We start from the raw sequence: 144179 nt of genomic DNA, 5'->3' as shown, positions 1-144179 counted from the left end.
GCACTGTCAAAGGGTTAGTGCTGAGAGAATGCTGCACTGTCAGAGGGTCAGTACTGAGGGAGTGCCGCACTGTCAAAGGGTTAGTGCTGAGAGAATGCTGCACTGTCAGAGGGTCAGTACTGAGGGAGTGCTGCACTGTCAGAGGGTCAGTACTGAGGGAGTGCCGCACTGTCAAAGGGTCAGTACTGAGGGAGTGCCGCACTGTCAAAGGGTCAGTACTGAGGGAGTGCCGCACTGTCAAAGGGTCAGTACTGAGGGAGTGCCGCACTGTCAGAGGGTCAGTGCTGAGGGAGTGCCGCACTGTCAGAAGGTCAGTGCTGAGGGAGTGCCGCACTGTCAGAAGGTCAGTACTGAGGGAGTGCCGCACTGTCAAAGGGTCAGTACTGAGGGAGTGCCGCACTGTCAGAGGGTCAGTACTGAGGAGAGTGCTGCACTGTCAGAGAGGCAATACTGAGGCAGTGCTGCACGTCAGAGGGTCAGTACTGAGGGAGTGCTACACTATCAGAGGGTCAGTGCTGAGGGAATGCAGCACTGTCAAAGGGTCAGTACTGAGGAGTGTCGCACTGTCAGAGGGTCAGTACTGAGGGAGTGCCGCACTGTCAGAGGGTCAGTGCTGAGGGAGTGCCGCACTGTCAGAGGGTCAGTGCTGAGGGAGTGCCGCACTGTCAGAGGGTCAGTACTGAGGGAGTGCCGCACTAATGCTGCAAGAGTGTCGCATCATCAGAGGTCCCATCTTTCGGGTGAGACCTTAAACCAAGACTCTCGCTCGCCTCTCAAGTAAGTCAAAGAATTCCTGTGGCATGACTTTTGAGAAGAGCACGAGAGCTCTCCCTGTGTTTCTGGACAATTCTATCCCACAAACAAACAGATTAGATGGTCATTATCACATTGCTGTTCTTGGGGGCATGTCGTGTGAAAACTGGCTGTCGAATTTCCTATATGTGAACTGTGATGATACTTCAAAAGTATTTCATCAGCCATAAAGTACTTTGGGACACGCTGAAGTTTTTAAATACAAGTTGTTTTTGTTTTTTATTGTCATTCACAATGCGATTGATGCTAGTTTCCCGTGCTCATAGCGTGACTGTCCTTGAAGAATCCAATATTTGTAGGTTTTCATATTCCCATTGCTCAGTTTGACCAAGGACTGCGCAGCAGGGACATTGTGGGAGCTTTTCCATTTCCTGATTATTCCCAGCCTAATTAAGTCAGAGAGAGGGGGAGAAGATGAATGAATTCAGGACAAGCTGGATGATTGAAAGCTGGGATAGCAATGTCAGTCTTGATTAAGTGCCGAGAGGGCTTGGTATCAAAACAAATGTCATCTTCCTGCTGACACTCAGCACACATTCCAAACATTTGTTTATTGCTGATAGTTAAAGTGGCCTGTATTGCATGGGGCTGAACAGACTATCCATTACGCTCATTTAATTTCCACTCTGGTCTCCCAGCTGTTGTTTGGCAGTAATACGAATGTAGAAAATCTCATAAATCCCTGGTGGAACCAGGAGCAGTCATCCTGTCACCTTTACTGCTTGCTTCAAGGTTGCCAGGCTCATGTTATCTAGTGGGAGGGTTTCAAAGTATGGATACATGTAATTGATGTACACGGAAAAAACTGCTGTTGTATCCAGCGTGTCCCACACAGTGTTCGTCTCCAGCACTATCCAGAACCATGGCAAGAGGGGGTTAAAGCCCAACTTGGGGTTGTGGGGGTGGGGGTAATAAATCAGGAAATTCCTCACCGACCAGCCTCCCCTCCTCTCCACCTCCCTATCCCAGCTACTGACACACATATCCACATACGTAATGAACATGTCCTCTGAGCTGCCTTTGGCGAAAGGTGATCTCAGCCCCCGGCAATAACAGTTTCAGCTCTCGCTCACAGGAATTCTGTGAATCAGTATCCATGTCAGTTGATAGACAGAGGTCGGTTAATCCCTGGGGAAAAAACTGCCCACCATATTTATTTGGAAAATAGAGGCAAATAACATTCAGGAAGTGCTGGTAACTGGGTATATAATTAACTAATAAGAAATAGGAGACATTGTGTAGTGATGGGCGGCTGCCTACAAAGGAGCCCCCCTACCTTCCCTCCTCTGGTTGGTATTCAGACTATTGCTTTTCTTGTTACATATAAATGACCCAGATTTCAGAGGAAGAGGAGGATTTTGGACCTCAGGGGAAGTGATATCCTTGCCCTTTTGTGAGTCACCCCAGGCTCAGATAAAAATCCCATGCTCAAGATTATGAGCCAGGGTCAGTGGTGGAAGACAGGACCCCTAGGTTGTTAGAAAATATTGTTTTAAGTAATTTATGAGCATACAAATTAGGTGCAGGAATAGGCCATTCGGCCCCTCAAGCCTGCTCTGCCATTCAATAAGATCATGGCTGATCTGATGGTGACATCAAATCTGCCTTCTTTGTATGGTAAAAAGGAGATTGATTGTCTACCAAGAAGCAGTTTGAGAAAAAATTCAAACTACTGATCCAAGTAACAAAAACAAGTAACACAAATTTAATAACAAAAAGGAAAAATAAGAGGGTGAAGACAAAGTACTGCGATTTCGTAACCGGTAACTCCAATGGTGAGAAAAGGCCTTCGTGAATTGCTCACAAAGAGAGATTTCAACATTATCCGGCTGTGAACAACTTACTGGATAAAGTAGTCACTTTCCTAAGCATGGATCATAGAATCCTACAGCGCAAAAGGAGGCCATTCAGACCATCGAGTCTGCACCGATCACAATCCCACCCAGGCCCTATTCCTGTAACCCCATACATTTATAGCTAACCCCCCGACACTAAGGGGCAACTTAGCACAGCCAATCCACCTAATCCACACATCCTTGGATAGTGGGAGGAAACCGGAGCACCTGGAGGAAACCAGTGCAGACATGGAGAATACGTGCAGACACCACACAGACAGTGATCCAAGCCAGGAATCGAATCCGGATCCCTGGCACTGGGAAGCAGCAGTGCTAACCACTGTGCCATAGTGGATTGCAAAACCATTAAGTTGCTGCTGAGTCTTGTCCATCCTGAGAAGCCCAGTGAGGAAACCTACGGGGAACTAGCTAAGATTCTCGAAAGTTACTTCTCATCTAAACCACTAATAATTGCTGAGAGATTCAGATTTCATCAACAGAGCCAAGAAATGGGAGAAAATATGTCTCAATTCATAACAACGCTGGGAACATTAGTGAGGAACTATGACATTGGTTCGACCCCCGATGACACTCTGTGAGAGAGATCATTTTGTGGACTTTGAAATGGAGACAGAGGGTGGTGGTTGATGGTAAATATTCATCATGGAGTTCGGTTATGAGTGGTGTGCCTCAGGGATCTGTTTTGGGGCCACTGCTGTTTGTAATTTTTATTAATGATCTGGATGAGGGTATAGTTGGGTGGATTAGTAAATTTGCTGATGACACCAAAGTCGGAGGTGTGGTAGATAGTGATGAAGGGTGTCATAGTTTGCAGGAAGACTTAGACAGGTTGCAGAGCTGGGCCGAGAGGTGGCGGATGGAGTTTAATGCGGAGAAGTGTGAGGTAATTCACTTTGGTAGGAATAACAGATGTGTCGAGTATAGGGCTAACGGGAGGACTTTGAATAGTGTGGATGAGCAGAGGGATCTAGGTGTATGTGTACATAGATCCCTGAAAGTTGGGAGTCAAGTAGATAAGGTTGTTAAGAAGGCATACGGTGTCTTGGCGTTTACTGGCAGGGGGATTGAATTTAGGAGTCGCAGCGTCATGTTGCAACTGTACACAACTCTGGTGCGGCCGCACTTGGAGTACTGTGTGCAGTTCTGGTCCCCACATTACAGGAAGGATGTGGAGGCTTTGGAGAGGGTGCAGAGGAGGTTTATCAGGATGTTGCCTGGTATGGAGGGGAGGTCCTATGAGGAGAGGCTGAGGGATTTGGGGTTGTTTTCGCTGGAAAGAAGGCGGCTAAGAGGGGATCTTATTGAAACATATAAGATGATTAGAGGTTTAGATAGGGTGGATAGTAATAGCCTTTTTCCTCTGATGGAGAAATCTAGCACGAGGGGGCATGGATTTAAATTAAGGGGTGGTAGTTAAGGACGGATGTCAGGGGTAGGTTCTTTACCCAGAGGGTGGTGAGGGATTGGAATGCCCTGCCTGCTGCAGTTGTAAATGCGCCTAGTTTGGGGGCGTTTAAGAGATCCGTGGATAGGTTTATGGACGAAAAGGGATTGGTTTAGGTTAGTGGGTCATTGTTTTGTAACTGGTCGGCGCAACATCGTGGGCCGAAGGGCCTGTTCTGCGCTGTAATGTTCTATGTTCTATGTTCAATTCAAAGATGATTGCGCACTGAAAGCTCTTTAATACTAAAACTTGTTGTTGGGATTGCGGTGTCTGTGGAATTACCCGTGAAAGAAGCTTCCCAAATTGGAATTGGAGCCGAAATACACAAGATGGGGACGGACAGGGAAACACCTCTTAAAATGCAAGCATGTCACAGGTGTGCTCAGATGGGGCACTGTCCACATGAATGTTGGAGGAGAGAAAATAAATATAAAAGTTGTGGCAAGAAAACATACATGACTAATTTCTGAATTTCTTCAGCCAGAGAGTGGTTAATCTGTGGAACTCATTGCCGCAAAAGGCTGTGGAGGCCAGGTCATCGAAAGTCTTTAAGACAGAGATAGATAGGTTCTTGATTAATAAGGGGATCAGGGGTTCTGGGGAAAAGACAGGAGAATGGGGATGAGAAAAGTATCAGCCATGATTGAATGGCGGAGCAGATTTGATGGGCCGAGTCTGCTCTTATGTCTTATGGTCTTATGGCCTTATACTAAGATGTGTTGGAAACAACAGACTTCCCTAACCCGAAAGATGTGCAAACGCAAGAACACATCAAGATTTACATAAGAACATAAGAAATAGGAGCAGGAATATTTAAAAAAGAGGTTTATAAAATATCTGATGAGAAAGAAAATTTCCAAGATGATACCGGACTAAGAATGATCCAAGACTTATAATAACTTCTCCCAGAAAACATATACCATCAGAAGCTTAAACATATACCAATAAATCCTTCAAATGAAACCCTGCAAATTTTTGGAGGCAAAGCTTAAGATTGAACCTGATAGCAACGCTAGGTGCTTCAAGGCAAGAACTGTACCTTTTGTAATAAAACTGATATTTGGCCCATAGCATGGAATTCTATTATTAGCCAAAAGTCATCTACAAAGATGGACATTGATATTATCAGAGCATAATTGTGAAATCAAGCACTGGAGCTCAAAGCAGCATACCAACACTGATGCCTTCTCAAGATTGTTATACTTTACTCCTCCCAGGTAGAGAATGTTCCAATAACATTGTCTCAGGTGCAAAAACATACGAGGAGTGACCTGGTAATGGACACGGTTTTAAGAGGAACATGATTAGACAAACAAAGGAAGAATCCTGAATTCAGACCTAATCTCCAAAATGGAATATTGCTGAGGAGGATCAGAGAGATCATTCCTCCATGTTTGCGAAGCCGAATTCCGGATCAACTACACATAGGTCATCCACGGTTAGTAAGGATGAAAGAATTTGCAAGAAGCTATTTCTGATGGCTGGGACTTGACTCACAAATAGAAAAAAAAGTCCTGCATTAGAATATGGTATACTCCACCTCTACAACCACTTCATCTGTGGGAATGGCCAAAACAACCATAGCAGAGAATATACCTGGCCTTTGTGGGATCCATTGAAGGTTGCATGTTTCTTTGCCAAGTTATCATGCATTCAAAGTGGCCTAAAGTCAGGATGGTGAATCTACCACGACAGAAAGAACCATAGAGGAGCTGATTGAGTTGTTTGCAAGATTTCAACAGCCATAACAACTAGGCAGTGATAATGGGACAGAATTCACATTGCAGGAATTTGTGGATTACTTTAAGAACAAATATATCCAGTACATAAGGACTGCACCATACATTCTGTCCACTAATGGACAGGCAGAGAGACTAGTACAATCATTGAAACAGGTCATTAAAGCAGCAAACGATGAAGCTTTGTTATCCAGGAGAGTGAACTTTCTCATGTCCTATCAGAACACTGCCCATGACAACACAACACTCACCGGCAATGTTGTTCCTGAGGCGGAAACTGAGACTAAATTCGATTTACTCACACCACCTGATACAACAATAATAGAGCGACAACAAAGTTACTCGATACAGACAAACATCGAAATCGAGGAGCTCTAATCACAGAGAAAGAGTTTTAGCGAGAAACTACTCGACAAGTGAGAAATGGGTACCTGCGAACATTCTAGCTAAGACGGGTCTGATTTCTTAAAGAGTGCAACTCAATGGCAAGGGAATTTGGTGGAGACACACAGATCAACTTCTCACTTCAAAGAGTGAATTAGAGGAATCTGTATCTGAAAGGCTTACGTCAAACACCCCAGGTTATGAAATCCCTAAACCAAGGACTCCTTCAAATCTGAGTTCAGATTCTTACTCTGGGAGAATGACCCACATCTCTGGAAGCTGACAACGAAGAAACTTCACGGGATGAAGTACCTGGTACTTGTGAGGAACAGGTTATCAAGGATGTAAAAATCAGATTCTGGAACTTCATATCTTACTGAGGCAAAATCTTGTCCACCAGAAGGACTCTCATATTAATTGTTCTTACGTAGATGATAACGCTTGGTAATGTAACTGATATTCATATTGGATAATCATTAGTGTTTAAAAGTTTGTTTTTGCACTACTGCAGTAAAGGAGGAGGGACGTTATGTATTGTAAACCAATGCATCTTTGTTCGATTAGTCATGTGATGTACATCATCAGCGACATCTCTCTTCCATGTTAGACTTCAACTTTGCAGCAGCTGTTCAATAAATCTGCTTTGGGTTGGTTCAAAACCTACATTGTGGCACCTCTTCATCTTTTGCCTTGTTAGTCATACTGGTCAGAATATCTAGTATATAACACAGAAAAACATCTATCTGCTGTTTTACTTTCAAATCATTTTGCAAGCTTATGAAGCTTTTCATTCACATCAATGGTTCCCTGCCTGTCTGAGACATCCAGTACTTTTCCTTCTGCTAGTTCCTTACACTTCAGTGTCAGGTTTCAATTTTCTGATCTAATTTCTGTTTTCTCTTTTTCAGTCTGCAACACAGCTTTGTCTTTGTTTTTCATTTAGGTTTCACTTTTGGCCAGGTCTGTCTCTGGCTAAGTCTTAGAACATAGAACATTAGAACATAGAACATTACAGCGCAGAACAGGCCCTTCGGCCCACGATGTTGCGCTGACCAGTTACAAAACAATGACCCACTAACCTAAACCAATCCCTTTTCGTCCATAAACCTATCCACGGATCTCTTAAACGCCCCCAAACTAGGCGCATTTACAACTGCAGCAGGCAGGGCATTCCAATCCCTCACCACCCTCTGGGTAAAGAACCTACCCCTGACATCCGTCCTATAACTACCACCCCTTAATTTAAAGCCATGCCCCCTCGTGCTAGATTTCTCCATCAGAGGAAAAAGGCTATTACTATCCACCCTATCTAAACCTCTAATCATCTTATATGTTTCAATAAGATCCCCTCTTAGCCGCCTTCTTTCCAGCGAAAATAACCCCAAATCCCTCAGCCTCTCCTCATAGGACCTCCCCTCCATACCAGGCAACATCCTGGTAAACCTCCTCTGCACCCTCTCCAAAGCCTCCACATCCTTCCTGTAATGTGGGGACCAGAACTGCACACAGTACTCCAAGTGCGGCCGCACCAGAGTTGTGTACAGTTGCAACATGACGCTGCGACTCCTAAATTCAATCCCCCTGCCAATAAACGCCAAGACACCGTATGCCTTCTTAACAACCTTATCTACTTGACTCCCAAGTAGATAAGGTTGTTTCAGTTCCACTGCTCATGGCTCCATTATCTGCTCGCAGTTTGGAAAGTTAGACCGCTTTTCCTTTTCAATTCCTCCTCTTTGTCATTCAGCTGCTTCTTCGGCTCTTCAATCTTTCTTGTAGGTTTCGGCTGTCTCTTGGAATAAGGAACATTGCTGACTCTTCTCTGCCAAGTGGATCTTCAGTTTGTTCAAAGTGACATGAGACTTAATTTTGCTTCTCTTTGTAATTTTCCAGAAGACAAACTTTGTCCTGAGGGATTCTTGTAACATGTGAAGATTCTTCAACTAGATTCTTTGTGAAGGTCACTCACTTCACTCAAGTCTCCCTGTAAGTCAGTAGAGTGTGACAATACTGTGACTTTAATAAATGTAGTTTTAATACCCGCTTTGTGTGGAGTATGTTTATATTTCAGCTCTGTCTATGGTGCCAATTTGTTTGCTCCAGACAGCAAACATGCTGAGAATGCAGCAGAATAATTGATCCTAGATAATGAGGTGTTTATTTTAATTTGAAGCAAAGCAGTTTTTTTTCCCCTGAGGTTTTAGAGTAGGGTTTAATTGACAAATGGCAGAGCCATGTGAAGAGGAGGAGCTAAGTTTACAAAGACAAGCAAGGAGGTTTCTGCTTAGGTCTGCAAGGAGCAGGAGGTCTCTTTCTCTCTCTCTGTCTGGAGTCTGCTGTTTGGGACTTGCTAGGAGAAATAGGTCTCTTTTTATCTCCAGTGGTGCCCTGGAGGCTTGAGGACAGTCATGATGTGGAGATGCTGGTGTTGGACTGGGGTAAACATGGTGAGAAGTCTCACAACACCAGGTGAAAGTCCAACAGGTTTATTTGGTAGCAAAAGCCACTAGCTTTCAGAGTGCTGCTCCTTTGTCAGGTGCACTCTCACTCACCTGATGAAGGAGCAGTGCTCCAAAAGCTAGTGGCATTTGCTACCAAATAAACCTGTTGGACTTTAACCTGGTGTTGTGAGACTTCTTATTGGGCTTGAGGACTGGCAGCCACGTAAGCTTATATCAGTTTGTTAACTGATGTTGAAGAGGAGTTTAAGGAATATTGTTAAATTGGAACTAATACAGGTAGGTTAGCAGTTAAGAATTGTACCTTGTTATGTTTAAGTTATTCAATTGGTAAAACTTAAGCCACTCCATTCATTATGGTTAAAGTGTATTGTTAAACAATTTTTTTATCCTCACACTAATGCCAAAATCAAAAAAAAATTAGGGTCTAATTTAATTTCATAATATACCCTGGGGTTTCTGATCTGGTCCCAAACAAGTCTGCTTGAGTTTCTTTCATTGGTCTCCCATTTTTCTGTTTTAGACAGTCTTCATTTCTTCATGTTGCTCAATGGTTGCACATTCCTTTTGCATTTGATCTTGAAGAGCAATCAACGGTTATTTCAACTGTTTGTTTTCTCATTTACCTCTTGCCAACACTCTCCCCTCTGTGTCTGTGTGGGGTTCCTCTGGGTGCTCCGGTCTCTTCCCACACTCCAAAAGATGTGCCGGTTAGGTGGATTGGCCATGCTAAATTGCCCCTAAGTGTCAGGGAGATCAGCAGGAGTTAATGGGTGGGATTGCTGATGGTGCAGACTCGATGGGCTGAATGACTTCCTTCTGCACTGGGGATTCTATAACTCTCTGGATTTAATGCATTGTTTCGTTGCTATGATATTTCTAATGCAGGTTTTTCCTAAACTAATGTTCAACATCCTTTTGGGTTCCTCTAGTTTTTCCAAGGCTACATTATTGAATTTTCAAGGGATTTTTCAGGATCACAGAGTCTCTGACTGCTGCTTTGCCTGGCTGCAAATCTCATTGAAGTTCCCCCACTCCTGCTTTGATTTGCCAGCTGCGGAGTTGAGGGCTATTTCTTTGCGCTACCTTTGTGTCAGCTCTGAAATAAATTTGTTCAGATCTGGAGCAGTTTTGTTTATTGAAGAATTCAGTTCATCGTGTGTTGTCAGAGGTATATACTCAGCTTGAACCTTGCACTTCAAATCTTCCAGTTCAACCTTACATATTGCACATTTTGAGTTTCCTCAGATAGCTTTCCTTTGTTCACATCTGCTTCTTACTGTTGCTATTTGGGTGTCATGTCGACATTTTCAAAACATTCTTCTCAGCCATTTCTTCCTTCTGCACCGAAGCCTTAGGCTTGTGCATTTCACTGCATTGGCAGGTCAGCAACCATCTTGTGGTTTGCTTGAGTACCGGTTGAAAAAACGTGGAAAGGCAATACAAAATAAGGGGTACAATTCTCAAAGTGGTGCAGGAGCAGAGGGACCTCAGTGCCCATGTGAATAGGTCATTGAAGATGGGGTAGGACAGGAGCGATTGTTAAAGCATTCAGTATCGTGGGCTTTATTAATAGGAACATAGAGTACAAGAGCAAGGCAACTATGTTGAACTTGTATAGGACACTAGGCCTCAGCTGGAATATTGTGCACAGTTCTGAGCGTCACATTACAGGTAGGATGTGAATATTGGAGAGAGTGAAGAAGAAGTTTACAAGAATGGTTCCAGGGATGAGAAACTTCTGTTATGAGGATAGATTGGAGAGGTTGGGACTGTTCTCCTTCGAGAAGAGGAAGCAAAGAGGAGATTTGATAGAGATGTTCAAAATCATGCGGAGGCAGGACAGAGTAGCTAGGGAGAAATTGTTCCTGCTCGTAAAAGGATCGAGAACGAGAGGGCACAGATTTAAAGTGATTTGTAAAAGAAGCAAATGTGATTTGAGAAAGAAAAATTCACCCAGTGAGTGGTTGGGGTCTGGAATTCACTGCCTGGATGTGAGGTGGAGGCAGGTTCAATTGAGGCATTCAAGAGAGTAATAGATGATTATTTGAATAGAAACAGTGTGAAGGGGTATGGGAAAAAGACAGGGAAATGGTACTAAATCATGATGCTTGTTTGGAGAACAGGCATAACAGGCTGAATGGTCTTAAAATTTTGCTCACGATCTTGTGATCTAATTGAGTATCTGAAGTCAGTGTCAATAAGGGTCTTGCAATTTTTGTAATGTTGCCTCTGCCTTCACCCTCCCATTTGCTCTCCCCTCCTCCACTCCCCACACTCTGTCACCTTCTCTGAATTTGCTTAAAACCTGTGAAATCTGAACACTTGCTTTTATTTCTAGTGAGAGGATATTGAGCTGAAACATTAACTTTTTTTCCTCAAACCTCACAGATGTTGCCTGACCTGCTGAGCCTTTCTAGAATTTTCTATTATTATCATAGCATTGAATCACAGAATCCCTACAGTACAGAAGGAGGCCATTCAGCCCATCAAGCCTGCACCGACAACAATCCCACCCTATTTATCCTGCTAAGCCCCCTCAAATTAGTATGGTCAATTTTGTATGGCCAATCTACATTACCTGCACCTCTTTGGAATATGGGGGAAACTGGAGCACCTGGAGGAAACCCACGCAGATACAGGGAGAATGTGCAAAGTCCACACAACAGTGACCCGAGCCGGGAATCGAACCCAGGTCCCTGCCGCTTTGAGGCAGTAGTGCTGACCACTGTGCCACCGTGCCGTGTCAGAGATGGGCAATAAATGACGGCCTTGCCAACTGTGCTCACTTTCCGAGAACGAATACAAAACACATCTTGGGTTAAGGATTTGATAATCAGCACTACAGAGGATGGCAATTTAAATATTAATTTATATAATGCTGTCATCAGCTCTCACATTCATTAACAGAGCAGAAATACCTGATATGAGTCAGCACTTAAAGATAATCCAATCACTACTCTACTTAAATCATATGGCAACTTATCAGCAGAGTCACTGTATAACAATCACAGGTTTGTGAAGTCAGGCAAGATTCACTCTGCTGATCTACACAGCACAGTCAGTTCGATGCCTAAGATCACGTCACTGGCTTGTGATCTGACAAGTTCCTTTGCAAAGAAAGAAAGACTTTCATTGCTGTGAACCTTCCACAACCTCGGGACATTTAAAAGCACATGACAGCCAAGGAAATACCTTAATCCCACATAATGAAGGATGAGGGGCAGCCAATTTGTGCACAACACGATCCAACAAACACAATGTGGCAGTGAGCAAATTATCTGTTCTTACTGATGTTGAATGAGGGGTAAATATTGGTCAAGACACTCAGGACAACTCCCCTGCTCTTCTCTGGAATAGTGACTGTTGGGTCTTTTAGGTCGACCTGAGAGGGAACATGGGGCTCCAGTGACCTCTCTGACAATGTAGTACTCCCTCGGTAGGGCACTGAAGTGTCAACCCAGATTTTTGTGTTCAAGACTCAAGGGTGGGACTTGAATGCAGAACTTTCGGAGTTAGAGGTGAGGTTACTCCCAACAGGGGAACGACTGACAAATGCAATTAAAGATTTCCCGTACAATATAGTTAATCTTAGTTCCTTCTCCTTATCTTAAATTGCTAACTAGTATTTGTTAATAAGTTTCAGCTAGCAAAACGCTGGAAAAGTCGAATGTCAAAACATGAATTGGTTTGACCATTGCAAATAAACTACGTGTAACTATCAACCGTACAATCACTTCCCAGTTCAGAGGGAATATTCAGGTTACGTAATGACTGGTTAGTTCAGATGCTCAGAGCATGCTACTAATGATGCCAAGATTGCATATTCTAACCCCATAATGAGCTCCCTTGCGCCCAACAACTGACCTTGCTGTGGCTGTTTCAATATGGTGATAAACAGTCAGGACACATTCTTCGATTTGATTTATTATTGTCACGTACTGGTATACAGTGAAAGGTATTGTTTCTTGTGTGCTACACAATCAAAATATACCTTTCATAGAGCACATGGGGGAGAAGGAAAGGAGAGAGTGCAGAATGTAATGTTAGTCATAGCTAGGGTGTAGAGAAAGATCAACTTCATATAAGGTAAGTCCAATAAAAAGTCTGATGGCAGCTGGGAAGAAGCTGTTCTTGAGTCAATTAGTACATGCTCTCAGACTTTTGTATCTTTTTCCCGAAGGAATAAGGTGGGAGAGAGAATGTCCGGGGTGCGTGGAGTGCTTAATTATACTGGCTGCTTTTCTGAGGCAGTGAGAAGTGTAGACAGAGTCAATGGATGGAAGGCTGGTTTGTGTGATAGGTAGGGCTCTGTTCACAACGTTTTGTAGTTTCTTGCAGTCTTGGACAGAGCAGGAGCCATACCAAGCTGTGATACAACCAGAAAGAATGCTTTCTAAAATGCATCTGTGAAAATTGGTGAGAGTCGTAGCGGACATGCAGAATTTCCTTAGTCTTCTGAGAAAGTAGAGGCGTTGATGAGCGTTTTTAACTATAATGTTGGCGAGGAGGGACTAGGACAGATTGTTGGTGATCTGTATGCCTAGAAACTTGAAGCTTTCGACCCTTTCCACTTCATCACCATTGAATGTAAGGTTACAACAATGTTATTTCTGTCTGTTGTACCCCTTTCCCCCAGTCTCCTGAAGGTGCTTATTCATTCTGGGGTGTTGTTCCATAAATCTGTCTGCTTTACTTCATTTGCCAGATTTTTGCCCACTGACTTAATCTATCTATATCATTTTGTAATCTCCTTATAGCCTCTTCACAATTTACTTTCCTACCTATCTTTGCGTCCTCAGCAAATTTAGCAACCACAACTTCAGTCTCTTCATCCAAGTCATGTTTATAAGTTGTAAACTGTTGAGTGGCACACCACTCATAACATCTTGCTAACTAGAAAAAGCCCCATTTATTCCAACTCTCTGCTTCCTGTTAGCTAACCAATCTGCTATTCATCTCAATATATTGCCCCCTCACATCATGAGCTTCTGTTTTCCACAATAACCTTCAATGTGGCACCCTATCAAATATCTTCTGGAAATTCAAGTACAGTACATCCACCGGCTCGCCTATCTCTCACTGGGGAAGCAGTTGCATAGTGGTATTGTCACTGAACTTGTAACCCAGAGACCAGGGTAATGTTCTGGGGCCTGACATTGAATCCTGAAATTTGAATAAAACGATCCGGAATTCAAAGTCTGCTGATGATCATGAACCACTGTCGACTGTCATAAAAACCCATGTTCATTAATGTCATTTCGGAAGGAAATCTGATGTCTGGCCTACTTGTGACTTCAGACCTATAGCAATGTGGTTGACTCTGAACAGCTCTCTCCAGGGCAATTAGGTATGGGCAATAAATGTTGACCCAGCCATGATGCCCACATCCCATGAATGTAGTTTCCTGCTTTCTGTCACCTTTCCATGTTGAATAAAGGAAGTTATATTTGTAATTTTCCAATCTAAAGTAATGCCACCTGACTCTAAGGAATTTTGGAAAATCAAAACTAATGCATCAACTATCTCATTAGCCTCTTCTTTTAGGATCTTAGGGTGAGGTCCAACCAGACCCAAGGATTTGTCAGCCCACAGACCCAACAATTAGCTCAATATCACTTTCCTGATGATGTAATTTTCCAGAGTTCCTCCCTCCCTCAATTTCCTGAATTATAGTTATTTTTGGCATGTTTCTTGTATAGTCTGTAGTGAAGACAGATACAAAATACCTGCTTCATTTACCTGCCACAGCCCTGCTTTCCATTCCCATTTCCTTGGATACACTTTCTACAGGATCAATGCTCACTTTAACCCCTTCCTTTTTAACTATCTATACAAATTCTTACCATCCATCTTTATATTACTGGCTAGCTTTCCCTTGCCTTCTTGTTTTCCTTTCCATGTCAATCCTTTTGTCATTTTTGCTATTCTTTATAATTCTTGCCAATTTTTGACCTGCCACCCATCTTTGTGCAATTACATGCTTTTTCTTTAAGTTTAGCATTGCCTTTAACTTTTTCAGTTAACCAAGGCCCTCGCCTTGGAATTTTTCTTTCTCATTGCAATGTGTCTATTCTGTATTTGTCTGTCACTGAACCTCTATTGATCAATCCCTTAAGCACTTTTGCCAGTTCACTCTGGCATGCTCCACTTTGATGGCCTTATAATTGTCCTTATTTAAATTTTGGGATAGAATTCTGGAGTTTATGGCTGAGGCAACCCTATAATGGAATGGTTAAAATCGAATGGCTCATGAGAACAGAATTGGAGGATCACAGAGATTCCAGAGGAGGTTCCAGAGCTGGCAGTAATTCAGAAACACTCTTTTGGCTGTCAAACACTGGAATTGTAGAACGTGCTACCTTAAAAGTTCTTCCTTTTTTTTATTTCTGGATCTCTCTGGCCTACAAGTAGATGCAGAGATGTTTGAGTCGTATCTTATGGCACTAATTTGGTCTGACTTCTTTCAGGAGTGAGTGACACCATTGAACCTGTGAAGGATTCAAGAAGTGACTTGAACCATCATGGCAAACCTCTTCCTGTCTTCATCTGATTTCAATCTACACTTAGGGTGGGATTTTCCGGCTGTGCTCATCCTGAAACTGGGAAATCCCACCCAAGCTAAACAGACCCTTTCCACGGTCTACACCTCGCCCGCTCCGATTCCCGTGGCGGGCAGATTGGGGAAATTTGCCCCTTACAGTCAGAAGGCAAAACACTGGGGGTGGGATTTTCCAGTTCTCCCCGCTGGCAGAATCTTCCAGTCCTGCCAATGGTGAATCCTGACAGCAGGTTTCCCGCTGGCACGATGGGCCAGCCACGCAAAATACCGTAGACAACAGCAGGATCGCAAGATCTGGCTGGTGGCCAATAATGAGTCATCTCCGCCGCTAGAATACTCCGCCCTGGTTACTTCCATTTTCCTATTTCTGAGGGCAATATAATCAATTGTAATATTCCAGTGGTCACCCTGCCAGAGATTCACAAACTCAATCCTGAGTTCTGGTGTTTATGGGTCAGTACAGTACCACAAAAAAGGAAGGAACTCTCACCAGCCCAGAAGGTCTCAGTATTTCACAGCCAACCATATACTGTTAAAACCACCATTGATGCAGGAAATATGGCAGCCATTTTGCACATAGCAAACTCCCACAAACACCAATGTGATAATAATCACATAATCTGCTGTAGCAATGTTGGTTTGCAATAAATAGTGGCCCCAGAATCCTGGTTAGGACACCCCCTACTTGTAATAGTGCCAAAGGATCTTTCTCATGTACTGAGAGGATAGGCTGAGAGAAATTTTATAAAGGACACACACTCCACACTTTAATGATGTCCTTTTACAGATGGTGATCCACCTGTATGTTCTTTTGTTATAAAATCTCACATTTGCTTGATTTACCTCAATGTTTTTCCTTACACTTTCCCAATGTTGTTTTAAAATCTCCACGATGCCGATACATCAGTATTTGTGCTTGCTGAGCATGTATTTGGCTGTGAGATTTGAGCCTTTAATGCGATTGTATAAAAATGCATAAGCTTCTCCTGCAATGTTTTTGTTAACCCTCTCAAAACACTTTCATTAAATTGGGATTCCATCCTTCACTTCAAGCAACTTCACTTTGATCTCCCTGTGCTTGGCAAGGACCATTAACTGGTCTCTATCTACCTGCCTCCTTACAGCAGAGAAAGAAGTCATTCAATCCATCAAGCTTTTGCTGGCCCTTTGAATGAACAATCCAATTCAGTTCCATATCCATGTTTACTCCCCATAACCCTGCAATTTAATCCTCTTCAAGAACAGGACAGCATGGTGGCACAGTGGTTAGCACTGGTGGCACAGTGGTTAGCACTGCTACCTCACAGCTCCAGGAACCTGGATTCAATTCCCAGCTTACGTCACTGTTTGTGCGGATTTTGCAATTTCTCCCCGTGTCTGCATGGGTTTCCTCCGGGTGCTCCAGTTTCCTCACACACTGCAAAGATGTGTGGGTTAGGTGGATTGACCATGCTGAATTGCCCCTTCATATTCTGGGACTAAGCCTGGTTATGGGGATAGAGCCTGGATGGGATTGTTGTCAGTGCAGACTCGATGGGCTGAATGACTTTCTCCTGCACCATAGAAATTCTATGATTCTATGAAAGTTCCTGTGAAAGGCTACGTTCTCCTTCCGTACCATTCAATCCTGATTTCAGGAACGCCTCCACCAACATATAACTTGCCACTGCTCAGTGTGTGCAGAGGACTGGTGGGCCCCATTCCCTCCCCTGCAGCCTGAACCGTCATCTCAATTAAGTTTGGGGAAACAGAGTGGGAGAGGCAACAGGATTTCTGTGGTAATTTGAAGGGGTGCCTACATTGCAGAATGCTTGTGAGTGTCCAGAAAGAACGGATGGGAAGGGGTCATCAAACTTGTCCCCCCATTCACAATACCTGAAACATTGCATCCTCGCTTCACTCCACCCCCCCAGTCGCTTTGCGCTGCCCCCCACCCCGATAGCTAGCCATCCTAGGAGCAACTTGGGCGAGGTTATAAAAAACCCAGTTGAAAGCCCAAAGGCAAATAAGAGAAATTTCCTCCCATGAGACATTGGGAGCTAGCCCTGAAATCGATCTTCTATTCAACTCTGTCCTTAACCTCAATGCAACCCCACCCCCAGCATTGTAAATACCTCCAGTCACACAATCCAATGACAATCTTTAATCACTTCTCATTCTGGCCACTTATCCATTGCCAATTTGCATCACTCCACCATTCGGGCTTGAATTTTAGCTGCCTGGGCCCTATACTCTGCAATTGCCTCCCTAAACACCTCCGTCTCTCTAATTCGCTTTCCTCTTTTAAGAATCTCCTTAAAACTTAATACTTTAACTAAGATTTTATGTTTTAAATGTGTTGGGTGTAAAATTTATGTTTGATAATCTTGACTATAAAGGACTTTGAGATTAATTATGTTAAAGTGCTTAATAAAGGTAAGTTGTTGATATTGTTGCTTCAATTACTTGTTCACCCAAATCTGATCTCCAACAAATTGGCCAACCCTCCTTTGAATGTGTGTAGTGAATCAAAGCCTCACCATATGAGCCATCGACCGATTCCCTAGGTGTGACATCCACAGGAAAAGGAGTAACATTCAACATTTAACATGGTTCTGCTTTTGAGTCTCGACCCCTGACCTTCCCTGAGCTATCAACTTGAGGTGATTTATCAAAAAGAATACAACCCACTCCTTAAACTATTTTATCTAAATTCTATCAATTAGAGGTGGCACAGTGGTTAGTACTGTGGTACAAGAGCAGGTCAGAGACTGAGAATTCTGTGGAGAGTAATTCACCTCCTGACTCCCCAAAACCTGTCAGCCATCTACAAGGAAGAAGTCAGGAATGTGATGGAATACTTTTCACTAGCCTGGATGGGTGTGTCTCTGACAGCACTCAAGAAGCTCAACTCCATCCAAGACAAAGCAGCCTGCTTAATCGGCACCCCATCTACCAACATAAAATTATCCCCCTTCACCACCAACTCATGGTGGCAACCATGTGTACCATCTCTAAGATGCACTGTAGATGCACAAAGGCTCCATAGGCAGTGCCTTCCAAACCCACACTTCTACCATCTAGAAGGACATGGGCAGCAGGTACTTGGGAACATCACCACATAGAGGTTCCCCTCCTAGCCACTCACCATCCTGACTTAGAAATATATCGCCATTCCTTCACTATTGCTGGGTCATAAAACTGGAACACCCTTCCTAACAGCATTGCGGATTTACCTAGCCACATGGACAGCAGCAATTCGGGAAAGCAGTTCATCACCATCTTCTCAAGGGCAACTAGGGATGGGTATTAAATGCCAGCCTTGCCAATGATGCTCCCATCCCGTGAAAGAATTTATAAAAATTCATCGTCATCCCAAGAACTTAAAAATGTGGATCTCCTCACCTCCATCAATTGAATGCTCTACATTAGCACCGGGTAATCACTGCTGCTTAACACCTCTTGTTCTCACTTTCGTTAAGGGGAAGTCGTGTCTGACAAATTTATTGGAGTTCTATGAGGATGTGTCTAGGGCGGTGGATAGAGGAGAGCCGGTGGATGTGGTCTTTCTTGATTTTCAGAAGGCGTTTGACAAGGTACCTCACAAGAGGTTACTGCAGAAGGTCAGGCGACATGGAGTTGGGGGTAGGGTGTTAGCGTGGATAGAGGATTGGTTGACAAATAGGAGGCAGAGAGTGGGGGTCAACGGGTGCTATTCGGATTGGCGGATGGTGACTAGTGGGGTGCCCCAGGGGTCGGTGCTGGGGCCTCAGCTATTTACCATTTATATAGATGATCTGGAGGAGGGAACCGAGTGTAGGGTGTCGAAATTTGCTGATGACACCAAGATTGGTGGAATGGCAAATTGTGCGGAGGGTGTGGAGAGTCTACAGAAGGATCTAGATAGGCTGGGCGAATGGGCCAGGAAATGGCAAATGGAATTTAATGTTGGCAAGTGCGAGGTGGTCCACTTTGGTAGGAATAATGGTAGGAAGGACTACTACTTACAGGGCGAAAAACTGCAGCAGGCGACGGTGCAGAGGGACCTCGGGGTCCTTGTGCATGAGTCGCAAAAACCCAGCCTGCAGGTGCAGCAGGTGGTCAGGAAGGCGAATGGGATGCTGGCCTTCATAGCGAGGGGGATTGAATATAAAAGTAGGGAGGTCTTGCTGCGGCTGTATAGGGCATTGGTGAGGCCGCAGCTGGAGTACTGTGTGCAGTTTGGTCGCCGTACTTACGCAAGGATATTTTGGCCTTGGAGGGAGTGCAGAGGAGGTTTACTGGGCTGATACCAGAGTTGAGGGGGTTGAGCTATGAGGAGAGGCTGAATAAACTAGGCTTGTACTCGTTAGAGTTTAGAAGAATGAGGGGAGATCTCATTGAGACAAGATGATGAATGGGATGGATAGGATAGAGGTGGAGAGACTCTTCCTGCTCAGGAAGGACAGTAGGACTAGTGGGCACAGCCTCAAGATAAAGGGGGGGTGGTTTAGAACGGAGTTGAGGAGGAACTTCTTCACTCAAAGGGTGGTGAATCTCCGGAATTCTCTGCCCATTGAAGTGGTGGAGGCTGCCTCGCTAAATATTTTTAAGACGCGTGTTGATGGGTTTTTGATAAGCGAGGGGATTAAGGGTTATGGGGAGAGGGCGGGAATGTGGAACTGAGCCATGACAGATCAGCCATGATCTTATTGAATGGCGGGGCAGGCTCGAAGGGCTAGATGGCCTACTCCTGCTCCTATTTCTTATGTTCGTATGAACCTTCTCAATATTTGTGAAAGTGGTTCCAACTCTACTGGAACAAATTCCTGGAGGCGTGGTCACCTGACATTAGGACAGTAACTGGCAGACAAAGTAATTATGATGTGGGTATGCCGGCGTTGGACTGGCGTAAACACAGTAAAAAGTCTGACAACACCAGGTTTTAGTCCAACCTATTTATTTGATAATATACTCGCAAGCTTTCGGGTTAGCCCCTTCGTCAGGTGAATGGAGAGTTCTGGCCTCAGACAGAGCATATAAAGCACAGACAGTTTAGAGATTACTGATTAGAATGCGAATCCTTACACCTAACCTGCTGTTCAAGACCTGAAGTGGCTGATAATGTGAGTGGAAGGAGCACTGATCACAGTTTAAAGAGATGTGTATTGTCTCCAGACAGTACAGTAAGTGAGGTTTTGCAAACCCAGGCAAGTCACGGGGGTTACAGATAGTGCGACATGAACCCAAGATCCCCGTTGAGACCGTCCTCATGTGTGCGGAACTTGGCTATCAGTCTCTGTTCAGCGACTCTGCGCTGTCGTGTGTTGTGAAGGCCACCTTGGAGAATGCTTACCCGAAGGTCAGAGGCTGAATGCCCGTGACCACTGAAGTGTTCGCCAACAGGAAGGGAACAGTCTTGCCTGGTGACTGTCGAGCGATGTTCATTCATCCGTTGTCGTAGCGTCTGCATGGTCTCCCCAATGTACCATGCTTCGGGACATCCTTTCTTGCAACGTATCAGGTAGACAATGTTGGCCGAGTTGCAAGAGTATTTACCATGTACCTGGTGGACGGTGTTCTCACGTGTGATGATGGTATCCATGTCGATGATCCGGCATGTCTTGCAGAGGTTGCTGTGGCAGGGTTGTGTGGTATTGTGGTCACTGTTCTCCTGAAGGCTGGGTAGTTTGCTGCGAACAATGGTCTGTTTGAGGTTGTGTGGTTGTCTGAAAGCAAGAAGTGGGGGTGTGGGGATAGCCCTGGCGAGATGTTCGTCTTCATCAATGATATGTTGAAGACTCCGGAGAAGATGTCGTAGCTTCTCCGCTCCGGGGAAGTACTGGACGACGAAGGGTACTCTGTCCACTGTGTCCTGTGTTTGCCTTCTGAGGAGATCGGCGCGGTTTTTCGCTGTGGCGCATCGGAACTGCCGATCTATGAGTCGAGCACCATATCCTGTTCTTATGAGGGCATCTTTCAGGGTCTGGAGGTGTCTGTCACGATCCTCCTCATCTGAGCAAATCCTGTGTATACGGAGGGCTTGTCCATAGGGAATGGCTTCTTTAACATGTTTAGGGTGGAAACTGGACAAGTGGAGCATTGTGAGATTGTCTGTGGGCTTGCGGTACAGTGAGGTGCTGAGGTGACTGTCCTTAATGGAGATGCGTGTGTCCAAGAATGCAACTGATTCTGGGGAATAGTCCATGGTGAGTCTGATGGTGGGGTGGAATTTGTTGATATCATCATATAGTTGTTTCAGTGATTGTTCACCACGAGGCCAAAGGAAGAAAATGTCATCGATGTATCTAGTGTACAGCATCGGTTGAAGATTCTGTGCAGTGAAGAAGTCTTGTTCGAACCTGTGCATGAAGATGTTGGCATATTGAGGTGCAAATTTGGTCCCCATGGCTGTTCCATGTGTCTGGATGAAAAACTGGTTGTTGAAGGTGAAGACATTGTGGTCCAGGATAAAGCAGATGAGTTGTAAAATTGCATCTGGAAACTGGCAGTTGTCAGCATTGAGTACTGAGGCAGTCGCAGCAATGCCAACGTTGTGGGGGATGTTGGTAAAGATGTTGACAAAGTAATTGCCAAAGTATGTGAAAGGCCTCAAGATGTTTTAGAGTAGATCGATAAGGCGCCAGTTAAATGCAAGTGTGCCTGAGTGGGTCAGTTGACTAGATGGGACGCGTTGTTTCCATTTCCCAATGTTGTTTGACAGAGGCATAGAAAACCTCTTTGTGAATTGATCATGTTCAGTTTGGTGTCGATGTGTATCTCCTCATAGCATTTTCATAATGTTGCTAGCAAAGTCTGGGGTGAAACCCAATTTCAGAGACTGGAGCACATATTCAGGCTGAGACTTCTGGTGCAGTACTGTGGAGGAGCTGTACAGTCAAAGGGTCAGTACTGAGGGAGTGCTGCACAGCTGGAAGATCAGTGCTGAGGGAGTGCTGTACTGTCAAAGAGTCAGCACTGAGGGAGTGCTGCACTGTCAGAGGGTCAGTACTGAGGGAGTGCCGCACTGTCAGAAGGTCAGTGCTGAGGGAGTGCCGCACTGTCAGAGGGTCAGTACTGAGGAGTGCTGCACTGTCAGGGCGTCAGTACTGAGGGAGTGCCGCACTGTCAAAGGGTCAGTACTTTGAGGGAATGCTGCAGTGTCAGAGGGTCAGTACTGAGGGAGTGCCGCCCTATCAGAGAGTCAGTACTGCGGGAGTGCTGCACAGTCAAAGGTTCAGTACTGAGGGAGTGCAGCACTATCGGAGGGTCAGTAATGAGGGAGTGCTGCACTGTTGGAAGATCAGTACTGTCAGAGGGCCAATACTGTTGGAGTGCAGCACTGTCAGAGGGTCAGTGCTGAGGAGTGCCGCACTGTCAGTGGGTCAGTACTGAAAGAGTGCTGTACTGTTGGAAGATCAGTACTGAGGGAGTGCCACACTGTCAAAGGGTCAGTACTGAAGGAATGCAGCATTGTCAGAGAGTCAGTACTGAGAGAGTGCCGCACTGTCAGAGGGTCAGTACTGAGGGAGTGCCATACTGTCAGAGGGTCAGTACTGAGGGAGTGCCGCACTGTCAGAAGGTCAGTGCAAGGGTGTGCTGCACTGTCAGAGTGTCAGTACTGAGGGAGTGCTGCATTGGCAGAGGGTCAGAACTGAGGGAGCGCCGCACTGTCAGAAGGATAGTACTGAGGGACTGCCGCATTGTCAGAGAGTCAGTACTGAGGGAGTGACGCACTGTCAGAGGGTCAGTACTGAGGGAGTGCCGCACTGTCAGAGGGTCAGTGCTGAGGGAGTGCTGCACTGTCAGAGGGTCAGTACTGAGGGAGTGCTGCATTGGCAGAGGGTCAGAACTGAGCGAGTGCTGCACTGTCAGACGGTCAGTGCTGAGGGAATGCTGCACTGTCAGAGGGTCAGTGCTGAGGGAGTGCCGCACTGTCAGAGGGACAGTACTGAGGGAGTGCTGCATTGGCAGAGGGTCAGAACTGAGGGAGTGCTGCACTGTCAGAGGGTCCGTGCTGAGGGAATGCTGCACTGTCAGAGGGTCAGTGCTGAGGGAGCGCCGCACTGTCAGAGGGTCAGTGCTGAGGGAGTGCCACACTGTCACAGGGACAGTACTGAGGGAGTGCTGCATTGGCAGAGGGTCAGTACTGAGGGAGTGCTGCACAGTCAGAGGGTCAGTGCTCAAGGGAGTGCTGCACTGTCAGAAGGTCAGTACTAAGGGGCACCATACTGTCAGAGTGACAGTACTGAGGGAGTGCTGTACTGTCAGAAGGTCAGTACTAAGGGCGTGCTGCACTGTCAGAGGGTCAGTACTGAGGGAGTGCTGCACTGTCAGAGAGTCAGTATTGAGGGAGTGCTGCATCATCAGAGCTGCCTCTTTGTGAATACGATGTTAACCTGAGGTTCTGTCTGCCATTCATGTAAAAGATCCTGTAATGCCACTTGAAGAACAGTAGGGCAGTTCTTGCTGTTGTCTGGGTCAATATGTATTCCTCACGTAATATCACTAAAACAGATTATCTGGTCATTTATCTCAATTACTGTGTATGAATTAGCTGAACCAGTTGCTTATGCACCAAAAGGTATTTCCCTGGATGTGAAGCACACCGAGACATCCAGAGAATGAGGATGCTTCTCTAGAAATGTAAAAGCAAAATAATGCAGATCCTGAAAATCTGAAATGAAGCACTGCTGGAGAAGCTCAGTCGATTTGGCAGCATCTGTGCAGAGAGCAAAACAGTTCACGTTCTGAATCCGTATGACCCTTCATCGGAGCTGATAGTTTATAGAAATCTAACTTCATCCATCACGGTGGCACAGTGGTTAGCACTGCTGCCTCACAGTGCCAGGGACCCAGTTTTGGTCACTGTCTGTGGGGAGTTTGCATATGCTCTCTGTCTGTGTGCGTTTCCTCTGGGTGCTCTGGTTTCTTCCCACACCAATAGTGTGCTGATTAGTGTGAATTAGCCATGCTAAATTCTCCCTCAGTGTACCCAAACAGACACCAGACTGCAGCAACTAGGCGATTTTCATAGTTACTTCATTACAGTGTGAATGTAAGCTTATTTCTGATTAATAAGTAAACTTTTAAATCTTGAATGTGTTTCATATTTGAGATTATTGTCTATTATCTTAGGAGTAATATTTCTTTTGGCATATTGCTAATTAAATGCAACATCAGCTGTTACCAGGTTCATAGGTTGAGTTTAGCAGAGTTATCAGTAATTTTTTGTTGTGTCATCCACCCTGTTCCTTATCTACTACCTTTGTTTCCATTTTTAAACAGCCCACAATAATGATTAAAAATTGATTCCCAGTGCTTTATCCAGCTAGTACATTTCCCCATCTATTGGCTGACCTTTGATTATTACAGCATCTGAACATTATTAATGTGTTGCTATTAATCACTTCTATCCAAACTCCTCTGTTTTCTCCACATGGCTGTTCTCTCTACCTTTTCAGAAGCTGTTACGCCACCCTTTATTGCCACTCCTATGCCAAGCTCAATAACAAATGGACTTTCCCTCTGACTATCTGAGAAGGCTCAGGGTCGAATAGGATACCAAGTCTGAAATCAATTCGATTCAGCTTGAGACAATGGTCAGGAAATTGGATGTCACTGACCTCTAAAGAGAGAATTTTATTAAGGGACTAAGATGATGGTACCAGTCTTCCCAGTGTTAACTGGATGAAATTAGGGCTTGGCCACGATTGGAAGTCAGTGGAACTTGAAGTGACATAATATTTTAAAATATTTTTTATTTTTAAGACACTGCATGGGTGAAACAGATTTCATGCTTCGTTGATTGAACAAAAGCGAATTTGTTCGGGTGTTTGTACAAACTGTATTGTTACAATCTACTGAAAGAAAATGACATATCAGATGTTATACTGATTAAGCACAATGAACTAAGAATCACTCATGAATTGACATTGTTCTTACATTGTAAAGGCAGCCATCGTTTACCTCGGACTCAGCTTGGGAGTGCAGCATCAAGTAGGATTACTGCTTTGCTTTTTCTCCCTGACAAGCCTGTCAGATCGGGATCGCGAACAGGAAGCGGGAACCGACAATGGCTGAGCGCACTCCCAGCGTTCCCTGCAGCTGTGAAACCGCTCTATCGCCGCCGGCAGGAGAAGCGCGCATGCGCACTCTGGTCCGACGCTCAGTGAAGAGAATGAGGGCAGATTCCACCCCTCCACACTGGAGTCAATGATACCAGAGTGAGTAACCTAACTCCAATTACTCATGTCCCTGAGTTACTGACTCCTGAGTCTCAATAGTCTCACAGGAAACACCATCAGTGTTAAGACTGAAGATTTTTTTTTGGTCTATAAGATTTGATTTGATTTATTATTGTCACATGTATTAACATACAGTGAAAAATATAAGAACATAACATAAGAACATAAGAAATAGGAGCAGGAGTAGGCCATCTAGCCCCTCGAGCCTGCCCTGCCATTCAATAAGATCATGGCTGATCTGAAGTGGATCAGTTCCACTTTCCCGCCCTCTCCCCATAACCCTTAATCCCCTTGCCTATCAAAAACCTATCTACCCGTGACTTAAATATATTTAGCGAGGCAGCCTCCACCACTTCAACGGGCAGAGAATTCCAGAGATTCACCACCCTTTGAGTGAAGAAGTTCCTCCTCAACTCCGTTCTAAACTGCACTAGAGGCTGTGCCCTCTAGTCCTGCTGTCCTTTCTGAGCGGGAAGAATCTCTCTACCTCTACCCTATCCATCCCCTTCATTATCTTACACGTCTCTATAAGATCCCCCCTCATCCTTCTAAACTCCAGCGAGTACAGACCCAGTCTATTTAGTCTCTCTTCATAGTCCAACCGCTTCATCTCCAGTATCAGCCTAGTGAACCTCCTCTGCACTCCCTCCAAGGCCAAAATATCCTTGCACAAGTGCGGTGACCAAAACTGCACACAGTACTCCAGCTGCGGCCTCACCAGTGCCCTGTACAGTTGCAGCAAGACTTCCCTGCTTTTATATTCTATCCCCCTCGCTATAAAGGCCAGCATCCCATTCGCCTTCTTGATCACCTGCTGCACCTGCAGACTGGGTTTTTGCGACTCATGCACAAGGACCCCCAGGTCCCTCTGCACCATAGCATGCTGCAGCTTTTCGCCCTTTAAATAGTAATCTCTCCTACTATTATTCCTGCCAAAGTGGATAACCTCACACTTGCTAACATTGTACTCCATCTGCCAGGTCCTCGCCCACTTGCTCAGCCTATCTAGATCCCTCTGCAGACTTTCCACACCCTCCGCACAATTTGCTTTTCCACTCATCTTTGCGTCATCAGCAAATTTTGACACCCTACACTCAGCTCCCTCCTCCAGATCATCTATATAAATGGTAAATAGCTGAGGCCCCAGCACCGATCCCTGTGGCACTCCACTAGTTACCAACCGCCAATCAGAATAGCACCCATTGATACGAACTCTCTGCCTCCTATTAGACAGCCAATCCTCTATCCACGCTAACACCTTATCCCCAAGTCCATGCCCCCTAACCTTCTGAAGCAACCTTTCGTGCGGCACCTTATCAAACGCCTTCTGAAAATTGAGAAACACCACATCCATCGGTTCCCCTCTGTCTACCGCACTAGACATATCCTCATAGAATTCCAATAAATTTGTCAAACACGACTTCTCCTTAACGAATCCGTGCTGCGTCTGCTCTATCAAACAATTCTTCTCAAGGTGCCTCGCTATTTCTTCTTTGATGACGGATTCCAGCATTTTTCCAACAACAGACGTTAAATTAACCGGCCTATAATTCCCTGCCTTTTGCCTGCTACCTTTTTTAAACAGCGGTGTAACATTAGCCATTTTCCAATCTTCTGGCACTTCCCCGGAATCCAGCGAAGTTTGGTAAATAATCACTAAGGCGTCTACTATCACCTCTGCCATTTCCGTCAGAACCCTGGGATGCATTCCATCTGGTCCTGGGGACTTGTCCATCATCAGTCCCTCTAGTCGATCAAGCACTACCTCTCTAGTGACAGTAATCGCATTCAGGCCCTCAACTCCTACCATCCTTCTATCTTTAATATCTGGCAAACTATTCGTGTCCTCCTCCGTGAAGACCGAGGCAAAAAACTTATTTAAGGCCTTAGCCATTTCCTCATCTCCCACCACTAAATCCCCCCTCTCATCCTCTAAGGGTCCAACATTCACTCTAGCCAGCCTCCTCCTCTTTATATATTCGTAAAAACTCTTACTGTCCTTTTTTATATTTAGTGCTAGTTTAGCTTCATAGTCTATCCTTCCTTTATCAACTTCTTAGTCATTCTTTGTTGATTTGTAAACCTCTCCCAATCTTCTACTCGCCCACTACTTTTAGCCAATCTAAACGCATCAGCTTTTAATTTAATACTCTCCTTTATTTCCTTCAATAACCACGGCTGATTATCCCTTCTCCTACGTTCCTTCTTTACCATTGGAATATATTTCTGCTGAGCACCAAAAAAGATCTCCTTAAAGATCCTCCACTGTTCCTCAGCAGTCCTACCGACCAATCTGCGCCCCCAATCTACATTTGCCAATTCCTCTCTCATCCTATCGTACTCCCCTCTGTTCAAACAGAGGACACAGGTTCGGGACCCTACTTTCTCATCCTCCATCTGCATCAAAAACTCAACCATACAATGATCGCTCGTCCCAAGAGGATCCCTCACAACAAGATCCCTAATTCTACCTGCCTCGTTACATAACACCAGATCTAAGATAGCTCGCTCCCTCGTCGGTTCCGTCACACACTGTTCAAGGAAACTGTCCCGGCAGCATTCCAAAAACTCTTCCTCAAGCCCACCGCATCTGACATGGGTCAACGAATCAGTATGTAGATTGAAATCCCCCATAATTATTGCCGTTCCATTCCTGCACGCGTCATTTATTTGCTTGTTTATAGCCCACCCCACCTCTAAGTTATTATTTGGGGCCCTATAGACCACACCCACCAGCATCTTCCTCCCCTTGCTGTTCCTTATCTCCACCCACAATGATTCCACGTTCTGCTCTTTGGAGCCTATATCTTCCCTTACTACCGCCCTGATATTATCCTTAATCAGCAGAGCTACCCCACCCCCTTTTTCCTCCCGTCTATCCTTCCTAAACACTTGATACCCCTGGACATTCAGCTCCCAGTCCCTGTCACCCTGCAACCATGATTCCGTAATGGCCACCAGATCATATCCATTTGTGCTGATCTGCGTGCTATCTTTGTTTCTTGCGCGCTATACAGACAAAGCATACCGTTCATTGAGAAGGAAAGGAGAGGGTGCAGAATGTAGTGTTACAGTCATAGCTAGGATGTAGAGAAAGATCAATTTAATGCAAGGTAAGTCCATTCAAAAGTCTGACAGCAGCAGAGAGGAATCTGTTCTTGAAATGGTTGGTACGTGACCTCAGATTTTTGTATCTTTTTTCTGAAGGAAGAAGGTGGAAGAGAGAACGTGCGAGGTGCATGAGGTCCTTAATTATTCTGGCTGCTTTGCTGAGGCAAAGTGTAAACGGAATCAATGGCCGGGAGGCTGGTTTGTGTGATGGATTGGGCTACATTCACAACCTTTTGTAGTTCCTTGTGGTCTTGGGCAGAGCAGGAGCCAGACTGAGTTGTGATACAACCAGAAAGAATGCTTTCTATGGTGCATCTGTAAAAGTTGGTGAGGATCGCAGCTGACATGTCAAATTTCCTTAGTCTTCTGAGAAAGTAGAGGTGTTGGTGGGCTTTCTTAACTATAGTGTCAGCATGGGGGGACCAGGACAGGTTGTTGGTGATGTGGACAGCTAAAAACTTGACATTCTCGACGCTTTCTACTTTGTCCCCCATTGATGTATGCAGGGGCAAGTTCTCCTTTACACTTTATGAAGTTGATGACAATCTCTTTCATTTTGTTGAGATTGAGGGAGAGATTATTGTTGCTGCACCAGTTCACCAGATTTTCTATCTCTTTTTGTACTCTGTCTCATCATTGTTTGAGATCCAATCCACTATGGTGGTGTCGTCAGCAAATTTGAAAATTGAATTGGAGGGAAATTTGGCCGCACAGTCATAGGTGTGTAAGGAGTATAGTAGCAGGCTGAGAACCCAACCTTGTGGGGCACAGTGTTGAGGATGATGGTGGAGCAGGCATTATTGTCTATCCTGATTGATTGAGGTCTGTGAGTTGGGAAGTTCAGGATCCAGTTGCAGAAGGAGATGCTGAGGCCCAGGCCACAAAGTTTGGAGATGAGTTTTGTGGGAATAATGGTGTTCAAGGCTGAGCTGTAGTCAATAAATAGAAGTCTGACATAGATGTCCTTGTTATCTAGGTGTTCCAGGGTTGAGTGCAGGGCCAGGGAGATGGTGTCTGCTGGGGACCTGAGTAATCTTGATCGAGATAACCTTGATCTAGAACCCTAGAACCTTTAACCACAGTCTGACTGTCACAGTACAAAGAAAGATCTGCATTTCCATAGCACCTTTCACGGCATGAGGGCATTCCAAAAAGTTTTTCAGCAAACTTCCTGGTGGTACAATATCCGTTCTAATCCAGGAAACACAGCAGCCAATTTGCACACATTAACTCCCGCAAATTGCAATCAGATAACAACTGGATTGTCTTTTATCCTGATGTTGATTGAGTGATAAACATTGTTCACAGGTCACTGCTGAGAACTCCCCTGTAATTCTTTGAAACCGTGTCCTTGGAGATCTTGTACATCCATCTGATAGGGAATGAGTGGCTCAGTTTAACAGCATATCTTAAAATGGCACCTTCAACACCCCAGCACTCCTTGAGTACTGATCCTCTGACAGTGCAGCAGTCCCTCAGTACTGATCCTTCGACGGTGCGGCACTCCCTCAGTACTGACCCTCCAACAGTGCGGCACACCCTCAGTACTGACCTCTGACAGTGTGGCACTCCCTCAGTACTGACCCTCTGACAGTGCGGCACTCCCTCAGTACTGACCCTCTGACAGTGCGGCATTCCCCCAGTACACACACTGTGACAGCACAGATGCACACCAGGAGTGTCAACCTGGAGTTTGTGTTCTGGTTCCTGCAGTGGGTGGTGAGTGAACCCTTTGACTCTGAGTTGAGGGCAACCCATATCTTGTCCAATTGGACAATGATAGAAAGCAAATGCTGGTGCTCGAATGTTAACCAAAACCCATCTGGCTCGATGGGGAGACATGATGTGGAGATGCCGGCGTTAGACTCGGGTAAACACAGTAAGAAGTCTCACAACATCAGGTTAAAGTCCAACAGGTTTATTTGGTAGCACAAGTCACTAGCTATCGGAGGCTGCCCCATCCATTTCGGAAGCTAGTGGCTTGTGCTACCAAATAAACCTGTTGGACTTTAACCTGGTGTTATGAGACTTCTTGATGGGGAGGAGCAGTACAGTGGCACAGTGGTTAACACTGCTGCCTCACTGGACCAGGGACCCGGATTCAATTCCTGGCTTGGGTCACTGTCTGTGCGAGTCTACATGTTCTCCCCGTGTCTGTGTGGGTTTCGTCCGGGTCTTCCAGTTTCCTCCCACTGTCCGAAAGATGTGCTGGTTAGGTGCATTGACCCGAACAGGTGCCAGAGTGTGGTGACTAGGGAATTTTGACAGTAAATTCATTGCAGTGTTAATGTAAGCCTTACTTGTGACTAATAAGTAAATTTTACTTTAGCTGGAAGCTAACTCACTAATTGGCTTTAAATTAACTTATGGAAATTGGAAACTCTCACGTTGGGTTTATATTCTTGTCGGCTTTTTAAGCATAATACAATTATCTGCATAAAGCTCAGTTGTCATAGGAAGTGGTTTCCATGGTAATGGCTGCAGCATTCATGCAACAAGATTTTTGGATGACATCAAATTGGGGAGGAGTTGTTAATACGGAGATGACTGTAAACACATCCAGGAGGACATTAATCCTGCAGAATGGATGTGTAATTGGCAAATGCATTCTGTCTAAATAAGTGTGAAATGTTACATTTTAATAGGTTATTTTAAAAGACGACACATTCCTGAGAAAATAAATATCTAAATGAGTTCAAGAAGCAGAAGGATTAATTTTTGGTTGATACAGGGTTATGGGGACTGAGCAATGCACTGGGATTAGTTTGGTTTTGATACAGGGCTATGGGGAGTGAGCGGGGCAGTGGGATTAGTTTGGGATTGATACAGGGCTATGGGGAATGAGCGGGGCAGTGGGATTAGTTTGGTTTTGATACAGGGCTATGGGGAGTGAGCGGGGCAGTGGGATTAGTTTGGGATTGATACAGGGCTATGGGGAATGAGCGGGGCAGTGGGATTAGTTTTGTTTTGATACAGGGCTATGGGGAGTGAGCGGGGCAGTGGGATTAGTTTGGGATTGATACAGGGCTATGGGGAGTGAGCGGGGCAGTGGGATTAGTTTGGGATTGATACAGGGCTATGGGAAGTGAACAGGGCAGTGGGATTAGTTTGGGATTTTTACAGAGCTATGGGGAATGAGCAGGGCAGAGGGATTAGTTTGGTTTTGATACAGGGCTATGGGGAATGAGCGGGGCAGTGGGATTAGTTTGGGATTGATACAGGGCTATGAGGAGTGAGCGGGGCAGTGGGATTAGTTTGGTTTTGATACAGGGCTATGGGGAATGAGCGAGGCAGTGGGATTAGTTTGGGATTGAGACAGGGCTACAGGCAGAGACTGGGGCAGTGGGATTAGTTTGGAGATTGATACAAGGCTATGGGGAGAGAGCGGTACAGTGGAATTAGTTTGGGATTGATACAGGGCTATGGGGAGAGAATGGAACAATGGGATTAGTTTCGGGTTGATACAGGGTCATAGGGAAACAGCAGGCAGTGGAATTAGTTTCAGGTTGAAACAGGGCTGTGGGGGGAGAGCGGGGCAGTGGGATTAGTTTGGGAATTGAACAAGGCTATGGGGAGAGAGTGGGGGCAGTGGGATTAGTTTAGGATTGTTCTATTCATGATCTAGCACAGGACCAATGGGCTGAATGGCCAACTCCTGTTCTTATATTTCCCTCTATCTGTTTGCTGCACATGCAGTTTTGGTTTGCTTTCCAGTCACCTGCAGGTCAAATATTCTTAAAAGGAGAAGTAAATCTGAACAACTTCCCCTCCTGCAAGTAAAACAAAAATGGGAAATTTGGAAATGTTCTGTAGGTTAGGCAGTATCTCTGTAGGGAGAAACAGGATTCACATTTTAGGTGGAGATGACCTTTCACCAGAAGTGGAAGAAGTTGGATTTGTAGCATGCTTTAAGTGGTTAAGGTTTTAAGAGTTGGAATGGAGACAGAAGGGTAGGGCTGTGATATTTGAAAGGCAGAAGAGATTAACTGACAAAACAGACAATGATGCCAGGGGAAAGGGAGTGGTGATGGGTTAAGGAAAGAGAGAAAAGAGGAGGCGGGAATGGAAAAAGCAGAACCAGTCCCGACAGCTGCTGTCTGAATAATGGCAACAATCTGAAACTCAGTTCCGAATTCTCTGTAATTTGTTGATTAGCATCACAAACCTCCTGTAACTAGCGATAACGTGATAGCCAGGCTGCGGAAATACCATGGGACAGATAATTCCACTGGGACATTTCCTGATGAGTTTTCCCTCACAGGAGAGAAAAATATCTCCAGATTATTAATGCTCCTTAAACAAATTTGATTGGCACCTGGATGTCATGCGGAGTAGCACCTGTACAAGACTAATTATAGTCTGTCAGTGATCACAGCCTCTTATTCTCAATTTCCGACCTCCATTTTACATTTCTGGCAAGGCCAGTCTTTATTGCTAAAAGAGAAAATGCTGGGAAATCTCGGCTGGTCTGGCAGCATCTGTAAGGAGAGAAAAGAGCTGTTGTTTCAAGTCCCCACTCCTCCCACGTCTTCAGCTATTATAGAAAGGATATTATTAAACTAAAAAAAGATTTACTAGGACGCTACCGGGATTTGATGGTTTGAGTTATAAGGAGAGGCTGGATAGACTGGGATTTTCTTTCTCCGTAGAAGGTTGAGGGGTGATCGTATAGAGGCCTCTAAAATAATGAGAGGCACAGATCAGCTAGATTGTCAATATCTTTTCCCAAAGGTAGGGGAGTCTAAAACTAGAGGGCATAGGTTTAAGGTGAGAGGGGAGAGATACATAAGGGTCCAGAGGGGCAATTTTTTCACACAGAGGGTGGTGAATGTCTGGAACAAGCTGCCACGGGTAGCAGTAGAGGCGGGTACAATTTTGTCTTTTAACAAGCATTTAGGCAGTTACATGGGTACGATGGATATAGAGGAATGTATGCCAAATACAGACAATTGGGACCAGCTTTGGGGTTTAAAAGAGGGTGGCATGGACAAGTTGAGCCGAAGGGCCTGTTTCCATGCTGTAAACCTGTATGACTCTGTGGCTTATCCTCTGATTTCAGCTTCTCTGCCGTTTGGCCATTCACACCTTCTATTCTCTCTATGGGCTGCCATTAGCAGCCTTTCCCCTTTGTTTCTGTGGCTATGTCTCACCTTTCCTTCCCTCACCCTGCAGTATAAATATCTCCCACTTTCTATGCCTTTTAGCTTTAACAAAGGGTCATTTGGATCGAAACGTCAGCTCTTTTCTCTCCTTACAGATGCTGCCAGACCTGCCGAGATTTTCCAGCGGTTTCAGATTCTAGCATCCACAGTGATTTGCTTTAATCCAGTATTTATTGCCAAGCACTGGTTTCCCCGAGATGGTGGCGGTGAAGGGGTTTGATGGGTTAAGCTGGATGGCTCAGAGTACAGTTAATCGCCAGCAGGTTGGTGTGGGACTGGAGTCACGTGTAGGGCCAGACCAGGTAAGAATAGCAAGTTTCCTTTATTAAGGGGACATTAGTGAAATGTTAAATCTGAATGAATACTCAAAATCTTGTGCGGCTTTTATTCACGTTTTCTCATGAATATTCTGTAAAGGAATAACTGAAATGCTACAAGACATTGGAGTGTTATTTCTACATTCAGCTTGTCCCTATATAACATGGAGCTATCTGTGGTCCCAGTCTCAAACCAACATATTTGACTCTTAACGTAGTAAAGAATGTTCCAATGTGCTTCACAAGAACAGAACCAACTAGAATTTGACATTGTTGTAATGTGGAAACTTGTCATCAATTTGTGCATAGCAAGATCCCACAAACAGCAATGTCATAAGGATCAGGAAATCTGTAGTTATGGGGCTTTGCCAGGACAGTGGAAGAGAACTCCATTGTTCCTTTTTCAGAGCAATCATCATGGGATCTTTTGCATAGAATAGAATCCCTACAGTGGAGAAGGAGACCATTTGGCCCATCGAACACTGACTCTCCGATAGATAATCTCACCCAGGTCCTACCCTGTAACCCCACATATTTACCCTGCTAACCCCCCTCCTAACCTACACATCTTGGGACATTAAGAGGCAATTTAACATGGCCAATCCACCTAACCTGCACATCTTTTGGACTGTGAGAGGAAACCGAAGAGACCTGGAGCAAACCTACGCAGGCATGGGGAGAACGTGCAAACTTCACACAGGCAGTGACCTGAGGCCGAGATTGAACCCAGGTCCCTGGTGCTGTGAGGCAGCAGTGCTAACCACTGTGTCACCGTGTTGCCGGGAATTGAAGCCGGGTCCCTGGTGCTGTGAGGCAGCAGTGCTAACCACTGTGCCACTGTGCTGCCCGCATCCACTCCTGCTCCTATTTCTTATGTTCTTATGTTCTTATAACACTGTGCCTGAACGGCAGGATTTTGGACAGTGCAGCCCTCCTTCAGAACCACACTGACAGTATCAAACTGATTTTCTTTTATTCATTCATGAGGCATGGATGTCGCTGGCTGGCCAGCATTTAATGCCCGCCCCACATTTCCCTTGAACTGAATGGTTTGCAAGGCATTTCAAAGGGCAGTTGAGAGTCAACCACATTGCTATACATGTAAGCCAGACCAGGTAAGGACAGCAGATTTCCTTCCCTAAAGGCCATTATTTGATTGATTTTGATTTATTATTGTCACATGTATTAACATACAATGAAAAGTATTGTTTCTCGCGTGCTATACAAAGCATACCATTCATAGAGAAGGAAATGAGAGAATGCAGAATGTAGTGTTATAGTCATAGCTAGGGTACAGAGAAAGATCAACTAAATGCAAGGTAAGTCCATTCAGAAGTCTGACAGCAGCAGAAAGAAGCTGTTTTTGAAATGGTTGGTATGTGTGCTGATTTTTGGATCTTTTTCCCGACGGAAGGAGGTGGAAGAGAGAATGTCCAGGGTGCATGGGATCCTTAATTATGATGGCTGCTTTGCTGAGGCAGCGAGAAGTGTAGACAGGGTCAATGGATGGGAGACTGGCTTTCATAATGGATTGGACTCCATCCACAACCTTTTGTAGTTCCTTGCGGTCTTGGGCAGAGCAGGAGCCATACCAAGCTGTGATACAACCAGAAAGAATGCTTTCTATGGTGCATCTTAAAAGTTGGTGAGATGTATAGTGGAGAGGCCAAATATCCTTCATCTTCTGAGAAAGTAGAGGCATTGGTGGGCTTTCTTAACTCTACTGTCAGCATGGGGGGGCCAGGACAGGTTGTTGGTGATCTAGACACCTAAAAACTTGAAGTTCTCGACCCTTTCTACTTTGTCCCCGTTGATGTAGACAGGGGCATGTTCTCCTTTACACTTCCTGAAATCAATGACAATCTCCTTCATTTTGTTAAAATTGAGGGAGTGATTATTGTTGCTGCACCAGTTCACCAGATTCTCCATCTCATTTCTGTACTCTGTCTCGTCATTGTTTGAGATCGACCCACTATGGCGGTGTTGTCAGCAAACTTGAAAATCAAATTGGAGGAGAATTTGGCCACACAGTTATAGGTGTGTAAGGAGTATAGTAGGGGGCTGAGAACACAGCCTTGTGGGGCACAAGTGTGGATGATGGTGGAGGAGGTGTTGTTGCCTATCCTTACTGATTGTGGTCTGTGAGTTAGGAAGTTCAGGATCCAGTCACAGAGGGAAGTGCTGAGGCCCAGGCCACGGAGTTTGGAGATGAGTTTCGAGAGAATAATGGTGTTGAAGGCTGAGCTGTAGTCAGTAAATAGGAGCCTGACACAGATGTCCCAGGGTTGAGTGCAGGGCCAGGGAGATGGCATCTGCTGTGGACCTGTTGCGGCTGTAGGCAAACTGTGGTGAATCCGGGTAGTCCAGGAGGCTGGAATTAATTCATGCCACGACTAACCTTTCGAAGCTCTTCATAATGATGAATGTGAGAGCCACTGGCCGATAGTCATTAAGGCATGCTGCTTGGGTTTTCTTAGGTACCGGGATGATGGTCTTCTTGAAGCAGATAGGGAGCTCAGATTGTTGTAAAGAGAGGTTGAAGATGTCTGTGAATAACCCCGCCAGCTGATCTGCGCAGGATTTGAGTGCACATCCGGGCCAGTCACTTTCTGTGGGTTGACCTTCGAGAAAGCTGCTCTGAAATCTGCAATGGTGACCCCAGAAACAGGGTTATCCGGGGCTTCCAGGATGCAGGGTATGCTCTCGCTGACCTCTTGCTCAAAATGGGTGTAGAATACACTGAGCTCATCGGGGAGGTGTGTGTTGGAGCCACTGATTTTATACACCTTCATCTTGTAGCCTGTTATGTCTTGCAGATCTTATCATAGTCAGCGGGTGTCTGTGTGGCTAGCCTGGGACTCTGACTTGGTCCGGTACTGTCTTTTGATATCTTTAATGATTAGTAAACCAGATGGATTTTTCCAATAATCGACAATGGTTTCATGGTCATCCGTAGATTCTTAATTTCAGATATTTTTATTGAATTCAAATTCCACCATCTGCTATGATGGGATTTGAACCCAGGTTCCCAGAATGTTAGCTGAGTTTCTGGATTAATAGTCTAGCGATAATACCACTTGGCCTCACCTCCACGTGCCAGAGATTCTAGGGTGATTTTGATTTGGTTTGATTTGATTTATTATGGTCACATGTATTAACGTTCAGTGAAAAGCATTGTTTTTTGCGCACTGTACAGACAAAGCATACCGTTCATAGAGAAGGAAATGAGAGAGTGCAGAATGTAGTGTTACAGTCATAGCTAGGGTGTAGGGAAAGATCAACTTAATACGAGGTAGGTCCATTCAAAAGTCTGACAGCAGCAGGGAAGAAGCTGTTCTTGAGTTGGTTGGTACGTGACCTCAGACTTTGTATCTTTTTCCCAACGGAAGAAGGTGGAAGAGCATATCTGGGGTTTTTGGGTCCTTAATTATGTTGGCTGCTTTTCCAAGGCAGCAGGAAGTGTAGACAAAGTCAGTGGTTGGGGGGCTGGTTTGTGTGATGCATTGGGCTACATCCACGACCTTTTGTAGTTTCTTGTGATCTTGGACAGGGTAGGAGCCATACCAAGCTGTGACCCGCAGCTTTCTAATTTGGGGGGTAATGAAGAGGGAATGCTGCTCTATGAGTCACAGCTGACTCGAGGCTTCATTCACACAGGGGATCCTGAGGGCACTGTCACTTGCTGCGGTGGACTGAATGTACCAGAAAGGGATTGAAGCTCATCACAAATAGTGCCCTGCATTAATGACAGGCCCATAATGCCTGCTTTGTCCAGTTGAGCTATTCCTGCATTCTTTGAGCAACAAAGACCAAAAATGCTGCAAGCAAAAAATAGATTTTATAAATAGCCCACTTGAAAACTGTCACGTACTGCAGGCAGGCAGGAGATTGCAACAGCGCAGTCAGTCACAACACTGTTACTGATAGGCAAGAAGGAACCATGGCACTAACATGGGAAAGTGAAAATACATTACACTCCTGTGTGCAAAGCAGATTGGAAAATAAAAATGATAAAAAGGAGAGCAAAAAGTGTGTACAGAAGTGCTTTATTGTTCCCTCAATTAGATACAGATGAGGGAGACTCCATTTTATACTGGTCTTCAATCAGATTTGATTTATTATTGTCGAAAAGTATTGTTTTTGCGCTCGATACAGACAAAACATACCATTCATAGAGAAGGAAATGAGAGAGTGCAAAATGTAGTGTTACAGTCATAGCTAGGCTGTAGAGAAAGATCAACTTAATGCAAGGTAAGTCCATTCAAAAGTTTGATGGCAGCAGGAAAGAAGCTGTTCCTCAATCAGTCAGTACGTAACCTCAGACTTGCATCTTTTTCCCAATGGAAGGAGGTGGAAGAGAGAATACCTGGAGTGTGTGGGATCCTTAGTTATGCTAGCTGCTTTGCCAAGGCAGCGGGCCATATAGACAGAGTCATTGCATGGGAGGCTGCTTTGCATTGGGCTACATTCAACACCTTTTATAGGTTCTTGTCGCCAGCAGGCGATGGTGCAGAGGGGCCTCGGGGTCCTTGTGCATGAGTCGCAAAAACCCAGCTTGCAGGTGCAGCAGGTGGTCAGGAAGGCGAATGGGATGCTGGCCTTCATCGCGAGGGAGATTGAATATAAAAGTAGGGAGGTCTTGCTGTGGCTGTATAGGGCATTGGTGAGGCCGCAGCTGGAGTACTGTGTGCAGTTTTGGGCGCCGTACTTACGCAAGGATATTTTGGCCTTGGAGGGAGTGCAGAGGAGGTTTACTAGGCTGATGCCGGAGTTGAGGGGGTTGAGCTATGAGGAGAGGCTGAATAAATTAGGCTTGTACTCGTTGGAGTTTAGAAGAATGAGGGGAGATCTCATTGAGACGTATAAGATGATGAATGGGATGGATAGGATAGAGGTGGAGAGACTCTTCCCGCTCAGAAAGGATAGTAGGACTAGGGGGCACAGCCTCAAGATAAAGGGGGGACGGTTTAGAACGGAGTTGAGGAGGAACTTCTTCACTCAAAGGGTGGTGAATCTCTGGAATTCTCTGCCCGTTGAAGTGGTGGAGGCTACCTTGCTAAATATTTTTAAGACGTGGGTTGATGGGTTTTTGATAAGAGAGGGGATTAAGGGTTATGGGGAGAGGGCGGGAATGTGGAACTGAGCCACGACAGATCAGCCATGATCTTATTGAATGGCGGGGCAGGCTCGAAGGGCTAGATGGCCTACTCCTGCTCCTATTTCTTATGTTCTTATGTTCTTGTGGTCTTGGGCAGAGCAGGAGCCATACCAAGCTGTGATACAACCAGAAAGAATGCTTTCTATGGTGCATCTATAAAAGTTGGTGAGAGTTGTAGCTGACATGCCAAATTTCCTTTGTCTTTTGTGGAAGTAGAGGTGTTGGTGGGCTTTCTTAACTATAGTGTCACCTTGGGGGATCCAGGATAAGTTATTGGTGATCTGGACACCTAAAAACTTGAAGCTGTCGACTATTTCTATTTCATCCCCGTTGATGTCAACAGGGGCGTGGTCCAGTACGCTTCCTGAAGTCGATGACAATCCCCTTCGTTTTGTTGACTTTGAGGGAGAGATTATTGTCGTTGCACCAGTTCACCAGATTCTCTATCTCATTCCTGTCTTGTCATTGTTTGAGATCCACTATAGTGGTGTCGTCAGCAAACTTGAAAATTGAGTTACAGGGGAATTTGACCGCACAGTCATTGGCGTTTAGGGAGTATAGTAGGAGTATATATAGAAGAAAACGCAGCCTTATGGGGCACCGGTGTTGAGGATGATCATGGAAGAGGTGTTGTTGCCTATCCTTACTGATTGTGGTCTGTGGGTTAGGAACTTTTACAGGATCCAGTCACAGAGGAAGAAGTCAAGACCCAGGCCATAGAATTTGGAAATGAGTTTTGGAGAAATAATGATGTTGAAAGCTGAGCTTTAGTCAATAAATGGGAGTCTGACATAGGTGCCGGGTGTTCCAGGGTTGAGTGCAGGGCCCAGGAGATGATACCTGCTGTGGACCTGTTGCGACGAAAGGTGATCTGTAGTGAATCCAGGCAGTCCTGGAGGCTGGAATTGATTTGTGCCATGACTAACCTTACGAAGCACTTCATAATGATGGATGTCAGACTCACCGGCCGATAGTCATTGAGGGACAATGCTTGGCTTTTCTTCGGTACTGAGATGACGGTCGGCTTCTTGAAGAACCTCAGATTGTTGTAAAGAGAGGTTGAAGATGTCTGTGAATAGCCCCGCCTGCTGATCCACGCAGGATCTGAGTGCTCATCCGGGTACCCCATCCAGGCCAGTCGCTCATTAAGGGGAGCTCAGTGAGAACAGGACACTTGATTTTAACACAATCCAGTGTGCTGGAGAGGGGAAAGGCCACTTGTCACGACTTGATTCTGCTACAAAGCAGCCCACACAAGGTTGGTCTTAGCTGTGATGCTCCCAGTAGTCAAATTGCTAGTTGACCCTGTCAGCAAACATGAATGCAGTAAGAAGTCTGACAACACCAGGTTTAAGTCCAACCGATTTATTTGATAGTAAACTCACAAGCTTTCGGGGTTTGCCCCTTCATCAGGTGATGAAGGACAGGCCCCAAGGGCAACAAGAGAAAGGGAAGAGTGGGAGGGAGGGAGAGGGGGGCCAGTCAGGATTGGGAATGTGCTGTCCTGGGAGCCTTGGTGAGTAGCTGCAGTGCATCTTATAAATGGTACACACAGCTGTCACAGTGCGTCAATAGTGGAGGAAGTGAATGTCTGCAGATGGGTGTCTTATGTATTTAAAAGGGTTAGAGGTTGCTTTAATAGCTGATCACATGATTTGATGGCAATGTCATTAGGGTAGTGCACAGGCTGCTACTTTACTTTCAGTTTTGCATTCTGTGCAGAGCGGAGAACACCTCTTTCAATAAAACCTGTATGTGTTATGTTGAAGCTACCTGTGCAAATCATGCTCTTTTAGTTAAAATGCACAACTCCTACCATAGTTAGGGTGGCACTATGGCACAGTGGTCAACACTGCTGCCTCACAGTGCCAGGGACCCAGGTTTGATTCCCAGCTTGGGTCACTTTCTTTGCAGAGTTTACACTTTCTCTCTGTGTCTGCATGGATTTCCTCCGGTTGCTCTGGTTTCCCCCTACAGTCCGAAAGATGTGCTGATTAGATGCACTGGCCATGCTAAATTCTCTCTCAGTGTACCAGAAGAGGCACTAGAGTGTAGCGACTAGGGGATTTTCACGGTAACTTCATTGCAGTGTTAATGTAAACCTACTTGTGACACCAGTAAATAAAGAAGTTTGGACATTATACAGAAAGAAACTGGAAACAAGGTGGGATTTTATTTCATGGAGAATATTTGAAAAGATCCTCAGTGGAGGAATGAAATCATTGTGGGTCCCAACGCTCTGAATATTGGAAGGCTGGGGATAAACAAAAACAGGAAAGAAAAAAGCTTTTAAAAGCTGGTGTTCTTTCTGATCGGAGAAGGCTGAGATTCCAGGCAGCATATGGCATATTTAAACAAGGAAGGTTACTTTGCTGTACACTGGGGTCATTTGAAAAAAAAGTCAAGTCAGTGGTCTCCAGGGAAACACTAGGAAGCCAGTTAAAAAAAAATACACCGAGCAGTCTCGAGTCACTAATGCTTGCAAGAGGAATGGCGATTCAATTAGGATCCATGGCTACTGTCAATTAAGAAAATGAATCTCAGAGTTCCTATGCAGAGTGTTTTCTGTGCTTTACAGTAAATAGTGTCACAACACCAGGTTAAATAAACCAACAGGTTTATTTGGTAGCACAAGCTTTCAAAGCACTGCCCCTTCTTCAGGTGACTGGAGAGTTCGGTTCACAACCAGGGCATATATGGACACAAACACAATGACAAGATAATGGTTGGAATGCGAGTCATCTTTGTAGAAACTTGATATCTGTGTCGATATGTGTGATCTGCTTGGAGATCCTCTCCATTTTGAGCTGACAGTTTGTGGTGTCGGTGGTAGCCATGATGTGATGCTGTGAGACTACTCGAACTTTTCATTCACCTGATAAAGGGGCAACACTCTGAAAGCTTGTGCCACCAAATAAACCTGTTGGACTTTAACCTAGTGTTGTGAGACTACTTACTATGCCTACCCCAGTCCAACGCCAGCAACTCCACATTCTGTGCTTTACACAAGTGAGTGAAATGATAAACTAGTTGCTTGTACCACTTTCTCAGTGCAATGTGAGGTAAAACATACTATTGGCTCCACAGCTTGGTTCATCCAGCAAAGCCAGGAACATAAACATACAATAATTAGACAAAGATCCTTGAAGAGCATGACTCTCCAAAGCCATTGATGATCATGGAACAGTTCAGATTCTACCAAATGAATAAAATGGAAGGCAAAAGCAGTTGGTGGCAACCTTAAAAAGGCTGGCACAACATTGTGAGTTCAATGAGAGATTAGAAAATTCTCCTTGAGATTGTCTAATTTGTATTCTCCAAAATGAGGCTGTCCAAAGAAGATAGGTTACTGAACATGCTTTGACTTTAAAGACAGTGGTGGAAATCGCAGTGTCAATGGAATTGGCTGCTAAACAGGCTTCATAATTTGGTGCAGGAATGAAGATCCACAAGTTGGGAATTGCCCAAAGGTCAGTGAATACTGGAACAAGGATAGTCAATGCAAGGCTTGTGGCGAAATATGTCGCATTGCAAAAGCTTGTTGGGCTAGACTAGTTTCTCTGAATGTTCAGATGAAGAATCTGAGAACCTTCAAGAAGAACAAGTTGCATGCTACAAAAAATTATTTACAACATAGAAGATTTACGACTGTGAAGAACAGAATGTCCAGAAACATGATAAAGAGGTTCAACTGAACATCTTATCCCTACAGCGTGAATCATATAGATTCTGGGTGATTCCGAAGTGGACAACATATTAGGATGGAGATTGATTCTGGTGCTGCTGTACCTGAGACTACATCACCAACAAAAGCTGAAACATCTTCCTTTATAACCAGCTGATGTGACTCTACGGACATACACAGAAGAGATTGTGCCATTAATAGGTTACATTGTGGTCAAGGTAGAGATGAGTGGACAAACAGTGGAGTTGCCTCTCCAGTTGGTCTGTGGTAATTTTCCAGCTCGATTTGGGAGATCATAGTCGGAGAAGATAAAGCCTAATTGGAATGTTGTCAACAGATTGGTCAATGCCAAAAGAGACCTACAACATCTTCTGGATAAATACAAGAGTGTATTCAAAGAGACACTGGGCTCAGTGAAGAGAGTTCAAGTGAAACTCAAGACAAAACCTGATAGTCAACTAAAATGTCTCAAAGCAAGAGAGGTGCCATATATAATTCATTCCAAGATCAAAGAAGAATTAGTGCGACTTGTTAACACTGGTGTGTTACAGCCTGTTATGATGAGTGACTGGGCCACCCCCAGTGTACCTGTCATGAAACCAGATGGTTCAGTTTATATTTGTGGTGATTTTAAAACAACAATAAATCCAGTGTTGTGCGCTGATCCATATCCGTTTCCTATAATTGAAGATTTGTTTACTGGGTTATAAGGTGGGCAGAAGCTTGCCCATATTGGTCAGGGATTGAGCACAAGAGTGAATTTGTCATGTTGCAGCTTTATAAAACTTTGGTTAGGTCACACTTATTGAATTGATACAGTGTTCAATTCTGATCGCCACATTACAGGAAGAATGTGGAGGTACTAAAGAGGTTGCAGAAGAGGTTTACCAGGGTGCTGCCTGGATTAGAGGGTATGAGCTATAAGGAGAGGCTGGATAAACTTAGGGTTGTTTTCTTTGGAGCAGTGAAGGCTGAGGGGAGACCTGACAGAAGTCTATAAAATTATGAGAGGCATAGATAGGGGTCGTAGTCAGAATCTTTTTCCCATGGTTGAAATGTCTAATACAAGGGGGCATGCACTTAAGGTGAGAGGAGGAAAATTCAAAGGAGATGCGAGAGAGGGATGTTTTTACACAGAGTGGTAGGTGTCTGCAATGTGCTGCCAGGGGTGGTGATGCAGATATGATATGGAGCATTTAAGGGGTTTTTAGATAAGCGCATGAATATACAAGGAACAGAGGGATATGACTAAGGGCAGGCAGAAGGGATTAGTTTAATTTGGCATCAAGATCACTAGGCAAGGGCTGAAGAATCAGTTCCTGTGCTGTACTGTTCTATGTTCTTAGTTCAGCAAGACTGATCTTTCACAAGCATGTTTATAGATGCATGTAGCCACTGAATCACAACTATTGCTTCTCATTGTTAGTCATAAAGGTCTTTTTTGTTTTAAAAGATTGTGGGTGTGATTTTCCCAGCCAGCTGCGCTGCTCAAATAGCACAGTGGGCCAGGAAATGTCATCGGGTGGACCAAAAACGGGAATTGCGACTGCCATCTGGCCAGTCATGATCTTCTCAGGCCATTCTTTACAATGTAATCAGCCTCGTGCTGGGGAGCAGTGCCACGCTGATTATACTGTGCAAATACAGAATTGCATCTATTTAGCGAGCCAGGGATGCAATTTTCTGGGCCTGTTGATGGAGGTCCACACCAGCGGGGATTACATGTGGTCCCCAGCAACAGGAATCAGGTGTGATGGCCCCACTTGCGTGACCAGAGGCCCTCACAGAGTTCGGGAGCAGGGAGATGCCCCTTGGGCACTGCCTACTGGGCACGCCTGAGGGGATAGAGAATACATGGAACTCTGCATTGTGGGGTGGGGCAGGTGCTCAGAGGGCAGGTCCCGCCTTCAGGGGGCAAGGTAGGGAGAGGTTGGCGATCGAGTGGGAGGGTGCAGGGCTGATGATTGGGGGAGATCTGTGGTAGGCGATTGAGTGGGGGTGGGGCTGGCGATGTCGGTGAGCTCTGGGTCAGTGAGGAGGATGCACATGCCACCAAATCTCCAATATACGTGGAGTTCAGCACATGAATACTGGTCCCCTCAGCAGTCTAATGCTCCAACCTCCCACCTCTCTATCCAAGGTATATCCCCTGAAAGCCTTTGCTGTACAGAATTCCAGAAATTCATTTTATTAAGCTCGCCTGAAAGACCACAGTTTTTTTGAAAAATTGCACCTTGGAATAATGTCTGCACCAGCCATACTCCAAAGATCGATGGATCAGATTTGAAGTGGTGTACAATATTACCTGAATGATATTCTATTAAAGGGTCCAGTGAACAGGAGCATTTGAGTAATTTAGAAGCAGCATTGGAATGTTTTCAAGCACACGGTCTGTCCACAATAGGAAAGTGTGACTTTTTCCCGCCGTTAGTCCAGTATTTGGGTCACATTATTGATAGTAAAGGCCAACGTAAAGCACCTAAAAAGATGGACCTATTTTAGAAGCACCATGTTCAATGAATGTGATGCAATGGAGATCCTTTCTCAGACTGGTAAATTATTATGGCAAATTTGATCTGAACAAAGAAAATTACAGCACAGGAACAGGCCCTTCAGCCCTCCAAACCTGCATCGACCATGCTGCCCGAATGAACTAAAACCCCCTACTCTTCTGAGGACCATATCCCTCTATTCCCTTCTATCATGTACTTGTCAGGACGCCCCTTAAAAGTCACTACCGTACCCGCTTCCACTATCTCCCCCTGTAATGGGTTCCAGGCACCCACCACCCTCTTGTGAAAAAAATCTACATTGTTTATCTCTTTTAAACCTTGCCCCTCACACCTTAAACCTATGTCCCCCAGTAATTGACTCTTCCATCCTGGGAAAAAGCTTCTGACTATTCACTCTGTCCATGCTTCTCAATCTTGTAGAGTTCTATCAGAGACAACAGTTGCATGTAGACTTTACTGGTCTGTTTGAGGGTTACATGTTCTTAGTCATAATTGATGCACACTCAAAGTGGCCAGAGGTTATGGTGCGATCCAGTACATCAGAACAAATCATTGAAAAACTTGACAATACTTCTGCAAGATTTGCTAAACCAGAACAGATTGTCAAGGATAATGAATCACAGTTTACTTCACAAGAGTTTGAAGATTATCTCAAAGTAAATGGTATTCTGCAAATAAAATCTGCACCTTATCATCCAGCAACAAGTGGATTAGCTGAAAGATTTCTACAATCCCAGAAACATTCTTTAAAAGTTTTAAAAGAACAAGGTTCATTATCATGTCATGTGAATAACTTTTTGATATCTTATAGAAACACTACTCATGCAACTACCCAAAGTTCATTCGCATTTCTCCTCTTGAACAGAAAGCTGAGAACCACATTTGATTTGTTAATACTTCCAGAAATATCAGAGTTAATACAGCATTAACAACAATCTCAAGTTGCTAGACAAAAGGTGAAGGCAAAACAACACACATTTCAACAAGGAGATTGAGTGTCAGTGTGTAATTATATCACGAGTGAGAAATACGCCCCAGCTACAATTTCAGCAAAAACGGGTCCAATTTCTGACATGGTTCAAATTGAAGATAAGCCGGTTTGGTGACACCGTGCTGACCAATTGCTGTCATCTCGAGATGTTTTCTCAGAATCATCTCCAAAAGCACCAAGTTCTTTAGTCTCTAGTGTTGTGAATACTGCTATGGAAGACTATGTGGAATCTGAGTTGCCTGATGGTTGTGTTTCTCTACTATACCACGTGAGAATGATGCAGAATTAGCTTCAAGAGAAGAAGTATCTAATGAAGTTCCAAATCATACTTTCAGGGTCAAGGGCAGCCAGTTATGTACAACCCAAGAGGAATAAATATTCCTTTGATTGACTTTCTTATTGACTGTGTATAACAGTTAATGATGCACTGTACTGTGTCTGGAGTATTATTGATCCTATGTTTAATATCGTAGTAATTTGTTGTCATAACCACAGAACTAAAGGGGGAGGGATGTTGTATATTTAAAAAGGTTGCAGGTTGCTTTAAGACCTGATTAGATAATTTGGTGGTGATGTCATTAGGGTGTTGTCACAGGCTACTGTTTTACTTTCAGTTTGTACTCTGTACACTGCAGTTTTTTTCTTTTTGTTAAAACCCACAATAATGAAGGGAATAGATAAGATAGAAGCAGGGAGGTTGTTTCCACTGGAGGGTGAAACTAGAACGAGGGAATATAGCTTCATAATAAGGTGGAGCAGATTTAGGACGGAGTTGAGGAGGAACTTCTTCACCCAAAGGGTTGTGAATCTGTGGAATTCCCTGCCCAGTGAAGCAGTTGAGGCTCCCTCATTGAATGTCTTTAAGGCAAGGATAGGTAGATTTTTGAACAATGAATGAATTAAGGTTTATGGTGAACGGGCGGGTAAATGGAGCTGAGTCCACAAAAAGATCAGCCATGATCTTATTGAATGGCGAAGCAGGCTCGAGGGGCGAGATAGCCTACTCCAGCTCCTAGTTCTTATAACTCCTCATGTAGTTAGGACATTGCAGGGTGCCAATCAAAGGGACTGCTTTATCCTGGATGGTGCCAAGCTTCTTAATAGAGTTGGAGCTCTGAACAAGTAGTTGGCAATCCCTATGTTACAGACAGGATCATCCAGTGGATGTAACAACTCTAGTTATCATCATGTAAACACAGAGTCTGATGACTGGGAAATGGAAAGTTGCTCAGGGGCCATAAGAGGAAATAAATACTGAGCAGAGCCAGATAGAGAGAGAGAGAGACATGGACACAGACATAGAGATTGGGAGAGAAAGACAGCTGGAAAAAGATGAACAGAGACAGAAAAAGAGAGAGAGAGAGGGCCAGAAAAAGAGGGAAACAGACATGGACAAAGAGAGTGACACACACACACGTGGACAGAGTAAAGTTTATTTATTAGTCACAAGTAAGGCTTACATTAACACTGCCATGAAGTTACTGTGAAATTTCTGTAGTTGCCACACTCCAGTGCCTGTTTGGGCCAATGCATCTAACCAGCATGTCTTTCAGACTGTGGGAGGAAACTGGAGCACCCAGAGGAAATCTGCCCATACACGGGGAGAATGTGCAAACTCCACATAGACAGTGACCCAAGCCAGGAACTGAACCCAAGTCCCTGGCGCTGTGAGGCAGTAAAAAGTCTGACAACACCAGGTTTTAGTCCAACCGATTTATTTGATAATAGACTCACAAGCTTTTGGGATTAGCCCCTTCGTCAGGTGAGGCAGCAGTGCTAACCACTGTGTCATTGTGCTGCCCACAAAGCCAGAGAGAAAGCCAGAGCCAGAGCAAGACACACACACACACACACACACAGCCACGCACAGAGACAGAGCAAGACACACACACACACAGCCACGCACAGAGCCAGAGCAAGACACACACACACACACACACACACAGCCACGCACAGAGACAGAGCAAGACACACACACACACACACACACACAGCTATGCACAGAGACAGAGAGACAGACAGAGAGAGACAGAGATATGAACAGAAACACAAAAGAGAGACAGACACAGAGAGACAGAGACATGGACAGAGATAGAGAGAGAGAGACGGAGTCATGGCCAGGGACACAGGATCACACAGTGCAGAAGAGGCCCTTTGGTCCATCGCATCTTCACTGGCACATAGAAATACCTGACCTACCTAGCTAAGATGTGGATGTGCCGGCGTTGGACTGGGGTAAACACAGTAAAAAGTCTGACAACACCAGGTTTTAGTCCAACCGATTTATTTGATAGTAAACTCACAAGCTTTCGAGGGGACTGCCTCTTCATCAGGTGAATGGAGAGTTCTGGCCTCAGACAGAGCATATAAAGCACAGACATAGAACATAGAACACTACAGCACAAACAGGCCCTTCGGCCCACGAGTTGCGCCGATCACATCAACACCTACCAATCTACAGACCTATCTATAACCCCCAATCCCATTAAATTCCATATACTCATCCGGAAGTCTTTTAAAAGACCCCAGCGAGTTCGCCTCCACCACCACTGACGGCAGCCGATTCCATTCACTCACCACCCTCTGAGTGAAAAACTTACCCCTAACATCACTTCTGTACTTTCCTCCCCGCACCTTCAATCTGTGTCCTCTCGTAGCGACCATTTCAACCCGGGGAAATAGCCTCTGAGAATCCACCCTATCTATTCCTCTCAACATTTTATAAACTTCTATCAGGTCGCCTCTCAACCTTCGTCTCTCCAGGGAAAAGAGTCCCAGCTCCCTCAACCTAACTTCATAAGGCATGCCTCCCAGTCCAGGCAACATCCTTGTAAATCTCCTCTGTACCCTTTCAATAGCTTCTACGTCCTTCCTATAGTGAGACGACCAGAACTGCGCACAGTACTCTAAATGAGGCCTGACAAGGGTCTTATAAAGTTGCAGCATTACCTCCCGATTCCTAAACTCAATCCCTTGATTAATGAAGGCCAGTACACCATACGCCTTCTTGACCACATCCTCCACCTGCGAGGCCGATTTAAGAGTCCTGTGGACCCGGACCCCAAGATCCTTCTGCTCTTCAACACTACTAAGACTCCTGCCCTTGATAGTGTACTCGTTCATCCATTGGTTCTGCCAAAATGGACGACTACACATTTATCCGCGTTGAAGTCCATCTGCCACTTCTCTGCCCAGTCCTGCATCCTATTTATGTCCTGCTGCAACTTTTGACATCCTTCCAGACCATCCACAACACCACCGACCTTCGTGTCATCAGCGAACTTACTTACCCATGCCTCCACTTCCTCATCTAGGTCATTTATGAAAATGACAAACAGCAAGGGTCCTAGAACAGATCCCTGGGGCACTCCACTGGTGACTGACCTCCATGCCGAAAAAGACCCATCCACAACCACTCTCTGCCTTCTGCAGGCAAGCCAGTTCTGGATCCACAAGGCCAAAGGCCCTTGGATCCCATGCCCTCTCACCTTCTCAAGAAGTCTTACAGTTTACAGATTACTGATTAGAATGCGAATCTTTACACCTAACCTACAACTCGGCCAATATTGTCTACCTGATACGTTGCAAGAAAGGATGTCCCGAAGCATGGTACATTGGGGAGACCATGCAGACGCTACGACAACGGATGAATGAACATCGCTCGACAATCACCAGGCAAGACTGTTCCCTTCCTGTTGGCGAACACTTCAGTGGTCACGGGCATTCAGCCTCTGACCTTCAGGTAAGCGTTCTCCAAGGCGGCCTTCATGACACACGACAGCGCAGAGTCGCTGAGCAGAGACTGATAGCCAAGTTCCACACGCATGAGGACGGTCTCAACAGGGATCTTGGGTTCATGTCGCACTATCTGTAACCCCCGTGACTTGCCTGGGTTTGCAAAACCTCACTCACTGTACTGTCTGGAGACAATACACATCTCTTTAACCTGTGATCTGTGCTCCTTCCACTCACATTGTTGGCCACTTTAAGACTTGAACAGCAGGTTAGGTGTAAAGATTCGCATTCTAATCAGTAATCTCTAAACTGTCTGTGCTTTATATGCTCTGTCTGAGGCCAGAACTCTCCATTCACCTGACGAAGAGGCAGTCCCCTCGAAAGCTTGTGAGTTTACTATCAAATAAATCGGTTGGACTAAAACCTGGTGTTGTCAGACTTTTTACTACCTAGCTAATCCACCTTACCAGCACTTGGCCAATAGCCTTGAATGTTATTCAAGAGAGATAAAGAGAGACCTTAGCAGAGAATTGGACAGAGACAGATGGATAGAGAGACACAGAAAGAATGAGAGATGCAGTCAGGGAAACAGGGAGAGAGTTAGAAAGAGAGAGACAGAGAGATACAAAGGGAGTGACAGATAGAAACAGAGAGTGAGTGTGAGAGAGAGAGAGCGGGAGAGAGAGATGGATAAGACTGTAAGTGGTTTTCCCAAATCATTTAATGAGAATGAAAACAGGAAATAGGTTTAAGGCCTTGGAAGATGTTAAAAGGAAAATAAGTCCAAGGACAGACCAGAGGGCTCCGAGACAGAGGGATGTCAGCTGGCATTGTGGGGAGCTCAATTATTAGCTACACATGGCTGAGGCTTATTTTTAATTTTTTTTCAACTTTTCCTGAGGGAAGTGCTGACCACATGTGAAGCAGGAGCTGGTTGTATAGACGACATAAAGAAGGGTTTGCTGCTTCCATTGCCCATGGCAGCCCAGGCGCAGACAGGCAATTAACGCCATCAAAATGAGACATGGTTAAGACAGGAACATGCTTGACCGATGAAAGAAAACATCCTCAGTCCCCACTCTACCCTGCAGCTCATGACCTGAATACCAGGGGCACTCCTCTGCCTGGAAAAACATACACCTTACTGCCAGACAGATGTTTAACTGTGTGTGGGGTGGAAACAAGCAACAGCAAATCCTGCCTCTCACGATGATAACCGCGCAGATTTTTCCCAACTGGGGTCACTGGACAGCAAACACAGCCAAAGAATGTTGCCGCATGCCCCCTGCTCCCCACTCCTCGAGCTGCTGCCCACCTGCAACCATCCTGTTTGTAAACCTGAGGCACTGGCATGTCGGAAAATCATAATGAAGACTGGACCAGCATTTCCATTGTGCTTTTCACACTACCTCAACACTTTACAGCCAATCACACACTTCTATGAAGTCTAGTCACTGTGATATTGGAAAAAAACATCTGTGCACAGCAAGATCCCCCAAACGTGACTTCAGTTTTAATGATGCATTTGACAGATAAATATTGGCTCCAGGATACCAAGGAGAGCGTGACTCTTCTTCAAAATAGTGACCTAAACATCCACTTGAGAGAGTAGACAGGGCCTCAACTGGAAGACAATGGAGCAATCCCTCGGTTGTGCAGTGCAGTGTCAGCCTAGACCCGTGCTGAAGTCTGTGAACTGAACCCATGACCCTCTGACTCAGAGCTAGCGAGAGAAGGGAGGGAGGTGGGGCAGGGAGAGATACACCAAACATGACTAAACACACCTCTCTTCTACCTCAAGTTAAACAGTTGGTAATCCACAGCTGGCAGAAGAACAAGTCACGTGCTCTTTCTGTCCTGGGTTTCAGTTGTTAGGTGGTGCAACTGGAGGAGCTGGGATTGTTCTCCTTAGGGTAGAGAATGTTAAGAGGAGATGGCATTCAAAATCACGAGGGCTTTTGATAGAGTAAACAGGGAGAAATTGGCAGGAGGCTCGATAGACTACACAGATTTAAGAAGATTGACAAACAAAATGCAGGCTGTATGGAAAGAGGAAGGGAGTGAGATTAATGGAATAGCTCTCAAATGACCTGCAAGGGCTGAATGGCCTCCTTCTGTGCTACATGGTTCCATCATTGATCAGTGTTGAAGCTACTGCTAGTAAATAGCACCACCCTCAGGTCAGAGGATGTTACAGCAGGCCAGACATAGCCTATTATAAAAGGCAAAGAAAGAAGACTTGTTTTTAAAAAAGATAATTTTGTAAGAGAAATGATAATAACATGTATGGCAGCAAAACATCCCAAGGTGCTCATAGAAATATAACTGGAGAAAAACTGACACTGTGCCATATATGGTGGCCAAAGGAGAAAATGGGGGAAAATCTCAGCAGGTCTGGCAGCATCTGTAAGGAGAGAAAAGAGCTGATGTTTCAAGTCCAGATGGCCAACAAAAGTCATCTGGACTCAAAACATCAGCTCTTTTCTCTCCTTACTGATGCTGCCAGACCTGCTGAGATTTTCCAGCATTTTCTCCTTTGGTTTCAGATTCCAGTAACTTGCTTTTATCCAGTTATGGTGGTATTTGTTACAGATGAACAAGTCCTGATGAAGACAGATGTTTAAGAGCATCTTAAAGCAGAGAGGGGGAGTTGAAGTTTAAGGGCAGAGGGTGGTGGGGGGGGGGGGGGGGGGGCTTTCATCCAAGGCAGCAAAATGCATGGATGCCAAAATCAAGGATGAGTATCAGGCCAGAATTGGAGGACTGCATAGATCTGAGAGAGGCTGGGACTGCAGGAGATACAGAAATAATGAGTGATGAGGTCATGCAAAGATTCAAAAATAAGGATGAGAATTTTAAAACTGAGGCATTGCTTATCCAGGAGCCAATGCTGGTTTGCCAGCATGGGAGTGATGGGTGAACATGTTTACTGTGAGTTAGGATGAAGGCAGTAGAGTTTTAGATCAGCTGAAGCTTATCGGATGCAGGGCATGGGAGGATAGCCAGACAGCACTGGATAAATGGAGAGAAATAAAAAAAAACTTGCCCGTATCACAAACACAATCTCAACCTCCCCACCAACACAAACTGTTCTCGAGCCTACTCTTGCCTCACTGAAAATGAGAGTTTTTTTGTTAGTTTTTAAAATTCACTCACAAGATGTGGGTGACTTTGGCTAGGACAGTATTTATTTCCCATTCCTATCAGCCCTGGAGAAGGTGGTGGTGAGCTGTCTTCTTGGAATACTGCAATCCCTGAGGTGTAGGTACACCCGCAGTGCTGTCAGGGAGGGAGTTCCAGGATTTTGACCCAGTGACAGTGAAGGAACGGTGATATATTTCCAAGTCAGGATGGTGAGTGACTAGCAGGGGAAACTCCAGGTGGTGGTGTTCCCATGTGCTTGCTGCCTCTGTCTTTCTAGATGGTAGAGGTCGTGGTTTGGAAGGCGCTGCCTAAGGAACCTTGATGAGTTCTTGCAGTGCATCTTGAAGATGGTGCACACGGCTGCCACTGTTTGTCGGTGATGGAGGAATTGGATATTTGTGGAAGGGATAACAATCCAGCAGGGCTGCTTTGTCCTGGATGGTGTTGAGCTTCTTGATTGTTATTGGAGCAGCACCCATCCAGGCAAGTGAAGAGTACTCCATTACACTCCTGACTTGTGCCTTGTAGATGGAGAACAGGCTTTGAGGAGTCAGGAGGTGGGTTAAGGTTAGATCATCTTGTTGGAGATGATCTTTACCTGGCACATGTGCGGCATGAATGTTACTTGTCCCTTGTTCAGGATATTGTCCGGGTCTTGCTGCATTTGGACATGAACTGCTTCAGGATCTGAGGAGTCACGAATGGTGCTGAACATTGTGCAGTCTTTGATTTGATTTGACTTATTATTGTCACTTGTATTGGGAAACAGTGAACTGTTTTGTTCCGTGCGCTATACAGATAAAGTGTATCGTTCATAGAGAAGGAAAGGGGAGAGTACAGAATGTAGTGTTACTGTCAGAGCCAGGGTATAAAGAAAGATCAACTTAATGCGAGTTAAGTCCATTCAAAAGTCTGACAGCAGCAGGGAAGAAGCTGTTTTGAGTCAGTTGGTATGTGACCTCAAACTTTTATCTTTTTCCTGATATCAGTGAACATCTCCACTTCTGACTTAACGATGGAAGGAAAGTTATTGATGAAGCAGCTGAAGATGATTGGGTCTAGGACACTACCCTGAGGAACTCCTGCAGAGATGTCCTAGGATTGGGAGTCAAGTAGATAAGGTTGTTAAGAAGGCATACGGTGTCTTGGCGTTTATTGGTAGGGGGATTGAATTTAGGAGTCGCAGCGTCATGTTGCAACTGTACACAACTCTGGTGCGGCCGCACTTGGAGTACTGTGTGCAGTTCTGGTCCCCACATTACAGGAAGGATGTGGAGGCTTTGGAGAGGGTGCAGAGGAGGTTTACCAGGATGTTGCCTGGTATGGAGGGGAGGTCCTATGAGGAGAGGCTGAGGGATTTGGGGTTGTTTTCGCTGGAAAGAAGGCGGCTAAGAGGGGATCTTATTGAAACATATAAGATGATTAGAGGTTTAGATAGGGTGGACAGTAATAGCCTTTTTCCTCTGATGGAGAAATCTAGCACGAGGGGGCATGGCTTTAAATTAAGGGGGAGTAGTTATAGGATGGATGTCAGGGGTAGGTTCTTTACCCAGAGGGTGGTGAGGGATTGGAATGCCCTGCCTGCTGCAGTTGTAAATGCGCCTAGTTTGGGGGCGTTTAAGAGATCCGTGGATAGGTTTATGGACGAGAAGGGATTGGTTTAGGTTAGTGGGTCATTGTTTTGTAACTGGTCGGCGCAACATCGTGGGCCGAAGGGCCTGTTCTGCGCTGTAATGTTCTATGTTCTATGATTAAGATGATTGACCTCTAACCTTCATAACCATTTTCTTTTGTGTCAGTGTCCATACAGCAGAGGGTTTTCCCCCAATTCCCAGTGATTCCAGTTTTGCTGGGGCTCCTTGATGCTACACTCAAGGGTTTTCAGTCTTACCTCACCTCTAGAATTTGGCTCTTTTGTCCATTTTTGAACCAAGGCCTTAATGAGGTCAGGAGCTGAGTGACCCTGGCAAAACCCAAACTGAACACCAGTAAGCAGGTTATTGCTGAGTAAGTCCCACTTGGTAGCACTGTTGATGGCCCCTTCTATCACCTTATTGATGACCGAGAGAGTACTGATGGGGCGGGTTTGTGCTGTTTCTCGTGTACAGGATAGACCTGAGCAATTTTCCACATTGCTGGGTAGACATCAGCGTTGCAGCTGTACTTCGACAGCTTGGCTAGGGGAACGGCAAGTTCTGGAGCACAAGTCTTCAGAACTATTGCTGGAATATTGTCAGGGTCCATTGCCTTTGCAGTATCCAGTGGCTCCAACTGTTTCTTGATATCACATGGAATGAATCAAATGGCTGAAGATTGACATCTGTGATACTGGAGGCCTCAGGAGGAAGCCGAGATGGATCATCCTCTCAACGGTCCTGGCTGAAGATTGTTTCATTCATTTTATTTGCACTGATTTGCTGGGCTCTTCCATTATTGAGGTTGGGGATATTTGTGGAGCCTCGTTCCCCAGTGAGTTGTTTGTCTGCGGCAGTATATGGTAATCAGTAAGAGCTTTCCTTGCCCATGGAATTAGACCTTACAGATAATGGTTCAATCACTACCATCACCATTTCTGGGTATGTCCTGTCCTACTGCCAGACAGACCCAGCAGAGGTGGCAGCATGTGGTAAACAGTCAGGAGGGAGTTGCCCTAGGAGTCCTCAACACTGACTCTGTACCCAATGATGTCTCATGGCATCAAGTCAAACATCAGGTTGTTGTTTGACCAGGCTGTGAGATAGCTCTCCCAATTTTGGCACAAGCCCCCGGACGTTAGTAAGGAGCACTTTTCAGGGTTGACAGCGCCATGTCATTTCCGATGTCTCGGTTGATATCGGGGGTTCGTCCAATTTCATTCCTTCTGTAACGATTGAGTACAACAATGTAGCTTGTTAGGCATGCAAGAATCAACCACATTGCAGTGGGTCTGGAGTCACATGGAGGCCAGATTAGGTAAGGATGGCAGCTTTCCTTCCCTAAAGGATATTAATGAACCAGGTGGATTATTATAGCAATCGACAATGGTTTTATAGTCATCAGTAGACTTTTAATTCCAGAGTTTGGTATTGAATTTGAATCCAGCTCTGCAGAGCATTACAAAGGGTCATTGAGACTTGAAACGTTGGCTCTATTCTCTCTCCACAGACACTGTCAGACCTGCTGAGATTCTCCAGCATTTTCTGTTTTTGTTGCCACAGAGCCTTACCTTCGGTCTCTGGATTTAGTCCAGCAACAATAGCACTGTTCCACCACCTCCACCTATAGGTACACCCATGAAGCAGTCCATGTCCAAATGCAGCAAGACACAGATAACATTCAGGTTTGGGCTGATAAGTGGTAAGTAACATTCCTGCCACAATGCCGGCAATGGCTATTTCCAACAAGAGAGGATCAAATTATCTCTCCTTGACATTCAATGGTGTTACCATTGCTGAATCCCCCCCCACTATCAATGTACTGGGCTTGTCTTTGATCAGAAACTAAACTGGACCAGCCAAATAAATCCTGTGGCTACAAGAGCAGGCCTGTGGCTGGGAATTCTGTGGAGAGAAACTCACCTCCTGCCTCCCCAAAATCTGTCCAACATCTACAAGGCACAAGTCAGGAGTGTGATGGAATACTCCCCGCTTTGCCTGGATGGGTGCAGCTCCAACAGCACTCAAGAAGCTCCATACCATCCAAGACAAAACAACAGCTTGATTGGCACCTCATCCAACACCTTAATTATTTACTCCGTGCACAACTGATGCACAATATCAGCAGTGTATACCATCTACAAGATGCTCTGTGGCAACTCAGCAATACTTCTTCAACAGCATCTTCCAAACCCATGACTTTTACCAGCTGGAAGGACAAAGGCAGTAGATGACTGGGAACACCACCACCTGGAGGTTCCCCTCCAAGTCACTCACTGTCTTAAGTTGCAAATATATCACTGTTCCTTCAACGGGTGAAAAATCCTGGAACTCTCTCCCAAACAGCATTGTCAATGAAGCTATAACATGCACTGTGCAGTTCAAGAAGGCAGCTTACCACCACCTTCTGAAGGCCAATTAGGTATGGACAACAAATGCTGGCCTAGCCAATGATCTCACATCCTGGGGATAAATTTTAAAAATGAGCAAGAGGTTTCCTTGCCCATGTTTGATGCCATGAGACCTCATGGGGTTCAAAGTCAATGTTGAGGAATCTTAATGTGGAGATGTCGTTGTTGGACTGGGTTGGACACAGTAAGACGTCACTAGGTTAAAGTCCAAGAGGTTTATATGGAATTACAAACTTTTGGAGCGCTGCTCCTTCATCAGGTGAGTGGAAGGGTAGGTTCACAAACACAAAGTATATAGACAAAGATTCACCCACAAGATAATTCAATTGGAATGTGAAGAATGGTTGGATTGCTAGTCTTTACAGGTAATCAAGTCTTTATAAGAACATAAGAACTTTATACAAAGTATAAAAAAAAGTATAAAAGTATAAAAAACTTTATACTTTATACAAAGTATGTACGGAGAGAGGGATACTCACAGATTAAAGATGTATGAATTGCCTCAAACCAGGGCAGGAATTTGCAAGTCAAATAGTGGTGGTTACAGATAGTATGACATGAACCCAAGATCCTGGTTGAGGCCACCCTAATGCACGATGAACTTGGCTATCTGTTTCTGTGCAGTGACTCTGTGTTGTCATGTGTCTTGAAGACTGCCTTGGAGAACGCTTACCCGAAGATTGGAGGCCGAATGCCCTTGACTCCAGAAATGTTCCCTGACAGGAAGGGCACACTCCTGCCCAGTGATTGTCATGCAGTGTACATTCATCTGTTGTTGTAGCATCTGCAGGATCTCATTGATGTATCATGCCTTGGGACATTCTTTCCTGCAGCATAGCAGGTAGACAATGTTGGCCGAGTTGCATGAGTATGTACTGTGTACCTGGTAGGTGGTGTTCCCTTATGTGATGGTGGTATCCATATCAATGATGTGGCATGTCTTGTAGAGGTTCCTGTGGCAGGATGTGATGTCATGATCGCTGTTCTCCTGAAGGCTGGGTGGTTTGCTGCGAACAATGTTTGAGATTGGGCGGCTGTTTGAAGACAAGTAGCTAGAATGTGGTGATAGTCTTGGTGAGATGTTCATCGTCATGTCATAGTTTCTCCACTCCGGGGTAGTACTGGATGATGAAGAGTATTCTGTCCATCATGTCCCATTTTTGTCTTCTGAGGAGGTCGGTGTGGTTTTTGTGTGGCACGTCGGAACTGTCAGTCAATGAATTGGGCACCATATCCCGTTCTTACGAGGGCATCTTTCACCGTCTGTAGGTGTCTGTTGCGCTCCTCTTTGTCTGAGCAGATCCTTATATATAGAGGGCTTGTCCATAGCGGATGGCTTCTTTAATGTGTTCAGGGTGGAAGCTGGAGAAGTGGAGCATCGTGAGGTTATCTGCTGGCTTGCGGTAGTATGAAGTGCTGAGGTGACTGTCCTTGATAGAGATGTGTGTCCAAGAATGCAACTGATTCTGGAGAATAGTCCATGGTGAATCTGAAGAATCTTAGGGCAACTGCTTCCTGACAGTATATCACTGTGCCACCATCTCTGCTCGGTCTGACTTCTCAGTGGTATAGGGCGTACATGGGAATGGTGACAGTGGTGTCTAGGACTGTCTGTAAGGCTTAATTCCTTAAGTATGACTATGGTAGACTATTGCTTGACTAGTCTGTAGGACAGCTCTCCCAATTTTGGCACAAGCCCTTTGACTAGGACTTTGCAAGCCTGGGCTTGTTGCTGGTATCTGTTGTCTAGTTTGATGCTGGTTGGTCTATCCGGCTTCCTTGTAACATTTTTTTGGTTTGCTGGGCCATTTCAGAGGGAATTTGAATTGACTGCAATGGGTCTGGTGGAGTTGCACATACCTTTCCTTTCCTCAAGGCTATTAGCAAATGGAATGGATTTTCATAACAATTCACGGTAACCATAGATTCCAGATTTATTAATTGAATTTAAATTCTACCAGCTGACATGACAGGAATTGAACCCATGCCCCCAGAGCAGTCTGGATTACTAGTCCTGTGGCATCACTACTATGCCACCAACTCCTTAGAATACTGAAATTCACTTCCTTGAAATAGTGACTGTGGATCATATTTAAGTGGCATGGACAAGTTGGGCTGAAGAGCCTGTTTCCAAGCTGTAAACCTCTATGACTCTAAATAGGCATTGCCAGTTGTTGCCCAACCTTAATTGCTCGAGAATGTTGCCTTGAAGACAGATTGGATTAACATTACCTCAGATATGTTACACCTCAAAGTGCAGCATTCTCTTGTTACTGCAAACTTCTGAACCATCGCTAAAACTAACTTGAAAGTTACCAAGAAGTTCAGTAGGGAATTCAGGAACAACTTCTTCACTTAGAGTGGAGTTCCATTTTTACAGACCTTTGTGAGCAAGTGTCACCTAACTTCACTGATTGGTCTGGTTGACTTTAAGGTCATGCCCATTGCCCTCGACTTAATCACAGATATCCCGTTTCTTTCCCTCTACCTTATCTGTTCCTTGGAAAATATTAAGAGCCTTCATCAAACATTCCTCAGTCTTTCATATTCTAGGAAACAGAAGTCTGTTTTACATAATCTCTCCTCAGAAACTAATCCTTAGAGACTTGATAACATTCTGGTAAATCTGCGATACACTGCTCCAAGACAGCTGGTCCCTTCTAAGATGTGGTGCCCAGAACTGCACACATAATAGAATCCCTACAGTGCAAAAGGAGGCCATTTGGCCCATTGAATCTGCACCAACCACAATCCCACCCATGCCCTATCCCCATAACTCAATTTATTTATCCTGCTAATCCTCCTGACACCAAGGGGCAATTTATCATGGCCAATCAACCTAACCTGCAGATCTTTGGAGTGTGGGAAGAAACTGGAGCGCCCGGAGGAAACCCACATAGACATAGGGAGAATGTGCAAACTGCACACAGACAGTGACCCAAGGCCAGAATTGAACCTGAGTCCCTGGTGCTGAGAGGCAGCAGTGCTAACCACTGTGCCACCGTGCTGCCCTGAATACTCCAGATGTGGTATATGCGAGACTATGTTCAGCAATAGCAAAGCTGATACCCCAATTTAACACAGGAACATTGGAAATGGGAGTAGCAGACTATGAGAGTCATGGAGCCTGTTACACCATTCGAACAGGGCACACTGACCATCTCTATCTACACCATTTTCCTTATTATCCTCATTTCCTTTCATAAGAACATAAGAAATAGGAGCAGGAGTAGGCCATCTAGCCCCTCAAGCCTGCCCCGCCATTCAATAAGATCATGGCTGATCTGAAGTGGATCAGCTCCACTTTCCTGCTTTCTCCCCATAACCCGTAATCCCCTTGCCTACCAAAAACCTATCTACCCGTGTCTTAAATATATTTAGCGAGGTAGCCTCCACCACTTCAATGGGCAGAGAATTCCAGAGATTCACCACCCTTTGAGTGAAGAAGTTCCTCCTCAATTCTGTTCTAAATTACCCCCCTTATCTTGAGGCTATGCCCTATAGTCCTACTGTCCCTTCTGAGCGGGAAGAACCTCTCCACCTCTACCCTATCCATCCCCTTCATCATCTTATATCTCTCAATAGATCCCCCCTCATCCTTCTAAACTCCAACAAGTACAAGCCCAGTCTATTCAGCCTCTCCTCATAGCTCAACCCCCTCAACTCCGGTATCAGCCTAGTGAACCTCCTCTGCACTCCCTCCAAGGCCAAAATATCCTTGCGCAATTACGGCGACCAAAACTGCACACAGTACTCCAGCTGCGGCCTCACCAGTGCCCTGTACAGTTGCAGCAAGACCTCCCTACTTTTATATTCAATCCCCCTCGCTATGAAAGCCAGCATCCCATTAGCCTTCCTGACTACCTGCTGCATCTGCAGGCTGGGTTTTTGCAACTCATGCACAAGGACCCCCAGGTCTCTCTGCACCGTAGCATGCTGCAGCTTTTCGCCCTTTAAATAGTAATCTCTCCTACTATTATTCCTGCCAAAGTGGATAATCTCACACTTGCTAACATTGTACTCCATCTGCCAGGTCCTCGCCCACTCGCTCAGCCTATCTAGATCCCTCTGCAGACTTTCCACACCCTCCGCACAATTTGCTTTTCCACTCATCTTTGTGTCATCAGCAAATTTCGACACCCTACACTCAGCCCCCTCCTCCAGATCATCTATATAAATGGTAAATAGCTGAGGCCCCAGCACAGATCCCTGGGGCACTCCACTGGTCACCAACCGCCAATCCGAATAGCACCCATTGACACCTACTCTCTGCCTCCTATTTGACAGCCAATCCTCTATCCACGCTAACACCTTACCCCCAACTCCATGCCCCCTAACCTTCTGTAACAACCTTTTGTGTGGCACCTTATCAAACGCCTTCTGAAAATCGAGAAACACCACATCCACTGGTTCCCCTCCGTCCACCGCACTGGACACATCCTCATAGAATTCCAATAAATTCGTCAGACACGACTTCCCCTTAACAAATCCGTGCTGCGTCTGCTCTATCAAACAATCTTCTCAAGGTGCCTCGCTATTTCTTCTTTGATGACGGATTCAAGCATTTTTCCTACAACTGACGTTAAACTGACGTCTGTTAGTTTGTTTCATGTCTGTTTCATGTCATCAGTACCCAGAAATCTGTCGATTTATCTCAAACATGCTCAACGATTGAGCTATCACAGCCCTCTGCGAGAGGACCCCTTTGAAACTCCAAGGAATACAGGCCCAGTCGACTCAATCTCTCTTCATACGACAATCCCACCATCCCAGGATATCTATTTAATGTCCGACACCATTCCGTAAGCAGGAAATCACTCTCATCCATCAAAGGAACAGGTCGGATGATGCAAAAAAAATTATACATTCCCAGAACCAAGGGATTCTGATAAAGGTTAAACACACTGGGGTTAGAGGAGTGATAAGAACATAAGAAATAGGAGCAGGAGTAGGCCATCTAGCCCCTCGAGCCTGCCCTGCCATTCAATAAGATCATGGCTGATCTGAAGTGGCTCAGTTCCACTTACCCGCTTTCTCCCCATAACCCTTAATTCCCTTGCCTACCAAAAACCTATCTACCCGCGTCTTAAATATATTTAGCGAGGTAGCCTCAACCACTTCAACGGGCAGAGAATTCCAGAGATTCACTACCCTTTGTACTGGAGTACTGTGTGCATTTTTGGGCGCCGCACCTGCGCAAAGATATTTTGGCCTTGGAGGGAGTTCCAGAGGAGGTTTACTAGGCTGATACCGGAGTTGAGGGGGTTGAGCTATGAGGAGAGGCTGAATAAACTAGGCTTGTACTCGTTAGAGTTTAGAAGAATGAGGGGAGATCTCATTGAGACGTATAAGATGATGAATGGGATGGATAGGATAGAGGTGGAGAGACTCTTCCCGCTCAAAAAAGACAGTAGGACTAGGGGGCACAGCCTCAAGATAAAAGGGGGGCGGTTTAGAAAGGAGTTGAGGAGGAACTTCTTCACTCAAAGGGTGGTGAATCTCTGGAATTCTCTGCCCGTTGAAGTGGTGGAGGCTGCCTCGCTAAATATTTTTAAGACGCGGGTTGATGGGTTTTTGATAAGAGAGGGGATTAAGGGTTATGGGGAGAGGGCGGGAAAGTGGAACTGAGCAGCGACAGATCAGCCATGATCTTATTGAATGGCGGGGCAGGCTCGAAGGGCTAGATGGCCTACTCCTGCTCCTATTTCTTATGTTCTAGTGAAGAAGTTCCTCCTCAACTCTGTTCTAAACTGCCCCCCCCCTTATCTTGAGGCTGTGCCCTCTAGTCCTGCTGTCCCTTCTGAGTGGGAAGAACCTCTCCACCTCTACCCTATCCATCCCCTTCATCATCTTATATATCTCAATAAGATCCCCCCTCATCCTTCTAAACTCCAACGAGTACAAGCCCAGTCTATTCAGCCCTCTCCTCATAGCTCAACCCCCTCAACTCCAGTATCAGCCTAGTGAACCTCCTCTGCACTCCCTCCAAGGCCAAAATATCCTTGCGCAAGTGTGGCGACCAAAACTGCACACAGTACTCCAGCTGCGGCCTCACCAGTTGCAGCAAGACCTCCCTACTTTTATATTAAATCCCCCTTGCTATGAAGGCCAGCATCCCATTTGCCTTCCTGACCACCAGCTGCACCTGTAGGCTGGGTTTTTGCAATTCATGCACAAGGACCCCCAGGTCCCTCTGCACCGTAGCATGCTGCAGCTTTTCGCCCTTTAAGCAGTAGTCCTTCCTATTATTATTCCTGCCAAAGTGGATAACCTCGCACTTGCCAACATTGTATTCCATCTACCAGGTCCTCGCCCACTCGCTCAGCCTATCTAGATCCCTCTGCAGACTTTCTACACCCTCCGCACAATTTGTTTTCCAACTTATCTTTGTGTCATCAGCAAATTTCGACACCTTACACTCAGCTCCCTCCTCCAGATCATCTATATAAATGGTAAATAGCTGAGGCCCCAGCACCGATCCCTGGGGCATTCCACTAGTCACCAACCGCCAATCCGAATAGCACCCATTGACACCTACTCTCTGCCTCCTATTTGACAGCCAATCCTCTATCCACGCTAACACCTTACCCCCGACTCCATGCCCCCTAACCTTCTGTAACAACCTTGTGTGCGGCACCTTATCAAACGTCTTCTGAAAATCGAGAAACACTACATCCACCGGTTCCCCTCTGTTCACCACACTAGACACATCCTCATAGAATTCCAATAAATTCGTCAGACACGACTTCCCCTTAATGAATCCGTGCTGCGTTTGCTCTATCAAACAATTCTTCTCAAGATGCCTCACTATTTCCTCTTTGATGACGGATTCAAGCATTTTTCCTACAACAGACATTAAACTAACCGGCCTATAATTCCCTGCCTTTTGCCTGCTGCCCTTTTTAAACAGCGGCGTAACATTAGCCGTTTTCCAATCTTCCGGCACTTCCCCGGAATCCAGCGAAGTTTGGAAAATAATCACTAAGACATCCACTATCACCTCTGCCATTTCCTTCAGAACCCTGGGATGCATTCCATCCGGTCCTGGGGACTTGTCCACCATCAGTCCCACTAGTCTGTCGAGCACTACCTCTCTAGTGACAATGATCTCATTCAGGCCCTCAACTCCTACCATTTTTCCATCGTTAATACCCGGCAAACTATTCACGTCCTCCTCCGTGAAGACCGAAGCAAAAAACTTATCCAAGGCCTCAGCCATTTCCTCATCCCCCACCACTAAATCCCCCCTCTCATTCTCTAAGGGTCCAACATTCACCCTAGCCAGCCTCCTCCTCTTTATATATTTATAAAAACTCTTACTATCCTTTTTTATATTTAGCGCTTAGATTCATAGTCTATCCTTCCTTTCTTTATCAACTTCTTCGTCTTTGTTGATTTTTAAACCTCTCCCAATCCTCTACTCGCCCACTACTTTTAGCCACTCTAAATGCATCAGCTTTCAGTTTAATATTCTCCTTTGTGTCTTTCGTTATCCACGGCTGATTATCTCTTCTCTTACGATCCTTCTTTACCATCGGAATAAATTTCTGCTGAGCACCAAGAAAGATCTCCTTAAAGATCCTCCACTGTTCCTCAGCAGTCCTACCGCCCAATCTGCGCCCCCAATCTACATTTGCCAATTCCTCTCTCATCCTATCGTACTCCCCTCTGTTCAAACAAAGGACACAGGTCCGGGATCCTACTTTCTCCTCCTCCATCGGCATCAGAAACTCCACCGTACAATGATCACTCTTCCCAAGCGGATCCCTCACAACAAGGTCCCTAATTCTACCCACCTCGTTACATAACACCAGATCTAAGATAGTTCGCTCCCTCGTCAGTTTCGTCACACTGTTCAAGGAAACTATCCCGGCAGCATCCCAAGAACTCTTCCTCAAGCCCACCGCGTCCAACATGGGTTGACCAATCAATATGTAGATTGAAATTCCCCATAATTATCCCCGTTCCATTCCTGCACGCATCATTTATTTGTGTATTTATAGCCTGCCCCACCTCCAGGTCATTATTTGGGGGCCTATAGACCACACCCACCAGCATCTTCCTCCCCTTGCTGTTCCTTATCTCATTAGATCTAGTAAAGATCTAAATTACAAAAAGGTTTTGATGTGTAAACATTTCTCCAGCTTATCCTAGAGAACGGAATACCAGAACTAGGGGGATAAACACAAGATAAGTCACTGAAAGATCCATAGGGAATTCAGGAGGAACATCTTTACTAGGCAGTAGTTAAGTGAAACTCGCTATTAAAGGAAGTGGCTGAGCGTGACTTGCATTAAGTTGCTTTTTGTACATCTTAGCTCTGACTGTAACACTACATTCTGCACTCTCTTGTTTCCATCTCTATGAATGGCATGCTTTGTCTGTATAGCGTGCAAGAAACAATACTTTTCACTGTATGATAATATGTGACAATAATAAATCAAATCGAATCAAAACAATAACAAGGGAGAGAGTAGGGCCTCTTAAGGATCAACAAGGTCATCCCTATGCAGATCCACAAGAGGTGGGCGAGATCCTAAATGAATATTTCTCATCAGAATTTACTGTTGAGAAAAACATGGATGTTAGCGAACTTGGGAAAATAAATAGTGATGTCTTGAAGAGTGTACATATTACAGAGAAGATGGTGCTGGAAGTCTTAAAGCATCAAGGTAGACAAATCCCTGGGGACCTGATGAAATGTATCCCAGGACATTGTGGGAGGCTCGAGAGGAAACTGAAGGTCCCCTAGCCGAGAAATTTAGAACATAAGAAATAGGAGCAGGAGTAGGCCATCCAGCCCTTCGAGCCTGCCCCGCCATTCAATAAGATCATGGCTGATCTGTCGCTGCTCAGTTCCACTTTCCCGCCCTCTCCCCATAACCCTTAATCCCCTCTCCTATCAAAAACCCATCAACCCGCGTCTTAAAAATATTTAGCGAGGCAGCCTCCACCACTTCAACGGGCAGAGAATTCCAGAGATTCACCACCCTTTGAGTGAAGAAGTTCCTCCTCAACTCCGTTCTAAACCGCCCCCCTTTTATCTTGAGGCTGTGCCCCCTAGTCCTATTGTCCTTTCTGAGCGGGAAGAGTCTCTCCACCTCTATCCTATCCATCCCATTCATCATCTTATACGTCTCAATGAGATCTCCCCTCATTCTTCTAAACTCTAACGAGTACAAGCCCAGTTTATTCAGCCTCTCCTCATAGCTCAACCCCCTCAACTCCGGTATCAGCCTAGTAAACCTCCTCTGCACTCCCTCCAAGGCCAAAATATCTTTGCGCAGGTGCGGCGCCCAAAAATGCACACAGTACTCCAGTTGCGGCCTCACCAATGCCCTATACAGCTGCAGCAAGACCTCCCTACTTTTATATTCAATCCCCTTCGCTATGAAGGCCAGCATCCCATTCGCCTTCCTGACCACCTGCTGCACCTGCAAGCTGGGTTTTTGCGACTCATGCACAAGGACCCCGAGGTCCCTCTGCACCGTCGCCTGCTGCAGTTTTTCGCCTCGTAAGTAATAGTCCTTCCTACCATTTTTCCTACCAAAGTGGACCACCTCACACTTGCCAACATTAAATTCCATTTGCCATTTCCTGGCCCATTCGCCCAGCCTATCTAGATCCTTCTGCAGACTCTCCACACCCTCCGCACAATTTGCCGTTCCCCCAATCTTGGTGTCATCAGCAAATTTTGACACTCTACACTCGGTTCCCTCCTCCAGATCATCTATATAAATGGTAAAAAGCTGAGGCCCCAGCACCGACCCCTGGGGCACTCCACTAGTCACCATCCGCCAATCCGAATAGCACCCGTTGACCCCCACTCTCTGCCTCCTATTTGACAACCAATCCTCTATCCACGCTAACACCCTACCCCCAACTCCATGTCCCTCGACCTTCTGCAATAACCTCTTGTGAGGCACTTTGTCAAACGCTTTCTGAAAATCTAGAAAGACCACATCCACCGGCTCTCCTCTATCCACCGCCCTAGACACATCCTCATAGAACTCCAGTAAATTTGTCAGACACGACTTCCCTTTAATGAAACCGTGCTGCGTCTGCTCTATCAAGCAATTCCCTTCAAGATGCCTCGCAATTTCCTCCTTAATGACAGATTCTAACATTTTACCTACCACAGACGTTAAACTAACCGGCCTGTAATTCCCCGCCTTTTGCCTGGCACCCTTCTTAAACAACGGCGTAACATAAGCCGTCTTCCAATCATCCGGCACTTCCCCGGAATCCAGCGACGTTTGGAAAATAACCACCAAGGCATCCACTATCACCTCTGCCATTTCTTTCAGAACCCTCGGATGCATTCCATCCGGTCCTGGGGACTTGTCCACAATCAGCCCCTCCAGTCTGTCGAGCACCGCCTTTCTAGTAACAGTAATGTCATTAAGACCCTCCAGTCCTACCACCTTTCTATCGCTAACACCCGGCAAATTATTCACGTCCTCCTCCGTGAAGACAGAAACAAAAAAGTTATTCAATACCTTAGCCATATCCCCATCCCCTACCACTAGGTCCCCTTTCTCATCCTCTAAAGGACCAACATTCACCCTAGCCAGCCTCTTTCTTTTTATATATTTATAAAAACTCTTGCTATCCTTTTTTATATTAAGCGCTAGCCCAGCTTCATAGTTTCTCCTACCCTTCCTTATCAACTTCTTTGTCAATCTTTGTTGACATTTAAACCTCTCCCAATCCTCTTCTCGCCCACTACTCTTAGCTACTCTAAATTCCTCCGCTTTTAGTTTAACACTTTCCTTCACCTCCTTTGTTATCCACGGCTTATTACCTCTCCTCCTACTATCCTTTTTGACCATCGGAATAAATTTCCGTTGAGCACCAAGAAAGATCTCCTTAAAGATCCTCCACTGCTCCTTAACAGACCCTCCCTCCAACGCGCTCTCCCAGTCCACATTCGCCAATTCTTCTCTCATCCTTCCGTATTTCCCTCTATTCAAACAAAGGACGCGTGTCCGGGAACCCACTTTCTCCTCCTCCATCTGCACCAGAAACTCCACCATACAATGATCACTCTCCCCAAGAGGATCCTTCACCACAAGGTCCCTAATTCTACCCGCTTCATTACATAGCACCAGATCCAAGATAGCTCGCTCCCTCGTCGGCTCCAACACACACTGTTTGAGGAAACTATCCCGGCAGCATTCCAAGAACTCTTCCTCGAGCCCCCCACGTCCAACATGGGTCGACCAATCAATATGCAGATTGAAATCCCCCATAACTACCGCCGTCCCATTCCTGCACGCCGCACTTATTTGCGCGTTAACAGCCCGCCCCATCTCCAGATCATTATTCGGGGGCCTATAGACGACACCCACCAGCGTCTTCCTCCCTTTGCTGTTCCTAATCTCCACCCACAACGATTCCACCCTCTGCTCCTTGGCTCCAATATCATCCCTTGCTACCACCGTGATGCTATCCTTAATCAGCAGAGCTACGCCCCCCCCTTTTCCCTCCTGTCTATCCTTCCTAAACACTTGATAGCCCTGTACATTCAGCTCCCAGTCCCTGTCACCCTGCAGCCATGTCTCTGTAATGGCCACCAGATCGTATCCATTTGTGTCGATCTGCGCCATCAGCTCATCCACTTTATTCCGAATGCTTCGTGCATTCAGATAAAGTGCTTTCATCCCAGCCTTCACCTGGACCCTATTTGCCGCAACGCCACCAACTATACTCATGCCCCCTACTCCCTCTATTATTGGGACATCCTCGGCCTCTTCCCTTACATGTACACTCTCCTTAACTTTAGACCTCGTAAGGTCACCTACCCTCACACCCTCCCCCCCCATAATTAGTTTAAAGCCCTGTCTACAGTCCTCTTTACTCGATTCGCCAGCACTCTGGTCCCAGCACGATTCAGACCAACCCCATCCCTCCCGAACAGGTCCCACCTACCCCAATACTGGTGCCAATGCCCCATAAATTCAAACCCATTCCTCCCACACCAATCCCTGAGCCACCCATTCACTTCCTTAATCCTGTCAACCCTACGCCCATCTGCACACGGTTCAGGCAGTAGCCCAGAGATAACCACCTTGTCGGTTCTACTTTTTAATTCCATTCCAAGCTTTTCATACTCCCTCCCCAGATCCTCAGTCTGCATTTTGCTTACGTCACCGGCACCCACATGTACCACAACGACCGGATTCTCACCCTCCCACTCCAGGTTCCTCTGCAGCCCAGCTGCGACATCCCGTACCCTAGCACCAGGCAGACAACACACCCTTCTGTGCACTTTGTCATTGTGACAAAGGACAGTGTCAATACCCTTCACCCCACTATCCCCAATAACTACTACGTTCCTTTTCCTTTTCTCTTTGCCTATGTCCTGCTGCAGCACTGTACCGTGTGCAGCTTGCTCACCAACCTCACCTGCCTCGTTCTCGTCCAACTTGGAAGCAAGAACCTCAAACCTGTTATGCAGATTAAGAGGCTGAGGCCTCCGCTCCTCAACCCCCTTCCTCTTCCCAGTAGCCCCCTCTTGTCCCTGACCCTTAGAGTTAGCCAGTCTAGGGGGGGTGGATGTCACTTGCACCCCATTGACAATGGCACCATCTCTCCCCTTGATGAGCCTCAGTGTCTGTAGCTCAGAGGCCAGCTCATTTACCCTGAGCTGGAGCTCCTCCAGCAACCTGCACTTACTACAGACATGGTATTTGAATCAATTTGAATCAGACATTCAATTTGAATCATCGATAGTCACGGGTGAGGTGCCCAAAAATTGGAGAGTGGCAAATGTCATGCCTTTGTTTAAAAAGGGCTGCAGGGAAAAGCCTGGGAACTACAGGCCAGTGAGCCTCACATCTGTGGTGGGTAAATTATTGGAAGGTATTTTGAGAGACAGGATCTGCAGGCATTTAGAGATGCAAGGACTGATTAGGGACAGTCAGCATGGCTTTGAGTGGAAAATCATGTCTCACAAATTTAATTGAATTTTTTGAAGAGGTAACAAAGAAGGTAGATGAGGGCGGTGCAGTTGATGTTGTTTACATGGACTTTAGCAAGGCCTTTGACAAGGAACTGCAGGGTAGGATGTTGCATAAAGTTAAATCTATGGGATCCAGGGTGAGGTATCAATGGATACAAAATTGGCTCCTTGACAGAAGTCAGAGGGTGGTTATTGAGAGTTGTTTTTAAAACTGGAAGCCTGTGACAGTGGTGTGCCTTAAGGATCAGTGTCAGGGTCACTGTTATTTGTCATTTATATAAATGATTTGGATGAGAATTTAGGGGCATGGTTAGTAAATTTGCAGATGACACCAAGATTGGTGACATAGTGGACAGTGAAGAAAGTTATCTCCAATTGCAACGGGATCTTGATCAATTGGGCCAGTGGGCTGACGAATGGCAGATGGAGTTTAATTTAGACAAATGAGAGGTGATGCATTTTTGTAGATTGAACCAGGACAGGACTTACTCAATTAATGGTAGGGTGTTGGGGAGAATTACAGAACAAAGAGATCTAAGGGTCCATGTTCATAGCTCCTTGAAAGTGGAGTCATAGGTGGACAGTGGTGAAGAAGGCATTCGGCATGCTTAGTTTCATCGATCTGAACACTGAATACAGGAGTTGGGACATCTTGTTGAAGCTGTACAAAACATTGGTAAGACCACACTTGGGATACTGTGTGCAATTCTGGTCACCCTATTATAGAAAGGATATTATTAAACTAGAAAGAGTGCAGAAAAGATTTACTAGGATGCTACCAGGACTGAGTTATATGGAGAGGCTGAATAGACTGGGACTTTTTCCTCTGGACTGTAGGAGGCTGAGGGGTGACCTAGAGGTCCATAAAATAATGAGGGGCATAGACACGGTAGATAGTCGATATCTTTTCCCAAAGGTAGGGGAGTCTAAACGTAGAGGGCATAAGTTTAAGGTGAGAGGGGACATACACAAAAGTGTCCAGAGGGGCAATTTTTTCACACAGAGGATGGTGAGTGTCTGGAACAAGATGGCAGAGGTAATAGTAAAGGTGGCTACGATTTTATCTTTTCAAAAGCATTTAGATAATTACATGGGTAAGATGGGTATGGAGGGATATGGGCCAAATGTGGGCAATTGGGATTAGCTTAGAGGTTCAAAAAAAAAGGGTGGCAAGTTGGGCTGAAGGGCCTGTTTCCATGTTGTAAACCTCTATGACTCTATAAAAAGATGAATAGTATTGATGCATTTAAGAGGCAGTTAGGTAAACATGAATGAGAAAAGAATAGATCATGTTCATAGGGTGCAATGAAGAGGGGTGAAAGATGCTCATGTGGAGTATAAAGATTGATCAGGGCCTGTTCTTGTGCTGGAAATATGATGATTATACATTCACACATGGGTCAGTGACTGAAGTTCCTCTCTCTAGCCTAGAAGTGAAGATGGATTTAGAGCCCACAGTTGTTTCAGTATAACCCAGGCACCAAAACAAAGACATGCCCAGTTTGCAAGCTTCAGTTTCACATTGGGCAACTCGTCGGATAATGGGGAATATGCAAACTCAATGTGAAAGTTAAAAACTCCTTCTGTTAGATCCGCAAAACCCAGTATGTTAGCCACCAGACACTGTTCATTAGTAAATTAAAAAGGAGCAGGAGACATTGTTCTTGGTCAGCTGAGCTCAGTACTCAGGTGTACATGAGCTGTAATCTTTTTCTGTTTGCTGCAACACAAAGCTGAGAGAACAAGTGTTTTACTTCCCTGGGTGTCGCGAGATGTTTGTTCATTAAATATCCATGTGTTGTGTTAGGTATGTTTACCTGGATTGTGCGTGAGGCTCTTCCTACTAAAATTAATGCAAGTTATTTCAAAAGGTGTCATCTGTCACCTTACCTGTGGCTAGTCAGTGGCTTCTACTGGACTACATTGGGTTAGAGAGCAAGTTCAGAAGACAGTGAAGTGTAGCTGAAAAGTAAGGTGTAGAATTTGAAGGTCAACCTTTATTAAAACAAACAAAAATACTTTATTTACTTCTCACAAGCTCAAGCTGAACACTTTTCAAAATTAAACAGCACACATGAGCCCTTTGCATCGTAATATTGATGTACATTGTATAAAAATAATATCGGAGCATTTTCTCCATCAACTGAAAAATAAACAGGTTGAAGTTCAGTCCATAATGTTCAGTTTGGTTGGGTTTAAACGACTCTTAGTGGAGGAGCCACAAGAACAACACCATCACCACGGACAAACAGCATTGGGATATTTCGCTTGGTGGACTGGGGAGAGAAAGGACAACACAGATTGAGAATAGAACATTTTAAAAGTTGAGGTCATTTTCTGATGGATTAAGACATTTATTTGCAGGGAACGGAAAATGCAGCCTGTTGTTGTTTATCTACCTAACACGAACACCAGACATTGAAAGCTACGGATTTCTGTGTTTTAATAGTGTTTTGGGTGGTACTGGTGGAGAGAGTTTGATCATCAAACACAGGTATTGAATTCAACATGCTGCCATGCAGTTATTGCTGCAATCTTTTCATTAGCCCAGAGGATGAGCTATAAAAAGCCCAACTCAAAACAGACAACGTTAGCGATACCTGTAACATGGGAGCCATGTGTATTCAATGCTCTCTCACCTGTGGCTTGTTGTTTTCTAAGCTTCTTTCATTGCCTTCCCTCACCCAAGATGGGGTTCAGTCTCCTTTTCACACTCTTCAGAAAAAGACAGCAACAAATCGCTAATACTTGTACACTTTTCACTGTAAGGTGAAAGTGGCCGTTTGGTAGAAATATTTATCGGAGGGTTTTCCCAATAGAGGAAGTGTTTATGCGTTTGCTGTGTACAAACCAAAGTAAGATAAAGAACCCTGGAGAACACTGCACAGGACTCTGATAGACATAGGAATATCAATGGGAGCAGGAGGTCTGACAACCTTTTGTGCTATACAATATGATCATGGCTGATCTGCTAAAAAAGCTTCGCTCTTCCACTCAATCTTTATATCCCTAGATTTCCAAAAACCTACTGCCCTCAGTCTCAAATATATTCAATGACTGAGAATCCAAAATCCTCTGGCATAGATTGTTCTAAATTCTAAAGGGCAATTAGGAATAGATAATAAATGCCAGCCTAGTCAGTGGTGACCACATCCCATGAACAATGGGATGTGGGCACCACAGGGTGACATAGAGGCATAGTGGTTAGCGCTGCTGCCTCACAGCGCCAGGGATCCAGGGTTCAATTCCTGGCTTGAGTCACTATCCGTGTGGAGTTTGCACGTTCTCCCCTTGTCTGCGTAGGTTTCCTCCGGGTGCTCCAGTTTCCTCCCACACTCCAAAGATGTGTGGGCTAGGTTGATTGGCCTTGCTAAATTGCCCCTTGGAATCACGGGAGCTAGCAACACAAATTCATGAGGGGTTACAGGGATAGGGCCTGAATGGAATTGTGTGTATAGGCTTGATGGGCTGAACAGCCTCCTTCTGCACTATAGGGATTCTATAAATAAATAGGATTCACAACTCCTCTCCTCATCTCTGTCTTAAATAAGTAACCCCTTAGCCAGAGGCTGCAACCGTCTTCTTGTAGGCTCTTTAGTCAGGGATAAACAGTCCAAGTAGGGAGGTCTTGCTGCGGCTGTATAGGGCATTGGTGAGGCCGCAGCTGGAGTACTGTGCGCAGTTTTGGGCGCCGTACTTACACAAGGATATTTTGGCCTTGGAGGGAGTGCAGAGGAGGTTTACTAGGCTGATGCTGGAGTTGAGGGGGTTGAGCTATGAGGAGAGGCTGAATAAACTAGGCTTGTACTCGTTAGAGTTTAGAAAAATGAGGGGAGATCTCATTGAGACATATAAGATGATGAATGGGATGGATAGGATAGCGGTGGAGCGACTCTTCCCGCTCAGAAAGGACAGTAGGACTAGGGGGCACAGCCTCAAGATAAAGGGGGGGCGGTTTAGAACGGAGTTGAGGAAGAACTTCTTCACTCAAAGGGTGGTGAATCTCTGGAATTCTCTGCCCGTTGAAGTGGTGGAGGCTACCTCGCTAAATATTTTTAAGACGCGGGTTGATGGGTTTTTGATAAGAGAGGGGATTAAGGGTTATGGGAAGAGGGCGGGAATGTGGAACTGAGCCACGACAGATCAGCCATGATCTTATTGAATGGCGGGGCAGGCTCGAAGGGCTAGATGGCCTACTCCTGCTCCTATTTCTTATGTTCTCTCATTGTCTACTCTGTCAAGGCCTCTCAGAATTTTAAATGATTCAGGAATAAAACATTTCAGTAATAGAAGCAATAAATGTTGGTTTTGACAGCAACACCCATAACCCACTGCTGACACTGACTATAGCTCCAGGTGCCCTGCTCCCAGGTCTTCACAGGTTGAGAAGTGATGACTGTTTTAGTCCCTTCTACAATCTGTTCCCCCACTATCTGAAAAACCTCAGTATTCATTTTGCATCTTCTACATGCATGCAGCAGAGATTAGGTACAAACTGTTGGGGAGTTGGGGGCTGGAGCACACTGTCCAACAATGAATTCTCAGGCTCAAGTGCCAACAACCATGAGAGGAGGTGGAGGACTTTTCAAATAGCACAATGCCATGAAGAGTCATGCAACGGATGTTGTCAAGATGAATTTTACGAAACCATCTGACGAAATATCAAAAGCTGGGTTTACAAAGTCAAGGTTCATGGAATAGGGCATCAGTGTCAGTTTGGAAAACACATTGACATAAGGATGGAACAAAGTGAATTGCAGTTAGTGGTCAATGTTTCAGACTGGAGGGTAGTAAACAGTGGTGTTCCTGGGTATGGATCAAGGATCAATGCCAGGAGCACTGCCTTTGCTTTCTATAAATGACTTGGATATTGAAATACAGAGTAAAATTTTAAAATTTGCCATGATTCCAAACTTGGAGTTATGGCAAAAACTTAGGCTGACACCAACCATGTGCAGCAGGAGATAGATAGGCTTGCAGAATGGGCAAACAAGTGGCAGAGGGAATTTTAACACAGAACTGTGAGGTGATGCATTTTGACAGAAGCAGGGAGAGGCAATACAAGCTTAACAGCACAGTTTAAACAATGTGCAGGGACAGAGGGATCTGCCGTTCACCTTGAAGGTGGCATATGACTAATTGAGGCAGTAATTAAAGTATATGCAATGATGAACTTTACAAGTAAAAGTATCAAGTACAAAAGCCGGAAAGTTATATGGGACTTTGATTAGGTTCTGGTTTGGCCACAATTAGAGCATTGCATCCTGAATGCGAGAGTGGAGAAGCTGCAAAGGAGATTTTCCAGAATGGCTCCAGAGATGGGGGATTTTAGCTCAAGGTTAGGTTGGAAAAGCTGGGGTTGCTTGCCTTGGAGCGAGAGAGATAGGTGGGAGATTTGACAGAGCTGTACAACTGACTCTTTAAAACACAAGCATGAAAGAGAGAGAAGAGGTCCACACTTACTTTGTATATCTCCTCATATGTTTCCTCATCAATTTCTACAGTTGTAACAGTTTCTTCAACATCTCCCAAAATCATGTTTAGATGCTGATCATAGGCCTATATTTACAAAGAGAACATGCATTACACTGCAAGGCACATCACGAAATCTGAAACCATTGGGAAAAAGCAACAAAAGCATTTTGCACATGCTACTTTAATCGTTACTCTTATCTGCAAACACTTGTAAACTTATCCCACGATAAATTCAACGTGGAAGCTAATCATTCTGAAATTGCATCCTTTCATTGATGAAGATGCTGTAGCATCATCACTGGTCAGAGTGTGCAATTACAATGTGACATGTTTACATAGGTAGCTCCCATTATAAATTTGGACATTGGAGTTTCTCATGGAAAAATAGAAAACTAATGGACAAAATGCAGAATAACATCTGGTCAAATTACCCACTGCCTGGTTTTACCATGGGTTTGACTCCTGATAAAAAATAATCCCCTGATGAGAACAGGATAAGCTGCTGCTACATACAAATATACCTTTCCATAAAATCACATTGCTCTCGTTCTCACAACAGATTTTTGTCCACTGTGAGGCCGCTAACTCTGCACTGGCTATCTAATAAAATCCTACTTTGCTGCTCTGTCCCTCCAAACTTTTCCTTTAAATGCTCATCTGACTGACATTAAATGCAATTGGTTTGACTTGAACTGCAACTTGCAGTAGCACATTCTATATGCTGTACGCTAACACTTGTTATGCAAGTATGTTTTTCTTTTACCAGCAGCACAGTGGTTAGCGTTGCTGCCTCACAGCGCCAAGGACCCAGGTTTAATTCCTGGCTTGGACACTTTCTCCCTGTGTCTGCATGGGTTTCCTCTGGGTGCTCTGGTTTCCTCCCACACTCCAAAGATGTGCAGATTAGGTGGATTGGCCATGCTAAATTGCCTTTTAGTGTCAGGGGACCAACTAGGGTAAATGGGGATAGGGCCTGGGTGGGATTGTGGTCAGTGCAACCCAATGGGCCAAATGGCCTCCTTCTGCACTGTGGGATTCTATGATATTTAACATTTCTCTTACTAATGGAATCTAATGCCAGTTCTTTTCAAGAAATTTCTGAAATTCAGTAGGATCCCTAGATATTAATTGCGATTCAGTCAGTCGTACACTCAGCTCCGAACTGAAAGCTTGTGGATTCAGGTCATGCTCCAGAAACCTCAGCTTACGTTCTAGCTGAAACTCCTATTGCAGTATTGACAAGAGATGCTGCTTACAGATGAGACATTGAACCGAGGTCCCACCTGTCCTCTCAGGTGGACAAGGCCACTATTTCAAAGATAAATGAAATTCTCAATGGTATATTGGCTAAAATCTATCCCTTGACCAAAATCACTAAAAGATTATCTAGTCGTTTATTTGTGGGAATACGCTAGATACCAAATGACTGCCATGTTTCAGTGCTTCATGGGCAGCACAGTGGTTAGCACTGCTGCCTCACAGCACCAGAGACCCGGGTTCAATCCCAGCCTTGGTTCACTGTCTGTGTGGATTTTGCACATTCTTCTCATTTCGGCGCGGGTTTCCTCCGGGTGCTCCCCCACAGTCCAAAAATGCGTGGGGTAACTTGATTGGCTGTGCTAAATTGCCCCTTAGTGTAAGGGGGATTGGCAGGGTAAATACACGGGGTTACATACAAGGATACGGTCTGGATGGGATAGGTGTCGGTGAGCCTCAATGGGCCAAAAGATCTCCTCCTGCACTGTAGGGATTCGATGAAGTGCTTCATTGGCGACAAAGCATTCTTTATATTCTAGGCAATGTCCTTTCCCTATCAATCGGCTTTACTCCCTGCTACTATGCTGCTTCTTGCAGTCAGTGTAATGCTGCACTCATGGTTTCCCTTATCCATGTGGAATTTGATATTCCAAAACAGTCGATACCTGCACATTCTCCCTAAATGCTTGTTTCCCCATGAGATATCTTGTTTCTGATTATGTCATTTTCGGAAAAGCTTCCAATAAACAAATCCACACAGGAAATAACAGTAAAATTAAAATCTGCTTCTGGCATCTGACATACAACTTTTTCCAATAGTCATAAAACAGGGAAACTGATCCAGTGACCGGGTCACATGAAACTCCAGAGCTTTTAACTAGCATTTTGAGGAATTATATTTTCTTTCCCATCCAAATGGAAAACTTAAGACATTGCTCATAACATGTAGGTTAATAAATCAGGGCCACTGATTTACAGAAACAACTAAAATTCTATTTTTGTTACAAGCTGCCATGGTTTTTAAACTGATGGCCTGGGATAGTAATTTTTAACTGCAGCAGTTTCGTTAACAGAAAATCTGTGTCCCCCATCTACAATCAACTCCACAGAAAGCAGCGAGAGTGCCATCAGCACAGACTACATGCATTCTATTTTTAAAAGTTACCTACTGATATTCAGAAGATCAAACAGCGCAGTGGAAGGAGGCCTTTCAGCCAGTTGTGTCTATACTGGCTCTTTGGAATCGTGTCTGACAAATTTACTGGAGTTCTATGAGGATGTGTCTAGGGCGGTGGATAGAGGAGAGCCGGTGGATGTGGTCTTTCTAGATTTTCAGAAGGCGTTTGACAAAGTACCTCACAAGAGGTTATTGCAGAAGGTCGAGGGACATGGAATTGGGGGTAGGGTGTTAGCATGGATAGAGGATTGGTTGTCAAATAGGAGGCAGAGAGTGGGGGTCAACGGGTGCTATTCGGATTGGCGGATGGTGACTAGTGGAGTGCCCCAGGGGTCGGTGCTGGGGCCTCAGCTTTTTACCATTTATATAGATGATCTGGAGGAGGGAACCGAGTGCAGGGTGTCGAAATTTGCTGATGACACCAAGATTGGGGGAACGGCAAATTGTGCGGAGGGTGTGGAGAGTCTACAGAAGGATCTAGATAGGCTGGGCGAATGGGCCAGAAAATGGCAAATGGAATTTAATGTTGGCAAGTGTGAGGTGGTCCACTTTGGTAGGAAGAATGGTAGGAAGGACTATTACTTACGGGGCGAAAAACTGCAGCAGGCGACGGTGCAGAGGGACCTCGGGGTCCTTGTGCATGAGTCGCAAAAACCCAGCTAGCAGGTGGTCAGGAAGGCGAATGGGATGCTGGCCTTCATAGCGAAGGGGATTGAATATAAAAGTAGGGAGGTCTTGCTGCAGCTGTATAGGGCATTGGTGAGGCCGCAGCTGGAGTACTGTGTGCAGTTTTGGGCGCTGCACCTGCGCAAAGATATTTTGGCCTTGGAGGGAGTGCAGAGGAGGTTTACTAGGCTGATACCAGAGTTGAGGGGGTTGAGCTATGAGGAGAGGCTGAATAAACTGGGCTTGTACTCGTTAGAGTTTAGAAGGAGGGGAGATCTCACTGAGACGTATAAGATGATGAATGAGATGGATAGGATAGAGGTGGAAAGACTCTTCCCGCTCAAAAAAGACAGTAGGACTAGGGGGCACAGCCTCAAGATAAAAGGGGGGGCGGTTTAGAACGGAGTTGAGGAGGAACTTCTTCACTCAAAGGGTGGTGAATCTCTGGAATTCTCTGCCCGTTGAAGTGGTGGAGGCTGCCTCGCTAAATATTTTTAAGACGCGGGTTGATGGGTTTTTGATAGGAGAGGGGATTAAGGGTTATGGGGAGAGGGCGGGAAAGTGGAACTGAGCAGCGACAGATCAGCCATGATCTTATTGAATGGCGGGGCAGGCTCGAAGGGCTGGATGGCCTACTCCTGCTCCTATTTCTTATGTTCTTATCTAATTAGTTCTGTAGGCACTGCTATTATTTTCCTTTTCAAGTATTTCCTCCTTTTGAAAGTTATTTTTGAATCTGCTTTCACTGCCCTTTCAGGCAGCACCTTCCAGATCACAACAACCAGTGACAAAAATGAATTTCTTCTCCTTTCCTTTCTGGTACCTATTTCTGCACAGTTTTGTGATGGTTAAACTACTGGGCTAATTAATTCAGAGAACATAAATTCACAGCGCACCATGGCAGTTTTGTTTAAATTCAGTAAATAAAAATCTGGTGTCAGTGAAATAGGAGACCTACTGGTGAAGTGGTAATGTCACTGGACTAATAATCCAAAGGCCCAGGCTAATGCTCTGGGGACAAGAGTTCAAATCCCACGTCAATTGGAGGAATTTAAATTTAATTAATAAATCTGGAATTAAAAGCTAGCCTCTGTGAGATGACCATGTGACAATGGTCATAAAAATCCATCTGGCTCATTGCCCTTCAGGAGGGGAAATCTGCCGTCCTTACTTGGTGTGGTCTACATGCGACTCCAGACGACAATCATCTGGCTGACTCTTAACCTCCCACTGAATGGCCAAGCAAGACACTCCATTCAAGGGCAATTAGGAATGGGCAACAAATATGGGCTTTGCCAGTGACACCCACATCCTATGAAAGAATAAAGCAAAACAAGTGATCCTGAATCTGTTGGACTATCCTAAAAAGCTAACTAACATAAGAACATAAGAACATAAGAAATAGGAGCAGGAGTAGGCCATCTGGCCCTTCGAGCCTGCCCCGCCATTCAATAAGATCATGGCTGATCTGTCGTGGCTCAGTTCCACTTTCCCGCCCTCTCCCCATAACCCTTAATCCCCTCTCTTATCAAAAACCCATCAACCCGCTTCTTAAAAATATTTAGCGAGGCAGCCTCCACCACTTCAACGGGCAGAGAATTCCAGAGATTCACCACCCTTTGAGTGAAGAAGTTCCTCCTCAACTCCGTTCTGAACCGCCCCCCCTTTATCTTGAGGCTGTGCCCCCTAGTCCTACTGTCTTTTTTGAGCGGGAAGAGTCTTTCCACCTCTATCCTATCCATCCCATTCATCATCTTATACGTCTCAATGAGATCTCCCCTCATTCTTCTAAACTCTAACGAGTACAAGCCTAGTTTATTCAGCCTCTCCTCATAGCTCAACCCCCTCAACTCCGGTATCAGCCTAGTAAACCTCCTCTGCACTCCCTCCAAGGCCAAAATATCTAGTTCATTAACATCCCTCCAGGGAAGGAAAGCTGCCGGGGTTGGGCCCAGATGTGATTCCAGTCCCCACACCAATGTATTTGGACTCTTAAATGCCCCCTGAAGTGGGCTAATAATCCACACAGCAGTCCAAGGCAGCAACTCACCATTACCTTCTTAGGACAAATAGGGATAGGTGACAAATAATAACATTCCCAGCAATGCCCACACCCCTCGAACGTATAACAGCCCTGGTGCTTTTAAATGCTAAACATTCCTGCTTGTGAAATGGCCAGCAGGACTTGAGTCTAAGTAGATTAATACTGTCACCCATGACCTAAATTGCAGCAAAGCTCTATCTGATCCGCAAGAGGATGTAAAGATATAAATGCTGTGAAATAAACCAATGCTAGAATGCAAAGCAGATCCGACAGCATCTGAAAGTGCAGGTCAGTGAGTCAGGTGGATCCTGGTCAGCTTCCGATTATAATTGCAGCATCTGTTAACTCTCAAAAGCATTTGCAGCTGAGTGTCTGGATTGTATTCATTGTTTACAGAGCATTACAGTCTTAGTCCAAACACGGACAAAGATCACAACTCCAGAGGTGATGTGAGACTGTCTTTAGGGCAGCAATCACCCAAGTGTGGCATCAAGAAGCCTGAACAAAATTGGAAGAATCAGGGTGGGGGGGGGGGCAGGGGGTAGGGGTTCCTCTGATTGGAGTCATACCTGGCATAGGAGAAGGTGGTTTTGGTAGTTGGAGGTCAATGACCTCAGTCTCAGGACATCACTCCAGGAGTTCCTTGGGGAGTACAGGTATGATAGGTATAGAGGGATATGGGCCAAATGTGGGTAATTGGGAATAGCTTAGGGGTTTAAAAAAATCGGCATGGACAAGTTAGGCCGAAGGGCATGTTTCCGTACTGTAAACTTCTATGACTGAGTGACGAGGCCCAACCATCTTCAGCTACTTCATCAATGACCTTCTTTCCATCATAACGTCAGAAGTGGGGATGTTCGCTGATGATTGTACAATGTTCAGCACCATTCACGACTCCTCTGGAGTCATAAGAACATAAGAAATAGGAGCAGGAGTAGGCCAACTAGCCCTTCGAGCCTGCCCCGCCATTCAATAAGATCACGGCTGATCTGTCGTGGCTCGGTTCCACATTCCTGCCCTCTCCCCATAACCCTTAATCCCCTCTCTTATCAAAAACCCATCAACCCGCGTCTTAAAAATATTTAGCGAGGTAGCCTCCACCACTTCAACGGGCAGAGAATTCCAGAGATTCACCACCCTTTGAGTGAAGAAGTTCCTCCTCAACTCCGTTCTAAACCGCCCCCCCTTTATCTTGAGGCTGTGCCCCCTAGTCCTACTATCCTTTCTGAGCGGGAAGAGTCTCTCCACCTCTATCCTATCCATCCCATTCATCATCTTATACGTCTCAATGAGATCTCCCCTCATTCTTCTAAACTCTAATGAGTACAAGCCTAATTTATTCAGCCTCTCCTCATAGCTCAACCCCCTCAACTCCGGCATCAGCCTAGTAAACCTCCTCTGCACTCCCTCCAAGGCCAAAATATCCTTGCGTAAGTACGGCGCCCAAAACTGCACATAGTACTCCAGCTGCGGCCTCACCAATGCCCTATACAGCCGCAGCAAGACCTCCCTACTTTTATATTCAATCCCCCTCGTGATGAAGGCCAGCATCCCATTCGCCTTCCTGACCACCTGCTAGCTGGGTTTTTGCGACTCATGCACAAGGACCCCGAGGTCCCTCTGCACCGTCGCCTGCTGCAGTTTTTCTCCATGTCCAAACGCACCAAAATTGGACAATGTTCAGGCTTGGGCGGATAAGCAGCAGGTAACATTTGTACACACAAGTACCAGGTAATAACCATCTCCAACAAAAGAGAATCTAACCATCTCTCATAGAACAGTACAGGCCCTTCAGCCCTCGATGTTGTACCGAGCTAAGTTCAAACCCAAGATCAAGCTATCCCACTTCCTATCTTTCTGGTGTGCTCCATGTGCCTATCCAATAACCGCGTGAAAATTCCTAAAGTGTCTGACTCCACTATCACAGCAGGCAATGCATTCCATACCCCAACCACTCTAAGTAAAGAATCTACCTCGAACATCCCTCCTATATCTCCCACCACGAACCTTATAGTTATGACCCCTAGTAACAGCTACATCCACTTGAGGAAATGGTCTCTGCACGTCCACTCTATCTATCCCTCTCATCATCTTATAAACCTCTATTAAGTCGCCTCTCATCCTCCTCCGCTCTAAAGAAAAAAGCCCCAGCTCCCTCAACCTTTCCTCATAAGACCTACCCTCCAAACCAGGCAGCATCCTGGTAAATCTCCTCTGCACTCTCTCCAATGCTTCCACATTCTTCTTATAGTGAGGTGACCAGAACGGCACATAATATTCCAGATGTGGTCTCACCAACATCCGGTATAGTTGCAGCATAACCCCATGACTCTTAAACTCAAATCCCCTGTTAATAAACGCTAACACACTATAAGCCTTCTTCATGGCTCTATCCACTTGAGTGGCAATCTTCAGAGATCTGTGGATATGAACCCCAAGATCTCTCTGTTCCTCCACATTCTTCAGAACCCTGCCGTTGACTCTGTAATCCGCATTCAAGTTTGTCCTACCAAAATGAATCACCTCACACTTACCAGGGTTAAACTCCAGCTCTGCATCCTACCAATGTCTCTTAGTAGCTGACAAGAGCCCTACACCTCATCCACTATTCCACCAATGTTGGTGTCATTAGCAAATTTACTAACCCACCCTTCAGCCCCCTCTTCCAAGTCATTGACATTCAATGGCATTATCATCGCTGAATCAACATCCTGGGGGCACCAGTGATCAGAAACTGAACTGGAACAGCCGTATAAATAGCGTATCAACAACAGAAGGTCAGAGGCTGTGAATTCTGCGGCGAGTAACTCACCCCCTGACTCCCCAAAGCTTGTCCACCATCTACAAGGCAGAAATCAGGAGTGTGATGGGATACTCTCCACTTATCTGGATGAGTACAGCTGCAAAAACAATTAAGGAGTTCGACAAAGCAGCCTGCCTGATTGGCACCCCATCCACAATCTTCACTGTTCGCTGACTCCACCACTGGCACACAGTGGCATCAGTCTGTACCACTGTCAAAATGCACCATAGTAACTTCGCCAAGTCTCCTCAGCACTACCTTCTCAAGGGCAATTAGGGATGGGTAATAAATGCTACGCCCACCAGCAACACCAACACTCTGTAAATGGATAAATGAAATAAAGCTGGGATTGTTTTGCTTAGAGCAGAGAAGGTTAAAGGGAGATTTAATAGACTTGCCCAAACATTAGAGGGTTTTGATAGCACGGAGAGGAAGAAACATTTTCACTGTGGGGAGGATTGGTAACCAGATGACACAGATTTAAAGTAATTGGCAAAAAAGCCGCTGGGAACGAAGAGTATTGTTTTTACGCAGCAAGTAATTGTAATCTGGAATGCGCTGCCTGAAAGGACAGAGGAAACAGAAACAATAGCAACTTTGAAAAGGGAATTGGATAAGTACATGAAAGAAAACATTTACAGGGCTATTGGGTAAAAGCAGGGGAATTGGGACTAATTGGACCATTCCTTCAAAGAGCTGGCACAGACACAAAGAGCTGAATGGCCTCCTTTACTATAGGATTCTAATGATTGCTAATATGGGACTGAATAATCCAACTGGTTACCCACGTGTAGTCTTCCTCGAAGTTCCCTGTCGTTTCTCATTTTCACGTAGATTCTCTCGTCCAGACTAAGCCTGATTAGGTCAAGAGGCTCCTCAACTGTGTTGGTCGTTTGTGGCTAACAGAGAGAGAGTGAAAAACAGAAGCTCAGCACAAGAGAAGCATTTGAGGAGATATATGGCAGTGTTATTACTACAATCTCAATAAAGTGCTGGTCAAGACAACTCAGATTTTGCACTGTTTTTACAGCGATTGGGGTGTTTGACCATATGATGCACAAAGCACAACTTGCATTTATATAGCACCATTAACATAATAAATGATCACATTGCACTTTACAGAAGCGAACAGATTTGGCACTGAGTTACCACAAGGAGAAACTGGGGTGAGGGACAAAAAAGCTTGGTCAAAGAGGTAGGTTTTAAGGAGTCTAAAGGTGGCCAAAGAGGCAGAGAGATCGAGGGAAGACATTTCAGAGTTTAGGGCCTGGGCTGCTGAATGGTGGAGCGATTAAAATGTGAGATGGGTAAGGGGCCAGAGTTGGGGAGTGCAGAGTTCTCAGAGGGATGTAGGGCTGGAGGAACTGCCTGCTAGGTGAAAATGGCTCTTGGTAGCCAAGAAAATCTTAGTTCCAAATGAACGGGCTAAGATTATAATTATTCAGTCAATGAACTTTGCAGCCTGAATGGCTTCAAGCTACAGAAGCACCCAGCATTAAGTGACTGTCTTCAACAATTTTTTTTGTGATATTTATGCGCCACACTATTGTTCTCGATTTGCCAAGTTTATGTCAGGTGCTGACACCCAACACCATATTTAACAGATTACAAGTTAAACTACTGGGAAATCTGCACCACCTGGAAGCTTCTTTTTGTTTAATTTTCAATGCAAACTCTTCCCCAAAGGGGCATAAACAACTTAAGACAAGTCTGGATAGCTCAGGTGTGAGTTACCAGTGCCAAAGTTGGAGACCAAGCATATTCAAGGGGATTGTTGGACTTTAAAACAATTGAATTTCTCAGTCTAGGGTTCTCTTTCAAGAATATTAGCCATGTAGCATTAGTGTATACTGTGATTATAAATCAGACAGAGTCATTGGGGGTTACAGCATGGAAACAGGCCTTTCAACCCAACTTGTCCATGCCGCTCTTTTTTTTAAGCCCCTAAACTAGTCCAAATTGTCCACGTTTGGCCCACATCCCTCTATATCCATCTTACTCATGTAACTGTCTAAACGCTTTTTAAAATACAAAAATTGTCCCCCCCTTTACTACTGCCCCTGGCAGCTTGTTCTAGACACTCACACCCTGTGTGTGAAAAAATTGCCCTTCTGGACACTTTTGTATCTCTCCCCTTTCACCTTAAACCAATGCGCTCTAGTTTTAGACATCCCTACATTTGGGAAAAGACATTGACTATCTTCCTTGTCTATGCCCCTCATTATTTTATGGACCTCTATAAGATCACCCTCAGCCTTTTACACTCCAGGGGAAAAAGTCCCAGGTTACCCAGCCTCTCCTTACAACTCAAACCATCAAGTCCTGATAACATCCCAGTAATCTTTTCTGTACTCTTTCTAGTTTAATAATATCATTTCTAAAATAGCGTGACCAGAACTCTACACAGTATTCCAAGTGTGGCCTTACCAATGTCCTGTACAACTTCAACAAGATGTCCCAACTCCTGTATTCAATGTTCTGACCGATGAAACCAAACATGCTGAATGCCTTCTTCAACATTCTTTCCACCTGTGACTTCACTTTCAAGGAGCTATGAACACGTACCACTAGATCTCTTTGTTCTGTAACTCTCGCAATGCCCTACCATTAATCAAGTAAGTTCTGCCTTGATTCGATCTACCAAATGCATCACCTTGCATTCATCTAAATTAAACTCCATCTGCCATTCGTCAGCCCACTGGCCCAGTTGATCAAGATCCCATTGCAATCCTAGTTAACCTTCTTTACTATCCACTGCCAATCTTGGTGTCATCTGCAAACTTACTAACCATGCCTCCTATATTCTCATCCAAATCATTAATATAAATGATAAATAACAGTGGACCAGCACCAATCCCTGAGGCACACTGATGGTCACAAGCCTCCAGTTTGAAGAACAACCTTCTACAACTACCCTCTGACTTCTGTCATCAAGCCAATTTTGTACCCATTTAGCTAACTCACCCTGGATCTCGTGAGATTTAACCTTATGTAACAACTTACCTTGTCAAAGGCCTTGCGAAAGTCTATATAGATATCAACTGCACTGCCCTCATTTTTCTTGGTTACCCCTTCAAAAAAAACTCAATCAAATTTGAGAGACATGATTTTCCACTCACAAAGTCATGCTCACTGTCCCTAATCAGTCTTTGCATCTCTAAATACCTGTAGATCCTGTCTCTCAAAATACCTTCCGTCAACTTACCCACTACAGATGTGAGGCTCACTGGCCTGTAGTTCCCAGGCTTTTCCCTGCAGCCCTTTTTAAACAAACACACAACATTTGCCACCCTCCAATCTTCAGGCACCTCACCTGTGATTATCAATGATTCAAATACCTCTGCTAGGGGACCCTCAATTTCCCCTTTATCAGATGCCGGGTATTTATCTACCTTGATGCGCTTTAAGACTTCCAGCACCACCTCCTTTGTGAAATGTACACTCCTCAAGACATCTCTATTTATTTCCCCAAGTTCCCTAACATCCAGGCTTTCCTCAACAGTAAATACCGATGAGAAATATTCATTTAGGATTTCATTCATCTCTTGTGGATTTGCACAAGAATGATCTTATTGATCCTTAAGAGGCCCTATTCTCTCCCTAGTTATTCTTTTGCCCTTTATGTATTTATAGAAGCTCTTTGGATTCTCCTTTGCTTTATCTGCCAAAATAATCTCGTGTACCCTTCCTGCCCTCCTGATTTCTCTCTTAATTCTACTCCTACACGCTGTATACTCTTCAAGGGATCTACTTGATCTCTGGTGCTTATGCATGCCATGTGCCTCCTTTTTCTTCTTGACCAGGGCCTCAACATCCCAAGCCATCCAGGATTCCCTACTTCCGTCAACCTTGCTCTTCACTCTAAGAGGAATGTGTTTACTCTGAACCCTGGTTAACACACTTTTGAAAATCTCCCACTTACCAGATGCCCCTTTGCCTTCCCACAGGCTCCCCCAATTAACTGCTAAACGTTCCTGCCTGATACTATTAAAATTGGCCTTGCCCCAGTTTAGAATTTTAACTTTTGGGCCAGAACTATCATTCTCCATTGCTATTTTAAAAGTAATTGATGGTTGGAGTACTGGGAGTGGAGGATTTAACAAAAATTTGCATTTATATGGTGCCATTATTTCAGAAATATATTTTGAGCTGCTCCAAAGTTGCAAATCAAAGGAGGAGGGGTAAGGAAAAGAGACTGAAAACTTGGTTAAAGGAGGGAAAATGGAGGAATCAAGAGATTGGGGGCAAATTCTAGAGTGTAGGATCTAACCGGCTGAAAGCACAGCCATTAACAATGAGGCGAACAGATGGAGGATAAATGTGAGGCGAGATTGGGAAAGAAACAGAATTCCTGGAGCGTAGTGAGGCTATAGGGAAATTGTAAAAGTAGGAAGCAGTGAGACTGTGAAGGAACTGCAATACAAGGATGAGAATTTCACAATCAAAATGTGGGTGGACTGGAACGCAGTGCAGGGTCCACAGATGTGGGGCTTAGGTGGATTGGCCATGCTAAAATGCCCCTTAGCGTCAGGGGGATTAGTAGGGTAAATACATGGGGTTATTGGGAGAGGGCCTCAGTGGGATTGTGGTTGGTGCAGACCCGATGGGCTGAATGGCCTCCTTCTGCACTGTAGGGATTCAGTATAACAAGCGGAAGTTGATGGGTGTACAGACTTGGTGCAGGATGAGCTCGGAATGAGCTTCAGATGAGCTGAAACTTGTGGCGGTTGTGCACCTGACCAGGAGAGCACTGGAGTGGTCGAGCCTGGAGGAGATAAAAAGCATGCATTCTTATGGCAGTTGCTGGACAAAGGGCAGGAATTATCACGGAGGTAAAAGAATGTGAGGCTGACGGCAAAAAATACACAGTTTGAAACTTGACAAAGGGCCAAAGAAGAGATCATGGGTTGCAACCTGTCTGGAAAGGGGGATAGGATCAGTGATGAGGGGACAGAGTTTGTGGCAGGGATGATGATAATAGATATGATCTTCCCAAAGTTTAACTGCAGGTTATAGAGACACACCCAGGGATGTGTATGGGACAAGCGGTCTGAGAACACAGAAGCAATGGAGGGGTTGAATGAGGTAGAATTGGAACCAGTGATCATTAGATGAGTCATCATATAAGAAACATGTGGCCCACATACAACACTGCCCATGGCAACATACTAAATAACAATAGTCGAATATTTAAACAGCTGGTGATTAACATTGATGAACTGCCAAGAATTAATGGCAACATTTAAATAAAATTTATTTACTGCAGAACACAGCTGGAGTACAAACTCTGCAGTGAACCAAAACATAGTCACATTGTGTGTTTGGAAAAGCTTGGGTCAGTCCAGGTTTAGTTTTTTTCCTTATTTACTTACAATGTCAATACAATTTCAAATTCCAGGGACACTAAACTGGTTCTGGGGAAGGTGGGACCATACAAATTGGACAGTGCACCTGGCAGGACTGGCACGGTAGCACAATGGTGACCACTGCTGCTTCACAGCTCCAGGGACCTGGGTTCGAATCTTGATTCGGGTCACTGTGTGGAGTTTGCATGTTCTCCGTGTCTTCATGGGTTTCCTCCCACAGTCCAAAGATGTGCAGGCTAGGTTGATTGGCCATTCTAAATTGTCCCTCAGTGTCCCAGGATGCATAGGTTAGAGGGATTGGTGGGTAAATATCTGGGGATATGGGGGATAGGGCCTGGGTGGGATTGTGATTGGTGCAGACTCGATGGGCTGAATGGCTTCTTTCTGCACTGTAGGATTCTATGATTTTATGACTGGAACCAATGTCTTAGGGGGAGTGTTTGCTAGTGCTTTTCGGGAGGGTTTAAAATAATGTGGCAGGGGGATGCAGGAAGTCAGAGGGAGATAAAGTAGGAACAGAAACAAAAGGCAGTAAGGGGAAAAGTGGAAGGCAGAGAAACCAAGGACAAAAATCAAAAAGGGCCACAGTACAGAGTATGGAGACTGCGGAATCAGCTGCTGGCAGTGGTGGTGGAGGTGGATTCGATAGGGTCTTTTAAGAGACTTGGATATGTACATGGGACTTAGTGAGATAGTGGGTTATGGGTAAGCCTAATCGGTCGGAACATGTTCAGTGCAACTTGTGGGCCGAAGGGCCTGTTTGTGCTGTAGTTTTTCTGTGTTCTATACCGGGATTCCTTTAGTGGCAGAGCTTGTTCAGTGTGTCCAAAAGTGCCTCTTGAAGCAACATGTAAATGGTCCAACTCAGGAATGGACTATCTTGGACCTAATTCTGAACAGGTAATTGATGTCTTGGTGGGGGACCATTTTGGGAAGTGATCACAATTCTATAGGTTTCAAGACACTTGCAGAAAAGGATAGAAGTAGAGCCAGGCTGAAAGTACTAAACTGAGGAAAGGCTAACTAAAACAGCATTAGGCAGGAACTACAGAATACAGACTGGGGGAGGCTTTTTGAGGGTAAATCCACCTCTGATATGTGGGAGTCTTTTAAAAGTCAGTTGTTAACAATTCAGGACCAGTATGTCCCTGTAAAAATGAAGGATAAAGATGGCAAGATTCAGGAACCCTGGGTGACAAGAGAGATTGTGAGCTTAGTAGGCATAGGTAAATTTCAGGAAATTGAAAACAGATAACTATAGTTGGATCTCAAACAATGAGAGACGGTGCACAGAAAAAGGGATGGAGAATCTGGTGAACTGGTGCAACGACAATAATCTCCCCCTCAATGTCAACAAAACTAAGGAGCTCATTATCGACTTCAGAAAAGTGGATAATACGCCCCTGTCAACAGGGACAAAGTGGAATTGGTCGAGAACTTCAAGTTTCTAGATGTCCAGATCACCAACAACCTGTCCTGGTGCCCCCCCATGCTGACACTATAGTTAAGAAAGCCCACCGACGCCTCTACTTTCTCAGAAGACTAAGGAAATTTGGCATGACCACTACGACTCTCACCAACATTAACAGATGCACCATAGAAAGCATTCTCTCTGAACAAAGAACCAAGAAAATTACAGCACAGGAACAGGCCCTTGGGCCCTCCAAGCCTGCACCGACCATGCTGCCCAACTTCACTAAAACTCCCTATCCTTTTGGGGACCACATCCCTCTATTCCCATCCTATCCATGTACTTAAAAGTCACTACGTATCCGCTTCCACTACCTCCCTCAGCAACGAGTTCCAGGTACCCACTACTCTCTGTGTAAAAAATCTGTCTTGTACATCTTCTTTAAATCTTGCCCCCTAGTAACCTTGGGAAAAAGCTTCTGACTATCCACTCTGTCCATGCCTCTCATAATCTTGTAGAGTTCTATCAGGTCTCCCTTCAACCTCCATCGCTCCAGTCAGAACAAACCAAGTTTCTCCAACCTCTCCTCATAGCTAATGCCCTCCATACCAGGCAAAATCCTGGTAAATCTTTTCTGTACTCTCTCCGAAGCCTTCACATCCTTCTGGTAGTGTGGCGACCAGAATTGAACACTATATTCCAAGTGCGGCCTAAATTAAGGTTCTACAAAGCTGCAGCATGACTTGCTAATGCTTCGGAGAGAGTACAGAAAAGATTTACCAGGATTTTGCCTGGTATGGAGGGCATTAGCTATGAGGAGAGGTTGGAGAAACTTGGTTTGTTCTGACTGGAGCGATGGAGGTTGAAGGGAGACCTGATAGAACTCTACAAGATTATGAGAGGCATGGACAGAGTGGATAGTCAGAAGCTTTTTCCCAAGGTTACTAGGGGGCAAGATTTAAAGAAGATGTACAAGACAGATTTTTTACACAGAGAGTAGTGGGTACCTGGAACTCGTTGCTGAGGGAGGTAGTGGAAGCGGATACGTAGTGACTTTTAAGTACATGGATAGGATGGGAATAGAGGGATGTGGTCCCCAAAAGGATAGGGAGTTTTAGTGAAGTTGGGCAGCATGGTCGGTGCAGGCTTGGAGGGCCCAAGGGCCTGTTCCTGTGCTGTAATTTTCTTGGTTCTTTGTTCAGAGAGAATGCTTTCTATGGTGCATCTGTTAATGTTGGTGAGAGTCGTAGTGGTCATGCCAAATTTCCTTAGTCTTCTGAGAAAGTAGAGGCGTCGGTGGGCTTTCTTAACTATAGTGTCAGCATGGGGGGGCACCAGGACAGGTTTGCCGTATGTCCTCTTGACTACCTTCTCCACCTGCATTGCCACTTTCAGTAACCTGTGTACCTGTACCCACAGATCCCTCTGCCTATCAATACTCTTAAGGGTTCTGTCATTTACTGTATATTTCCTATCTGTATTAGACTTTCCAAAATGCATTACCTCACATTTGTCCAGATTAAACTCCATCTGCCACCTCTCTGCTCAAGTGTCCAACTGATCTATATCCTGCTGTACCCTCTGATGGTCCTCATCACTATCCGCAAATCCACCAACCTTTGTGTCATCCACAAATTTACTAATCAATCCAGTTATATTTTCCTCCAAATCATTTATATATATTACAAACAGCAAAGGTCCCAGCACTGATCCCTGAGGAACACCACTTATCACAGCCCTCCATTCAGAAATGCACCCTTCCACTGCTACCCTCTGTCTCCTTTGACTGAGCCAGGTTGTCTCAAAGAATCCGCTCCAATAATTTCCCTGCCACTAATGTAAGGCTCACCGGCCTGTGATTGCCTGGATTATTCTTGCTACCCTTCTTAAATAAAGGAACATCACTGGCTACTCGCCAGTCCTCTGGGACCTCCTCTGTAGCCAGTGAGGATACAAAGATTTCTCTCAAGGCCTCAGCAATTTCCTCCCTTGCCTTGCTTCAGTATTGTGGGTTAAAGCCCATCAGGCTCTGGGGACTTTTCTGCCCAATATCTCCTCCTTTTTGATCTCAACATGATTCAAACTATCTACACGTCCTTTCCCAGCCTCATCATCCACCAAGTCCTTCTCTTTGGTGAATACTGATGCAAAGTTCTCATTTAACACCTCGCCTATTTCCTCTGGCACTATGCATAGATTCCCTTCCTTGTCCTTGAGTGGGCCAATCCTCTGCCTGACTACCCTCTTGCTCTTTATATATGTATAAAAAGCCGTGGGATTTTCCTTATTCTTGCTGGCCAATGCTTTTTCATGACCCCTTTTAGCCCTTCTTACTCCTTGCTTAAGTTTCTTTCTACTTTCCTTGTATTCCACACTTGCTTTGTGTGCTCTCAGCTTTGATAAATGTCTCCTTTTCTCTTTTTATTAGGCTCACAATATCTCTCGTTATTCAAGGTTCTCAAAACTTGCCATAATTATCCTTCATCCTTACAGGAATGTGCCGGTCCTGAGTCCTTATCAACTTACATAAGAACATAAGAACATAAGAAATAGGAGCAGGAGTAGGCCATCTGGCCCTTCGAGCCTGCCCCGCCATTCAATAAGATCATGGCTGATCTGTCGTGGCTCAGTTCCACTTTCCCGCCCTCTCCCCATAACCCTCAATCCCCTCTCTTATCAAAAACCCATCAACCCGCTTCTTAAAAATATTTAGCGAGGCAGCCTCCACCACTTCAACGGGCAGAGAATTCCAGAGATTCACCACCCTTTGAGTGAAGAAGTTCCTCCTCAACTCCGTTCTGAACCGCCCCCCCTTTATCTTGAGGCTGTGCCCCCGAGTCCTACTGTCTTTTTTGAGCGGGAAGAGTCTTTCCACCTCTATCCTATCCATCCCATTCATCATCTTATACGTCTCAATGAGATCTCCCCTCATTCTTCTAAACTCTAACGAGTACAAGCCTAGTTTATTCAGCCTCTCCTCATAGCTCAACCCCCTCAACTCCGGTATCAGCCTAGTAAACCTCCTCTGCACTCCCTCCAAGGCCAAAATATCCTTGCGCAGGTGCGGCGCCCAAAACTGCACACAGTACTCCAGCTGCGGCCTCACCAATGCCCTATACAGCTGCAGCAAGACCTCCCTACTTTTATATTCAATCCCCCTCGCTATGAAGGCCAGCATCCCATTCGCCTTCCTGACGCTTGAAAGCCTCCCATGTGCCAGATGTTGACTTGCCCGCAAACATCTGCCCCCAATCTACATTCTTCAGTTCCTGCCTAATATTGCTGTAATTAGCCTTCCCCCAATTTAGCACCTTAACTTGAGGACTACACTTATCTTTATCCATCAGTGCCTTAAAGCTTACTAAATTGCAGTCACTGTTCCCGAACTGCTCCCCTACTGAAACATCGGCCATCTGGCCGGGCTCATCCCCCAATACCAGGTCCAGTATGGCCCCTTCCCTAGTTGGACTATCTACATGCTGCTTCAGGAAGCCCTCCTGGATGCTCCTTACAAACTCTGCCCCATCCACTCCCCAACACTAAGTGAGTCTCAGTCAACGTAGGGGAAATTAAAATCTCCCACCACAACAACCCTGTTACTTTTACACTTGGCAAAATCTGCCTACATATCTGTTCCTCAATCTCCCACTGGCAGTTGGGTGGCCTAAAGTAAACCCCCAACATTGTGACTACACTTTCCTATTCCTGAGCTCTACCCATATTGCCTCGCTGTATGAGACATTCTCCTGGAGTACAGCTGTGATATTCTCCTTAACCAGTAGTGCAACTTCCCCACCCCCTTTACATCCCTCTCTATCCCGTCTTTATCTTAGAATGTAAAGCTGCCAATCCTGTCCTTTCCTTAACCACATTGTAGTTCCTAGTACTAATCCAAGCTCTAAGTTCACCTGCCTTACCTGTTACACTTCTCACATTGAAACAAATGCACTTCAAACCACAACACCCTCTCTGATCAGCAATCCCACCTTGCCTGCTGTTTGAGTCTTACTGGCCCTACTCTCTGGTTCCCCTTCAACCAATTCATCTTTGCTTTGGTTCATACCCCCCTGCCAAACTAGTTTAAATTCTCCTGTGTAACACTAACAAACCTCCCGGCCAGAATATTTGTGCCCTTCCAATTTAGATGCAACCCGTCCTTCTTGTACAGGTCCCATGTGCCCCGGAAGAAACCCCAATGGTCCAGATATCTGAAACCCTCCCTCATACACCAGCTGTTTAGCCACGTGTTCAGCTGCACTATCTTCCTATTCCTAGCCTCATTAGTATATAGCACAGGGAGTAATTCTTAGATTACAACCCTAGAAATCCTACTTTTTAAACTTTCTACCTAACTCCCTAAACTGCTATTGCAGGACCTCATCACTTTTCCTGCCATTAGTATCAACTCTGGTTGTATCATAGTTGAGTATGGTCCAGCTCTTTCCGAGACTGCAAAAAAAACCACAAAGGGTTGTGAACAAAGCCCAGTCCATCATTCAGACCAGCCTCCCACCCACTGACACTGTCTACACTTCCACACAACCCAGACGTTCTCTCTTCCACCTTGTTCCTGCTGCCATGAGGCTTTTGAATGGACCTACTTCGTATTAAGTTGATCTTTCTCTACACTCTAGTTATGGCTGTAACACTACATTCTGCATCCTCTCCTTCCCTTCTCTACATATGGTATGCTTTATTTGTGTCGCATGCAAGAAACAATGCTTTTCACTGTGTACTAATACATGTGACAATAATAAATCAATACAAAATTTTCAAGGTGGCTGGAGTTCTGCAGGGGTCAGTATTGGGACTAGAACTTTTCACTTTATACATCAATGATCCACATGAAGGAACTGAGGGCAGTGACTAAATTTGCAGATGATACAAAGATAGGTGGAGGGATAGATATTGAGACTGCAAGGAGACTACAGAAGGACTTGGGCAGGTTAGCAGAGTGGGCAAAGAAGTGGCAGCCTCAGTACAAAGAGACAACTCTTTAGAACAGAGGAAGAATTTCTTCAGCCATGGGCAACAGGATGGTAGAGTGGTTAGCGCTGTTGCCTTACAACGTCAGGGATCCAAGTTCGATTCTGGCCTCGATTCACTGTCTGTGGGGGGTCTGCACGTTCTCCCAGTGTCTGTGTGGGTTTCTTCCGGGTGCTCCGATTTCCCCCCACACTCCAAAGATGTGCAGGTTAGGTGGATTGACCTGCTAAAGTGACCCTAATGTCAGGGAGATTAGCAAGTAAATGCATGGGGTCATGGGAATAGGACCTTGGTGGGATTGTGGTCAGTATAGCCACGAAGAGCCAAATGGCCCCCTTCTGTCCTGTAAGGATTCTATTCTATGAACAGTCAGTTTTAAAGTTTCTTTATTAGCATCACAAGTAAGCTTACATTAACACTGCAATGAATCCCCTAGTGGCCACACTCCGGCGCCTGTTCGGGTACACTGAGGGAGAACTTACAATGGCCGATGCATCTAACAACACGTCTTTAGGAGTGTGGGAAGAAACCAGAGCACCCGGAGGAAATCCACGCAAACATGGGGAGAACATTCAGACTCTGCACAGACATTGACCCAAGGCTGGAATTGAACCCGGGTCCTTGGTGCTATGACGCAGCAGTGCTAACCACTGTGCTACTGTGCTGCCCCCTTCCTTAGTGCCAAGAGTTTGTAGCCATGTGGTAAAATGCTAAGTAGATGAAGTCAAGGATGCTCAGAGATTCTGTTGTATCTTGGTAATATGTATCAAAGCTCCGTGTGCTGGTCTAATATTTTAGTCTACAGCACCACCAAGAGGCAATGTTCAATCAAAACACAATGATATTCACTTTCATAAAACCCATTTCCAGATTACCTTTTGTCATTTCAACTAATACCGTTTTGACATTCAAAGCAGTCAATTTGATAGAAATATTCAAAATATTCAATAGGAATGTTCAAAATCATGAGGGGGCTGCGGGGTAGCTGAGGAGAAAGTGTTCCCACCAGGAAAAGCATAAAGAACAAGAGAGCACAGGTTTCAGTGATTTGTATATAAGCAAATGTGATGAGAGAAAAACTCTCACCCAGTGAGTGGCTGGAGTCTGGAATGCACTGTCTGAAAGTGAGGTGGAGACAGGTTCAAATCAAGGTATTCAAGAGGGTATTAGATAGTTATTTAAATAGGACAATGTTGAGGGTTGCAGGAAAAGGCAGGGGAATGGCACTAAGTCATGATGCTCGTTTAGAGCGCTGGGGCAGATGCAATGAGCCAAACAGCCTTCTCTGTGCCCTAACCACTCTGTGCTTCTGTGAATACTACTGGAGCCCAGGAAATACTATATATAGCAATGACCTCTCATCCAAATCAATTTAATGCTTGGTAACTGATAGCACGGCAAAGGAAATGAAACCTCTTGTGGCGTTGTCACGTGATCCAGAGCCAGGTACCATCTGCAATGTTTAATAATTGAAAGTCATCTGCACTGTATTTGCCAAGTGATTGACACAGTTTAAGAACAAAAAGTCTCCCCTTTAACACCAAGATGAGGAGAATTTCTTTCTCTCAGGGAAACATTTGGCTGTGGAATTCCCTTTCCCAGAAAGCACAGGGGGCGAGGTCACTGAACTTATTCAAGGTTGAGTTAGACGGATTTCTGATCGATAAGGGAGTCACAAGTTATGAGGGCAAACAGGAAAGTGGAACTGAGACCACATCCAGATCAGCCATGATCCTCTTGCAAGCTGGTGCGGGCTTGAAGGGCTGAATGGCCGACGACTGCTCCTAAATCCCATGTTCCCATTGGCAAGTCAGTCCAAAGGATAACACCAGGGATTCTTCACCGTGAGTTGTAACGCTCCAGACATACTGTATCTAGACACACTTTCAGCCATTTTACACATTTAAAGTTATTGGCAAAGGAACCAAAGGCAACACATTTTTTAAAACTGCAGATGCTTAGGTTCAGGAACGCACTGCCCGAAAAGCTGGAAGCAACTTCAATTGTCACCTTCAAAAGAGATTTGGATACGGATCTGAAGGGAAATAAATACAGTGCTGTGAGAAAAGGGCAGGCAGGCCACTGGGAACAGCTAAATTCCCCTGGCAGAGAACCATCATGGACTCAACGGGCCTTCTCCTTTCTGTAACCTTGAATCTCTGAGCCACTGCCGCCTTCCCTGGGTTCAGTTCAGTTCCAGGCCATTTATTCTATTCATATATCCCAAGATCCTAAATGGCCAATTATATCAACGTTTTCAAACCTGTAATTGAAATGATTGAAAATAAAAAGGAAGGAATAGTGAGGGTCACTGGTACCTGTCAGACTTGACCCATTTCTTTGCTCGCCTGGTGGCACAGTGATCAGCAATGCCAGGGACCCGGATTCGATTCCTGGCTTGGGTCAGTGTCTGTGCGGAGTCTGTACATTTGCCCTTGTCTGCGTGGGCTTCCTCTGAGTTTCCGCCACAATCTGAAAAGATGTGCTGGTTAAGTGCTAGATTCTCCTCAGTATACCCAAACAGGCACCTGAGTGTAGGCGACTAGGGGATTTTCACATTAACTTCATTGCAGTGTTAATGTAAGCCTACTTGTGACAATAATAAACAAACTTCTCCTCAACATGCTATCTGTAGACATTGTCAGAAGATGTAACTTATGGTTCTGCGTAGGAAGCTCGGTCTTAATATAAGAACCAGGAGCAGGAGTGGGCCATTCAGCCCCTCAAACTTGTTCCGCCATTCAATAAGACCATGGCTGATCTTTTCATGGACTTAGCTCCACTTGCCCACTCAAGCACCATAACCCTTAATTGTTTTACTGTTCAACAATTTATCTATCCTTGCCTTAAAAACATTCAATGAGGTAGCCTCAACTGCTTCACTGGGCAAGGAATTCCACAGATTCACAACCCTCTGTGTGAAGAACTTCCTCCTCAACTCAGTTTTAAATCTGCTTTCCCTTATTTTGAGGCCATGCCCCCTAGTTCTAGTTTCACCCACCAGTAGAAACAACTTCCCTGCTCCTATCTTACCTATTTCTTTCACAATCTTAAATGTTTCTGTAAGATCTCCCCCCATTCTTCTGAATTCCAATGAGTATAGCCCCAGTCTACTCAGTCTCTCCTCATAAGCCAACCCTCTCAACTCTGGAATCACCTAGTGAATCTCCTCTGCACCCCCTCCAGTGCCAGTATATCCTTTCTCAAGTAAGGAGACCAAAACTGTATACAGTACTCCAGGTGTGGCCTCATCAATGTCTTATACATCACATGGGTGGTAAAGGGAGCAGGGTAGCATAGATAAGAACCAGAGATTGATGAACTTATTTTGGACTGCAGAGATCTAAACAATGGTGTCCCACCCAGGGGCAACATTGAGATCACTGTTCATCTGTACACAGGAACAGGGAGACATTATCAAAAATAGAAGACAGTAAACAGGTGCAATTAATTGAACAGGGCTGCAGACGATTTCAGGACACAGGTTAGTGGATGGCAAATGACAGCTGAAATATAACAGTAGATAAATAAGAGGTTGTAGAAAGAATAGAGAAGCTGTGTATACTAAATGTTGGTGTAGCAATGCAAAGGCACTTAGGGGTTCAGGTAAGCAAAGGTATGAGGACAGATTAATAAAGCTGAAAATGAAAAGAGCATACATACATAATCCAAGGTTTTAGCAATAGGAACTGAACAGCATACAAGCAGAGAGAACATAAGAACATAAGAAATAGGAGCAGGAGTAGGCCAACTAGCCCTTCGAGCCTGCCCCGCCATTCAATAAGATCACGGCTGATCTGTCGTGGCTCAGTTCCACATTCCCGCCCTCTCCCCATAACCCTTAATCCCCTTTCTCATCAAAAACCCATCAACCCGCGTCTTAAAAATATTTAGCAAGGCAGCCTCCACCACTTCAACGGGCAGAGAATTCCAGAGATTCACCACCCTTTGAGTGAAGAAGTTCCTCCTCAACTCCGTTCTAAACCGCCCCCCCCTTTATCTTGAGGCTGTGCCCCCTAGTCCTACTATCCTTTCTGAGCGGGAAGAGTCTCTCCACCTCTATCCTATCCATCCCATTCATCATCTTATACGTCTCAATGAGATCTCCCCTCATTCTTCTAAACTCTAACGAGTACAAGCCTAATCTATTCAGCCTCTCCTCATAGCTCAACCCCCTCAACTCCGGCATCAGCCTAGTAAACCTCCTCTGCACTCCCTCCAAGGCTAAAATATCCTTGCGTAAGTACGGCGCCCAAAACTGCACACAGTACTCCAGCTGCGGCCTCACCAATGCCCTATACAGCTGCAGCAAGACCTCCCTACTTTTATATTCAATCCCCCTTGCTATGAAGGCCAGCATCCCATTCGCCTTCCTGACCACCTGCTGCACCTGCAAGCTGGGTTTTTGCGACTCATGCACAAGGACCCCGAGGTCCCTCTGCACCGTCGCCTGCTGCAGTTTTTCTCTACGTAAGTAATAATCCTTCCTACCATAGTGGACCACCTCGCACTTGCCAACATTAAATTCCATTTGCCATTTCCTGGCCCATTCGCCCAGCCTATCTAGATCCTTCTGTAGACTCTCCCCACCCTCCGCACAATTTGCCTTTCCACCAATTTTGGTGTCATCAGCAAATTTCGACACCCTACACTCGGTTCTCTCCTCCAGATCATCTATATAAATGGTAAATAGCTGAGGCCCCAGCACCGACCCCTGGGGCACTCCACTAGTCACCATCCGCCAATCTGAATAGCACCCATTGACCCCCACTCTCTGCCTCCTATTTGACAACCAGTCCTCTATCCACGCTAACACCCTACCCCCAACTCCATGCCCCCTGACCTTCTGTAATAACCTCTTGTGAGGTACCTTGTCAAACGCCTTCTGAAAATCCAGAAAGACCACATCCACCGGCTCTCCTCTATCCACCGCCCTAGACACATCCTCATAGAACTCCAGTAAATTTGTCAGACACGACTTCCCTTTAAGGAAACCGTGCTGCGTCTGCTCTATCAAGCAGTTCCCCTCAAGATGCCTCGCTATTTCCTCCTTGATGACGGATTCTAACATTTTACCTACAACAGACGTTAAACTAACAGGCCTATAATTCCCCGCCTTTTGCCTGGCACCCTTCTTAAACAACAGCGTAACATTAGCCGTTTTCCAATCTTCCGGCACTTCCCCAGAATCCAGCGACGTCTGGAAAATAACCACCAAGGCATCCACTATCACCTCCGCCATTTCTTTCAGGACCCTCGGATGCATTCCATCCGGTCCTGGGGACTTGTCCACAATCAGCCCCTCCAGTCTGTCGAGCACCACCTCTCTAGTAACAGTAATGTCATCAAGACCCTCCAGTCCTACCACCTTTCCATCTCTAACATCCGGCAAATTATTCACGTCCTCCTCCGTGAAGACCGAAACAAAAAAGTTATTCAAGACCTCCGCCATATCCCCATCGCCTACCACTAAGTCCCCCTTCTCATCCTCTAAGGGACCAACGTTCACCCTAGCCAGCCTCTTCCTTTTTATATATTTATAAAAACTCTTGCTATCCTTTTTTATATTAAGCGCTAGGCCAGCTTCATAGTTTCTCCTACCCTTCTTTATCAACTTCTTTGTCAATCTTTGTTGACATTTAAACCTCTCCCAATCCTCTTCTCGTCCACTACTCTTAGCTACTCTAAACGCCTCCGCTTTTAATTTAACACTTTCCTTCACCACCTTCGTTATCCACGGCTTATTACCTCTCCTCCTACGGTCCTTTTTGACCATCGGAATAAATTTCCGCTGAGCACCAAGAAAGATCTCCTTAAAGATCCTCCACTGCTCCTCAGCAGACCTACCTCCCAACGCGCTCCCCCAGTCCACATTCGCCAATTCTTCTCTCATCCTACCGTACTCCCCTCTGTTCAAACAAAGGACGCGTGTCCAGGAACCCACTTTCTCCTCCTCCATCTGCACCAGAAACTCCACCATACAATGATCACTCTCCCCAAGTTCCCTAATTCTACCTGCCTCATTACATAGCACCAGATCCAAGATAGCTCACTCCCTCGTCGGCTCCAACACACTGTTCCAGGAAACTATCCCGGCAGCATTCCAAGAACTCCTCCTCGAGCCCACCGCGTCCAACATGGGTCGACCAATCAATATGCAGATTGAAATCCCCCATAACTACAGCCATCCCATTCCTGCACGCCGCACTTATTTGCGCGTTAACAGCCCGCCCCACCTCCAGATCATTATTGGGGGGCCTATAGACGACACCCACCAGCATCTTCCTCCCTTTGCTGTTCCTAATCTCTACCCACAACGATTCCACCTTCTGCTCCTTGGCTCCAATATCATCCCTCACTACCACCCTGATGCTATCCTTAATCAGCAGAGCTACGCCCCCCGCTTTTCCCTCCTGCCTATCCTTCCTAAACACTTGATACCCCTGGACATTCAGCTCCCAGTTCCTGTCACCTTGCAGCCACGTCTCCGTAATGGCCACCAGATCATATCCATTTGTGTCGATCTGCGCCACCAACTCATCCACTTTATTCCTAATGCTTCGCGCATTCAGATAAAGCACCTTCATCCCAGCCTTCACCTGGACCTTATTTGCCGGAATGCCACCAACCATACTCACGCCCCTTACTCCCTCTATTATTGGGACATCCTCGGCCTCTATCCTTACCTATACCATCTCCTTAACTTTAGACCCCGTAATGTCACCTACCCTCACACCCTCCCCCCGCCCTAATTAGTTTAAAGCCCTGTCTACAGTCCTCTTTACACGATTAGCCAGCACTCTGATCCCAGCACGGTTCAGACCAACCCCATCCCACCTGAACAGGTCCCACCTACCCCAATACTGGTGCCAATGCCCCATAAATTCAAACCCATTCCTCCCACACCAATCCCTGAGCCACCCATTCACTTCCTTAATCCTATCAACCCTACGCCTGTCTGCACTCGGTTCAGGCAGTAGCCCAGAGATAACCACCTTGTCGGTTCTACTTTTTAATACCATTCCCAGCTTCTCATACTCCCTCCCCAGATCCTCAGTTCGCATTTTGCCTACGTCGTTGGCACCCACATGTACCACAACGACCGGATTCTCACTCTCCCACTCCAGGTTCCTCTGCAGCCCAGATGCGACATCCCGGACCCGAGCACCAGGCAGACAACACACCCTTCTGTGCACTTTGTCATTGTGACAAAGGACAGTGTCAATACCCTTCAGCCCACTATCCCCAATTACAACTACGTTCCTTTTCCCCTTCTCTTTGCCTATGGCCTGCTGCATCACTGTACCGTGTGCAGTCTGCTCACCGACCTCACCTCCCTCGTTCTCGTCCAGACTGGAAGCAAGAACCTCAAAACTGTTATGCAGCTTGAGAGGCTGAGGCCTCCTCTCCCCACCCTCCTTCCTCCTCTTAGCAGCCCCCTCTTGTTCCTGACCCTTAGAGTTAGCAAGTTTAGGCGGGGGGGGGTGGATGTTACTTGCACCCCATTGACAATACTAGATGCAGAAATGATATAGGGAAGACCAAAATCATGGTTCATAAATATAAGATACTCAGGAACAAACTCAGTGGGGAATTCAGGAGAAACCTCTTTGCCCACAGTGGCAAGAACGTGGACATCAGTAGCACAGATGAATGGTTGACACAGATTTAACTGTTAGGGAGGAGGAGGGAAGTTAGATAAGCATGGGAATTGAAGGAAATAGTGATACAGTAGAATCCCTACAGTGCAGAAAAAGACCATTTGGCCTATCGAGTCCGCACCGACTCACTGACAGAATAGCTTTCCCAAGCGCTCTTCTCTGCCCTATCTCCGTATCACACTCATCATGGCTGATCCACCTAATTTACACACTGTGGAACATTAAGGGGCAATTTAGCATGGCCAATCCACCTAACTGACACATGTTTGGACTTTGGGAGGAAACCCACACAGACGTGGGAAGAACTCAAGGTCCCTGATGCTGTGAGGCAGCATTGCTAACTGCTGTGCCGCCATGCTGAATGCTTAGCAATGCTGCCTCTCAATAGAATCATAGAGTCCTCACAGTGCAGAAGGAGGCCATTCAGCTCATCGAGTCCACATTGACTTCAACAGAGCATCCCAGGCCCACCTCCTTCCCTATTCCTGTAACGCATGCATTTACTCTGCTAATCCAGGGTTCGACTCCAGCCTTGAGTGACTGTCAGTGTGGAATTTGTATGTTCTCCCCGTGTCTGCTTGGGTATCCTCCGGGTGTTCCAGCTGAGAAGAAGAAAGGTGGGAGGAAGCTCCTGTGTTAGATGAACAAGAGCAGAACAAAATGGATTCTTGGAACATTCCAGGTCATATGGCTGAAAGAATTACTGTTTTTGTCAATATCATTACTTCACCTTTAAGAGATGAAGGTGATGGCCAGGTGGCATTATCACAAGACTATTAATCCAGAAGCTCAGCTAATGTTCTGGGGACCCAGGTTTGAATCCTGCCAAGGTCAATGGTGGAATTCAAATTCACTTTAAAAAAAAACTGACATTAAGAATCTACTGATGACCATGAAACCATTGTCAATGGTCAGAAAAACCCATCTAGTTCATTAATGTCCTTTAGGAAAGGAAATCTGCCGTCCTTACCTGGTCTGGCCTACATGTGACTCAAACAAAGAAAATTACTGCACAGGAACAGGCCCTTCAGCCCTCCAAGCCTGCACCAACCATGCTGCCCGACTTAACTAAAACCCCCTACGCTTCTGGGGATCATATCACTCTATTCCCATCTCATTAATGTACTTGTCAAGACGCCCCCTTAAAAGTCACTACTGTATCCGCTTCCACTACCTCCCCCAGAAACATGTTCCAAGCACCTAGCACTCTGTAAAAAATCTGCCTCGTACATCTCTTTTAAAACTTGCTCCTCACACCTTAAACCTGTGCCCCCTAGTAATTGACTCTTCCACCCTGGAAAAAAGCTGACTATCCACTCTGTCCATGCCTCTCAATCTTGTAGAGTTCTATCAGGTCTCCCCTCAACCTCCATCGCTCCAGTGAGAACAAACCAAGTTTCTCCAACCTCTCCTCATAGCTAATGCCCTCCATACCAGGCAACATCCTGGTAAATCTTTTCTGTACCCTCTCCAAAGCCTCCACATCCTTTTGGTAATGTGGTGACCAGAATTGAACACTATATTCCAAGTGTCGCCTCACTAAGATTCTATAAAGCGTCAATATGACTTGCCAATTTTTAAACTCAATACCCTGGCCGATGAAGGCAAGCATGCCGTATGCCTTCTTGACTACCTTCTCCAACTGCACTGCCACTTTAAGTGACCTGTGTACCTGTACAGCCAGATCCCTTTGCCTACCAATACTCCTGAGGGTTCTGCATTTACTGTATATTTCCTATCTGTAGTAGACTTTCCAAAATGCATTACCTCACATTTATCCAGATTAAACTCCATCTGCCATCTCTCCGCTCAAATCTCCAATTGATCTATACCCTGCTATATCCTCTGATGGTCCTCGTTGCTATCCGCAAATCCACCTACCTTTGTGTCGTCCACAAACTTACTAATCAATCCAGTTACACTTTTCTCCAAATATTTATATATATTACAAATAGCAAAGGTCCCAGCACTGATCTGAGGAACACCACTTGTCACAGCCCTCCAGTCAGAAACGCAACCTTCCACTGCTACCCTCTGTCTTCTTTGACCGAGCCAGTTTTGTGTCCACTTTGTCAGCTCACCTCTGATCCCATGTGACTTCATCTTCTGCACCAGTCTGCCATGCGGGACCTTGTCAAAGGCCTTACTGAAATCCATGCAGATAACATCCACTGCCCTACCTTCATCGATCACCTTCATCACTTCCTTGAAAAGCTCAATCAAGTTCATGAGACACAACCTCCCCTTCACAAAACCATGTTGCCTCTCACTAATACGTCCACTTATTTCCCAGCAGGAATAAATCCTGTCTCGAAGAATCCTTTCCAATAACTTCCCTACCACTACGTAAGGCTCACTGGCCTGTAATTACCTGGATTATTCTTGCTACCCTTCTTAAACAAAGGAACAACATTGACTATTCTCCAATCCTCTGGGACTTCCCCTGCAGCCAGTGAGGATACAAAGATTTCTCTCAAGGCCCCAGGAATTTCTTCCCTTGCCTCTCTCCGTATTTTGGGATATATCCCATCAGGCCCTGGAGACTTGTCTACCTTGATGTTTCTCAAGAACCTCAATATCTCCTCCTTTTTGATCTCAACATGACTCAAACTATCTACACATCCTTTCTCAGACTCATCATCCACCAAGTCCTTCTCTTAGGTGAATACTGACGCAAAGTTCTCATTTAATACCTCTCCCATTTAGTCTGGCTCCACATAGATTCCCTCCCTTGTCCTTGAGTGGGCCAATCCTCTCCCTGGCTACCCTCCTGCTTTTTATATATGACTCCACAGCCACAGCAACGTGGTTGACTCTCAAATGCTTCCAGGCAACTAGAGATGGGCGATAAATGCTGGCCAGCCAGCGAGGCCCATGTGCCATGAATGAATAAAAAAACATAGACCTTATCCTTCATGACAATTCTAAAGTTAAGTTTATTAATGTCACAAGTAGGCTTACATTAACACTGCAATGTGAAAATCCCCTAGTCACCACATTCCTTATGTTTGTTCACTGAGATGGAACTCAGCATGGCCAATCCACCCAACCATCACATCTTTCAATCTGTGGGAGGAAACCAGAGCACCCGAAGGAAACCTGGACATGGGGAGAAACTGCAGGTTCCTCACACAGATAGTGACCCAAGCCGGGAATCAAATCTGTGTCCCTTGTGCTGTGGGGCAGCAATGCTAACCACTGTGACACCAGTGTGCACCCTTTCACCCACACTTAGTCCGATATCCCATTCCCTTTCTTTCTCTCCCTCTCTCCAAACATCTCCATCTGTGCTTCTCTTCCTATCTCTGTTTCTATCTCTCCCTCCATGTGTCTCACCCCCTTCATTCCTCTATTCCACTCGCTTGTCATTGTCCCAACTCCTTATCTCTCCGTCCCCTCCTTCAGCTTCTCCTGCACTCCCTCCGTCCTTTCCCTCAGCTTCTCCTGCCCTCCCTCCATCCCTTCCCTCAGCTTCTCCTGCGCTCCCTCCGTCCCCTCCCTCAGCTTCTCCTGCGCTCCCTCCGTCCCCTCCCTCGGCTTCTCCTGCGCTCCCTCCGTCCCTTCCCTCGGCTTCTCCTGCGCTCCCTCCGTCCCTTCCCTCAGCTTCTCCTGCCCTCCCTCCGTCCCCTCCCTCAGCTTCTCCTGCCCTCCCTCCGTCCCCTCCCTCAGCTTCTCCTGCACTCCCTCCGTCCTTTCCCTCAGCTTCTCCTGCACTCCCTCCGTCCCTTCCCTCAGCTTCTCCTGCGCTCCCTCCGTCCTTTCCCTCAGCTTCTCCTGCACTCCCTCCGTCCCTTCCCTCAGCTTCTCCTGCGCTCCCCCCGTCCCCTCCCTCAGCTTCTCCTGCCCTCCCTCCGTCCTTTCCCTCACACTCTCTCTCTATAGCCTCTCTGTATTTTAATTCCCTCTATTTTATCTCTCCCCTCTCTCTGTGTATCTTTCCTCTTTTTAACCTCTCCCCATCTCTCCTCATAATCTATCTCTCTATATGTATTATATATTTGGATATATCACATTGCCTCTTTTTTTTACCTGCTCTCCTTCCTCCGCCATGATTCAGATCCGGGTCACTCTGTCCCCCCCCCGCGCACGCGCTGCTACCGGCACGGCCGAGGGGCGGGGCGAGCGGTCGCTACGGAAACCGGGTCCTCCTGGCGGAGCGACCCCCGGCGGCTGGGAGGGCGCAGCGCGGACGCGCATGCGCGGGGGGGGTGCAGCTGGCAGCTGCAGCCCTGAGGTGAGCGTGGAACCAACCCCATCCTCCGCCCCCTTTCCGGGGGAAGCGGCTGCTGTAGAGCCCTGGTTGTATAACACTGTACAGCCTGGTTGTATAACCCTGCACAACGTGGTTGTATAACCCAGCAGAGCCGGGCTCGGAGAGCAACCCTGGCACTGACTGCACCCTTGCCAAAGTTGCAGAAGGCTCGAAGATGGCCAAGAGGAAAGGGTCAGCAGGCCAGGCTGCCCCTCAGACCGGCAGCAAAAGATCCAAGAAAGAAAACAGCAGAGCTAAACCTTCCAGAGGATGCCCAGCCAAGAGTGCGAAACCGGCCAAGCAGCTGCCCCTTGGTAATTATTACTTAACAGTTGCTCCTGTGCTTTTATGATGTGGCGATGCCAGCGTTGGACTGGGGTAGGCATAGTAAGAAGTTTCAGAGTACCACGTTAAAGTCCAACAGGTTTATTCGGTAGCACGAGCTTTCGGAGCACCACTCCTTCATCAGGAGAGAGACCAAAAATCACCTGATGAAGGGGCAGCGCTCCAAAAGCTTGTGATGCCAAATAAACCTGTTGGACTTTAACCTGGTGTTGTAAGACTTCTTGCATGTTTAATACAAGATTTTGCACTAATTAATTTACAAACAATGTCATTAATCAAATGCAGTGTAGTAAAATTTGTACTGTTAATTTATACCTTTACAACAGCAGTGACTTCAGTGAGTGCAAAATATTAGATTATGAAACAAAGAATTGCATTTATTTAGTGCTTTTCACAGCCTCAAGATAACGGAAGATCAAATTAACATGCATGTTGCAAAGACGCAAACAAGAACTGTAGCATAGAGACATTTAATCATCGTAGTATTATTGGAGGAAGTAATAACCTAAAAAAGTAGAGAGGGGTAAAACTTCCAAATTTTCTAGGTGGCCGAATGAGGAAAGAGGCCTTACCAGATGCGGTTCTGGAGAGTGAGCTGGGTCAAGTATCAGTCAGGAAGTATTTAGGGGACAACGATGATAGTATCATAGAGTTGTGGTTAACATTGGAAAGTATGAACAGCAATCTGGAGTAAAGATAGTTAATTGGGTAAGATGTGGGGTTAACAGGGTAAATATGTGGGGATACAGGAATAGGGCCTGTGGGGGATTGGGATTGGTGCAGACTCGATGGGCTGAATGGCCTTCTCCTACATTGTGGGGATTCTATGACTTGGCTAAGAATGGATCAGATCCAGTTAAATTGGAATTGCAGATTAGCAGACAGAAATATAATAGAACAATGTTCCTTTAAAAGGAGAGACAAATCAGGGAAAAATCAGGGTACATTTCCAGGCGAGGAAAGACAGAGTAAGCAGATGCAGTGGCTCGTGGATGACAAAATTGACAAAGTGAGATGGAGCAGGTTGATAACACAACCGTGAACCAGAATGAATGTAGAGATCTCAGAGGGGAAGTGAAAAGAGAAGCAAAGCGAGAGAGAGTGAAACAAGATTGGCAGTTAACATAAAAAGGAATCTAAAGGTTCTGTTGATAAATGAGCAGTAAAAGAGCGGGAGTAATTAGAGACCTAAAAGGGGATTTATACAATCAAGGTAGAGGGCATGGTCGAGGTAGGAAATAAATATTTTTGCGTCTGCCTTTACCGGGGATGTCACTAAAGTCGTAATGAAAGAAGAGGAAGGTAAGTCAACGAATGGACCAAAAATGGACAAAGATGTGGTATTAAAAAGGATGGCTGTATTTCAAGTTAATAAGTCAGGATCTGATCAGATATATTCAAGGAAAAAAATTGTGGTGCTACTTTCTATGATCTTCCAATCATCTTCAGATACAGGCTTATTGTCAGAACACCTTTGTTCAAAAATGGGTGCAAGGAAAAATCCAGCAACTCGAGGCCAGTCAGTGCCAGGAAAGATTTTAGAAATGATTTTCTGAGACAAAATTAGCAGTCATTTGGTAATGGATGGGTGCCGCTCCAACAACATTCAAGAAGCTCAACACCATCCAGGACAAAGCAGCCTGCTTGATCGCTACCCCCTCCACCACTGACACCCAGTGGCAGCCACGTGTACCATCTACAAAATGCATTGCCGGAACTCACCAAGGCTCCTTAAGTAGTAACTTCCAAACTCACAACCACTACCATCTGGAGGGGTAAGGGCAACAGATATCTGGGAACACCACCACCTGAAGTTCCCTTCCAAGTGACTCACCACCCTGACTTAGCAACAAATCACCGTTCCTTCACTATCACTGGGTCAAAACCCTGGATCCCCCTCCCTAACGTCACTATGGATGTGCTTACAGACATGGACTGCAGCAGGTTCAAGAAGGCAGCTCACCACCTGAAGGGCAACTATGGATGGACAATTAAAGCTGGTCTAGCCAGAGACACCCACATCCTGGAAATAAATAAAAAAGATGTGAATCAATTAAGGGGCATCAGCAAAAACTTGTTAAAGGCAAATTGTGTTTAACTAACTTGATGGAGTTCTTAATTAAATAACAGTTAATTAATCCACTTTTTCTTATTTGGAGTTGGATTGGGAGCTGAGGCTGTTCTCCTTCAGAGAAGACTTGAAAGTGGTTTTCAAAATCATTGGTGGGCAGAGAAGATAGTGAGAAAACATTCCCATTGATGGAAGGGTTCAGAACAAAGATACACAAGACAAATCTTTTATATGCAAAGTGTTGTTAGGATCAGGAATGCATTATCTGACAGTGTGCTGGATATGGATTGGATCGTTGGTCCGAGCATGAATGCCTCGGTCAAATCAACTCGCCACCTTCTCCAAGGAAAACTTCTCCAATTGATTTGTGCAACTGAAGTTTCACATTCCTGAAACCATTCTTGCGAATCTTTTCCGCACCCCCTGTAATGCCTTCACACCTTCTCTGCAGTCTGTCACCCAGGACTTGATGCAATACTGCAGTTGAGACTGAACCAGTGCTTTATATCAATTTAAAATAACTTTCTTCTTCTCTCCTGTAGAGGCCTGGAATGGTTAAGGACATCATGTTTCCGTTACTAAAGGAACACTGATGAAGCAGTTGGGTTTTCATGGCCATTTTCTGCTGTCAGAACCATTTGACTTAGAACATAGAACACTACAGCACAAACAGGCCCTTCGGCCCACAAGTTGCACCAATCACATCCATACCTACCAGGCCTATCTATAACCCTCAATCCCATTAAATCCCATGTACCCATCTAGAAGTCTCTTAAAAGACCCCAGCGAGTTCGCCTCTACCACCACCGACGGCAGCCGATTCCACTCACTCACCACCCTCTGAGTGAAAAACTTACCCCTGACATCTCCTCTGTACCTGCTTCCCAGCACCTCAAACCTGTGTCCTCTCATAACGACCATTTCAGCCCAGGGAAATAGCCTCCGAGAATCCACCCTATCCATTCCTCTCAACATTTTATAAACCTCTATCAGGTCGCCTCTCAACCTTCGTCTCTCCAGGGAGAAGAGACCTAGCTCCCTCAACCTATCTTCATAAGGCATGCCTCCCAATCCAGGCAACATCCTTGTAAATCTCTTCTGCACCCTCTCAATAGCTTCCACATCCTTCCTGAAGTGAGGTGACCAGAACTGCGCACAGTACTCCAAGTGGGGTCTGACAATGGTCTTATAAAGTTGCAGCATTACCTCCCGACTCCTAAACTCAATCCCTCGATTAATAATGACTTCCATCGCTAATTATTAAAACAGCTGTTAATTTTCTTGTCATTCTCCTGATGAACAGATGACGATAGCCAGGACTTTGAACCTGAAAAGCCTCCATCGAAAGCCAAAGTCCGTGGAAAAAGAGCGGCGAGGCCGGCGGTTTGCCCGACCGTTGGGGAAAATATCACCAGAGGGAAAAAACCATCAAAGGCCAGGGGGAGAGAAGGATGCTCCCCAGTCAAGGAAGAAGCTGGCAAAGAAATGAAATGCCGTGCAGCTTCCAGTGGGAGGTAGGCTTTACACCATTCCTCAAATGAAGGGAACAGAACTGTAACTGGTTATTATTCAAGGTGCAAACTCGATGGGCTGAAGGGCCTCTTCTGCACTGAATGATTCTATGATTCTAAAGTTGCTGGGTGGAGTGTGGGGATAAGCTCACACCATCTCTCTCTGTAAGAGTCTCAGCCTGCTGTACCGACAATCGGTTCACTCCCATTTGCACAAAAAGTAAAAGTTAAATTTATTATTAGTTACAAGTAGGCCTACATTAACGTTGCAATGAAGCTGCTGTGAAAATCCACCAATTGCCACACCCCAGTGCCTGTCCGGGAACACTGAGGGAGAATTTAGCATGGCCAATTCATCTAACCTGCACGTCATTCCAGTTGTGGGAGGAAACCGGAGCACCCAAAGGAAACCCACACAGACACAGGGAGAACATGCAAACTCGACACAGACAGTGACCCAAGTGGGGCATCAAACCCGGGTCACTGGTGCTGTGAGGCAGCAGTGCTAACCACTGTGCCACAACTGAGCATATTTAGTTGAGTACGTTTGGTAACATTAAGTGAGCAGATGTAATTAAAATTATGGGCAGAGAGCTCCAAAGAATTTTGATACATGTTTTCTGTTATATCAGCAGCGTTAAGATGTCTAGGAATTTGAAAGCTGGAGTTATGTCAGCCAGGTGAATTATTTATTGTGGGAAAAGAAATGATTCTTCATTCCACAATAAAAATTAGTGATAGCTGATGCTGCAGTTAGAGTATTGCCTTTCCTTCACATATTCATTGACAGCTGGATTTAGAAGAACTGAGGTTTATTTTAACTGCATTGTTAACAGTCCAGAGAAAGAATTTCAGCACAACACAGGCAGGGAATGAAATAGGCAGTTGCTCCTCGCAGTACGTTGGATCGAATGGTGTTCATATTGTGTCTCACATCGGCTTTTCATGTCAGTTTGATAGACCCATTGAAGAAGCAGAAAGAGGACAGTTCCCAGGAGGATGACAGTACAGAGGACAGTGAAGACGAGTGGGAGGAAGTAGAAGGTAAGTGACCAATTCATGACAAATGGGAGGTAATCTAATCTGACCCACTAGGCAGGATCAACAGAGATTCAATCTGGTTTAGAATCAGCACTAATTAAAGGATCATTTCCTGACCTTGCCCAGGAAACATGAGATTGGGACAGTGTAGAGGGAACTTTACGCTGTATCTAACCCTGTGCCATCCCTGTCCTGGGAGTGTTTGTTGGGGACAGTGTAGAGGGCGCTTTAGTCTGTAACTCTGTGCTGTACCTGTCCTGGGAGTGTTTGATGGAGGACAGTGTGGAGGGAGCTTTACTCTGTATCTAACCCCATGCTGTACCTGTTCTGGGAGTGTTTGATGGGGGACAGTGTAGAGGGAGCTTTACTCTGTATCTAACCCCGTGCTGTACCTGTCCTGGGAGTGTTTGATGGGGGGACAGTGTAGACGGAGCTTTACTCTGTATCTAACCCTGTGCTGTACCTGTCCTGGGAGTGTTTGATGAGGACAGTGTAGAGGGAGCTTTAATCTGTATCTAACCCCATGCTGTACCTGTCCTGGGAGTGTTTGATGAGGACAGTGTAGAGGAAGCTTTACTGATACCGTGTCTGACTTATCTTCAGTCACAGTGTGTGGGGTAATAGTGGCTTCGCACTCATGCAATGAGAGTGAAATATTATTTGATGTTTGATCAGACAGTTGAGTGAGTGACAGCCAATGGTACAGTGTGACCCAGAGTTTAATTTCCCTTTTTTTTCCATTTCCTCACAGAGCTCCAGAATGTTATGCCAGAGGAACCATCGGCCTGCCCCTTCCCTGAATCCACCCTTCCTGCAAAGCCACTGGAAATTGAAATTGAAAGTCCAGCACATGCAAAGAAAAGAGAGAAGAGGCCTGTGACTTATCACCTTACAATTTATTATTGTCCTTATTATAATGCAACCTGATAGCCACTCCACTCCACCCCACTCCACCCCACCCCACCCCACTCCACTCCACCCCACCCCACCCCACCCCACCCCACCCCACCCCACCCCACCCCACTCCACCCCACTCCACCCCACTCCACCCCACTCCACCATCATCTCATCCAATTCTGAGCCAGAACATCTTGGGTTCAAGTCACATTTCAGAGACACAAGCCATAATCCAGGCTGACACCACTTCCACCCCAAGGGTCAGCACAGAGGAAGCGCTGCACTATCAGGTGTTATCTTTCAGTTAGGAGGAGGTTCAGAACAAGGGACTGTAGTGTTAAGGTTAGAGCCAGGCCACTCAGGAGTGATGTCAGGAATCACACATTCACAAGAAGAGTGATGGAAACCTGAAACTCTCTCCCAGAAAACTTTTGAGGTTGGGAATAATTGGGAATGTCACTGCAGATTGGAAGGTAGCTCCAATGTCAATGGATTTTGGTTAATAATGGCTATGAAGGGATAGGTAATCAAGGCAGGGAGATGGAGTTGAACTTTTAATTAGCCCTGTTCTCACTGAATCCCAATCATGGGACTTGAGCATTGCTGACTACCTAGCATTTATTGGAGGGCAATTGAGAGTCAACATTGCTTTGCTGTGGTTCTGGAGTCACGTGTAGGCTAGACTGGGTAACAACGGCAGATTTCCCTCCCTAAAGGACTTTAGTGAACCAGATGGGCTTTTCCGACAATGGTTTCACGGTAGATTCAGTAGATTCTTAATTTCAGATATTTATGTTCAATTCAAATTCTACCATCTACCATGGTGGTATTCGAACCCGGGACCCCAGAACATTAGCTGAGTTTCTGGATTAATAGTCTAGTGATAATACCACTCGGCCATCGCCTACCCGAGGCTGATTGACTTCGTCCTGTTCCTGTTGTTGGATAAGATTTTAAATTGTCTCTGTTTCACTCAAAGTCTAAGATCCTGTGATCCGATTGGACAAAGAACAGGGATTTTCCCTTGGTGTCCTGGTTAATATTATTCCCTCAACATCTTAAACACTCCTTGCTCATGGACTGATTTCCAAGCATAGCGCTGTAGTGGCCGAAATGTCTTTACTAATTAACAATACTTTTACTTCAAAAAGTAACTACTGAGGAGACTTTGCAAAGACATTGTTCAAAATAGAAGCATTGAAACAGACCTTTCAATACCCACACCATGCCAATGCTCCCTTCCACTTCTCCTCTTCAAACCTTAATGACCTAAGGTCTTTCTCGGAAAAGACCTGTGGATTCAGGTCCCACTCCAAAGCCTTGAGCACATTTAAGAGTTTCTATAGCTAGATGAAGAGAGAGAGGTTGGTGAAGACAAATGTAGGTCTCCTACAGACAGAAACAGGGGAATGTATAATGGGACAAAGAAATGGTCGAGCAACTGAATGCATACTTTGGTTCGTTCTTCACAAAAGAGGACATAAATCAGATGCCAGAAATGTTGGAGAATGTAAGGTTTAGTGAGAGGGAAGAACTGAGAGAGATCAATATTAGTAGAGAAATTATGCTAGGAAAATTGAAGGCGGATAAATCCCCAGGGCCTGATAATCTACATCCCAGAGTACTTAAAGAAGTGGCTTTAGAAATAGTGGATGCATTGGTGGTCACGTTCCAGTATTCTTATAGGGAACAGATCCTGCAGATTGGAGGGTAGCTAATGTCACTCTAATATTCAGAAATGAAGTAGAGAGAAAACAGAATAATAGACCTGTAATCTTAACATTGGTAGTGGGGAAAATTCTCGAATCTATTATCAAGAACTTCATGGCAGAGCATTTAGAAAGCAGTGGCAGGATCAGACAGAGTCAGCAAGGATTTATGAAGGGGAAATCATGCCTGACAAATCTGTTGGAATTATTTGAAGATGTAACTAGTAGAGTTGACAAGGGGGAACCGGTTGATGTGGTATATTTGACTTTCAGAAAGCGTTTGACAAAGTCCCACATAAGAGATTATCATGTAAGATTAAAGTGCATGGGATTGGGGGAAGGGTATTGAGATGGATAGAAACTGTTCGGCAGAGAGGAAACGAAGAGTAGGAATTAATGGGTGCTTTTCAAATTGGCAGGCAGTAACTTGTGAGGTGCCATAGGGATTGATGCTGGGACCCCAGTTATTCACAACATATATTAATGATTTAGATGAAGGAGCAAAACATAACATCGCAAAGTTTCCAGATGATACCAAGTTGGGTGGGAAGACAAACTGTGACGAGGACACAGAGATCCTTCAGAATGATCTGGACAGATTGATAGGCCCACTCACCCAATGTCAGGTGCAGTATAATTTGGATAAATGTGAGGCTATTCACTTTGGAAGCAAAAACAAGAAAACAGATTAGTACCTGAATGGCTGTATATTGGGAGAGGGGAGTCCTTGTGCACCAGTCACTGAAGGTAAGCGCGCAGGTACAGCAGGCGGTAAAGAAGGCAAATGGTATATTGGCCTTCATTGCAAGAGGTTTCGAGTGCAGGAGCAGAGATGTGTTGTTGCAATTATACAGGGCCTTGGTGAGGCCACACCGAGAGTATTGTGTGCAGTTTTGGTCTCCTTTTCTGAGGAAGCATGTTCTTGCTCTCGAGGGAATGAAGCGAAGGTTTACCAGGCTGATTCTGGGGATGGCGGGACTGATGTATGAGGAGAGATTGAGGAAATTGCGAGGCATCTTGAAGGGAATTGCTCGATAGAGCAGACGCAGCACGGTTTCATTAAAGGGAAGTCGTGTCTGACAAATTTACTGGAGTTCTATGAGGATGTGTCTAGGGCAGTGGATAGAGGAGAGCCGGTGGATGTGGTCTTTCTAGATTTTCAGAAGGCGTTTGACAAAGTACCTCACGAGGTTATTGCAGAAGGTTGAGGGACATGGAGTTGGGGGTAGGGTGTTAGCGTGGATAGAGGATTGGTTGTCAAATAGGAGGCAGAGAGTGGGGGTCAACGGGTGCTATTCGGATTGGCGGTTGGTGACTAGTGGAGTGCCCCAGGGGTCAGTGCTGGGGCCTCAGCTTTTTACCATTTATATAGATGATCTGGAGGAGGGAACCGAGTGTAGGGTGTCGAAATTTGCTGATGACACCAAGATTGGGGGAACGGCAAATTGTGCGGAGGGTGTGGAGAGTCTGCAGAAGGATCTAGATAGGCTGGGCGAATGGGCCAGGAAATGGCAAATGGAATTTAATGTTGGCAAGTGTGAGGTGGTCCACTTTGGTAGGAATACTGGTAGGAAGGACTATTACTTACGTGGCGAAAAATTGCAGCAGACGACGGTGCAGAGGGACCTCGGGGTCCTTGTGCATGAGTCGCAAAAACCCAGCTTGCAGGTGCAGCAGGTGGTCAGGAAGGCGAATGGGATGCTGGCCTTCATAGCGAGGGGGATTGAATATAAAAGTAGGGAGGTCTTGCTGCAGCTGTATAGGGCATTGGTGAGGCCGCAGCTGGAGTAGTGTGTGCAGTTTTGGGCGCTGCACCTGCGCAAAGATATTTTGGCCTTGGAGGGAGTGCAGAGGAGGTTTACTAGGCTGATACCGGAGTTGAGGGGGTTGAGCTATGAGGAGAGGCTGAATAAACTAGGCTTGTACTCCTTAGAGTTTAGAAGAATGAGGGGAGATGTAAGATGATGAATGGGATGGATAGGATAGAGGTGGAGAGACTCTTCCCGCTCAAAAAAGACAGTAGGACTAGGGGGCACAGCCTCAAGATAAAGGGGGGGCGGTTTAGAACGGAGTTGAGGAGGAACTTCTTCACTCAAAGGGTGGTGAATCTCTGGAATTCTCTGCCCGTTGAAGTGGTGAAGGCTGCCTCGCTAAATATTTTTAAGACGCGGGTTGATGGGTTTTTGATAAGAGAGGGGATTAAGGGTTATGGGGAGAGGGCGGGAAAGTGGAACTGAGCCACGACAGATCAGCCATGATCTTATTGAATGGCGGGGCAGGCTCGAAGGGCTAGATGGCCTACTCCTGCTCCTATTTCTTACGTTCTTATGATTGACTAGGTTAGGATTGTTTTCGCTGGAGTTCGGACTAATGAGGGGGGGATCTCATAGAGACTTAAAAAATTCTAACAGGTCTAGATGGGGTAGATGCAGAGAGGATGTTCCTGATGGTGGGGGAGTCCAGAACCACAGGTCACAGTCTGAGGATTCAGGGGGACCGTTTAGGACGGAGGTGTGGAGATATTTCTTCACCCAAAAAGTGGTGAGCCTGTGGAATTCATTCCCACGGGAAGTAGTTGATGCTAAAACATTGAATGTGTTCAAGAGGCGGCTGGATGTCGCGCTTGGGGCGAATGGGATCAAAGGTTATGGGGTAAAAGCAGGATTAGGCTATTGAGTTGGATGATCAACCATGATCATAATGAATGGCAAATCAAGCTCAAAAGGCCTCCTCCTGATCCTATTTTCTGTGTTTCTATGAGACCCCCATTGCCAGTATTGAGGGTGTGCTGCACTGCTGGAGGTGTCATGTTTGAGATGTTAATGTGAGGTTTATTCAGGTGGATGTAAAAGAAATACAGGGCAGTATTTTAAAGAAGGGTATGGAAGTTTTCCCCAGTGACCTGGACCAAGATTGATCCTTAAACCAACACTGCCTGGTTCTTACCATATCGCTGTTTGTGGGATCTTGCTATGTAAACATTAGCTGCTGCATTTCTTACATTACCATAGTGACTACATTTCAGTGGTATTTCAATGGCTTTGAAAGGCTGTGGGACGTCCACTGGTTTGGACAGGCATTGTATGAATACAGATTGTCTTACATGAACATTTTATGATGAATTAAACATCCAATCCATTTTGTTCCTAACTTTAAAACCACTGCTTTGTATCAAACAGGGAGCAGAGGCAGCTTCAGTTTGAAGACTATCTCCGCCGAATGATTAACCGTTTTACTAAGAACCTGCGTGTGGACATTCACAAGGTATGTGCATGGACTGCAGCAGTTCAAGAAGGAGGCTCAGCACCACCTGTACCAAAGAGAAAGCACGTATCTGATGGGATTGCTCCCTGCTGCATCATTCTTTGATTCTGTACACACCTATCAGGAAAGATTGGATAGGCTGCAACTCTTTTCTCTAGATAAGAAATGAAGGGGTGCTTTCGTTGAGGTCATTGACTTTGGAAAGGGTTTAACAGGGGAAACATAGAAAAGATGTTGCCACTTGTGGGGGAGACCAGAACTAGAAGCTACAAATATAGCTTAGTCAGTAATAAATCCAGCCGGGAATCCAGGACAAAATTCTTTACCCACGGGGAGTGGGGGAGAATGCGGGACTTGCTCCCACAGAGAGTGGGGGAGAATGTGGGACTCACTCCCATGGGGAGTGGGAGAGAATGTGGGACTCGCTCCCACGGGGAGTGGGAGAGAATGTGGGACTTGCTCCCGCAGGGAGTGGGAGAGAATGTGGGACTCGCTCCCGCGGGTAGTGGTTGAAGTGAATAGTACCAATACATTTAAGGGGAAGTTGGATAAACATATGAGAGAGAAAGGAATTGGAGGTTACATTGGGGTAGGAGGAGGCTCATTAATGCTAGCATTGCCTTGTAGGGCCGAATGGCTTGCTTCTTTGTTGTAAATAGTATGATCGATACTATTGGGTCAATTGTTGAATTTGCCACTTGGATCTTTTGGTTGTTTTCTCTGCTGCAGGTGCATCTTCTGTGTTTGTTGGCCAATGGTATGTTCCGGAACAGGACGTGCAATGAGCCGGAACTTCGGGCCATGGCGCTGTCCCTGATCCCTACCAATCTTGCCAAGGTGCCAGGTGGTGGTGTGGGGATTCCATACATCTCTAAGCTGCTCAAATGGTAAGCCAATGGAACTGGCCTATCCATCACCTCTCAAGGTGACCAGAAGCTTGGTATGAAAATTCGAGGAGGAGAAAGGTTTATGGAGGGAATTCCAGAGCCCGGAGCCTCAGGCAGCTGAAGGCATAGCCTCCAAACAGTGAAGTGATTAAAATCAGAGATGCTCAAAGGTCAGGATTGGAAGTATCCAGATATTTCAGGGGCTGGTGATGCTGGAGGAGGTTATGGAGGGGGAGGCCATAGAGGGATTTGAAAACATGGTTGAGAATTTTAAAATTGAAGTGTTTGTACCGTGAAAGTGACCAAACTTTAGTGGTGAACAACCTTTCTACTAACCAGAGTTGAAAAGTTCTGAGAAATTGATTCCTGTTGAATCCAGTCCAGGTGTTAGCTGTTTGTGTATACCCCCTCCTCTCACAGTCACATTGAGCCTCTGGGAGATAGCCCAGTCCCAGTTTGTGCTGAGCTGATTGAACTTGATGTGAAATTAGTCCAATTTCCTTGGCCTTTCTCCAGAAATAGCTGGTATTGTCATGGTTACTCCTTTCTGTACCATCCCCAATGCAGAAACATCCTTCCCATGTTGACCTTTTATCCCGAGGGGGATGGAATACAAAGGCGAGTACACGATGCTTCAGCGTACAGAGCTTTGATCAGACTGCAGCTGAAGCGATTGCGTTCAGATCTGGCCTCTTCCGCTATGGTGAGCTTCAATCTGATAGAATTGTACTGCGCTAAAGAGGTTAACTTATGAAGTCAGTTCACCAACACTAATCTTCTATTCCCTGGAGTTTCGATGGGTTGAGGAGCAATCTGATCGAGGTGATCAAGGTGATTAAAGAATTCGATAGGGTCCATCAAAGAAAATAATTTCCTCCGATGGAGAGAGTCCAGAACAAGGATGCAAAACCCTAAAATGAGGGCCAGGCTGTTTAGTGATGATGTTAAGAAGCACTTCCTCACACAAAGGGGAGTGGGAATCTGGAACCGTCTCCCTTAGAAAGCTGTCATGGTTGGGGTTAATTGAACATTTCAAGTCTGAGATTGATATATTTTTGTTGGCTGAGCATATTGAAGACAATGGAGCAAAGCTTGGGTAAATGTAGTTGAGATACAGATCAGCCATGATCGAACTGAATGGCGGTACAAGTTTGAGGAGCTGAATGGCCTTATTCTGTCCCTTTGGCTAGAAATATAGAGGATTCCACGAGGTCGCTGGTCCAAGCCTGATAGAACAAACTTATTTTCATCTTAGCTTTGTCCGTCCAGCGATGCAGTCCAGTATCTGTTACCATCGTTAATTTTAGTCTCTCTTTTTTACAGGTTTGTATCAGCCTTTGATATTGATCCTTCCCTGCCCAGTGATGAGACGGACTCTCTGTTCACAATGCTGAAGAGGAGATTCAGCAGCCATTCTGCAAGGAACGAGCAAGAAATGGTTCATGTGTGTACTCTCTGTGTGACCAGCAGTAGTGTATCTCTGAGCTTCCTGTACTCTGCATCTCAACAGGCCCTAAGTCAATAAGATTCTCTGCTCCTCTAACTCGCTGTTCATCATAATAAATGACCACAAACCCTTGTTGGGCTTTCCTCACTCTCCCCCCCTCCTACCCCTCTCCCTCCCCCTCCTGTCTCTCTTTTCCCCCCGCTCTCTCATTTCACCCCTACTTTTTCCCATCTCTTTCTAACACACTCCATTTTTCTGCTCCCCATTGCTCTCCCTCCCTATCCTTTGTCTTTCTTTCTGTGCCCCTCCTTCCTGTGTGCTCTCTCTCTCTCAAGCCTCCACCTCAAGGTCAGCTGAGACCTTCATTCCCCTCGCTTCACCTGAGTGTAACATTCCGCCGTTTCCAGTCTCAGAAGTCACTTACAATAGGAAAAGAACTAAAAGCTATTTCTTGATAATTTGACAATGAGACACAGCAGAAAAAATGATTAACACTGGGATTTTCGACGGATTTGAGATCACAAACAATCCCCAACAGTAAATGATTGTTTGAAGGTTTTGTACTTTTCCTTTATTTGCACACTCTGTGTTTCCCAGTCACTGTGATCTTACTTATCAAGCTGGTTTTGTTTTAACAGTTGTTTCTAATCACCCTGCGATGTCTGCCCTTGGTATCACGCCTTGTGATTTCATTTCAACCTGTTCCATTTAAAGAAAGTTTGAAAGCGGTAAGAAATTCACCCTAATTATGTTCATTTCACTTTTTTTCGTCAGATTCTTAGCAACAGGAGGGGGGGTTCATCCAGTGCCTTGATTCTGCTTTATTCGATTTATCTGTGTCACTTCCATAATTCTTAATATTCTCACTCAACCAAAACCTAGCAATCACATTTGTTAGGGCCTGGACCAGAAACTCCAAGATATATTTCAAAGTTAACCTAGACCCCGACTTTTGCATTTGATTTTGGCATTAGGGTGAGCATAAAATGTTTCACTCCAGGTATGATTCAAGTGACCCAATAAGAAGCTTTTATTAAAAGAAACTTTATTTAACAAAAAGAATTAGCATAACTTTTACCAACGGCAAAGTATAATTCTTAACAGCTAGCTACCTTTATTGTTCCAATTTAAAGCAATACCCCATAGAATACACCCTTGTTCAGAATTAGTTGGCACAGAAACCAAAAATTCTTGCATGATGTTAGATTTTTAGCTTTTTAACACTTCTGGACACAGATCCAGACAGCAATTTCCAAAGAAGGATAGATCCTCAAAACAGCAAAACTTCAGTGAAGTAAAATATAGTTTCTGGCAGGTCCCAGTAGTTAGACTTCAGAGACAGACAAGAGAGGCAACACTTATTCTCCCAAAAAGCCTACTGAGTTTGAGTTCTCTGTGTAAGCCTGGCTGTACCCAGTCATATGGCCATACCTGTCAATCATCCCAATCAAGTTCCACTCTGCAAAATCCCAGGGAAGAACACAAACAACAGAATCCTGAATTAATTCAAATCAAAGCAAACACTGCATCAATTAGAACATAAGAAATAGGAGCAGGAGTAGGCCATCTAGCCCTTCAAGCCTGCCCCGCCATTCAATAAGATCATGGCTGAACTGTCGTGGCTCAGTTCCACTTTCCCGCCCTCTCCCCATAACCCTTAATCCCCTTGTCTATCAAAAACCTATCTACCCGCGTCTTAAATATATTTAGCGAGGCAGCTTCCACCACTTCAACGGGCAGAGAATTCCAGAGATTCACCACCCTTTGAGTGAAGAAGTTCCTCCTCAACTCCGTTCTAAACTGCTCCCCCCCCATCTTGAGGCTGTGCCCTCTAGTCCTACTGTCCTTTCTGGGCGGAAAGAGCCTCTCCACCTCTGTCCTATCCATCCCATTCATCATCTTATACGTCTCAATGAGATCTCCCCTCATTCTTCTAAACTCTAACGAGTATAAGCCTAGTTTATTCAGCCTCTCCTCATAGTTCAACCCCCTCAACTCCAGAATCAGCCTAGTAAACCTCCTCTGCACTCCCTCCAAGGCCAAAACATCCTTGCGTAAGTGCAGCAACCAAAACTGCACACAGTACTCCAGCTGCGGCCTCACCAGTGCCCTGTACAGTTGCAGCAAGACCTCCCTACTTTTATATTCAATCCCCCTCGCTATGAAGGCCAGCATCCCATTTGCCTTCCTGACCACCTGCTGCACCTGCAGGCTGGGTTTTTGCGACTCATGCACAAGGACCCAAGGTCCCTCTGCACCGTTGCATGCTGCAGTTTTTCGCCCTGTAAGTAATAGTCCTTCCTACCAGTATTCCTACCAAAGTGGACAACTTCACACTTGCTAACATTAAATTCCATTTGCCAATTCCTGGCCCATTCGCCCAACCTATCTAGATCCTTCTGCAGACTTTCCACACCCTCCGCACAATTTGCCGTTCCACCAATTTTGGTGTCATCAGCAAATTTCGACACCATACACTCGGTTCCCTCCTCCAGATCATCTATATAAATGGTAAATAGCTGAGGCCCCAGCACCGATCCCTGGGGCGCTCCATTAGTCACCAACCGCCAATCCGAATAGCACCCATTGACCCCCACTCCCTGCCTCCTATTTGACAGCCAATCCCCTATCCACGCTAACACTCTACCCCCAACTCCATGCCCCCTAATCTTATGTAATAACCTCTTGTGCGGCACCTTATCAAACGCCTTCTGAATTAAGATCAATTATGTTACTGCAGTAACAATACAGGGTGTGGGTTGGAGACAGACTGGCTCTGATAAATTGGGAGGGACTGCTAAAGAGATCCTGCACAGAAACCTGACTAAAATATTTTTCTTAAAGGCACAGTATCGTCACATAGTTTCAAAATTTCCAATTAACCCCATCCTTACTGATGTTTGGGAGATATGGCAGGGGAGTGTGCCAGATTTCTACTATCTTTTGTGTGAAGAAGTGTTTCTTATCACTCTCTGCCACTTCTGTGCAGCATTCCTCAGTACTGACCCTCTGACAGTGCGGCACTCCCTCAGTACTGACTGTCTGACAGTGCAACATCCCTCAGTACTGACCCTCTGATAGTCCGGCACTCCCTCTGGGAGTCTCAGCTGGGATTTTGTGTTGTAGTTTCTCGGGTGGGACATAAGCCTACAACCATTGAGCTGAGTTGGGTGTGATACCCACAGAGCCACACCTTTCTCAGCACCTGTGGTATTTTGCCCAGCTTAGTCACTTTACAGAAATTTGAAAGATCTTCTGCTGAGGTTGGATTTGTATCTTTTTGACTGGGAGTAACAGCGTCTTTAACAGGAGCCTATTTATCAAAAGATGCAACATTAGCCATTTAATAAAAAAGTCACAAACTTTACAATACAACCTGAATTCTGCTCTAAAAACAGGAAAAGATAGAAACACTTAGATAACATTAATGTGTCAGTTCAATGACCTTTCAGTAGAACTGGTTAAGGTTAGAGGACAGATTGTGCCACAGTGGTAATATTACTGGAGTAGAACCTGAAACCCCAGGCTAATGCTCTGGGAACACAATGGGAATAGTAACAGGACTGATAAAGACACAGGAGACAGGTGTGGGGAGGTATAAGTGGTTGTAGCAGGAGAGGGAATTACAGGGAGTCAGGTGAAGGGAGAGGGGCTTCCGTGGCTTGAGAATGTGATGGAGAAAAGGGGCTCGGAGACTGCTGTCCCTTCTAGTTTCTATATGTCTTGAAGGGAACATTGCATGTGCATGACCTGTTTGGTCCCTGTGTGGCCCAATCCTGTTTCTGCATGTCAATGCATACAAGACACTGAGAGTTAACATTGGGGGAACACCCAAGTTATGCGGACCACCGCATTGGCGGTGTACCGATTGAGGACCATCCCCGCCATCCTCCCGCACGTCCCCAAATGCTGTAGCCGTCTTCCATCACCAGCACAAACACTCCCAGAGAAAATAGGAGTTGTAAAATCACAGAATCCTACAGTGCAGAAGGAGGCCATTCGGCCCATCAGGTCTGCACTGACCACAATCCTAACCAGGCCCTATCGCCATACATTTACCCTAGCTAGTCCCCCTGACATTAAGGGGCAATTTAGCATGGCCAATCCACCTAACCTGCACTTTTGGACTGTTGGAGGGAACCAGAACACCCGATGGAAACCCACACAGACACTGGGAGAACGTGCAGACTCCGCACAGACAGTGACCTGAGGCTGGAATTGAACCCGGGTCCCTGCCACTGTGAGACAGCAGTGCTAACTGTTGTGCCACCATGCTTTTTAAAAAGTTTAAAGTTGTTAAAAGTCAATTTGTGCCAGTGATAGGTCTTGAACCCACCCCCCCCCACCAGCTTTGAGTGTGAAGTGTGTGTCTTTTCCTGTCCTAAACTTTCTATCTGTTTCCTTTCGAAGACCCCAAAGAGCAGCAAATCCAAAGCTCGTTCCCAGCAAACCCAGAATTCAGCGCCAGACACAAAACGTGAGCCTGTGTCTGAGGAAGGAGGCACCAAAATTAAACTGGAGGCAGAGCAGAATGGTTCAGCAAAGAATCTAACTGAACGCAAAGACAAGCCACAGCAGGCACCTAAAAGGAACCAGACTCAACACGCAAACAGGAGAGGATGTAATAGGGGAAGAAGTAAAAATGTTGATGGAGCTTCTGCTGAATCTGGATTTGAGGATGAAGAGTGTCGGAAACCCAAAAGATCAGGGTCTCCGAGGCCAAAGAATGACCGTCGACGGAGAGTAGCTTCAAAAGTATCTTACAAGGAGGTGGACGCTGAGGAAGATGATGACAGTGATTCTGATTTTGAGGTTGCAGATGGTTCTGACTCGAGCAGTTACTCTGATGGCGATAATAGGAGCAAGAGAGTCCCTTCACAAACACATACTCCCCAAGGAAGACAGACTGTCCGAGGAAAGAGCAAGGGTACTCCAAAGAGTGAGAAGGACAGTGAGGAAGATGACTTTGAAAACAATCCAAGGAAAATCAATCCAAGAAAGAGAAGATCTTCAAAATGCAACAAGACCAAAGCCAACAGCGGAGATGAAAGAGTGAGGTCAATTAGTGAAGTGTCTTCGAATCTGACGGGTTCAGATCAGTGGATTGAGGTTTACGCAAAGGCAGAGAGGAAATGGGTTGCAGTTGACTGTGTACGCAACACTTTGAACCAACCAGAGCTCTGTGCTAAACATGCTTCCAAACCGCTCTCCTATATCATCAGTTTTGACAATGAGAGTTGTGTGAGAGACGTTACCCAACGGTATGATGTTGCTTGGATGACCAGAACAAGGAAACACCGTGTTGACCCTGATTGGTGGGATAAAACTTTGGCAGTGTACAAAAGTAACTGTACAGAACGTCAGAAAGAGGAAGACCTGGAGGTATGTGGCATGTACTTCGGAACCGTGTACACTGAGAGGCAACCTTGATATGCAAGTAGGTTTAGATATCTTTTTATAGCTCTCTACTGTTGAGACTAGTTTACTTACAACACTCACCCTTTCTGTGAATCTGATTGCTCCTCAGAAAGTGGAGAAGTCAAACTTGCATGGCCTTCCCCTTTCCAGTACTTAGATTCAGGCAGATGATGAATGGGATGGATAGGATAGAGGTGGAGAGACTCTTCCCGCTCAGAAAGGATAATAGGACTAGGGGGCACAGCCTCAAGATAAAGGGGGGGCGGTTTAGAACGGAGTTGAGGAGGAACTTCTTCACTCAAAGGGTGGTGAATCTCTGGAATTCTCTGCCCGTTGAAGTGGTGAAGGCTGCCTCGCTAAATATTTTTAAGACGCGGGTTGATGGGTTTTTGATAAGAGAGGGGATTAAGGGTTATGGGGAGAGGGCGGGAAAGTGAAACTGAGCCACGACAGATCAGCCATGATCTTATTGAATGGCGGGGCAGGCTCGAAGGGCTAGATGGCCTACTCCTGCTCCTATTTCTTATGTTCTTATGTTAAGACAGGAAGCAGTATACAAAATAGGAGCAGAATGAGGCCATTCAGCCCCTGGAGCCTTCAATAAGATAATGATTGACCTGTTTGTGTTTCAAATTCCACATTCCCATCCCTCCCCATAATCTTTGATTCCATTGTCTGACAAGAATCTATCTACCTCTGCTTTAGAAATATTCAGTGACCACCGTCCAGCCTCTAACACCCTCTGAGGCAGAGAGTTCCAAGTCACATTCCTCAGGGGGGAAAAATTCTACTCATCTCACAACCTCTAATTTTAAAACTGTGCCCACTAATTCTGGACTCACCCTCAAGAGGAAATGTACTTTTCATTCCACGTTGTCAATACTGTTCAGAGTCTTATAGAATTCAATCAAATCACTCCTTGGTCTTCCAAACTCCAGCGAAAACAAGCCCAGTCTGTCTAACCTTTCCCCATAAGACAACCCATTCATTCCAAGTATCAGTCCATTAAACCTTCTCTAATGCATTTGCATCCTTCCTTCAATAAGAAGAACAGAATTGCTCACAGTATTCGAGATTCAGTCACACTGATACCCTGTATAATAACATCAGGCATGCTCAATTGGACCCGAGAGGAGCAAGCTGAATGCAGCTTGTTTTCACTGTTTGATGTTTTGTTTCTAAAAATATAGATTTCTTCAAGTCTGATCTGGGACAGTGAGTCCAGCTGGTTGTTTAGAATCCCCACAGTGCAAGAGGAGGCCATTTGGCCCATCAAGTCTGCACCGACTCTCCAACAGAGCATCTTACCCAGGCACTATCTCCTAAAACCGTTGTATTTAACTCACTAATCCCACTAACCTATACATTGTGGGATGCTAAGGGGCAATTTAGCATGGCCAGTATACCTAACCAACATGTCTTTCAGATTGTGGCAGGAAACCCGAGCAGCTGAAGGAAACCCACGCAGACACGGGGAGAATGTGCAAACTCCACACAGACAGTGACCCAAGGCTGGAATTGAACCTGGGTCCCTGGTGCTATGAGGCAGCAGTGCTAACTATTGTGCCACTCCATAGAATCCCCTGAGTACAGGATGAGGCCATTCAGCCTATAGAGTCCGTACTGACCACAATCACATCCAGACCCTATTCCTGAAACCCCACACACTTACCCTGCTAATCCCCCTGACGCGAGGAAACCCACACAGATACAGGGAGAATGTGCAGTCTCCACACAGACAATGACCCGAGGCCGGGATTGAACCCGGGTACTGGCACTGTGAAGCAGCAGCACTAACTACTGTGTCACCGTGCCGCCCCATGGGGGCTGCCAGTGGGGATAAGCTAACCTACTCTGGGGAGACGATTGGGCTTGTGGTTTGTCCTGTGCAGCTGCACACTGTCATTAAACTGTATCATCTGTAGAAATAAGATTCATCAATCTCATGGTAGTGCTGGATTCCAGAGTCTTTTCTAATGTGCACTGATGCATTGGTGGTTCCCCATTGCTAAAGTGGATGTGGGAAAGTGGCTCAAACATGAACAGGGTGACTGCCAAGCTCACACCAACACAACTACAGCTTTTTGTGTTCAGTGCAGGCACAATGGGCCATGCTAAATTGCCCCTTAGCATCCCACAATGTGTAGGTTAGTGGGATTAGTGAGTTAAATACAACGGTTTTAGGAGATAGTGCCTGGGTAAGATGCTCTGTTGGAGAGTCGGTGCAGACTTGATGGGCCAAATGGCCTCCTCCTGCACTGTGGGGATTCTATGATTCTTTTCTGAAGTGCGAACTTTTGGCACAGATTTGAGGGGCTGAATGGCCTCCTGTATTTTATTAATCTTGGTTCTATGATGATCTTATTCAAGTACAGTCCTCCTCTCACCTTACACCCAGGAGGAGATCCTGTACAGTGATGTGAAGATCCCAGGCAGGTCATCGCTCACCCCTATCCGCTCCATAAGGGCACTGCTGGACGATAAAACACCAAGGCCCATCTATTCCACCTTGCACCGTCTCAGTGGTCCCATTGGAAAATAACACCTTTATTCAAGAAAGAAAAGAGACAGAGCAGGAAACCATAGACCAGTTAGTCCAACGTCTGTCAGCGGGAACTTGCTGGAATCTATTATTAAAGCAGTTACAGCAGGATATTTAGAAAATCATAGTGGGAGCAGGCAGAGTTGACATGGCTTTGTGAAAAGGAAATCCTATTAACTAATTCTGAGAGTCCTTTGAGGAAGTGACAGGCAAGGTGGATGAAGGGGAACCTGTAGATGTGTTGTAGTTGGATTCTAAAAGGCACTTGATAAGGTACTGCACAAAAGGTTACTATACAAGATAAGAGTGCATTGTGGAAGGGTTAACATACTAGCATGGATAACAGATTGATTGGTTAACAGGCAGCAGAGAGTAGGGATGAATGGATCTTTTTTGGACTGGCAAGATATCACTAGCGTGGGATCAGTGCTGGGGCCTCAACTACTTACAATTTACATCAATGATTTGGATGAAAGGACCGAATGCATGGTAGTTAAATTTGCTGATGATACAAAGATTGTAGGACAGTAAGTTATTAAGAGAAAATCAAGAGTCTACAAAGGGGTATAAGCTGTTTGAGTGATATTCAGAAATTTGGCCTATGATATGTAACATGGGAAAATGGAACTTGTTCAATTTGATATGAAGAAATGAAAAGCAGGATACTATTTAAATGGAGAGAGATTGCAGAACCCAGAAATGCGGAGGGATCTGAGTGTCCTGGTACATGAATCAGGAAAAGTTAATATCCAGGTATAGCAATTGATCAGGAAGGCAAATGGAATGTTGGTGATTATTACAAGAGAAATGGAATATATACCTTCCAACATCTATAAGGCACAAGTCAGGAGTGTGATGGAATACTCTCCACTGCCTAGATGGATGCAGCTCCAACAACATTCAAGAAGCTTGACATTATCCGGGGCAAAGCAACCCACTTGATTGGCAACCCAGCTACCTGGGCCAGGTAAATACTGACATGGCCCAGTTGGACTCATTGTGCTGTGATATATTGTAGTCTTTCTCTTGTGTTTCGCAGTTGCAATCTAAGTTGCTTGATCAACCATTGCCCACTTCTGTGGCTGAATATAAAAACCACCCTCTCTATGTACTGAAGAGACATCTGTTGAAGTATGAGACCCTGTTTCCCCCCACAGCGACGATCCTGGGCTACTGCAAAACAGAGGCTGTCTATTCAAGGTAAAAATGTTTGCCATCACAGCCAGCTAAGCCTATCAAATCCCCTCAGAATCTTCTGTGTTTCAATAGGGTCACTTCTCGTTCTTTTAACCTCCTGTTGGTATGGGCCCAACTTGTTCAACCTTTTCTCCATAAGATAAACCCCTCATCTCTATAATCAGTGAAATTCGTCATCAACACTTCTTCTCATTGGCTCTCCTGAAGGTCTTGCTGACTGAGGGTTGTTCTCTCATCCAAACAACTGCTCTGCTTGTATAAGCCTCAACAATTCACACTGGCAAGCTATTCAACTGTGGCCATCACAGCACATGCACGCGTACACACTTTCTCCATCTCTATCTCTTTCCCTAATTCTCTTCTGTCTGGTTCTGTAATTATCTCTTATTTGATTCTGCTTCTCTTTCTGTCTCTTCAGAATTCTGTCCCTTCTTAGTCTCTCTATGTTTGTTTTCTCTCTCTGTCTTCCCCTTCTCTCTGTTTCTTTGTATCTTTCTCTCTCATCTCCCCCCTCTCTCTCTCTCTCTCTGTCTCTCTCTTCTCTCTGCTCACCCTCTTTCTCATTTTGCTTCATTCTCTCTCTCGCTGTCTAACTCTTTGTTTCTGTTTCTATTTCTTTCTCTCTCCTTGCCTCTAATTCTCTCCCTGTCACTCCAGGCTGAGATGATTGGATAGCAGCCAGGAACCAGAAGCTGATTAAATTTTCCCCTCTCACTCCTTCGGCCTTTCTAACTCCAAATAAGAGCTGAACTTGGGATCCCTCGGGTCAAACAGTTCTCTCTATCCAGTACTGGCAGTGTATTTGTTAGTCAAGTCTTCCTATGACTTTCTTCAATCACAACTCCACCTGATCTGTTGTATGTTGACTTATGTGATTGGTGACAGTCAGAGGCACAACACTTAGAGATGTACACAAGCCCCATGCAAACATAGACAAACATACATCTGTCTTCTCACTGATTGTTACTTAATGTTTCAGAGACTGTGTACACACACTTCATTCCAAGGACACATGGCTGAAGGAAGCTCGTGTGGTGAGAGATGGAGAGGTGCCCTGTAAGGTACAGTAGCTCTCAGTTTTCTAGATTTAACCTTTATACTATTGTACTCAGGAACCTAAGCAACTGGTTTATAACTGTTCTTCGTGGCTTCCCTCTCCCTAGTCCTGTTAACTAACCCTCCAGGTACTCTGCAGTTCTCTAATTCTGGCCTCTTGAGCATTATGTCGAGATGCCGGCGTTGGACTGGGGTAAACAATAAGGAGTCTCACAACACCAGGTTAAAGTCCAACAGGTTTATTTGGTAGCAAATGCCATTAGCTTTCGGAGCGCTGCTCCTTCATCAGGTGAGTGGAAGTTCTATTCACAAACAGACATACAAAGACACAAACTCAATTTACAAAACAATGGTTGGATAATAATGATTCCAATTGGATAATAATGATTCCAACCATTATTTTGTAAATTGAGTTTGTGTCTTTATATGCCCTGTCTGTGAACAGAACTCCCACTCACCTGATGAAGGGGCAGCAAGTGCTTCGAAAGCTAGTGGCTTTTGCTACCAAATAAACATGTTGGATTTAACTTGGTCTCTTGAGCATTCCCAGTTTAATTGTTGCACCTTCAGCTGCCTGGGGCCCTAAACTCTGGAATTCCCTCCCTAAACCTCTCACCTCTCTCTCCCCTCCTTCAAGATGCTCCTTAATACTTACTCTTTGATCAAACTCTTGGTTATCTTTTCTGACATCATCTTATGTCGTTCAGTGTCAGTTTGTTCTCAGATAAGCATTTGGGGATTTTTATTAAAGTTAAAGTTTATTTATTAGTCACAAGTTGGCTTACATTAACACTGCAATGAAGTTACTGTGAAATTCCCCTAGTCGCCACACTCCGGTGCTGTTTGGATCAATGCACCTAACCAGCACATCTTTCAGACCGTGGGAGGAAACCGGAGCGCCTGGAGGCAACCCATGCAGACACGGGGAGAACATGCAGACTCCACACAGACAGTGACCCAAGCCGGGAATCGAACCCGGGCCCTGTTGCTGTGAGGCAGCAGCACTAACCAATATGCCACCGTGTGCCCCATTATAACACGTTATTGCGTTCAGAGTGCTATATAAATTCAAATTGTTGTTGTCATCAGGGAAATAGCAGCTGCTAAACGTTATATCTCTTCCCCCTTCTTTTACCAGATGGTGAAAAGCCAATCTAACCGAGCACGGCGTGCGCGACAGGCTAATTGGGAAGATCGAGACAAGAATGACCTGGGACTGTTCGGATTCTGGCAGACAGAGCCCTATTCCCCTCCGCCTGCTGTCAATGGGAAGGTGTGTATACCATTCCGATCCATTCTGTAGGGAAGGTGGGGTTAGGGTCTGCATCCCCAATTACATTTTATTCCTTAGATAGGAACAGAGAGGGTGAGGGGTGCGACCCCTTTAGCTCCTCAAGCTTATTCTGTCATTCTTTGATCTGAGCCTTAACTCCATCCATGTGCTGAGGTTCCGTCACCATCAATATCCTCGTCTGGCAAAAATCCCCCCATCTCTTATCATGGGATCCCTACAGTGCAACAGGAGACCATTTGACCCATCGAGTCTGCACCGACTCTCTGACAAAGTACCTTACCCAGGCACAACCCAACCCCTGTCATGTCCCTGTAACCATAGACAGTTACCATAGCTAATCCATCTCACCCACACATCTTAGGACATTAAGGGAGAATTTAACGTGGCCACTTCTCCTAACCTGCACACATTTGGACAATGGGAGGAAACCTGCTGGAAACCCATGCAGACACGGGGAGAATGTGCAAACCCAGATTCCTGGTGCTGGGAGGCAGCAGTGCGAACTACCGTGCCACCATAACCCCCACTCTTCTTTGGAACGTGGCCATGTGATCTTGTAGACCCAACTGCAAGGGCAGACAGGGCCATGAGTTACTGTCTGATCTGAGAGATGGTAATTCTGATAATGCAGCACTCTCTCAGTATAGCACAGGGAATGTCGTTCTAGATTTTGTGCCCAGGTTGTCTGGAGTGGGAGCTGAACTCAAAGCCATGTGTCTGCTAGGTGAGATTGGAAGACAAGACACGTCCCTTTCTGGGTTGGGGTTGAGTTAATGAAGAACATTGTTAAGAGAGGCTTTGGTTTAATGGTGATGGTGATTCTCACATCGTTCCTGTCCTCTTTCAGATCCCCCGGAATGAATTTGGAAATGTCTATCTTTTCCGACCCTGTATGCTTCCCCTGGGCTGCAAGCACCTGAGGGTCTCCAACCTCAACCGAGTGGCGCGCAAACTGAACATTGACTGTGCAGCAGCCGTGGTTGGATTCGATTTCCACTCAGGACATTCACACCCCATGTAGGTCACGCATTGTGATTGGCTCACACAACATCTACACTTGCTGGAAACAGTCCATGGTTCTGTAACCTCCTTCAGCTGCACAACCCTCTGAATTCTCTGTACCCCTCCACTCTGACCCCTTAAACCTCCCTCATCTCCCTCACCCGACTGTTGGTGGCTGTGCTTCCAGCTGCCTGGGCCTAAACTCCCTCTCTACCAGACCTTCCCTCCTCTTTCTCTGCTCTATTAAGATGCTCCTTAACATCCACCTCAGCGACTGAGCTTTTGGACACCTTCCAGTTCTCCCTTTATGTAGCTCAGTGTCAAATTTTTCCTGATTATACTCGTATGTAGGGATTTGGGATTATTCACAACATAGGGACACTATAATAATAAAAGCTATTGATAATGTTATAAAACTGAGGCAAATCTCCCAAGTATACACCAGGAGTGAGAAACAGTCACCAACATATGTTGACATTCTATGTGACGGATCTTCAATATAAGATAGCCATAAACAAACCCAATCAGGCATTCAGGAGAAACCTCTTCACCCAGTTCTGTTGAAGGGTCATTTAAATCCAAAATATTATCTCTGTTTCTCTCTCTAGATGCTGCCAGACCTACAGAGTTTATCCAACACTTTCTGTTTTCATTTCTTTACCACAGATTAGTGAGAACATGGAACTCGTTCCCGCAGGGACTGGTTCAGATGAACAATAATAATGCATTTTTTTTAAGTAGGGATGAGAAATTTCCAGTGTTTGGTGAAATTTCCAATTTTTGCATCATGGAATTTCACTCTTTGCGTTTTTTAATGACCTTGGCCGTTGTTTCCGAAATGGCCATAGCTGAGGAGGAGAGAGTCTCATCCTGAAAAATCTCTGCCAGTAACTCAGCTTTGTGATCCCTGAATCTGGCTGCTGTCACTCACCCCACTGGAAGGACACTCTGCTTCTGGCCATACGGCAGAACCAAGTGGTCTGGCAGACAGCTAGTCAGGGGCAGTGGGAGAGAACAGTGAAGCCATTAGCACCGCTGCCTCACAGCACCAGGGACCCACGTTTGATTCCCAGCTTGGATGACTGTGGGGAAATTGCATGTTCTCCTCGTGTCTGCGTCGGTTTCCTCCCACAGTCTGAAAGACGTGCTGGTTAGGGTGCATTGGCCGTGCTAAATTCTCCCTCGGTGTAACCCGAACAGATTTCAGAGTGTGGTGACCAGAGGGTTTTCACAGTAACTTCATTGCAGCATTAATGTAAGCATACTTGTGACTAATAAATAAACTTTAACTTTTAGGGTTCACTTGGCTTCTGTGGTTGGAGGCAGGGGGAAGCAGTAGAGCCCTGAGAGAGGTTGTGGAGGCATGTATGTGTGGGGAGGGGTTGGAAAGTGAGATGTATGTGTGGTGGGGGGCTGGTTTGGAAAGAGGGAATATAGGTGTGGGGAGAAGGGCGTCACTGAATCTTCTGTTACCAAATCATATGGAACTTGATTGAAATCTACGTGAGAACATAAAGTAATATTTTTATAAACTACGAGAAAACACAGATTTTCAGATTTATATGACGTGTTAGAAGTTGCCAACTTGAATAATTATACACAGAACATTACCGTGCTGTTTTATTGCTGTTTCGTGTTTGCTGGTGTGAGAGGTCATGTTAATTTGTTCTAATATTTTCATACATGAAAGTGAGCACAGCTGGCAAAGGCAGCATTCATTACCCAACCCTGGTTGCCTTTGAGAAGGCGGTGGTGAGTTAAAATGGGTTCAAATTGGAAAGTAGTTTGCGAAGAAGCCCTTCACTTCACCGGTACATAATCCAGCTAGGTCATGTTCTGTTGTTAGTCTTAAATGTTATAAGGACATAAGAACTAGGAGCAGGAGTCGGCCATCTGGCCCCTCGAGCCTCCTCCACCATTCAGTAAGATCATGGCTGATCTTTTCATGGACTCAGCTCCACTCACCCGTTCCTCACCATAATCCTTAATTCCTTTACTGTTCAAAAATCTATCTATCCTTGCCTTAAAACATTCAATGAGGTAGCCTCAACTGCTTCATTGGGCAGGGAATTCCACAGATTCACAACCCTTTATGTAAGAAGTTTCTCCTCAACTCAGTCTTAAATCTGCTCCCTGTTATTTTTGAGGTGTTGCCCCCTAGTTCTGGTTTCATCTCGAGTCATTGAGGTCCACAGCATAGAAACAGACCCTTTGGCCCAACTTGTGCATGCTGCTCCTATTTTTAACCCCCAAGCTAGTACCATTTACCCATGTTTGGCCCATATCCCCCTCTATCCATCTTACCCATATAACTGTCTAAACTCTTTTTAAAAGGCAAAATTGTACCCACCTCTGCTACTACCTCTGGCAGTTTGTTCCACTTACCACCCTCTGTGTGAAAAAATTGCCCCTCTGTACACTTTTGTATCTCTCCCCTCTCACCTTAAACCTATGCCCTCTAATTTTAGACTCCCCTACCTTTGGGAAAAGATATTGACTCTCTAGCTGATCCATATCCCTCATTATGTTATAGACCTCTATAAGATCACCCTAAGCCTCCTACGCTTCAGAGAAAAATGTCCCAGTCTATCCAGCCTCTCCTTATAACTCAAACCATTAAGTCCTGTAAGCATCCACCTGCCAGTGGAAACAACTTCCCTGCTTCTACTTTATCTATTCCCCACATAATCTTACATGTTTCTATAAGGTCCCCCCCTCATTCTTCTGAATTCCAGAGTACTCCAACCTTTTCAACTCCAGAATTAACCTAGTGAATCTCTTCTGCACCCCCTCCAGTGCCAGTATATCCTTTCTCAAGTAAGGAGACCAAAACTGTACACAGTACTCCAGGTGTGGCCTCACCAGAACCTTATACAGCTGCAACATAACCTCGCTGTTTTTAAACTCCATCCCTTTAGCAATGAAGGACAAAATTCCATTTGCCGCCTTAATTACCTGCTGCACCTGCAAACCAAGTTTGTGTGATTCATCTTTATCACAGCCACCAACTGCCTTGAATGCTGGCATCATTCTGTACAAATACATTCTGTACAAATACATTTGTCCACCGTCTTGATGGTAATAGAAGATAAACAAAGTGAAATCTAGTGTTCCTACCCATTCAAAGTCTCATCACTCCATCAAATTGAAATGGCCTAGAAATACTTACATTTCACTGTAGAGGATATCAAAAGTGCGATAATCCCGTGCCTCAAGAACATGTCGGGTGTTTTTGCCAATGGCTATTCATCACTGATTGAAGGGGGAAGCTGGATAAACAAGGGGGAGAAACAAGGAGAAGGATATGGTGATAGGCTGAGATAAAGAGGGTGGGGTGTGGCTCACACAGCACAAGCAGTGCAGCTGACAGGCCTGATCTTGTGTTGTAAATTCGAAAGTATTCCTACGCAATTATCGGAAAAGCTTAAAAGTGAGATGACCAAGAACGGGGAATCTAAATTGTCTCCTTTTCTCACCCTGACTCCTCTCCCCCACCAGAAATGACGGGTATGTTGTGTGTGAGGAGCATGTGGAGATTCTGCTGGCGGCCTGTAAGGAGGAAGAGGCAGAAATGGCGAGGAAAGAACAAAAGGTGAGAGGTTTGTGAGGGGGCAGAGTGGAGCCGGGTGGAGGGGGTTGCTGGTATTCAAGGGGTGGGGAGTGAGGATCTGATGTGAGATTCCTTGTGTGGGTATCATGGGAGAGAAGTTGATTAATTACACACCTCACAATCTGTCTCGTACTCGCAGGCCAGGTAATAACAATAACATCAATACGTACCCTCCGTATCTAACCCCGTGCTGTACCTGTCCTGGGAGTGTTTGATGGGGACAGTGTAGAGGGAGCTTTACTCTGTATCTAACCCCGTGCTGTACCTGTCCTGGGAGTGTTTGATGGGGGGACAGTGTAGAGGGAGCTTTACTCTGTATCTAACCCCGTGCTGTACCTGTCCTGGGAGTGTTTGATGGGGACAGTGTAGAGGGAGCTTTACTCTGTATCTAACCCCGTGCTGTACCTGTCCTGGGAGTGTTTGATGGGGACAGTGTAGAGGGAGCTTTACTCTGTATCTAATCCCGTGCTGTACCTGTCCTGGGAGTGTTTGATGGGGGACAGTGTAGAAGGAGCTTTACTCTGTATCTAACCCTGTGCTGTACCTGACCTGGGAGTGTTTGATGGGGACAGCGCAGAGGGAGCTTTACTCTGTATCTAACCCTGTGCTGTACCTGTCCTGGAGTGCAGTGCCCAATGATTTTGTGAATTGGGCACTGTGAATATTTGGTCTCCAGCGGTGAGATCTCGCGCGTTGTTGATTGAAACCTGCCAGAATAAATAGCTATAACTTTTTCAAATTGAATTGACTGAAATCTGTGGCCTGTGTTTGTTGTTTAGAAACGAGAGCAGCGTGTCATGGGAAACTGGAAGTTGTTGGTGAAAGGACTGCTTATCCGAGAAAGGTTGAAGGCACGATACAGTAAAAAGGTAATCGTTGCAAAGCATTTAACCACCTCCCCAGGGTCAGCACAGTAAAAGTCTGTGGTCTGTCTCATTCACTCTCTCCCCTCCTGGCATTCACAGTTTACACTGATAACAGAGCCAGACATGAGGTTAGGAAAGTCCCCGTGGGGGAGGATTTGGAACAGTTGGTCCAAGGCTCTGACAGTGCAGCATTCCCTCAGTACTCGGTGGGTTCTCCATGAGCACGAACCACTTACCGCACGTCAACTCCAGAGCTAATCCTTCTTTTCAAATCCCTCATGGCCTCTCCCCTCCCCAGCTCTGAGACCTCCAGTAGGTCCACAACCCTCCAGCATCCCTGAGCTTTCTAATTATGGCCCCTTGAGCATTCCCAATTTTAATCGCTCTGTCGCTGACAATTGGCTACCTGCGCCTGAAGCTTTGTAATTCCTCCTGTAAACTACCCCCCCCCCCCCCATTCCCCCCCACCGAGTACTGAGGGAGTGCCGCACTGTCAGAGGGTCAGTGCTGAGGGAGTGCCGCACTGTCAGAGGGTCAGTGCTGAGGGATTTCCGCACTGTCAGAGGGTCAGTGCTGAGGGAGTGCCGCACTGTCAGAGGGTCAGTGCTGAGGGAGTGCCGCACTGTCAGAGGGTCAGTGCTGAGGGAGTGCCACACTGTCAGAGGGTCAGTGCTGAGGGAGTGCCGCACTGTCAGAGGGTCAGTGCTGAGGGAGTGCCGCACTGTCAGAGGGTCAGTGCTGAGGGAGTGCCGCACTGTCAGAGGGTCAGTGCTGAGGGAGTGCCACACTGTCAGAGGGTCAGTGCTGAGGGAGTGCCACACTGTCAGAGGGTCAGTGCTGAGGGAGTGCCGCACTGTCAGAGGGTCAGTGCTGAGGGAGTGCCGCACTGTCAGAGGGTCAGTGCTGAGGGAGTGCCGCACTGTCAGAGGGTCAGTGCTGAGGGAGTGCCGCACTGTCAGAGGGTCAGTGCTGAGGGAGTGCCGCACTGTCAGAGGGTCAGTGCTGAGGGAGCGCCGCACTGTCAGAGGGTCAGTGCTGAGGGAGCGCCGCACTGTCAGAGGGTCAGTGCTGAGGGAGCGCCGCACTGTCAGAGGGTCAGTGCTGAGGGAGTGCCACACTGTCAGAGGGTCAGTGCTGAGGGAGTGCCGCACTGTCAGAGGGTCAGTGCTGAGGGAGTGCCGCACTGTCAGAGGGTCAGTGCTGAGGGAGTGCCGCACTGTCAGAGGGTCAGTGCTGAGGGAGCGCCGCACTGTCAGAGGGTCAGTGCTGAGGGAGCGCCGCACTGTCAGAGGGTCAGTGCTGAGGGAGCGCCGCACTGTCAGAGGGTCAGTGCTGAGGGAGCGCCGCACTGTCAGAGGGTCAGTGCTGAGGGAGCGCCGCACTGTCAGAGGGTCAGTGCTGAGGGAGCGCCGCACTGTCAGAGGGTCAGTGCTGAGGGAGTGCCGCACTGTCAGAGGGTCAGTGCTGAGAGAGTGCCGCACTTTTATGGAATCTTCTCCAGTGACTCTATATAATTTTTATAATATGTGGCTCTGAACTCCGCACAGTGCTCCAACTGTGATCTGACTGAGGTTTGATGCAAGTTTAGCAGAACTTCAACCTACTGGTTAAATTCTAATGCGCTACATTTAAACCCTAACTTTTTAACATCATTTGTACTTGTTTTTTCAGGATGAAGTTGCTGTGAGCTCCAGTCAGGAAGCAGGAAGAGTCTGTTCATCCGAAGAGGAAGGCCATGGTGATTCTGTCCCAGTCAGTGACCTCACCTCCTCATGGCCCTTAAACAGGCAGCAGGAGGAAGTGACGGTGAAACTAAAGAGCAAGAGACAGAGGAAAGGGGAAGAGATGCATCTCTTCCCGTTCGAGAAGCTCTGATGTCCAGTGGCTGTCCACAACACGGTTTGAGAGTCCAGTCCAACATCTCACTTGATAGCATTAGAATGGGGGCTACCCATTGCCAGCTTTAAGGAGCAGGTTGCCATGGTGACAGCTTTAGTATATCAGAAGACACAACACAAGGTAACTGTGGTTTGTAATTTAGTCATAATTATCACGAGTTAGAGTCATGACCCGCTTGTGTCTCCATTGCTCTGGAGCTGAGGAGAATTAGGATTCCCAGAGACTCTGCAGGGAGAGGGAATGGCAGAGGGGTGTAGGGGGTGGATGCAGGGGAGAGGTGGACACAGAGGAGGGGTGTTGGGGGTGGACGCAGGGGAGGGGTGTCGGGGGTGGACGCAGGGGAGGGGTGTCGGGGGTGACCCAGTTACTCGCCTTGTCAGCAGAGATGTGCCCCTCAGGAATGAAGGAAGGAAACATCAACTCTGGGTTAATGAGCCCACTGGGGAAATCCTGATCCCAATAACTCAGGGTGAAAAAACTAAATTCCACTCCTTCCTTGTGTGGAATTCCAAATGTCACTGGCCTTTAGGGATCAGATTCCACCATTCCTTCCAATGGGAATGAAACTCTGCAAGCTGTATTAATGAAATGTACCAATTTGATCAGTTGTCGGGGGAGGGTTTTGCCAGGTGAGGTTCAGAATGGAAGGACTCTGGGCACTGTGCAGAGAGAGAGTGAGAGGGGTGGGATGTGAATCCTGCTGCTGCATGTAGTCTAACAGAGGGGCTGTTGATAAGTTAACCGCTGTACACAGCAGTCCCCCTGGAGACTGCCAGAGACATGTCTGCAGAGCAGGGCCCACTTCCCCCACCTTTGCCCACAGCTGCTGCTCCACTCAGTTGACTGAATGTTGAACCTTGCAGCTGGTAAGACTGAAATCGGAGAAAGCCAAGGTGTGGAGAGTGGGAGGAAAGAGTTCTGAACCCTCGGAGGAAAAATATGTCTCAAAAAAACAAACACCAAGTATAATTTCCTCACCGGATTAACAGAGGTTTTTAATACCTGTCTGTCCCATCACTGGATCACAATCCAATGCACGTACCTGCGTGAGTGCTCCCCCTCTGAGAGTGGCAACGCTACTCATGGTTGCAGAGCTCAGGCACATCTCTTTGGTACCCGGACCTGGCAGACGATCCTGACTCTAAGTTTAGGCCCACATGCAGGCTGACTATTCAACCACAATGGGCTTCGCAACTGACCCCGATCTTGTTTTCACTCAAAATCCACACCCAGGCAATTCCCGAAAGGAATCCCGGGATTATCAGAAGCTGCAACTCTTGCCAGAAATAAGTATCCATTCCCCCATCAGACACAGAGCCCCCGCCCCCCCCCCCCCCCCCCCCACAACCAACCAACCGATGCAGACCCCCCTAGACACAGATCCCCCCCACCCCCCAGATACACATTTCTCCGACCCCACCACGCCATCCTCAGTCATATCCTCAGCCATCAGATGATAGAGATCCGGTAACCAGACACAGATTAGCAATGGAACCAGAGACAGATCACAAAATTTATTTTTTATCCTGCGAGTTAACCAGTTTTTGCGAGATCATGTTTTTCAATTTAAAGTAAATTTCCTCTCCCGTAAAATTATTACGGGCTGGTTTTTTTCAAATTTTGCCGAATCCACTTTGGGATTTGTGTATAATCTGTACTATTGTGTTTTTTCTACTTGTGGAAAATAAAGTGTTGATTTTTAATGAAACTCAATCCTGTGCTTGTGTCATCCTGAAGGCATCTCGCTGGGGGGGGTTTGCTCTGAACAACAGTGGTTCCTTGGTTCAATCATTAAGTTTCGTTATTTTAAATTCATAAGTTCTTTCATTTTAAGTTTATTTATTAGTCACAAGTAAGGCTTACATTAACACTGCAATGAAGTTACTGTGAAAATCCCCTAGTCGCCACACACTCATGCCTAACCAGCACATCTTTTGGACTTGTGGGAGGAAACTGGACCACCCGGAAGAAACTCACACAGACACAGGGAGAACGTGCAAACTCCACACAGTGACCCAAGCCGGGAATCGAACCTGGGTCCATGGTGCTGTGAGGCAGCTGTACGAACCACTGTGCCGTCCCTATCGTGGGATGTGGGTGTCACTGGCTAAACCAACATTTATTGTCCATCCCTAATTCCCCTTGAGAAGGTGGTGGTGAGCTGCCTTCTTAAACGACTGCAGACATAAGAACATAAGAACATAAGAAATAGGAGCAGGAGTAGGCCATCTGGCCCTTCGAGCCTGCCCCGCCATTCAATAAGATCATGGCTGATCTGTCGTGGCTCAGTTCCACTTTCCCGCCCTCTCCCCATAACCCTTAATCCCCTCTCTTATCAAAAACCCATCAACCCGCTTCTTAAAAATATTTAGCGAGGCAGCCTCCACCACTTCAACGGGCAGAGAATTCCAGAGATTCACCACCCTTTGAGTGAAGAAGTTCCTCCTCAACTCCGTTCTGAACTGCCCCCCCTTTATCTTGAGGCTGTGCCCCCTAGTCCTACTGTCTTTTTTGAGCGGGAAGAGTCTTTCCACCTCTATCCTATCCATCCCATTCATCATCTTATACGTCTCAATGAGATCTCCCCTCATTCTTCTAAACTCTAACGAGTACAAGCCTAGTTTATTCAGCCTCTCCTCATAGCTCAACCCCCTCAACTCCGGTATCAGCCTAGTAAACCTCCTCTGCACTCCCTCCAAGGCCAAAATATCCTTGCGCAGGTGCGGCGCCCAAAACTGCACACAGTACTCCAGCTGCGGCCTCACCAATGCCCTATACAGCTGCAGCAAGACCTCCCTACTTTTATATTCAATCCCCCTCGCTGTGGTGTAGGTACACCCAGTGTGCTGTTAGGGAGGGAATTCCTGGATTTTGACCCAGTGACAGTGAAGGATTGGAGATATAGTTCCAAGTCAGGATGGTGAGTAGCTTGGAGGTGGTGGTGTCCCCATGCATCTGCTGCTCTTGTCCTTCTAGGGGTTGAAATCGCGAATTTGGAAGCTGATTTCAAAGGAGTCTTGGTGAGTTGCTGCAGTGCATCTTCTAGATGGTACACACCCATTTGGTGGGAGTGAGTGTTGAAGGTGACGGATGGGTGCCAATCAAGCCAATCCTGGATAGTGTTTGGCTTCTTGAATGAAAAGAAAGCAAAATGCTGGTGGTCTACACCTGCCTGTTCAGGTGAGCTCAGTTAATGGTTGAGTGTCTTTGAGAGTTAACTCTATCCAAACAGAAAGCAAAGGATATATTGGGCTTGGAATGCAGTCGGGATATGCAGATTCACCACAAAAATACCATGTTTAAAGAGTTAAATATTGGCACGTTTATCGATAATATACTGGCATTACAATGTAAGGTGCTCAGCAGAGCAAGGGTTAATATGGGACTGGAGACTGGAACTGCCACATATGATGTATGTATGGTTAGAGAACCATCTGGAACAGAACTCTAAACAACCTATAGAATCCTATAACCTATTTCAATGAGATCACCTCTCATTTTTCTAAATTCCAACAAGTCCCAACTTGTTTAACCTTTGCTCATAAGACAATCCCTCCACACCAGAGATCATCCTAGTGAACCTTCTCTGGAGTTCCTCCAATTAAATAATATCTTTCCAAATGTGAGGTAATGCGTTTTGGAAGGTCTAATACAGATAGGAAATATACAGTAAATGGCAGAACCTTTAAGACTATTGATAGGCAGAGGGATCTGGCTGTACAGGTACACAGCTCACTGAAAGTGGCAATGCAGGTGGAGAGGGTAGTCAAGAAGGCATATGGCATGCTTGCCTTCATCGGCCAGGATATTGAGTTTAAAAATTGGCAAGACATGTCGCAGCTTTATAGAACCCTTAGGCTGCATTTGGAATATAGTGTTCAATTCTGATCGCCACACTACCAGAAGGATGTGGAGGCTTTGGAGAGGGTACAGAAAAGATTTACTAGGATGTTGCCTGGTATGGAGGGCATTAGCTATGAAGGGAGATTGGAGAAACTTGGTTTGTTCTCACTGGAACGATGGAGGTTGAAGGGCGATCTGATAGAAGTCTACAAGATTATGAGAGGCACGGACAGAGTGGATAGTCAGAAGCTTTTTCCCAGGGTGGAAGAGTCATTTACCACGAGGCACAGAATTAAGATGCTAGGTTTAAAGATGTATGGAGAAAGTTTTTTTTTATAGAGGGTCATTGCTGGGGGAGGTAGTGGAAGCGGATACGAGCGTGATTTTTAAGGAACGTCTGGACAAATACATGAATAGGATGGGAATGGAGGAATACGGTCCCCGGAACAATGAGTGGTTTCAGTTCAGTCGGGCAGCATGGTCGATGCAGACTTGAAGGGCCTATTCCTGTGCTGTAATTTTCTTTGGGAGCAGTTTTGATTCCCTTATTTAAGAACAATGTGGTCTCACCGGTACCTTGTACAGTTGCAGCAAGACTTCCCGACTCTTATATTACAACCCTCTTGAAATAAGGGCAAACATTCCATTCGCCTTCCTGATTATCTGCTGTACCTGTGTGCTAGCTTTGTGTGTTTCATGTACAATTATCCCCTCGTCCTTTTGTGTTGCAGCTTTCAATTACCTCAAATGTCTGCCACTGCTCACTTACTGTCTTTCTTGCTAATCTCTCACTTTGGCTAACTCTATCCTCATTTCATTGTCATTCCTTCTATTTAAGTTAAACACAGTTGTTTCCGATCCAGGTTTCTCATTCTCAAACTGAATATTAAATTCT

At 45.7% G+C, this 144179-nt stretch overlaps 2 protein-coding genes across 2 annotated transcripts; one reads left to right on the top strand and one right to left on the bottom strand.

Annotated features, from left to right (window-relative positions):
* Window positions 1–72264: 72264 nt before the first annotated feature.
* lsm3 (LSM3 homolog, U6 small nuclear RNA and mRNA degradation associated) lies at window positions 72265–107249 on the bottom strand. The gene is made up of 4 exons (XM_080186222.1): window positions 107163–107249; window positions 84498–84608; window positions 75751–75846; window positions 72265–72563 (listed from the first exon to the last, which is right to left on the bottom strand). Exons 1-4 carry the CDS (start codon window positions 107181–107183, stop codon window positions 72483–72485), a joined length of 309 nt encoding a protein of 102 aa, XP_080042348.1. The 5' UTR covers window positions 107184–107249; the 3' UTR covers window positions 72265–72482.
* Window positions 107250–107373: 124 nt separating this feature from the next.
* Window positions 107374–139705, top strand: xpc (xeroderma pigmentosum, complementation group C). Its single transcript, XM_080218623.1, has 16 exons — window positions 107374–107699; window positions 111105–111315; window positions 112265–112356; window positions 113105–113225; window positions 118139–118223; window positions 118953–119110; window positions 120434–120554; window positions 121196–121285; window positions 124968–125939; window positions 129557–129717; window positions 130694–130775; window positions 131909–132043; window positions 132912–133081; window positions 136565–136658; window positions 137456–137545; window positions 139214–139705. The coding sequence occupies exons 1-16, from the start codon at window positions 107561–107563 to the stop codon at window positions 139415–139417; spliced, it is 2925 nt and encodes a 974-aa protein (XP_080074749.1). The 5' UTR covers window positions 107374–107560; the 3' UTR covers window positions 139418–139705.
* Window positions 139706–144179: the final 4474 nt, after the last annotated feature.

Source organism: Carcharhinus amblyrhynchos, chromosome 3 (assembly GCF_965287045.1).
Source record: "Carcharhinus amblyrhynchos chromosome 3, sCarAmb.v2.hapA, whole genome shotgun sequence".
Taxonomy (NCBI): Eukaryota; Metazoa; Chordata; class Chondrichthyes; order Carcharhiniformes; family Carcharhinidae; genus Carcharhinus; species Carcharhinus amblyrhynchos.
This window is presented reverse-complemented; position numbering and strand designations above follow the sequence as displayed.

Excerpts from the sequence above, each read along its gene's own strand:
- lsm3 (XM_080186222.1), bottom strand. The coding sequence starts at position 107,183 with ATGGCGGAGGAAGGAGAGCAG. Across the intron at positions 84,609-107,162 it reads TGGCGGAGGAAGGAGAGCAG|CCACAAACGACCAACACAGT; the intron begins GTAAAAAAAAGA and ends TCTCTCTGTTAG. Across the intron at positions 72,564-75,750 it reads CATATGAGGAGATATACAAA|TCCACCAAGCGAAATATCCC; the intron begins GTAAGTGTGGAC and ends TTCTCTCCCCAG.
- xpc (XM_080218623.1), top strand. The coding sequence starts at position 107,561 with ATGGCCAAGAGGAAAGGGTCAGCAGGCCAGGCTGCCCCTCAGACCGGC. Across the intron at positions 119,111-120,433 it reads ATCTCTAAGCTGCTCAAATG|GTTTGTATCAGCCTTTGATA; the intron begins GTAAGCCAATGG and ends TCTTTTTTACAG. Across the intron at positions 125,940-129,556 it reads AGAAAGAGGAAGACCTGGAG|TTGCAATCTAAGTTGCTTGA; the intron begins GTATGTGGCATG and ends TGTGTTTCGCAG.